Source organism: Bubalus bubalis, chromosome 3 (genome assembly GCF_019923935.1).
Source record: "Bubalus bubalis isolate 160015118507 breed Murrah chromosome 3, NDDB_SH_1, whole genome shotgun sequence".
Classification (NCBI taxonomy): domain Eukaryota; kingdom Metazoa; phylum Chordata; class Mammalia; order Artiodactyla; family Bovidae; genus Bubalus; species Bubalus bubalis.
The window spans coordinates 110,019,041-110,163,219 of NC_059159.1; the positions used below are offsets into that span (position 1 = coordinate 110,019,041).

At 39.5% G+C, this 144,179-nt stretch overlaps 2 protein-coding genes across 2 annotated transcripts; one reads left to right on the forward strand and one right to left on the reverse strand.

Annotated features, from left to right (window-relative positions):
• Positions 1-5,081: 5,081 nt before the first annotated feature.
• On the reverse strand, positions 5,082-86,474 carry CEMIP2 (cell migration inducing hyaluronidase 2). Its single transcript, XM_044939950.2, has 24 exons — positions 85,974-86,474; positions 68,469-68,811; positions 61,760-61,900; positions 60,635-61,196; positions 56,647-56,816; positions 52,686-52,874; positions 50,783-50,952; positions 49,250-49,459; positions 48,742-48,947; positions 48,530-48,599; positions 43,638-43,766; positions 41,486-41,574; positions 35,964-36,095; positions 34,304-34,339; positions 33,417-33,572; positions 30,746-30,923; positions 28,018-28,233; positions 23,739-23,947; positions 19,813-19,995; positions 17,339-17,558; positions 12,851-12,949; positions 9,356-9,510; positions 7,426-7,529; positions 5,082-7,086 (listed from the first exon to the last, which is right to left on the reverse strand). The coding sequence occupies exons 2-22, from the start codon at positions 68,797-68,799 to the stop codon at positions 9,484-9,486; spliced, it is 3,723 nt and encodes a 1,240-aa protein (XP_044795885.2). The 5' UTR covers positions 68,800-68,811; positions 85,974-86,474; the 3' UTR covers positions 5,082-7,086; positions 7,426-7,529; positions 9,356-9,483.
• Positions 45,559-46,881, forward strand: LOC102402980 (phosphoglycerate mutase 1-like). The gene has a single exon (XM_044939951.2). It carries the CDS (start codon positions 45,573-45,575, stop codon positions 46,335-46,337), a length of 765 nt encoding a protein of 254 aa, XP_044795886.2. The 5' UTR covers positions 45,559-45,572; the 3' UTR covers positions 46,338-46,881.
• Positions 86,475-144,179: the final 57,705 nt, after the last annotated feature.

Here is a 144,179-nt window from a genome sequence, read left to right on the forward strand (position 1 = left end):
CTTGGGCTCCAAAATCACTACAGATGGTGACTGCAACCATGAAAGTAAAAGAGCCTGCTCCTTGGAAGGAAAGCTATGACAAACATAGACAGTGTATTTAAAAGCAGAGACATCACTTTGCCAACAAAGATTTTTATACTCAAAGCTATGGTTTTCCCAGTAGTCATGTACGGATGTGAGAGTTGGACCATAAAGAAGGCTGAGCACCAAAGAATTGATGCTTTTAAACTGTGGTGCTGGAAAAGACTCTTGAGAGTTCCTTGGACTGCAAGAAGATTAAACCAGTCAATCCTAAAGGAGGTCAACCTTGAATATTCACTGGAAGGACTGATGCTGAAGCTAAAGTTTCAATACTTTGGACACCTGATGTGAAGAGCCCTGGAAAAGACTCTGATGCTAGGAAATATTGAAAGCAAAAGAAGGTGGCAGCAGAGGATGAGATAGTTGTATGGCATCACTGACTCAATGGACGTGAGTTTGAGCAAATTCTGGGAGATTGTGAAGTCAGGGAAGCCTGACTTGCAGTTCATAGGGTTGCCAAGAGTCGGACACAACTTAGTGACTGACCAACAACAAACAGGACAACAGTATTGACCTTTTCTGACCTCAGTCAACTAAGGCTTGGATTCTGTCTGCAGCCAAGCCCCTTCATGACTGTGCTTGTACCCTTAGCTTAAAACTCCAGTTTTGCTGTTCCAGGAGACACTGCTTTGGAAAAGACCCCTGGTGTTCTTCTTACTCACCACATGTAATAAATTTTCATTCTCCCAATCTGTAGCTTGGTTGTGTCCTTCAGCTTAATACCCAACAAGAGCCAAACCTAGTTTTCCGATAACAAATCGTCTGGAAATCTGATTTTCTTTGTAAATAAAACACGTAGGTTTGCTGACTATTCTTAGTTGATCCCCTCTGTAATTTTACAAAACTATTAGTAATTCCACTTAATAGATGAAAAGGCTGAGGATCAGGATTAGGAAACAGTTTGAAGAAACACTGTTGGTAAGAGCCTTAGTGGCATCAGATAAAACACCCACCATACCTTCAACAATGAACCCTATCAGACACTTCACTGTCTGGAATCCATTATTCACTGAGCTATTTTCCTGAGAAGACTGCTCACATGCATAATTTTGAAAGAGGCAACAAGTTCTGGCATGGTCTTTCCCCCCTCAGAACTCCCTTCTTCTCTCACACATATTGGAACTAATGATGCCCCTTGTCTCCCAAGTTTGAAGATCTTAAATTCTCCCACATCAGAAACCTATCTGACCAAAGCCTTCCTCCCTCAGGAACTGGGTGTTATGATCAATGAAAGCTGGTGGAAGAAGGTGGAACAAGATAAACCTTCTATGCCCTCCCAGAGAGTATATTACCCTCCTTCCTGGTAAGGACCCCTCAAATCCATCCAACCTTCTCCAAAACCTCTCCATGAAGCTCATGTATTAAGAGGTTTTTGTGTACAAAACAACTTGCTTATATGAAATAATTCATTCTACCTTTAAAAAAAATAGACCTGCAATTGCCAATCAGCACTTTGATAAATGTGGGATAACTAGGATGAATACAGTTCCATCCAAAAGCAAAGAAACTTATGTTTTTGTTAGTCATGCAGCCTGATTGTAGCTTATTGTACATTTCCCTTTAGACTCCTTAAAATAATAAAAAGAACTTTCGAGGGTGGCTGGGATTTCTTTCTAGAAGTAATTTTAGTCAAAGGAATAATTCTAACAGTGAGAATTTCAGGCAGTGAAGAGACTTTATCACAGGCTCCAAACCTTTGCCCCAGAAACAACCACATACTGTGCTGGGCACCAGTTCTGCCCTGTATTAGTCACCAAACATTGTGGGGAAGACAGTGTAGATGGAGCTGTCAGAGTTTAAAAAAAAAAAACACATTTGTTCAGCTGTATCCTCTATTAAAGGAAAAGGGAGAGAGCGATAACAGGGGCTTACTACTTGTTATGGGGTTCTCGAATGTTAGTGCTCATAAGAAACACCTGGGGAGCTTGTTTTTATTGTTACTATTATATTTAATTTTTTGGCTGTGCTGTGCGGCATGTGGGGTTCCAGTTCCTCAACTAGGGATTGAACCAGTGCCCCCTGTACTGGAAGCTCAGAGTCTCAATCACTAGACCGCCAGAGAAGTCCCCTCAGAAGCTTGTTATACAATTATATTTCCAGCTGCAATTCCCAAGAATGCCAATTCTCCAGCCTGAGTTGGAGCCTGGGATTTTGCAGGTTCATCGAGTACCTCAGGTGACTCTGATGAAGATTTTTTCCCTTAATTTTGTTTTAAAAATTCTCAAGCCTTAGGAAGTTTCCAAGAACAGTACAATGAACACCAGTATACTCTACACCAAGATCAAGGGTCGGCAAACTCTTTCAGTAAAGGAATACAGTTCAGACATACCTCAGAGATACTTCCAGTCTGGTTCCAGATCACTGTGATAAAACAATATCACCATAAAGCAAGTCACACAAATTTTTTACTAGTGCATGTAAAAGTTTACACTATACTGCTGTATATTAAGTGGGTAACAGCATTGTCTAAAACTATGTTCATTTATTAATTTAAAAACTTTATTGCTAAAAAATGCTAATCAACATCTGAGGCTTCAGTGAGTACTGTAATCCTTTTCCAGTGGTAACATCAAAGATCACGGATCACAGATCATAACAAATATAATTTGTTAGACAAAGTTAGAAATGTTGCAAGAATTACCAAAATGTGAAACCCAAGTGAGTAAATGCTACTAGAAAAATGGTACCAATAGACTTGCTCCATGCAGTACTGCCACACACCTTCAATTTGTAAACAAAACAAAACAAAACAAAAAAACCATACATGGGAAATGCAATAAAGTGGAGCACAATAAAACAAGGCATGCCTGTAAATATTTTCAGCTTTGCAGGCCATTGTCTCTGGGCAACTACTCAAACATGCCATTGCCATATGCAAGCTATAGTCAATATGTAACAAAATGAGCATGACTGTCCTCCAATAAGATGTTATTAATGGATACCAAAATATAAATTATACATAATTTCACATCATAAAATATTACTCTTCTTTTGACTTTTTCTAACGTGTTATATTTGAAGATATGAAACCATTCTTAGCTCAAAATTAGTACAAAACCAGTCAAGGGGACAGGTTTGTTCAACAGGTTAGTTTTCCAGTTCTTGACTTACCAATTTTGATGAAAAAGTCTAAGCTTTTCTGAGGACAAATCTTAAATCTGTTATTACTTTCATAACCAGACTAATTACAATGTTCATCTTAGAAAAAAATTTTAAATGAATCTATGAAGTTGTTTTCTGACCCACTATTTGCTGGATTTTCAGATATTGCTATGGCTGATATTTTTGGATGCCCTGTGGGGCACAGTTCCTCATTCAGAAATCTTCATAGTTCAATCAGTCATTCTTTAATTTTATCATATAAAAGCAAAGTGTTGTGTGCCCTTCCCTACAACACCAAGGCCTAACTAGCATCCTTTTTTTCAGCTTCTCTCTCTTATCGAAGATAAATGTGAGTAAAACCTTCAATCTTACAAATGATGCCAAGAATCCAGCAAGAAATAAACAGCATTTTGTTATTTGTGAGCAAGGGGCTGGCGATGCCTTTTCTTAACTTTTTTCCCTCCCTTTTGTTGAAAATGAGCTCCAGTCCAGAGTGTGCACTCATATTTCTAAAAGTCTGGATTATTACTAAGTTAAGACTAACCATAAATATACAAATCTGTTACCCAATTACTCCTATTCATGGTGTTCACTTCTAGGGGAATTTCTCAGGTTATTAAACTTGATTTCACAAGTATCTGAAAGCCAAACAAGAATTCTGGAGGGTAAACTCCAACCACACATCATGAAATCAACAAACACTGTCACAATGGAATTTAAGTACTTACCTACTACAACCAACTTAAAAAAACACACACACACTTAAATTAAGTGCATACCTGCTTACCAAAATGCCTTTCAACTGGACTTATCCAAACATTACTTCATCCCTTAAGGAATGAAAACTTAAGTTATCTGAAGCATTCAAGCCCCTATCCATCACTGCATTGCCCACCCCTCCTCCAAACCAAATATTCCATCTAATGGTACAGGGATATGTTCTCTTCTGATGGAGCTGGAGAACAGAGGAGTCATAAACCTCCTCCCCACGCTCAGGTCTAAACATCAGTTTAGTGGCTGCTTTGGAGTCCTATTCTGTAAGACCATGAGCCTGCCTTTCATCTTCTCACAAGCACTCTCTTCCAGCCTCTGAAGATAATATACAACATGCTGATTCAGATGGAGAGGGAGAAATCTCACAGGAAAGACTTAAAACCCAAGTCTGTCGATATATGAGAAGGCCCTGTGCTTCTCATCAGCTGGCCAATTCGTGGACGGCCACATTTCTGGAACTCAACCAACTGCCTCACCTGATGGAAAATGCTTATGAACTTATAAATCACCTTTGAACACATTTTCCCAGTAGAAATAAAACAGACTGCAAGCTCCCAATGGCCTGAAATGTGTATATCAGCTTTGATAACCAATTTAACAATTTGAGACAACTAAGGACTAAAAATGCTATCTGAAAGTTCAGACAATAGCAAAATGTTTTGTTTAGGGCTGGGAGTTCCATAAGCAATATAGGAATCACAAAAATAGATAATTATAATTTTGTTTTTATCACACAAAAAATTATAGACTGAAGTTAAACAGTGGGCCTATTATATTAGTGCAGTGATACCTAATCCAGGCTACATGTTATTTGCATCACCCAGAGAGCTTTTAAAAAAATTCCAATGGCCAGGCTGCACCCCACACCAATTAAATGTGAAGCAGGAGCTGGAGCGGAGGGAACAGACCAGGCCATCATAGGTTTTAAAGCTCCCAAGCTTTCTCCAATGCGCAGCCAAAGTTAAGAACCTCTGCACCGGCCTTCTGAAGTTACTTAGTCTTACAAAATCTACCTAGTGGATGAAAATTTCTTCATTATTTCTGCCCATAGCTTCTTTACAGATGGGATATGGAATGAAAAAAAAAAATTGCTTGCTAGATAGTCACACAAATACATGAAAAAATACATGCACACATATTTTTATTTTATTTAAATTGGGCCCTGACCATTAGCATATAAATCAGAAAAACTGAGTGCTTTAGAACTTACATATCCTCTTCAAATCTTTAAAGAGCCAAACTCTAAAAATCACACATAAAAGATATTTGTCATTAAAAAACACACACACACACACACACAAACTTTAATCACCTTGAGGAACCATGATCCAATAATATATTTAATAGGTAAGATTTCATTCATCAATGTACAAAAAAAACACCCCAAAACCTAAACTTTGATTAAGACACGTACTCTTTTAACAAGAGTACTTACAGTTAGAAAGGTTTATCGGTAGCGCTTTGAGGTAGCATATTTTGTAAAGTAATGGAAATAGTCACAGAGCTGCTCTGCAGTTTCTTTTGGGCACAAAAGGACAGGGTGTTAGCTGTTGCTCTTGATAGAGAAGAGTGAATTTGTCTGTACTCATTGCCAAAGTCAGCCTGACCATATTCCTTGCTGTGGCTATCCCCACGTTACACTTCATACATTGTGGGTTTAGGAAAAGATAAAAGTGTTTCAACACCTCTTTCCTCTTGGTGTAGTGACATCCTGGCTTTGGCACCAATCTCCTTTGGCCACATGCAGTCCTCACTGGCAGGAGATGCACACACCCAGTAGGAAGAAAAATAGGGCATCACAGTGCCTTTTTTTCATTGGGCTCTAACGATTTACTTAAGAGTGATGGACTCCTCTAAGGCTAAAAAGAGGTTTGTTTCTGAATATTCTCTCCTTGATTCTGGCCCTTAAAAGGTTCTCCTGTTTTTCCTCTCCCTGAGTACAATATTTTGGGGTATCATTAAGTTTTTTGCAATTGTCCTGCCAGGTTGGTGAGCAGAGAAGCTTTTTTAAAAAAATCCACACGGGTGCAGGAGTACTCCAAGAACAGACTTCCTTTGTGCAAGTTGAAATGACACAAGTTAATAGTTCAGGAAAATGGCCTGCTTCTTTTTTTAAAAAATGTAAATATTTAGCTCAGCTCTTGCATTTTAAATACAAATATACAGTCAAACAGGCTAAGGATTAAAGCTGCAAAAATGGTCCCACCAACATCAGACCAAGGTGCGGGTCCAATTTTTGCCCAATGGTCACAGATTAAAGGGATGTCCAACCCATAAAAGCCCTTTTTTTCCCCAATAATACTTGCTGTTTGAAAGTTGAATCCTTAGAAGGAATCAATATACAAATGAATAAAAATAGCACATGTCCAAGCAAAAAAGGGCATGAGCTGGGCCTGAGTTGCCACTTAAAACTCCATCATTCAGTATCATACAAAATCCTCCAAGGCTGCCTGGAATCAGGGACCAAGGCATTCCTGAACATGCCAGCCACCCAGGTCAACTGCTGACCCAAAGTCAACGACACAAGTGAACATTAGACTTCAAGTATCCAAGGTGCTACAAGAGCTGGTCCTCTCAAGGACTCAGGCTGACTCTCAGAAGCTCCCCTTCCCTCACAACATCCCATTTTGTACAAAAGGTGAAGCACTGCTTATGGTCACTACAAAACACAGGAGTGGGACGTGAGGGATAAGAGAACTGATCTCTGAAATATACCAGCCTAACAAATACATATAAATTCTTTAACATTTTGTACAACTAGAAGGTGCATGAGCTGGTATTCAAGCAATCACTTTAAACTCTTACTTTTCTCCCCTTTCTGCCTCAAACAGGAAAATGGTTCCATTGGGTTAACAGTGTCATTTTAAAATGCCATAAATTAAATAAGTTAGTTCACATTTTATCCCCCAGCACTTAAGTTACAGTTAAATCTCTAATGTGCCTTTGAAGTTTGCTTCAACAGCTCCAGGTCTCTTCGGCGGATAGTGTCAGCTCTGTGACAACCATATTCATCCAGCTGCAAAGGTATGAATTGTTCAAGCAGCCCGAGGCCCTGTCTAGCAGGGCTGGTATACAGCTTAGTCCAGGATGGTTTAAAGTTTCCATTGAATCCCAAAAATATGGTACTCCCTTTAAAAGAAAAAAAACAAAGTTCAATTTGTATCTCTACTAGTTTCAGGCAAGATAATGTGAAAGGTGAGGTGGAGGTGAGCAAAACAAAAAACAACAAAAAAACTATACTTCCTTACGTCAGAGAATGAACTCTTACCACCCACCTCCTGCCCCAAATAACAAACTACATCCCAACACACTTCCTCTAACACTGTCTCCTGATTTAGAAATTATCTTCATAATACCCACCCCAGCCTAACAAGCTCATGAAAGCAGGCTGATACCTACACTCCACCATCAAAATGTATATTTTGCTGCTCTCCTAAAAACTTCTTATGGAAGAATACAGATACAAACCTTTGTTATAAAGATTGGCTGGCTTGGCTAATCCCAGAGGTACTAATGAATCCGAAATATTGAACTGCTTTATCTGTCCTCTTGTGCTCAACAGGACAACTGACCTGTAAAAGTTAGAAAATCAGAGCAAGTTTCAATAATTCAGCATGTGTTCACTGAGTACCTTTCTGAAGTATATACTAGATAAAAGCAGAACTCAAAAAACAAAAAGCACTCCACATGCCTTTTCATCCTTGCTGTTACAAGGGTCTACTTCAATTCCACGCCTAGAACTTAACGTTTCTATTACAAGGAGGTCTCTAAATATAGGGAAAACTAGTGAGAGTTGGACTGTGAAGAAAGCTGAGCACCGAAGAATTGATGCTTTTGAACTGTGGTGTTGGAGAAGACTCTTGAGAGTCCCTTGGACTGCAAGGAGATCCAACCAGTCCATTCTAAAGGAGATCAGGTCTGGGTGTTCATTGGAAGGACTGATCCTGAGGCTGAAACTCCAATACTTTGGCCACCTCACGCGAAGAGTTGACTCATTGGAAAAGACTCTGATGCTGGGAGGGATTGGGGGCAGGAGGAGAAGGGGACGACAGAGGATCAGATGGCTGGATGGCATCACTGACTTGATGGACATGAGTTTGAGTGAAATTCGGGAGTTGGTGATGGACAGGAAGGCCTGGCGTGCTGCAATTCATGGGGTCACAAAGAGTCTGACACAACTGAGTGACTTAACTGAACTGAACATCTTTACAGTATTAACTTTTCCATCCAGAAGCAGGGAGAGCCTCTCCTTTTACTCTTATTGTATATCCTTTAATAAAGCATTTCTTTTCTTAATATATTGGGTGCCTTGCATGACTATTGTGTTGCTCTAAACATCTGTGGTGAGCTTTATGTTCCAGATTGTTTTAGGTGAAGTGACTGACTGTGTTAATTTTCCAACATTAGGGAACAAAATCTTTAGATACATAAAGAAAATTGAGGCCTTGCAAAGTAAATACCTACAAATGTATTAAACCAGAAGATAGAGCTATATGTACACAAAGAATGTTACACTCAAAGAATATAATGACTTTATGGGACTTGTTGAGATCTGGTTCTTTAAAGTTTAAGGAGTGTAAGTGACCAGATCAGTTGATGATGATTCAAAAGCTACATAGGACTCTGCTCCCTGGGAAGCCTATGTTCCTCCCTTTGGGCCTTCATTAAATGAAAGCCTGTGTGTAAACCAATGTCCGCAGCAAAGCAAAGGGGGCAGAAAGGGGACTGAATTTATCTTCTTGCCTCCAGTCAGGGTCTGCCTAACACAAATACAGCAAGGTGCACCTTTGTTCAGACACTAAGAATACTGGAGTGGGTTGTCATTTCCTTCTCCAGTGCATGAAAGTGAAAAGTGAAAGTGAAGTCGTTCAGTCGTGCCCGACTCTAAGGGCTCTTAAAAAAGAGATCACACACTCATCTACTTAAAAAATCAATTTAGTCCTTTCCAGTCAATTCCAAGTGACCCAGGTGGCAACTTCCTATACCAGAGTCATAGCACAATGCTGTCCAAGGGTTCATCAGCAGGATAGACTGTTACAAAGGCAAAACTCAATAAAATTGTTTTAAAATGATACTGAGCCTTCTGAGAGAGTTGGGTACAATGTAGATCAGCTTAATACTAAGAAGTGGGATAGGAACGATCCAAAATGTTGAGCTTTTCCTCCTTCCAAGAACCTTCCCATCATTTGCAAACTCTTCTAACATCCAAGTCCTCACTTATCAATAAGCAACTTAGATCACACAGGCATCAACCTGAAACTGGGAAAGGAATGAGTATTCATCCTTCAAAAATCCTAAATACCCAGAGTAAAGAAGAAGTAGACAAGCCAAAACTCAGAGTTAGCCAGGTGTCATCCTTAAGGTATCTTATCCCTTATACAGGGCAAGCTTCACCTACCTTGGAGGGATGCTTGTTTTTAAGTATTCTTCCATGCGACTGACATCAGTGAAAGAGAAAATCTTTTTTTCTGTCAACCGGAAGGGAACACTGCAGGCATCCACAATCAGGAGGAGGACGCCCGCACTTCAGAAGGGATAGTCGGTGCCGTTGATCTGAGAACACAAGATCGTCCTCTGCTGTCATCACCATTTCAGTATCTTTCCAGCCCCTTTCCCTCTGTCTTCTAAACCCAAGAATCAAAAATAATAATTCCAAAATTCAAACTGCATGTTCCATCGCTCTTCCTCTGCCAACATTTGAAATTGAGTCTGTGTTTTTCATAGGCTTTTACCTTGACTGGTCTTTACTGATTGGATAAGATGCTCTAAGCAAGACATGGCAGCCTACACTCAGCTGAGTAGGGTGACTCTGCAGGTTCAGGGCTTTCATTCTTATATACATACTCTCTCACTGGGGTCAGTTTCCAACTCAGTGATCAGGTGACGGCCTCTATAACTGAAGCTCAGATGTTGTCACATTGGTTCAGGAAAAAAATATATAACTGTATACAATAGGTATCTAGTCATATAGGTAGGTAAGTAGAGAGATAGACTTCCTTAACCCACATAAACTCCTGCCCCGTCAGAGTTTAGGTTTGAAACATCAGAGGAGGCAGATAGTTTCATCTGCATTGTTCCATACATAGGTCTCCTTTAAAATCAAAATGGAAAACAGGAAATTTTACCAGGATTTAAGCCACGGATAGTGATATCTTGTTCAAACAATTACTGTGAACTGAAAGTTCCAGTCGTTCTCTTTAAATTAATGGCTCGAGACATTTTCAAGAAAAAGGAATTCCAGATATACCCAAATCTCATAAATTCCTCAACCAAAAAAGGAAAGAAAAAAATCTTGACTGAAAAATGATTTAACACTAAGCCATAGGCACTGATTCTCTTTAAAATGTGTAAAATTATAAACTATGTTAAAAGTTAACAAAGGAGAGATGCTCTCTTCATTACACCTGTCCTCACTTGGAGAAGTTATACTTAAATTGTATTTCTAATCACTAATGATCTCACAGGAATTCAAAATGGCTATTTGCCTGTATTTAAACTGCTCTAGTCCAGAGAATAATTCTAGAAGTGCTTAATATATAGTGCCATTCTATATTTAGAAAGACTGAAAGTGACCCATTTTTTAAAATCTGAATACTTAAAACTGAGACACATTTGATTAAAAAAAAAAAAATCATGATCTTTAACACACTCAAACTGTCCGATTGAAAATTACCTCCAAAAACCTGCTGCTTAAAAGAAACACAAAATTTTCCATAAAAACTAAAGCAAGGCCACGTCCAGCAAAGACTTTTCAGGTAATACATGTGAAAAGTAGTGGAGGTAAACATGACAAAACACAGTCCTCTGTGACCTCTTTTACGGTCCCTCCAGCAATGGAGTCAAACAATGTCTGCACACCCAGAGGAATGCCCTACCTGAGATTGTCTGGGCAATACCTTATCTTGTTTAATTACCTAGTAAGCTAGTAGAGCAGAGACTCAGCACCCAGCTCCATCCCTTTGCAACTGACACCCACCAGATTCCACATAAGGAGGCTGGGATGGGTTCCTCACACTGCTGACTTTATTGAGATGTTGAGCTAACAAACTTCCTACATCATGCTGCTGCCGCTAAGTCACTTCAGTCGTGTCCAACTCTGTGCGACCCCATAGAGGGCAGCCCACCAGGCTCTGCTGTCCCTGGGATTCTCCAGGCAAGAACACTGGAGTGGGTTGCCATTTCCTTCTCCAATGCATGAAAGTGAAAAATGAAAGTGAAGTCGCTCAGTCGTGCCCGACTCTTAGCGACCCCATGGACTGCAGCCCACTAGGCTCCTCCATCATGAACATACTACAAAATGAAGACATGCTAACATAGAGCAATAGGTATATATATGTGAGAAACCTTGGAGTTATATTTAAGTAGGGATCTTTCTTTCTTTTCCTTCCTTCCCTCCTTTCTTTCTAATTGTGGTAAGAACACTAACATGAAATCCATCCTCTTAAATATTTTAAGTAGACAATATATTATTACTGATTACAGGGAAAATGCTGTAAAACAGATTTTGAGAGTTTATGTAGTATTTTACTCAAGTGAAACTTTTATGCCTGATGATTAATAACTCTGCGTTTCACCCTCCTCATCTTAAGTAGGGGTATTTTTAATTCAAAATTATTAAAAAGTTCTTAATTTAGAGTTAAGTTCTGGCAGTGGATAATGGTGATGGCCACACAATATTATGAATGTATTTCATACCACTGAACTATATACTTAAAAATAGTTAGGATGGTGAATTTTATGTTATGTGTACTTTAACATAATAAAAGAGATTGAGAGAGGAAAAAAAAAAGATTTAAGTTTTCACATATATGTGAATTTGTAAATGTGTTGTCCACCACTTAAAAAAAAAAAAAAAAAAAAGCTCCCAAAGAGACCACATGAGACTAAGCCCAGGCACTGGCTGGGTATCAGTTGGCTAGATACCTCCTACCCAAAGAGCCCTTTATACAGATGCACTCTGGTCAACTCAGTTTGGGACAGGCTACATGCCTAAAGCGGGCTTCCCTGAGAGCTAAGTTGGTAAAGAATCCGCCTGCAATGAAGGAGACCCCGTTTCAATTCCTGGGTTCCAAAGATCTGCTGGAGAAGGGATAGGCTACCCAGTCCAGTATTCTTGGCCTTCCCTGGTGGCTCAGCTGCTGAAGAATCCACCTGCAATGCGAGAGACCTGGGTTTGATCCCTAGGTTCAGAAGATGCCCTGGAGAAGGGAATGGCTACCCACTCCAGCATTCTGGCCTGGAGAATTCCATGGACTGTATAGTCCATGGGGTCGCGAAGAGTCGGACACGACTAAGTGACTTTCACTTTCACTCCTACAGCTGATTAACCTTGCTGGCAAACTTGGCTTTTAGGCCAAATTCCAATATTGACACTCAGGCTAACACTTATACTTCCATTAACCTACTTAAAGACAGTTAACACTTTGCATTGTCACCTTCCTTATCTGAAAAACTGGGAGCCAAGCAATCTCAAAATAAGAGGCTGAGGAGATTTTAAAATCTTCACCTTCCATATTTTAAACAAATAACTGGGAAGCTTCTTTAAGTTTCAAAAACTGAGGTTAAAAACAATTTTCTACATATTGATTACCAATGACAATTTTTTAAACCAAAAATACCTTTTCTCCTATAGAAAAGGAATCTGGGTCACCTGAATAATTTTAACATTTGCCTAAAAGTAATCAATAAACTTAACTGAGAAAAAAAATTTAATAAATTTCATTTCTTTAAAAATACATATGTTTAGGAGCATTTATACCTCTGTTGTATAGCTCACTACCAACAATAAAAATGTGATTAGAAACACGTGAATGTTGTCAGAGATAATTCATGTTACCAGGATAGAATGAAAAAGTGAGAAGCTGAGGCAGTGCACACAGCAGATGGTACTCACAGAAATAACAGACGCATCTCCACGCTGAATCTCGGCTTGACTGGGTGACCGGAATTGCACAGGGAGGTAGCTTATATGAGGATCACTTGTAAACACCGCCTACATGGGGAAGAGGTTCCATATCTATGTTAACCTTCCAAAAAGATCCTTCAGAATAAACTCAACTATATCAAAGCCAGTGAACGGTTTTTTTGTTTTTTTTCCTCTGAACTTTCTGTATGTATTTCATGACCTGGAATTTTATTTTTTGATATAAGCTTTAATAGGAGAATGGTTCAATTCAGTTCAGTCACTCAGTCGTGTCCAACTTTTTGCGACCCCATGAATCGCAGCACACCAGGCCTCCCTGTCCATCACCAACTCCCGGAGTTCACTCAGACTCACGTCCATCGAGTCAGTGATGCCATCCAGCCCTCTCATCCTCTGTCGTCCCCTCTCCTCCTGCCCCAATCCCTCCCAGCATCCGAGTCTTTTCCAAAGAGTCAACTCTTCACATGAGGTAGCCAAAGTACTGGAGTTTCAGCTTTAGCATCATTCCTTCCAAAAAAATCCCAGGGCTGATCTCCTTCAGAATGGACTGGTTGGATCTCCTTGCAGGCCAAGGGACTCTCAAGAGTCTTCTCCAACACCACAGTTCAAAAGCATCAATTCTTCGGTGCTCAGCTTTCTTCACAGTCCAACTCTCACATCCATACATGAATGGTATGTTACTCATTTTCTAGAGCAATCCCAGTTTCAAGTCATTGCAATCTTGTTAATAAGATCAGCTCTCTAAATGACTATATAAATATGCTCTATATCTAAATCTTTGTAAACATTTCATGCAAAAAAGTTACAAATCTTTTTGAAGGCTCTTTTCAGACCAGTTATCCTCAACTGTGATTCAGTCATTCCAGGATTGAGGAAAGAAGTATAGATGACAAGGATTACTCTGTTTAAAAACTTTTAGGGGCCTTGTACATCACCAATTTTATTTAAATTCCTCTACCTGACCTGCAAAATGTTCCACAAATAGAGCCACTATTCTATTCTATTTCCCTCTAGTCTATCCACATTCAACATGCAGGGCAGTTCCCTCAGTTTTCCACTCTTCTGCCACTTGCCTTTTCAGATGCTGTTCCTTCCCCAAGAACGCCCTTCCATTTTCCCTTCTACTTCAAACCACTTCCAGCCTCCAAATCCCACCATCTACCTCCTCCCTAAAGGCTATCTTCTGAATTAAAAGCACTCAACTCTTCACACAATTTAACACTTGAAAGTATATGTACCAAGGAATTTCCTGGTAGTCTAGTGGTTAGGACTTAGCACTTTTACTACCTCAGACTGAGTTCAATTCCTGGTCAGGGAACTAAGATCCCACAAGCCATGTGGTATGGTCAAAAAAAAAAAAAAAAATACATATATGTATATTCTTATAAATCAATGCCAACAAGAATAAATAATCATGGCAAGAGCAGATAATCATTATGTTAAACATCCAGAAGCTGAACATTTGTTTGAAGTCTCAGGTCTGAAGTCAAAAATTCTTGTGAATTTTCCTACTTATCTCTAATTTACATGTGTTTTTGACATTAAAACAAAAATTCTCCTCAAATTTCCAAGTAAAAGTGGTGTCCATAGACACTTCAAATACTTCTCAACTGCCAGGTCAGTAGTCAATACATTTTTAAGAAATGAATTCTGATCAATGTTTTAAGCCCCGAAATAAAGAATGTTAAACATCAATGCATGGAACCATTTAACAAGATAGGCCTAGAATAGTTTCGAAGATGATTAAATTATCTTTACAAATTCTAGTATTTCTTATAAGAAGTATAAATTATTTGAAGTCTTCTCAGTAATGAAGGACTTTCTTAACAAATTCAATTTGAGAATTAGGCTGGAAAATTTACTTCTCCACAAAGATTATCTGACAATTTCACTTTAACAGTCAAAACATTACACAGGACAGGCAAGGATTCATATAAGCTTATTTATGTACCCGGTTTATTTTTTGGTCTGTTGGTTAGTTTAGTTGAACTGGAGTATAGAGGTGGCTCAAGAGTATTAGAGACCAAGACCGTGATAGTGAGTTATCATCAGAAAAATAATCATCCTATATCACAACAGGAAGCATAAATCCCCCTTCCTTTCCCTGTTCTTACTGCCACCAACAGACAGAAACAAGAAAAATTAGAAATAAGAAATAAAAGAAATATTTAGAGGTTTTCTCCCTCTTATTAAAAGAGATCAGTCCTGGATGTTCTTTGGAAGGACTGATGCTAAAGCTGAAACTCCAATACTTTGGCCACCTCATGCAAAGAGTTGACTCATTGGAAAAGACTCTGATGCTGGGAGGGATTGGGGGCAGGAGGAGAAGGGGACTGACAGAGGATGAGATGGCTGGATGGCATCACCGACTCGATGGACATGAGTCTGGGTGAACTCCGGGAGTTGGTGATGGACAGGGAGGCCTGGCGTGCTGCAATTCATGGGGTCGCAAAGAGTCGGACACGACTGAACTGAACTGAACTGATTACAGTATGTATTTCTGTGGCAGTAAGAACTTTTTTTAAAACTCCTCCAGGCCCAGGAAACTAAAATGTGAACATTTATCAGAATCACCTGCAGGGCCTGTTAAAGCAAAGACCATAAGCCCCACTCCTGAAGTTTCTGACTGGGTAGAACTGGGTGGGACCCAAGAGTTCGAATTTTTCACAAGTTCCCAGGTGATGCTGATGCTGCTGGTCTGGGGACCACAAGTTGAGAACCATTCCTCTTGACCCATATTTGTTTATATATAGGTTAAATATTAATTAGGGCAATATTGATTCTGTACTTCTTTTTCTCCTGGAATCAATGTGACTTCCTATGGGGTTTCCCATGCCTGATTTTAGCTCATACTTTGGATTTACTTTCACTGCTAAGTTTTCTCAAGATCTAGAAGACTGTCTCATTAAGACTATGTCACAGGAAGCACTTCACTTCTAGCCAAAGTCAGTTTGTACTTTTAATTATAGGTAAACATAATAGCATATGCTTCAAATTAATAGTTTTTCATCTTAAAGGAAACAATTTCCATGAGTGCCTTTTCTGAAGATAAATTTCACACTGCCAAGAAAACAGATACTTCCACATCACTGACATGTATACATAATAGTGATAATGTACTGGAATCACAGCTGAGAAAGAAAAGATGACAACCAATAAATCCACAATGACCCAGGGCAAACTGATGTGTAAATACATTTTGACTGATTTTATTATAAATTTGGACTGGTTTGCTTCTTATGATCATTAAATTCTAGAGTGAGCCAAAATTCAGGAGAAACCATTCAATATTTATAAACTGGCAGCAAACATCATCAAAAAATTTATGATTTTACAAACAATAAATGCTGGAGAGGGTGTGGAGAAAAGGGAATAGTCTTGAATTGTTGTGCTGTGCTTAGCTACTCAGTTGTGTCCTACCCTTTGCAACCCCATGGACTGTAGTCCGCTAGGCTTCTCTGTCCATGGGGATTCCCCAGGCAAGAATTCTGGAGTGGGTTGCCATGCCCTTCTCCAGGGGATCTTCCCAATCTAGAGATCGAACCAAGGTCTCCTGCATTGCAGGCGGATGCTTTAACATCTGAGCCACAAAGGAAGCCCTGGCACTTTCACTGCTGGTGAGAATGTAAACTGATACAGCCCCTATGGAGAACAGTATGCAGGTTCCTTAAAAAACTAGAAATAAAACTACCACATGACCCAACAATTCCACTACTGGGCATATACCCTGAGGAAACCATAACTGAAAAAGACACACGTTCTTTTTCACAATGTTCATTGCAGCACTATTTACAGTAACTAGGACATGGAAGCAACCTAGATGTCCATCGACATGAATGGATAAAGAAGCTGTGGTACATATATACAATGGAATTTTAGTCATAAAAAGGAATGCATTTGAGTCAGTTCTAATGAGGTGGATGAACCTACAGCCTATTATACAGAATGAAGTCAGAAAGAGAAAAACAAATGTTGTATATTAATGCATATATATGGAACCTGGAAAGATGGTATTGATGAATCCATCTGCAGAGCAACAACGGAGATGCAGACATAGAAAACAGATTTGTGGACACTGTGGGGGAAGGAGGACAAATCGACAGTAGGATGGCAACATAAATTACCATACGTAAAATAGATAGCCAGTGGGAATTTGCTATATGATGTAGGTAGCTCAAATCAGGTGCTCTGTGACAACCTAGGGGGTGAGATGGGGTGAAAGGTGGGAGGGAGGTTCAGGAGGAAGGGGACATGTGTATACCTATGGCTGATTCACACTGATGTATGGCAGAAACCAACACAATATTGTAAAACAATTATCCTCCAATTAAAAATAAATTTAAAAAATAAAATAAATGGGCAGGACAGATGTTTCAGGGGGGAAAAAAATATGCTGACTGCACAGAACCTTTTGACTTTTTCTCTTGGACCAAAGCCCACTTTTATTCCTTGTTTTACCTGACGGGTTCCACAGCCTTGACAAAGTCCTTTGAGCATGGACGGCATCGACTTGAGGGCTGATGGCTTTCTGTAATAGCGGGGATACGCTTTGGCCATGCAGTTACTGATGTCTTTTGAGTCTGTTGCTGCCTGGATCTTGACTCTTTCGCATCCCTGAGATGAACAGTAACTGTGACCATCCCTGTGGCTTTTGGCTTTAAGATACAGAAACAGCAACCTGCACAAAACAGACCAGTCCAAAGGGTATTAGATTTTGACTTTCAAAAACTTTCAAATTAACTCATGGCCAGTGGGGATATTCCTCCAATAAAGTAATTTTTTTCTCAAAAGGAAAATAACTTATAAAACTAATAAAGTTGCTTCTTTTTCCTTTCTGTCCTCATAGGGTTCTAAGTCAAACACAATTCCACTTCAGAAAATATCATGAAAATCTGAATCCGTCATTATGGACAGTATCAAAGTAAATTTCTGGTTTGAATAACCTCAATACGTAATTTGGGAAGATGGAATTTGGCTTGGCTCAAAAATTCCTTGGAAAACTAATACTTATGTTGAGTTTAGAATCTGGTAAATTAGGGTGGTTTATTCTTTCTTTCTTTTTCTTTTAGTTTATACATTATTCTGTTTTAAGGCACAAAACTGGAATAATAAAAACAGCAACTTTGAGACTTATTTGTTTAAGGCCAAGATATGGTCTCAAATCAATTCCTGTGATGTATACTAAGAGCAGATGGGCCTGGAGTCCTTCTGTCTATACTTTGGCCAAAATCAAGTGAAATGATCAGTCCTACCCAGTCTGAATTCTCCTCCAATATGAATGGAAAAGCAACTTCTAGGCAACAGTCCAATGTCTTGTCAGCAAACCTAGGCCTTCTAAACCAAAGGAAGTCAAGATTCTAAAAATGACTTGATCAACTGTGATTGATTACTGGAGTTCACAAGTTCACATTTTAAAATGAAGTCAACAAACAATACAAAGTTGAGATTATGAGGTGAAAGTCAGCCACTGTTCCAACATCTAGTAATTTTAACATATACATAAGGAATGACAGGGATCTAATTAGGCCTGTGCCTTTTGATATATAATTAAAACCATCAAAATGAACAGAATTAAAAAGAATTTGAACCTCAAAGGCTGGAAGGTTCTAGAAATACCCAGATGAAGCAATATTTCCTATCATTGTACATATTAATCATTAATTTGTGATCACCAGACTGTCCTTACAAATTTGGGCCTTATATTTATTTTTGCAGAAAATCAACTGGGAATGTGGCTGTTCTGTCATCTATAGAATAAAACTCTAACTAGGTTTTTAAAGATTAATTAGAAGTTAAACGTAAGAGAAAATGATATGAAAGGATTTAAGCTAATCACACTGGCTGCTGCACCAGCCCTGGAGGGCAAATGAGTTGCTTCTTACCCAAAGGCTAACAAGACAATTGAGTGAACTCCAACCTCATTCCCCAGTCAGTCCTGCCACCCTTCTCTTTAGTCCAAAATTTTCTTCCCCCAAACATGCCATGCCATGTTTTTCATGCCTCCATGCATTTATCCATACTGTTCTTGGAACACTTACTCGTCTCCTCCTACTCACTCCTCAAGAGTTAGCCCCAGTGTCACCCTCGTGGGTTGTCATTGACCACCCAAGGCTGAACGTGTGGATTATCTCAAAAGGCATGCTATAGGACTTACAGCATTTAAACCTTTCACCCTCTAACTACTTGCTTTACATGCCCACATCCTTCAGTGGACAGTGAATTTGCAGAAGAAATGCATCTTATTTACATGAGTATCTTTATAGTACCTAGACAATGGCATGGAGTAGAAATGTCAGCTTAAGGAATGGATATTGGAGGAGCATGCTACTTTCTGGAAGAGTACAGGAGATCAAGCCTACCATAACCCAAAGGCTGAGAGACTGTAACTGGATAAAAGCAGACAAAGCCAACAGGACCCCAGGTGAACAGGATTAGAATTAAAAAGTGGAAAGATGCAGCCTAGAGAAAGTTGAAAGCAAATATGCCATGGTTACACAGTGTTTTTTGTTTTTTTTTTTTTAAACCCAAGGTCAACTTGAGAGATAGCCTTAAAGGAAGAGAAAAATGAGCTTTTGCTAAAATATGAACTATATCATATGGAAATAATCATCTTTAGAGTTGTTATGGAAAACATTATTTTAATTTTCAACTGGGCCTACTGGTTCTTTATTGACAAGGATAATTTTTCTCTCTAAATTGCCTTAATAGGTATACGGCAAACATCTCACTCGATTCCTATTGCCAACTGTAATTATGAGTCATTCTAGTTCTTCTTAAACCTCTAATGGTGATGAGCAGAGAATTACCCACATCAGCTGCTTTTCTAACTAGCCGTCACATCACAGCCTATTCTTAGTTACACTGAAGAACTAGTAATTTCACCATTAAAGAAAAACAGCAAAAATTTTCATTCATGGGTTGCCCTGAATTACCCCGTGCTGGAGTCAAAATAGAATTTCCTCTCAGACTGCTTCTTCTGCAATTCCTCCAGTGAATGCACAGGCTCATACTCTTCCATTTTGGATAATGAGCCATTATGCCGCTGTAAAAAGCCAAAGGTAACCTGAAAACTTGTGTTTGATGGATAGCAGAGACCAACTCGAATCCAGTCATTCCTATAAAGGAGAGACAATAAAAACACAAGTCCACATTTGAGCCAATATCTTTTGGGTATTACAGCATATGTAAATTTTAGCCATGATCTTCTCCTTCTTAAATTTCTACTGTGTATGGAGCCACTAACAATGAAAGTCCTGAACCCTAACACACATAAGTTATCCACCTTTCCATGTTACCCAGATTTCTCTCATCGTATATTTACAATGATATGGCTTAGAAAAATCTTGTTTGCAATAAGATTTCAGAGAATGTGAATAGACGTTGGATAAAATGTACTCAGATACTGTAAGCAGATAATAAAATTAAATGAGAAGTTGGGAATGGGTACACTAAGATGGAATAAGCAGTAATAGCCGGATTGTGGAAATGTATGCTGCTACAAGTTTTCCATAGGATTTTTTTATTCATAAATATATTTGTATCTTTTATAATAACACTAGGATAAATTCCCGGAGAAGGCAATGGCACCCCACTCTAGTACTCTTGCCTGGAAAATCCCATGGACGGAGGAGCCCAGTGGGCTGCTGTCCGTGGGGTCACTAAGAGTCGGACACGACTGAACAACTTCACTTCCACTTCTCACTTTCATGCACTGGAGAAGGAAATGGCAACCCACTCCAGTGTTCCTGCCTGGAGAATCCCAGGGACGGGGGAGCCTGATGGGCTGCCGTCTATGGGGTCACACAGAGTCGGACACGACTGAAGCAACTTAGCAGCAGCAGCAGCAGCAGCAGGCTAAATTCCCAGTGGCAAAATTGCCAGTTGCTGTTGTTGTTGTTGTTCAGTCACTAAGTTGTATCCGTAACCCACCAGGCTCCTCTGTTCGTGGGATTTTCCAGGCAAGAATACTGGAGTGGGTTGCCATTTCCTTCTCCAGAGGATCTTCCCAACCCAGGGATCAAACCCACATTTCCTGCTTGGTGGGCAGATTCTTTCCCACTGAGCCACCAGGGAAGCCCTAGAATTGTTAGAGACAAAGGTATATGCATTTTTTAAGTCTTTGATAATATTAACAAATTGCAATAGTGTTTTTTCTTACCTAATGTTCTTGGATATAAAATTAATACTCTTCAAAAACCATTAAAAATATTTCTCCTTTTTTATCATTTGCTTTTTTCTGATGTTCTTTTAATTGTGGTAAAATACAAAATTTGCCATGTTAGACATTTTTAACTTTACAGTTTAATGGCATTACGTACATTCACAAGGTTGTACAACCATCACCACTATTCATTTCCAGAACTTTTTAATCATTCTAAAGAATTTTACCACAATATGTAATGAGGGTTTAAAACTGTTCACACAAATTTCATTCAGTAATCCCACTAAAGAATTAGAAACACAGACCAAAAATAATAAGAAAAATGTTCTATCCAGTATTATTTGTAATACTAAAAGGGGAGGAGGGACAGGAGAAAAACAATCTAAATGTTCATGGGGGAATGGAATAGTTAAACACATTTTGGTATGAGATATACTCAGAGAACCTTTGAGGGTGGAAAGAGACGAGAACCCTATACACATTTATAATGCCTTACTTTGATTAGAAGAATTATAGGTTATTGCAATTTTCTTTATGTTCTTCTGCATTTTCTTAGTTTGTGCAATAAGTATAGATTTATAACTTTTAAACTGTTATTTTCAAAAGTGCCACTATGACAAAATCCATGATCTCTCTGTAATTATCTTAAACATGGGGAAAAAAAAAACTTACATCTCCTCTTGCCTCTGCCCATGATATAATTTTTACAAACTTTTAGATGATTAAACAAGGAAAGTCTGACTGAATTTCAAGCCCATATGGAGTTTTGAAACTTCTGGCTCAGCCCTTTTCTCACTTTAAAATGTTTTTTACTTGCTCAGTATTTATTCAAAAAATTATGCTTGGTATGTACAGAACCCTGTTTACCTTTTGACTGTAATATCTCACCCTCAGGTTCACAACCTGCCAGCTATAACTTTCTGGACTGCTGATCACTCTTTGGCATGTCTCCCCCACCCTCTCTGACAATCATTTGTTCTTTCATTGACTTCTAGGTAGCTCACAGACGGGAGTGATATGATCAGACTGGCTTTTAAAAAGAACTACACCCTGGACACAATGTGGGCCAAGGATTGGAAGTGGGGGGAGACGGGGAGACCGAGTAGGAGGCTGCTGCAGGGATCTAGGTGAGATGATAATGACTCAGTCATAAGCAGTGAGGGTGGCAAGAGTGAAGAGATTTGAACAATATTAAGGAGACAGGACCAACCGGGCTTGGCCACTAATAGGATGGAGAAATGAGAGAAAAGAAAGAGCCAAAGATGAGTCCTGAGAGTTTGTTTTCTTTTTTTGACTTGGTTGACTCAGTAAGTGAAGGTGCAGTTCTTTGGCAGCAACAAGTATTACAGGAAAATAGTTGTGGTTCAGTTTAGAGCATATGCCAGAGGCCTAACATCTCAGAATAAGAGCATCTACCGTATGTTCAGCCACTCTTTAAAGTGCCCTACTTAGAGGCGAATTCCTATATGATCTATGTCCATTTCTGTTCATTTCAGTTAGTACTTTGAGAGAGTTCTGACGAGTTAAGGTTTATGACCAATCAGGTGAACAAACCATTTCAATTTTTCAGGGATATATCTGAGCAGTTTCATTTAACCACCATACATATCTAGATAGTCCCAGCTCTGGTTTCTAGTCTCATCTCTGTCACTCCCCTAACCTAGGCTCCCACGACAATCAATAAATACATCAGTCTTTGAGCAGAACTAGCCCTTTACAGACTCTGCTGCTTTTGTAACAAAATGATCACTTACTGTCACTTCCTCAGTGTAGCCTGGCCCAACTCCCTTATGCAGAATAATTGCTCTTATCCTTTGTCCATTAAAAAAATAGTACTGCCTTATTTACTTAAATTTTATTCTACCTGTACACTGTGAGTTTCTAAAGGACAAGTATTTCTCTTGGTCATCCTTATATCAACTGGCACACAGTAAACATTTAAATAAATTAAATAATTAATTAAATAAACAGAGGTCTTGATTAAAAGTAATACTATAAAAAAAAAAAAGTAATACTATGAGAGCAGACAATTGAGAAGTCAAGAGGGAATAGAAAGATGCTTTCACATACAGGCAGAGGTGCAAAATATCTGGCATTCAGGCCACAATTTTCCACTCTGTGCCCACTGATGACATGAATAATCAATCATACCACTCTCTTCTGTCAAGTCTAAACTTGGCCTCAAAAACCTTTTTACTTTCTAGGTAACCAAGTGCTCAGTTGGAACACCAGATAAAAATGTCTTCCTATCCCAGCTATGGAGAATTACAGTATTCAGCATACAGTATTAAAATCTACTGTTGGGGAATTCTCCGCCAGGCCAGTGGTTAAGACTGGTGCTCTCACCAGTGCTGAGGGCCCAGGTTCGGTCCCTGGAGGGGAACTAAGATCCCACATTTCCACAGACAAGCCACGTGGCACAGCAAAAAAAATAAATAAATAAATAAATAAAATCCTACTGTTAAATTCTGCACAAAATACCTTGGCCATAGAGAAAAATACATGCTTTTAAAAGGAGAGGATTTAACCTATATAATCCCTTAAGTCCATCAATATAACATATATAGCCTTTCCACAGGAGGAACAAAGCACGTAAAGCCAGGATTCTTTACTTGCTACAAAGGAGATAGGCTATTATTTTTCTCCACTAAATTACTACTTGCTCAACTATTTGAAATCACAGTAACAGAAGCATACTTGTTGAAGTTTATGAGGTATAGAAAAGCAATCTTGGGTGCTGGCCCATTCCAGTGGATGGTGTAGCCCTTCTCCAGCATGATCACAGGCTGGTACTGTGAGAAAGCTGCCTTCTGGTTAATTCCTCGGAGCACCATAGGGTAGTCTGGATACTCATCTCGTGTGATGGTCATAGTCAGATTCGGAGTGCTCCATGTCTGCACATAGACCTTCAAAAAATAATTAAGAATTAAAGAAAAGAGAATGAAAATTTAAATAGCTAAAAAAAAAAATTTCCAGCAAAAGTCAAGTGTCTCTACTTTCAAAGGAGAGATTCTATGATCTGTGCCAGACAAAAATGAGTAGTAGCCAACTTCATCCTAAGCTCCACTTACAATGAAGCCTACTTAAACTGAAATGGTAAAAACAGACCATGTGTTCTGCTAGCCAAGATCTTCATCATCTCTTCCACAACAGGCCAGCTTATTCATCAGAATATAAAACCTTTGTGGTTTACATAGCTTGTCAAAGAAATCCTTCAATCTGAAGTACACACATATAAAAAATTAGTAAATTAATGTGAAAACTGATACCCTCTAGTTAAATCTGAAAGGCTTTCCTCTGAAATAAGAGGTGGAAATTTAAAATATCTTAGAGCTTTGGCTTTCGATTTTCCATGACCTGCATCAGCCCAAGAAGTCATTTTTCACCCATTAAAAAAAAAAGTTATAAAGTGTTCTGCAAAAACTGGAAAAACCTATTAAACTGAGGCAAATTTGAAAGCCCTGAGTTTATTCCAGTGGCATTTGGGCCCCATGCTACACCAAAACAAAATCTTCCCCAAATGCATCCTCCAAGGAACAAACCTCAGGACAATTTCCTAAAACAAATCTGCATCTGTAATAGAATTCCCCAGAAGTATCGAAACACCTGCAGAATGCTGCATTTAATCCACACAACTTCTCTGTTTTCTGTTTCTCTTTTCCACAGTTTTGTCCATAGTGATTCCTTAATTATAAATTCTTTGAGCCAGGAAGTCTTAACTTTCATTTGTGTTTGACTATTTTGATATAACTCTTCTCTACTGACACCATGTAAAGATTAAAATACAGATAGGAAATATATAGTTTGAGACTGATTGTCTTCATTTAAATATATATGTTTAATATATTATATTCACTCATTGTTTATTTAAATGTTTATATGTGACCTGTACTTCATTACATTGGGTTGACCAAAAAGTTCTTTCAGGGTTTTTTCATTACGTTGCAACAGAAAAACCCAAATGAACTTTTTGGCCAACCCAATAATAGGTTATATAAAGGTTATATATAAAATATAATAAAATACACACCCCACCCCAAACACATATCTATAACCTTCCTTCTTCCACATCCAAGGATCTGAGGTAGCACATGCTCCTTATAAGGGCTTCCCTAGTAGCTCAGCTGGTAAAGAATTCGCCTGCAATGCAGGAGACCCTGGTTCAATTTCTGGATCAGGAAGATCCCCTGGAGAAAGGGTAGACTACCCACTCCAGTATTCTTGGGCTTCCCTGGTGGCTCAGCTGGTAAAGAATCTGCCTGCAATGTGGGAGACCTGGGTTCGATCCCCGCATTGGGAAGATGCCCTGGAGAAGGGCATGGCAACCCACTCCAGTCTTCTTGTCTGGAGAATCCCCATGGACAGAGGTGCCTGGTGGGCTACAGTCCATGGGGTTGCAAAGAGTCAGCTGAGAGGCTAAGCACAGCACAGCACAGCATGCTCCTTATGATACCACCTTTCTTCTTGAGTACCTTTATCCTTGGGTCAGCAAAAAGCAGACATTCCATTAAAAATATTTACAAATAGCTAAATAATGATTATTCTATCTTGAGATCCAGTTGTTTCTAATTTTTGCTGAAAACGTACAGTATAATATATCATCCAAGGAACAACAAATGGCTGTAGATCTGGGCTCCCAGCCCAAATTTCAAATCCCCAGGAGAAAATTTCTATCTTACCATTCCCAGAGCCTCGTGGGCAGGATTAAACAAACAAAAACAATAAAAAAAAATAGAATTACTACTTTGCTTTGTAAGACAGAAGTATCAGGTTCACATTCTCAAGTATATCAAATCCAAATTACGGAGACATTTAAAATAAAATATAAAGTCTTCATTAGTGAGTACATACCATGTTAAGAAAGACAAACAGATACATGTACCTTTGAATACACATGGCTAGCAATTTAACTACAACTGTAGCTATTGAAGAATTTAAAAGCTTCTTATTTTTGTTTTAATTCTCGAATTTCTACATCTTCTTAGGCATTAATGACTACTTAATTTTAGAGGGCAATTCTGGTTAAGAATAAAATGAATGAAAAAATAAATCACATTTTTAACCACATTCTTTTCTTCTTTATTTTTTACTATAATTAATTCTCCATCCTTTCCTGGTCCTTCCTGGAACTCAGGCAAATATGATTCTTCTTGCTCCCATGGGAATGAGAAATCCCACAGCAAAGAAGCCAGTATTCCATTAAAATAAGCCAGAAAAATCTCTCTAATCTTTATCCCTCTTAAGCCCTTTGTCTTGTCAATTGATGAGAATCTTTTTGAAGCTGTTTTTTTTTTTTTTTTTTTTAAGAATCATAGCATTCTTTAACAATGATGATTCAAAGTCTGAAGAGTAATAAAGAAATGTGCTACAAGAAACTCCCACTACAGAAGGCTTATTAAATGGCAGAAACCAGAAGACTCCAAGGGCTCAAGAAATTGAAAAGCAGGAGCCACAAACACACACTTGATGGGTAAACTAGCCAGAGTTCTGCAAAGGTACTCCATCACCAAACTGGTCCTTCCCCAGGAAAAACCCATCTTACAAATAAGAGAATCCAGCAGCATATCAGAAGTGAGGTTTCTTTCTTGCCTTTGAGACTATCAGAGCCAAGTCTGCCTTGGAGAATACCTTGCTTTTCCTCTAATTCTCCTCTTCATGCTCCAATTATCCTTTTCCTTTATTCTTTTATCTCCCTCAACATTTATTATTAAATATGACCACGTAATTGTCTAAAATATGGAAACAAAATTCTGCTCTCTTCAAAATTCTGGGCAACTGGTACCTTCATTCTGCAATCTTCTATCCATCCAAAATATCACTATTAAAATCATCTTTGCAACTTAAGAGCCCTGCTCTTCAAATAATACTAATTGCAGCAAGCACTTCACTATGTGCCAGGCCATGGGTGAAATGTATTATCAGTACTCATGCATTCTATCTTCACAACAGCCACATATGAAAGAAACTAATATTATCCTCACTGTGCAGAGGCACAGAGCAGCTAATTAACTTACACATCTCGTATTTAAGAAAATAACAGAGCCAGGATTCAAAGCCATGTGGTCTAGTTCCAGCATCTATTTTCTGAACAGTATACCTCCCAAAGTATTCCATCCTCTTATACTTGGCATCCAGTTAATAAATGCACACTAGCTTAATGTTTTCAAAGAAGTGTTTCCCAATCTATAGCATCTCCTTCATATTTTCACAGATATATTATGATTTGCAGAATTTCCTTGAATTCCTTCCTTGTCCACTCATTTCCAATTCCCAACTCTGTTTCTGAGAATATATTACTTTCCATGTGACCTACTGATATTCTGCCTCACAAGTTAGATTCCCTAATTTAGAGATAAATAGAGATAATAACCCTGAAGGGCTTCCCAGGTAGCACTCATGGTAAAGAACCCACCTGCCAATACAGGAGCTGTAAGAGACACGGGTTCAATCCCTGGGTTGGGAAGATCCCCTGAAGGAGAGAATGGCAACCCACTCCAATATTCTTGCCTGGAGAATCCCATGGACAGAGGAGCCTGATGGGCTACAGTCCATAGGGTCACAAAGAGTTGGACACAACTGAAGCAACTTAGCACCTAAAAGCAAAGAATAAAATGCCTTCTCAGGGGGCACAGCTGTAGCACAGCCAGAAAACCTGGCCTAAGACTCAGGAAATATGGTTTCTCACCCCAAATATCTACTAACCATATTTAACCAAGTGCAAATTAATCCTACTTCTCTTGGGCTCACTTTTCCACTTTTAAATTGGTTTGTAGTGGGGGACCTTTAAATAAAATTCTATGAGTCTATGATTTCTAATGAAATTTTTCTTTTTTTTAACCGCTTTAAAAAAAAAAAAGAAAATCATGCTTTGAGAAGTATCCATCAGCCAGAAGACCTGAAGTGTACTCCTCACAGAAACAGTGCTGTCAGGAGCTGGGGAAGCGGGGATCAGGTATCACAATGCATTCTGGCCTACCTGGGCATAGCTCCCACTGCACACCACTGCATTCCATTTGGTCACGTTTATACAGCTTGGATGGCGGATCAGGTAGTTGTCCATTCTTCCCACATAAGCATCCTTGTATCCCGTCACAGAGCCATCAATGTCGTGGAATATGGAGTTCTTATCACCATCTAGCTCACAGTCTTCAAACCAGGGACCAGGCTTTCCAAAGAATACATTAAGAGAGACCTAACAGCGATGAAAAGCAAGGACATCCTACAATGAGGGCTGCTGCCACGGTACCCAGTGTCCCCTGCAAGAACCCAACTTCATATTCATTACAATTCATTACAAAACCTTAAAGACTATGCAGTTCTGAGACACAGCACAGTTGTCAACCAACATTTTTGATTAATTATGACATGAACAGAAAAAAAAAGCTTCCTGAAGCCTTAGTTTCTGCAGCAAGCTTTCAACTTCATCTTTGATGTTTTCCCTTTTTTCAACTTGATTACCTGTTCCCCAGATAAAACGAATTCATGGTAACAGAAACCAGAATAGTTGTGGAAAGAGGAACTATGTAGTCAAGGTATTTGTTAAAACTTAAAAACTTTTCACTTAAGATCTCCGCATGTCCCTGTATGCAAATTATACCTCAATTAAATTAAAATACATTACAAGTTCGATCTCCTGAGCTAATCATTTCATTTTACTTCAAATGTTTTAGTTAACTTATAAATGACTCCTGTCACCAAAAAATAAGTACAGTTCCAAACTGAAACAGTCTAAATGTTGTCTTGGTATGGTTGCCTGACCACTGGACTCATTAGAACCTGTGGAAAGGTGTCTGTTCTTTTTTTCTCTCCTCAACAAGTCCAGCTCAGTAATTTTCATGTCAGGTAACATTAATTCAATACCTTTATCAAACACATAGTACATAACTAGCTACAAAGCAGGCTACAGGTTACATAATTTATAATCTTTCAGTGCGCTAAGTTGCTTCAGTTGTATCTGACTCTTTGCGACCCCATGGACTGTAGCCCACCAGGCTAATGTTATTCAACCCATGCAAATACACCTTATGATGCTTTTATGCACTCATTGTCCTGGCAAGTTTTAAAATCAACTGAACATCTAAATGATAAGCAACTCAATGGAAAGTCAGTGATGTGTGGGACAAATGGTTCTAAGTTCTTAGTTCTAGACTCTTTTCTCTCTTTACTTATACCTCCCATGGTTAAATCTTAAAGTCTAGGACATATTCTCCATCTTTTTTAGGAAGAACAAATTTGCGGAACATACCCTTCACAAATGGTTCCAGAGCATCAGCACCTAGAAAATTCCAGGCTGATGAAACACTGGCCTTAAACAGCATGGATTCTCTTAGGCTGCGAGAACTCTAACTGCAACAAATGCAACATCTAAAAACTGATTTTTAAGTATGACCATGTCAATGATCACTAAACTCAATGTATGGAGAGAACGTCCAGGCTGTAAGTGAGCTGCCAACCTCCACAATGGAGAGGCAATCCAAGACCCACCCTATTTACATCCAGCCCTGTCCACAGTGTAGCTCTTCCTCTTCCCCTGGAGTTATGCAGTCTAGATGAGAACCAGTCAATCATTTTGCCCCTGTGCCTCTGCTCCATGCCTCGTCTATTCACAAAAACCAGTATAGACTTTGATAAACTAACCTAAGTTCTCTTTTAAACTGGGGAACCACAGAGTTTGCCTATGGACATGAACGACAAAACTATGAGTCACTTTACAATTGTGGCTGCCTGTGGGAGCAGAAAGCAAGATGGTCTGAGACTCAATCTCTACACCATTGTCATCTTAGAAGTGGCAAGATGGGAAGAGGCTGGGGGTATATAATCAGATTGGCCTATGTATTGATGGTAAGGAAGGTACTGGTGAAGCTACTGAGGAAATGATTTCTATGGCCTGCTGCTGCTAAGTCGCTTCAGTCGTGTCCGACTCTGTGCGACCCCATAGATGGCAGCCCACCAGGCTCCCCTGTCCCTGGGATTCTCCAGGCAAGAACACTGGAGTGGGTTGCCATTTCCTTCTCCAATGCATGAAAGTGAAAAGTGAAAGTGAAGTCACTCAGTCGTGTCCGACTCTTGGCGACCCCATGAACTGCAGCCTACCAGGCTCCTCCATCCATGGATTTTTCAGGCAAGAGTATTGGAGTGGGGTGCCATTGCCTTCTCTGGTTCTGTGGCCTACTATATTGTAAACAATTATTTCTAAGTCTTTTTTGCAATCTTCATAAAAATATTCCAATAGTTTATATCAGAAATAACCCAATTTGTTTCCTATCACCCCAGTATTTCTCTTCTTTCCCAATCTTTTGTTCCCCAGCTCCCCAGAAGAATAGATCTCAGAAAAGTAAAATACCAGGTAAAACCCAAATCTCTTTATGGATTATTATACTGAATTCCCCAAAATCATACGTCCTCTTATTCCTATGAAATTCTACAATTCCCACCAGTGATCATCACATTAAGTCATTCTCCCTTTGTTGATATCAAAAATACCCTAGGTCACAAAAATACTCTAGGTCACATGGGACTTCTGTTCTCACCCTAAACTCAGCAGGACAGAGTACCTGAAATCAGGAGTTACTCTTGCATAGCATTCACCTCCTAAGCCTAAAAACTCAGTGCAAATCCCATCTTTGTGTTTCTTTCTCTGGAAATGTGCCGTCCCTCCACTTGGTACCATAGTCACTGTATAGGAACCATAAGAACGTACTTACATGTGGACCAAACTTCACGAAGGAGATGCTATTTCTAGGGGTTATCTGCCAGGAATTCTTCATGAGGAAGCCAACAGCACTGGTATATCTATCTAAAGTTGGCACATATTTTTTGAAAGTGCACCTGGTGAGATGAATGGGCCCATCATAGATCTGAAAGCCTCTAATTGGAAATGTCCTGTTGAAATACAAAATTTTGTTTAATGCATATGGGCCCATCTGTTTAACAGCATTTCACTTACATATTTGTTTCATAAATACTGTTAAATATCCTATATACACTAAGTACAATTCTAGGATACAGTACTAATGAAGCAAGATCTCTAATCTAATGAAACCTATACTGCAATGAGAAAGGCAAACAAAAACATAATAGGTAATTTCAGATAAGAGCATAAGAAAACAAAAGACATAGGAATAGAATAGACTTGAGTAGGACAGAGATGCTATTTAGGATACAGTGAAGGCCTCTCCAAGAGGTGACTTTGCTTTCTTGAATCAACTCAGTTAAGATCTTTTCTTTGATAAATCATACCATTTAGCTTTAATTCCGAAATCTCTAGCACAAGAAGACAAATCTGTGCTTAATCAGAGACCTCCTTTCAAGCCACTAAATGACAGTAATAAGGAGAAATGATATACTTAAAAGTACAAGTCTGCAAGGCTTACTATAGCTAGATTGAGAAATTCATTTTATTCATTTTACTCCTTTCTGTCCAAACATAAGCTCCTTAACTTACTAATCATATGTTATTAACCATAATTAATGTAAAAAACCCATAATATTCTGGATCCCTTAGGTTTTTTCCCCTATTAAGTTTTTTAATGGCATTGCAGAGGACTTCTATAGCAACTAATTAGTTTACGACTTGGCAGTGTTTTGCAATAAAAAATCATATACACTACCAAGAAAGTCAAATAATCTGGTTAAAAATCTATGCCCATCTTTGTGTATCCAAGAATATATAGCAAAATGGTCCTCTGCCATAGAAAAGGCTGCAAAGATACAGTAAAATAAAAATTAGGCCCATTGACCAACCAGCAATCTGTTTAAAAAATTCCTCGCTAGCACAGAAGCAACAGCATTTTGAAGTAAAACTGGAGGCCAATGTAAAATAAAAATAATGAAATTGAATTGCCCACCATTTTACTGCAGCCCATACCCAACTAATACAGCTTTTTTTTTCCCTTTAATTTACATATTAGAAGAGGCAGCTTTGGCTTAATTGTGAAGAGCAGAGCCAAACTAGCCAAACTGAAGCCAAACTAACAGGTTTTGAGTCCCATATTAGCTACTTTTAGTAAGTTACTCATTTATAAAGCAGGACGATGACAACACCTACCTCACCAGGCTTACAAGGATTAACTGAATAATAAAATATTCAGAACAGGGCCTGATGCATAATAAACATTTAATAAATGTTAACTATTAAAAATCCATGAAGTTCCTTTCCTAGTGGCTTCCACAGTCTGACTAAAAGAAGTTCTACACGTAGTGTACATGTAGTAAAGATGTTTAGTATTTCCCAACGATAAGCACAGGATAGGGCCAAGGATAGGCTGCCCTTTGCTAGAAGCTAGTTAAGCCCTTCAGCCAATATTCACCACCTGTCCCTTAAAGTCACCTGCCTGTTTGCCTTACCCCGCTGACCTGTCCTAGCCCAATATCCAGACACAGTGGATAGCTTTAAGGGGACTGATGCTTAATGAAATCTGACATTAGCTCTGATGTAAGGACTTTAGAACACTAATTTTTCTCTACCTGGTTTTCTTATGAGTAAAATGACGACAACTCTAAACCGTGTCTCAAAGCTGAGGTACAGATTAATTAGGTAATAGTTTCCCAAAAGTTCTGAAGAATCTTTACAGTGCTAAGTACTAGTTTAATGACTGTGATTATTTTGACAGAAAACATGCCAAAAGTCTACCCCATACCCTTTCAACATCTGAAACTTTGTTAATTATATAGCTAGTTAGGTTTTGAGTCAGCTTTGGCATCTATCAACTGATTTTCTAGGACTCTTTTCAATAAGTAATTTCTTTTTTCCAGTGGCTATTTCTTAAAACTAACATCACCATATTAAGGAAAAACTGATTTGATGTCCATAGTTTATGGTTTGGTGACTTTCTGTGGCTCAAGGAAGGAAAAAAAAAAAAAAAAAAAACTACCAGCTTACATAAGACTTTATCCAAAAAGGATAAACAGGATAGTTTCCTTCATTATAAAACTGATGTGGTGGTTTAGTTGCTACGTCATGTCCGACTCTTGCGACCCCGTGGACTATAGCCGGTCAGGCTTCTCTGTCCAAGGAATTTCCAGGGAAGAAATACTGGAGTGGGTAGCTACTCCCTTCTTCAGGGGATCTTCCTGATCCAGGGATCAAACCCAGGGCTTTCACATTGCAGGTGGATTCTTTACCACTGAGGGAAGCCCCATAAAATTGATAATGACATCTATATATAATGTTTAACAGTTAATGCTCCAGAATCCCAGAGGATAATACATACAATAGAAATAGCAATAATAACATGAATCATTTTAATAATAATAAATATGGTGGGAAAAGTGTTACAGTGGGAATCCATTCAGGATTATTATGGAAACTTTTTTAAGGGTTAGAGCTTCATTTATTGTTTAAAGGTAACATTCCTCTGATAAAGCAATGCTCACCTGTTCCTAGGTAATGTCCGAGGCTTCAGGTCTATCCCTCCAGTGCCTACATACTTGTTCTGACCACCCTGAAAGCCGTAATTCCTGCTCTCCCCAACAAAGAGAGATTCAGATACCTCTTGGCTAGAACCTTCATCGCTTGGGAAGCTTCCATCACTGTTAAAATAAGAACAATCATTAATCACACAGGAAGGCAAGCTATAACTTTAAAAACCTAAACATTTTCAAAGTAGCCAGCAGCTTCTTAAATACATATTAGCGAGTCATCAAAAGGTGCCTCTAAATTGTGAGTATACCTCTTATAAATTAATATGTGGTTTGGAAATTAGACTTAAACAAATGAGATTTAATTTAGCAGGAACAACTAATTATTTTAGTCTCAAGCAACAATATTGCAAATGAGGAGAATAAACTTGCCCTGAATACAAGGAGATGACAAACATGTTTAAGATGGGCATGAGAGTAACTGTTATCTGGGGGAAAATATGTAACATAAAAAGTTCAGTTCTTAAGGACCATTGTGAAAAGAGACCAACTTTTAAGAAAGAAAATATTTAATCTGCTGCCAATTTTTACTCCCTTCCTCTTTATTCCCCTACTTTTTAAGATCTTTAATCAAAAGCTCAAGGGTTTTCTTCTAAGCAAAAAATATGATGGGCCTATCCTTCTGTGCAATTCCAGCTAGAGCAACCTACTTTGGTGTGAATTCAATTAATCAATAAAAATGTATTTTTGGCCCTCTAGTGGCATCAAGAAGTAAGTGCTATTTTTTTAATGTTAATAAATGATACAGCATTCCTGTGCTATCCATAAAAAAAAAAATCAAGGTTTATTTTACCTTACAACTTTAAAATAAACAGATAAATATTTTTTAAGTAATTACAAACCTGGCAAAGGTCAGTCCTATTCCATTGTCTGCAAATCTAAAGAGAATGAAGGAACATTTTAATTTATCACATCATGTAAGAAGTAATTCTCTCAATATTTAATTATCATAAAATCCAAGAAGTTCCAATAATATTTATTCTCCAAGACCACACAAAAATTTCACTTTCCAATAACTAAAAGCATAGTCTCCACGGTAAAGGCACCTGGTTTGAATCTCAGCTTTGCCAATTACTAGCTGTGTGACCTTGGGCAAGTTACTTGTGTGTTCCTCAGTTTTCTCACCTAAAGGCTGAAATAACACTATAAGCTTCCTCATAGGATACCTGAGCATTAAAATGCTAATTCATTTCAACTATTTAGAACAGTGTCTGGCACAGAGTAAAGAGCACATGAAAAGTGAAAGTGTTAGCCACTCAGTCGTGTCCGACTCTTTGCAACCTCATGGACTATAGCCCACCAGGCTCCTCTGTCCATGGAATTTTCCAGGCAAGAATACTGAAGTGGGTAGACATCCTTTCTCCAGGGGATCTTCCCAATCCAGGGGTCAAACCCAGGTCTCCTGCATTACAGGCAGATTCTTTACCATCTGAGCCACCAGAGAAGCCCAAAGAGAATATGTGTTAAAAACCTATATTTACAATTTTTATCATTAGGTTGGCTCCCATATCTGTGTGTTCTGTATCCACAGATTCAACCAACTGTGGATAAGAAATATTTTTTTAAATTCCAGAAAACTCCAAAAAGCAAAATTTTTTCCAGTGCTGGGAACTATTTACATAGCATTTACATTGTATTTACAACTATTTAGGTAGCATTTACAGTCTTGAGTATAATAAGTACTCTAGAGATGATTTAAAGTGTACAGAAGGATGTGTATAGGTTCTATGAAAATACTGAATACTATGACATTTTATATAAGGATCTTGAGCATCAAGATTTTAGTACCCATTGGGTCCTGAAACTGATCCCCCATGAATACCAAGGAATGACTAATTTTTATCAATTAGATCATAGTATTCTCTTCAAAACTTTTCAATATTAACTCCAAATTATTTCTACAGATTTTATACAGTGTCAGTTTTTTCATGATAAATGTCAAGCAACTAATATCAGTATCAGCCAGAAAAAAACATTTTTCTAAACTCCTGAACACCAAATCTTAGCTCGACATACCTCAGGCTTCTCCTAAAAGTATAGAAATGGAAAAGAAGTGAGAGGCTTACTGCCTCAAGTCATGTTAAAACATAAGTCAACAGACTTATTAAGGTGGAATTCAACTTCTGTTTTGAATGGCAGTGGAAGAACATCATGAAACTGAGTTTCCAAGAGGAAGGAAAAAAGTGAAGGTAGTTTCGAAATCTTTATTTAGTTCTCTGACATAGACCATGTTTGTTATATAAAGTCCCAGTTTCTGTTTAATCTCATCAAAAAGCTCTCATGTCACCAGACAAGTTCAGTTCCAATAACAGCAGCAGAATGAGACGATTCCAAACATTTGCAGTCAGTTACCATACTTCCTCAGAGCTTGTCCTGTCTATTAGTAATGATACTATGACTCCAGAAACCACCACTGTACTTTCGGTCTACTGAGTTTTTAAAAATAGCCTTAAAATAAATACATCAGTGTCATCAGATAATAACTTCATAGAGAATACCCACGCTGAATTCTGAACAACAATGTCTCCTCCTCTAACCCAAGCTCCGTTGTCATTATTTTTAAAAGCAATGAGCCTGTCAATTAAAGCAGCAACACGTGGCTTTTCAGGGTCTCCATCCTGATGAGGCCGAAACCTTAGGGTTGGGAGAGAAAAAAAAGACACTTTTAAAGAGTAATGAAAAGGCAATGGGAATCAGCTATTTAAAATTATAAGCTTAAGTGTCAAAAAATAAGATTCAAGATTCTGTCTTGACCAAAACAAGACAAAAAAACCAAGACACAACTTAATATCTGCATTTAAAATACTGAAAAAAAAATCACAAATTTGCAGAAAACTGATTTCATATTTCAGTTTGTTTTTCATCAATTTATCTTATAGAGTGGACATTACAGAACATTCCAAGCGCTAAAAGCATTTCAAAAATAAACAAAAACCTCAAACTAAGAAATACAGCATGTTTTCACAAATTTTTAAGTTACATGACATTAAAATAAACTTACTGAGTAAATTAATCATATATTCCAACATACATATCTGTGAACCAGAGTATTATTTGAGTTGTGTACTGGTGAAATGTTTTAGATATAGAGGGAAATCTGAGTTCAATGTCTCTAAAATGCCTAAATTTAAAAGAGATTATATTTAAAGAATATTACTCAGCCATAAAAAAAGAAATTTTGCTATCTGTGATGCGGATGGACCTAGAAGGTATTCTGCTTAGTGAAATATGTCAGACAAAGAAAGACAAATAAATGCTCCACATTATCACTTATATGCGTAATCTCAAAAATAAAATGAATGTAACAAAAAAGAAAGAGATTCACAGATACAGAGAACAAAGGAATAGTTATCAGAGTAGTTACCAGTGTGGAGAGAAGGGAGGAGGGAGCAGATAGTGGTATGGGATTAAGAGATATAAACTACTATGTATAAAATAAACAGGGCTTCCCAAGTGGTGCTAGTGGTAAAGAACCCACATTGCCAATGCAGGTGACACAAGCAACACAGGTTCGATCCCTGGGTGGGGAAATCCTCTGGAGGAGGAAATGGTAACCCAAGCAACAAGCATATACCATACAGCACAGGGAAATTAAGCCATTATTTATAATAACTTTAAATGAAGTATAATCCATAAAAACACTGAATCATTGTTGTACATTTGACACTGCTGCTGCTGCTAAGTCACTTCAGTCGTGTCCAACTCTGTGTGACCCCATAGACGGCAGCCCACCAGGCTCCCCCGTCCCTGGGATTCTCCAGGCAAGAACACTGGAGTGGGTTGCCATTTCCTTCTCCAATGCATGCAAGTGAAAAAGTGAAAGTGAAGTCGTTCAGTCGTCTCTGACTCTTAGCGACCCCATGGACTATAGCCTACCAGGCTCCTCCGCCCATGGGATTTTCCAGGCCAGAGTACTGGAGTGGGTTGCCATTGCCTTCTCCAACATTTGACACTACTATACTGTAAATCTATTATTATAAAAATATAAAAAGTAAAATAGCAGCAGTTTAAAAAGTAGACTGTATTTCATCGACTTATTAGTTATAAAGACTTAATTTTACTTTTTCTTTCTCTTCCTAAAACATTTACAAGGATGTTAATGAAAAGACCAAGGAAAAAAAACTGGTATCAAAAACTGTTAAGTGTAACAGCTCAAATAATGCCAGAAGGCCTCCTAACTTAAAATAAGATCACTTCCATCATAATCTTACAAAGCTGGGGAGGTGGAGAGAGAAAAACTAGAAAGTTTTACAAAAACCCATTCAGCAAGTTGAGATGCTTCAACCATATAACCATGAAGTATTATTCGCACAAATGCTATTTTGAAAGTTGCTGGGACATGGTATGGGACATACCCACCAAAGACGTATGTTACAATGGGAGAAGCAGCTATGCAGAAAAAGCGGCAAGTGCAAAGGCATGAGCGAGCTTGGCATGTTCAAGAACAACAAGCAGGTTGGCTGGTAAGTACAAAGCAAGAGGAAGAGGACAGAGAGGAAGGCATGTTTCAGGCAAGGATGTGGTTCTTTAGTCTAAATGCAATGGGAAAAGTAGAATGGCGGTGCCAGGGGCTGGAGGGAGGAGGAAATGGGGAGGTGATGGTCAAAGGTATAAAAGCTTTAGTTTTATAAGATAAATCCTAGACAGCTAGTCTATAGGTCTTTTGACAAAAAAACTAATTTTTTACTTCATAAAAAATGTCCATAAAGGAGACAGAAGGAAACTTTGCCCTTGATGGTTCATAGGGGTGTACTTATTTCCAGACTTACTGAGTTCTTGACACTATATATGCACAGCTTTTTACATGTCAATCATACCTGAATAAAGTAGGTAGATCAATAAGTGTGATGGAAAGTTGTCAGAAACATGGAGTCAGAGCAATGATATAACCGAATTTCACTTTTTAACTGGTCACTAGCTGCTATTTGGTGACAGGATCATGGAAAACAGATAATAAGGACAGCACTCTAGAAAGCACTCCTCAAGATTGTGTATGTGACCCCTTACACTAAATAGCTCTGACCTAAGGGGTAAAAAGACTGAGCCGTCGCCCACTCTTCTGGCATTGTAGCTGCTGCAAAACAGATCTGCGGTCATTACATAATATCAAGCAGATGGAAGAGTTCTGGAAAGGAAACTACACAATGTTCTAAAAGAAAGCCAAAAAAAAATACAATAAAGCAACATCTAATTTTCTGCTGTAGCCATCTCATTTTTTATGAAATTCCTATCCATATAAATCGTTGACCACTTGCTTAAATAGCCTTTATTTTTCATCCTCCTTTCCACTTAGTCTGTAGAAAATGCAGCTAATTTTCCATCCCCTTCAACTTATGAGCCTTCAGCACACTTCCCGACTCTCACTTATCTTCTGCTTTAAATGTACTAGTCAGTTTTCATGTTCTTTTACTCTCTTAGATGAAATTTCCCTGTCTTAACCTGAGAGCTTTCTGGAGTTAAAATATTCTTATCTTTGGATTCCTGTAGTTTCACATCTTGAAGATATAAGGAAAGACTCATCTGATTAACTATTAAGTCAGCTTCCCCTTTGATGAACACATTAAATACCTTCTGAATCCCATGAACTGGATGTTTAATTCATGGGCTGACTTATTACTCATTTGTGTTTGAGTTTCATCATTTTTAGTCATGTCTGGACTGCATGAATGCATGTGTGCATATATTATTCATCAGTTTATACAAAATTAAATGTATATACTAGCTGCCAAATGTCTTGTTACTCTTCTACAATCAGTTCTTTTCAATAACAACTTCCAAATGGAGTCTAACTCCTTACCAACCTGTATGCTTTATAAACTAGTGAGAAAAGTATAGAGAGCACAGAAAAGATCATCATTATCATGATATCAGACATGCATACACAGGGTAAGGAGCTTCTTAGGGCATTATGAGTAGGTTTGTTTTATTGTCAAGTATAATGAAAACATCAACAGATTCTGAAATATATTTTCTTCATTCAACCCTTCATATACACACATATAATTTTTAAGGCAGATAAGAGAGTCGATTGTGTTTTATGTAAAGATTTTTTGGTTAATACTATTAATACCTTAGCAAAGCACACATTACTAGTTCTACCAGTTATAACAAACTCTCAAAAAACAGTAGTAATCTTCTAGCAAGATTCCTTTGTTTTGTCAGTTAATATTCTCTTTTTGGTTCATAATTTATTGCCATCTATATGCTCCTTTTTCATCTCAAGTTTATCTCCTCTTTTCCTATGTCATATCTTGCTCAGCTATTAAGTGTCTACCACTCTGTTTTATTTAAACAATGCTCACAATTTCTCCACTTCTCAAACATCATCTGAGCATTGCTTTAATATTTTTCAGGCTTAACTTGATCTTTCATAATGAGTAGTTTTACTAACTTATTTCCCCAGTTTTACTATGTCACAAGGATTCTGCTTCACTGACCTAAAGCGTGGCTCCTACTTTATTCCCTTGTGAACCACACCTGGCATCCTTTTCTTTAAGTGCCACCCCTGGTGGCTCAAATGGTAAAGAATTTGCCTGCATTGCAAGAAACCTGGGTTCAGTCCCTGGGTTGGGAAGATCCTCTGGAGAAGGGAATGACAATCCACTTCAGTATTCTTGCTTGGAGAATTCCATGGACACGGGAGCCTGGCGGGCTACAGTCCATGGGGTTACAAAAAGTCGGACATGACTGAGTGACTAACACATTCAGGTTTTCTCTTTTATTACTGTGTCACAGTGATTCTGCTTCACCTACCTACAGAGTGGCTCCTACTTTATTCCTTTGTGAACAACAGCACCTGGCATCCTTCTATAAATGACTGCAAACAGAGTCTATTAAACCTAGTTCCTTTTCAAATCCTTTAGTTGGTCAATCCATCTGAAGTATAGAAAAATAACTACACACAGCTTTTACTGAATATGACCTAAATTGCCATCTTTTCCAGAAAATTTTGTTTCCATGGGAGACATTTTATTTATTTTGGCTCATATCATGCTCATGCTCAATCATTCAGTTATGTCTGACTCTTGCAACCCCATGGACTGTAGCCCACCAGGCTCATCTGTCCATGGGATTTCCCAGGAAAGAATACTGGAGTAGGTTGCCATTTCCTCTTCCAAGGGATCTTTCTGACTCAGGGATAGAACCCATGTCTCCTACGTCTCCTGCGTTGACAGGCAGATTCTTTACCACTGAGCCACCTGGAAAATGACTGGGATATAGATTAGCATTTCAACAAAGTTTTTTTTTTTTTTTTTAAACATGCAGTATATGAGCCAAAATAAATTAAATGTCTCCAACAGAAACAAAATTTCCCAGAAAAAATGGCAACTTAAGGTCATACACAGTTTCTACTGAATATGACCTTAAGATGCCATCTTCCGGAAAATTTTGTTTCCATTGGAGACATCTTATTTATTTTGGCTCATTTACAGGATGCTCAAAAAAAAAGAAAAACTTTGTTGAAATGCTGATCCATATTCCAATTACATTTTGTGGTTATAAAGGAGAGTAACAAAGAGCCCAGCTATGATGTGAATCTGAGACAACAAACAACTAAACCTGAACTAGCTTGATTGAGTTTGAGGCTTTTCCCTTTGAAATAGATTTAATGCAACATTCCATTTTGACCACTAACAATAAATTACATATTCCTTGGTTTTCAGGGATTATAGTAAAACATCTTCGCTTGTTTTCCGATGAATCATATTCTACTGTAGGCCAAATTTGGACCCTTTTTCAACATATCTCTCTTCTTTTTATTTCTCTTTCTACAACTCTTTCTAACATCAATTTGCAACTGTCAAAAAGAGAAGAAGCATCAATTTCTTTGGCATCTCACTAAGATAAAAAGCCCAGCCACAGTACCTAGAACAGCAAAATAAATGTTTTTTTTCAAAACCCTCCTACAAACCTTGAAAACTTCAGTTTAACTATGTTACTGGAGAAGAGGGCAATGGCTCAACTCAGAAAGTTTTACTTTGGCAAGATACGGCTTGAGTGTGACTTAAAAGGACCAGTTCTACCTTGCACTGTTATCCAAACAGAGGTACTCCCTTGGGTCAGCAGCACTAGCATTGGTTGTTTTGACACCTTTGTCAATAAATAAGCCAGCCTGGAAAACATAATCATGGACTGAAATGAATATAAATCCCAAGTTATAATGACATACAGGATACATGAAAATAAGTTTTAGCTTATCACATCTACCAAAAAAGGAGGGAGAAGAGGTAAACAGCCAAACAAAAGTATTACAACTCAAACAGGGGTGGGATGGGGTGGGAGATGGGAGGGCAGTTCAAAAGGGAGTGGATATATGTATACCTATGGTTGATTCATGTTGAGGTTTGACAGAAAACAACAAAATTCTGGAAAGAAATTATCCTTCAATAAAAAAAAATAAATTAAAAAGGCAATAAATAAAAAAGAAAATATATTTTAAAAACTTCCAAACCAAGAATTTGAATATTTAGGACCTTGATCTCTCAGTTTGTAAAAAATGAGTAAATCAGAGTTTCACAAAAAAAAAAAAAAAAAAAAAAAATGGCTACTTTATTGTTGTGTTTTTTTAATAATTTTACGCATTTGGTCAAACCTTTCTTTAGTGCCCACCTTGGGGGTCACCAAGAATTATACGTCACCCAGAAAATCATGGTCTTTGCTGTTACTCCATAAATGAGGAGGAAGATATGCAATTAAATAAACAATTACAAAACAATATAGTAAGCATATAACGAAGGAAATAGATGATGCTTTGGCAGCACATAAGAAAGGCACCAAGATGAGACCTTCTATGAAGGCAGGAGAGAGAATTCAGGGAATGTCCTGAATTCGAAAGCTGATACTTGAAGGAACCAGCCACACAGAAGACCAGGTCAGAGACTGAAGGGCAGGGAGTAGGTGGGAAACATCTAAAGAACCCAGAGGAAAGCACTCCAGGGAATCACTTGTACAAAACCTCTGGGGATGAAAGAAAGCATGGCACATCTGAGGGGAAAAAAAATCTTAGATGGATTATCAGGAAATATATGGAGGGAGGAAAGGTAAGGAAGAAGACTAAAGAGAAGCAAATGCCAGATGATGCAGAGTCAGTATGCTTAAGAATCAAGACAACAGGATTTTAATAAAGGTTATGTAATCAACTGCATTTTAAGAAAGAATACTGTAGTCTCCAATTTAACAAATTTAAATTTAAAATCTAATAATCCACCCTTTATTCAGATCTAATATCTTATATTTTAAATTGATATAGTAGAATATTACATTTCCTCATGGTACATGATATTACAAAATTAATTAGAATGAGGTGTTTTTTTGTAATACCACCAATAATTTTAAAATTTTGAGGACTTCTATTTTGAAGTGCTGTTTTCAATTATTACCACTCTTAATCAACTATTCAGTTCATAAATATCACAATTCTGTGTAAAGTTTTTTCCTCTCTTAAGTCTTCATCAAGTGATTCTAAGTTCTTCAAATTATATCACAGTTAGGTTTTTAAAGGCGGATCCTCTGAGTTTCATAAAGGGAAACTATTAATTGAACTTTGATATGGATCACATCAGAGGAAAGAATATGGGTACTGTATCACATGATAAAAATATCAAGATGCCTCAAGAGTACAAAATGAACCAGATGTGTTTATCACCAAGGAGGTTGTGTCAAATACCATGAAAATTAGAGTTCCTAAATGGCCTTTCATCTATTTGACCTACATATCATTTTAAATTAGGTCAAATACTCTCAAACAATATTTCACTGTTTAACTATATTAAATGTCCAATAGGACATTCCATCAGCACTGAGAGAAGAGAGAAAATATGCTTTTTAAGCCCCAAAAGCATATAATACACTAATGTGTACGTCCTTAGAAACATGCAATGATATTAAAGATTGGAAGGAAAGTGAGCGGAAGGAAAGAGGATGAAGACTCATGGTTCAAGTCCATTATTATAATTATTCAGATTGCATGTACATGTGTGCCACAGCATTTATTTCTGTGTGTATATAAACAGAAAGCTGTCTATACATCCTGAATGGGGCAGGATTAAGAGTCAGCTTTTTTAATCACAAATTACTTTCTCTGATGACAAGTTCTAATTAGTATTAACATCTCTCAGTAGTCCATCCTTTATCCTGTAAATTATACATACTGATTGTTAAAACTTAGGAACCTACCTTAAAACTTGAATGGACCCTGTTGTTATAAAATATTCCCAATGGAGTGAGTTCTGGTTTTGCTAAGAGCTGCAATCCACTCGATTCCCCCGTAGGTTCCTTGTGGAATAAATACCATATTCCAGCATCCTATAATTAAAAGGGCAAGGTCATTAAAGGCATCCTTTTATAAAACCACTCTATGAAACACCCTCACGTAAACTAAGCATTTCACAAACAAGTTTAATCTTTTTAACATGAATTATTCATTGTTTCAGCTTCAGAGTTGACTCTAAAAAGTTGTGCACTCATGTAACCAACTCTCAAAGCAGTGTATCAGGTTTGATTTTTTTAAAAGCAAATTTACTTTTGCTTTTAAGATGGGACAAAAGATAGAACTGGCTGATACCAAAATTTTATTCAAAATAACTTTCCTATCATTAGCTTTAAAAAGTCATGCAGAATTAGAACCAAACAAGCCTCCCTTCCTTTCACATGACCAGGACAGGATAGCCTTTTAGCAATATGGGGTTTTTTTCCTATTTACCTCCAAACCTGATCAATAGATGAGTCATACCTATTAAACAACTATCCATCAACACACAGAGATCACTGACTTCTTTCAAACAACTCCAATGCCCTTCCTATCCTGAGGCAAATTTTTGCCAAAGAGAAAAAACCACCACATGCATGAATCAGGATGCTGTCTCAGTCTGGGTCCTGCCTGTTCAATCTCAGTGTTAAGAGTTTGAAATTTTCTGACACTCAAAATGGGATATAAAGTGAAATGAAATGCTCTTAATCTCTGTGACATTTTTTTACTTTACAATTTAATTAAAAATCAGCCCAATGTGAAGGACAACTACACATCAAGGAACACTGATTAAGCAGATTGCTAAAACTCAAATATATAGTCCAAAAGTACAGTATCGATTCAAATTTAGCAGACATTCATTTAGTGCCAGGTATACAATAGCCTATTCTCAAAGAATTCATAGTCTAATGGGAAACACAGAGACAACTAAAGTATAGCTAATAAGTACTATACTAGTTTTGACAAAGTCCTTTAGGAACATAGATGAATTGTGAAAAACATATCAGCAAAATGAAAGCAGTATTTGGCATTTTTCCATGATAAAACTTTACAGATAGGTCTCAGTAAAAACAAACTCCTCTGAAGAATGTGTCTGCCACCTCTATGCTTTTGGGCACAAAACAGACTCAGAGGGCTATGAAGAAGGCTCCACACCATAGCCTTATAAACTAAGGGCAGTGAACCCTCCCAAGACGCAGTAGAGTTTGGGGCTGAGGGATGGAAAAAGGGGGATAAGGAGGTAGCAGCTGTTTCCTGTTAAAACACTGTGGTGTCAAGACAGGTAAAGGGAGCTTTGTAAAAGGCAGTGGAAAGGTACAAGAAAAAAGGGTTTGATTTACTTTGGGAGGAAAACCCTTGCCAAAACATGAGCTTTACAGGAGCAGTTTTTCTAAAGAGAAAAAAAAGAACTCACAGAATGAAAAGGGAGAAGAACATATAAGAGATGGAAAAAGATAGACACCTGCTTTCTTCTTTTCTCAAATGAGCCCTCATAAGGATGTCTGGCAACCTCAACTTACATTTTTCATGGACTCTTTGCAATTTACTTTGATCTACAACCCATGATTTCTGAAAATAGCTGAAAGGAGTCTCTGCTCTGTGTTCATTTGTAATGTAATGTAGATCAGATGATCCTGGGGTAAGACTGCACATCAAATCCTTGGCCACCTCTACTCAAAATCTCATCTTCCAACTAGAAACTCTCAGTATAAATCCTATATGTGCTCAACAAATATTTGATGAAACATGAATGAAGACTGAAATGATTGAATGCCCATGTCTCTGCCCTGTCAAGTAAGAATCTTATGCTTTATGTTTTTAAGAAAAACCACAGAGTCTGCGCCGCACCCCGAACCGCAGCCATGGCCACCTACAAGCTGGTGCTGATCCGGCACGGTGAGAGCACATGGAACCTGGAGAACCGTTTCAGCGGCTGGTACGACGCGGACCTGAGCCCAGCCGGGTACAAGGAGGCGAAGCGAGGCGGGCAGGCACTGAGAGATGCTGGCTATGAGTTTGACATCTGCTTCACCTCAGTGCAGAAGAGAGCAATCCGGACCCTCTGGACAGTGCTGGATGCCATTGACCAAATGTGGCTGCCAGTCGTGAGGACTTGGCGCCTTAATGAGCAACAGTATGGGGCTCTGACTGGCCTCAATAAGGCAGAAACTGCTGCCAAGCATGGTGAGGCCCAGGTAAAGATCTGGAGGTGCTCCTATGATGTCCCACCACCTCCCATGGAGCCCGACCATCCCTTCTACAGCAACATCAGTAAGGATCGCAGGTACGGAGACCTCACTGAAGACCAGCTGCCCTCCTGTGAGAGTCTGAAGGACACAATTGCCAGAGCTCTGCTCTTTTGGAATGAAGAAGTTGTCCCCCAGATCAAGGAGGGGAAACGGGTACTAATTGTAGCCCATGGCAACGGCCTTCGGGGCATCGTCAAGCATCTGGAGGGTCTCTCTGAAGAGGCTATCATGGAGCTGAACCTGCCGACTGGCATTCCCATGGTCTATGAGTTGGACAAGAACTTGAAGCCCATCAAGCCCATGCAGTTCCTGGGGGATGAGGAGACCGTGCATAAAGCCATGGAGGCTGTGGCTGTCCAGGGCAAGGCCAAGAAGTGAGGGCAAGCAGCAGATTACTTTCCCAAGGATTACCCTCCTCCCCTGCCCTGGCCCACCCTCTTCCTCTGCACCTCTCCCTGGCACATGTCCCACTGATGACATCTGTAGGCATCGTAAGTTGTAGCTGCAGGTGGGGACCAGCGGCTCCCAATTCCACATGAGCCATTTTATCTCTTGCACCCACTCCCTTCATACAGTCTAGTCAGAATGGCACGTCTGGGGCATGGTCCTCAGTCCAAGCCGAAGGAAGACTTATCCAGAAGTGTTGAGAGGTCATCACTGGGGGGTTTGATGGTGGTTTATTACTAAGGAGCTGCTTGAGTAGGGGACAGGGAGAAAACCATGCTGAGGTGTGACCAATGAGAAGTAAGAGCCTGTTCGTGTCCCCAGAGGCCAGCCGGGCACTGTTGTTAGGTGACTCGGGGCTCCAGTCATTCCAGTGGAAGATGAATGTAACCTGCATGGTGACTCAATCAAATATTCCTCCCTGACTCTAAAAGGCTGGATCAATCCTGAATGTTTTTGTGTTGCATTTACTTTAAAATATATATATATACATACAAAAAAAAAAAAAACCCTTCTGGGGTTTTTAGTGGCGGTTGAAATATTCCCACATGTGGTCATCAGCAAATAAGTCATTCCTTATACCATCATGGATAAGCTCCTTGACTTCTAAGGTGTAGGAGTTCATCCTGCTGTGTGTTTTAAAATCCCTCCCCTGCCTTACTGTTTTGTGGCAGCAGAATGCCTCTTGATCATGTCCAAGTGTGTCTCTCACTGTGCCTGACTTCTGAATCATGTTCAAATTGCTTGGCCCAGCACTTGGGCCCAGTACTCATTTGAGCATAACTGTAGTAAAAATATCTTTTTTCCAGATCAGTATAAAATAAAGGAGTAATGTGCAATAAAAAAAAAAAAAAGAAAAACCACAGATGTAAATTCTACCATCACCCAGTGATACCTGTTTTCTGACTATCTTGAAGAAATACTCCCTTCAGGTAATTTTTTCCTTTATTCTGGAAAACAATGATAGGTATTCCTTTCCTTTTTAAAATGTTCACAGCCATGATGTATGTATATGAATATTCAGGTTTTGCTGGAAAGCTCATGTTTCTGTGCTATACAGTTTTCAGCACAGATATAATCATAATAGTATTATGTCTTAAAGATTCATTTGTACATTATAAATTAGCAGCTGCATTATAAAAACACTCAATTACAGATGTAAATTTCTCCGAGTTTATCCAGGAGACATTTCTGTCATCCAAAAATAGTTCATTTATTCTCTTAAATTATCCCTGTGTATATGTGAAACAATATAAGCCTCATAACTAGTACATGGCACACAGCTGAACTTCCCCGGTGGTGCAGTGGCTAAGAATCCTCCTGCCAGTGCAGAGGTCACAGGTTCGAGCCCTCATTCAGGAAGATGCCACACATCGCAGAGCAATTAGGCCTGTGTGCCACAACTACTGGGTCTGTGCTCTACAGCCCCACGCACAGTGACCACCGTGCCCACATGGGGCAACTGCCGAAACCCGTGTGTCTGGAGCCTGTGCGCCACAGCAAGAGAAGCCACCACAATGAGAAGCCCACTCCCCACGAGGAAGAGTAGCCCCCGCTGGCTGCAACTAGAGAAAGCCGTAGAAAAGCAACGAGGACCCAGTGCAGCCAAAACTAAATAAATAAATTAAATAAAGGCACACAGTTGAGTCCTTGCTTTACTAAGGAGGTGGAATTTCCAAGTGTATAAAATCCCTGTATTTAACAAAAAGGATATGCCCTTTGACCAGAATGACCATTGTCATAATATTCTACAGAATAACCCAGTCTCATAGGGCTTTTTTTACTCATGAACATATGACTGAAATAGGAGAAGCCAAAAGGATTGTACATAATACACTAAAAATACACTCTGGAGATGACATGATAACCCGATATACTAGCCCTCTCTTTTCTTCCATTTAGCATCTGTCTTTGTACACTCATAAATACTAACTGGCACAAATGATGTGAAGAAACAGAAGAACCATCTCAACCACAGCCTGCTCTGAGAGCTGGCTGAAATTAGCAGTACCAGAAAGCAAGGTGCTTGAGTTCGACTACCACATACTCTGTTGCATATACATATAAACCAGGACACTTACAAACAAGAATGCAAAAAAACACAGATGCACTTTAGTGTTATTTACCTGTGAGCCTGCAGCTGCATTATTAATCAGATTATTGTTGGGATGAGCAATCCAGAAAGTTGAAACAGCCCTGAAAGACATTTTTTTTAAGGTGATTTAAATATTCGTCAGGAAAAATCGCATCTTCTAAAAACCTCCCACTAAACATATCCCCCAAAAGCCAACAGGCCTTGGCCATCACATGTGAGCTTTTCACTCCACCAATTACTCACATACAGTCAGTGGCAGGCACAGGGATATAATTTCCAAATACTTTTTCCCGCATGGTGATACACATGGAGTTATTCCGATCTGTGGGAAGGAGTGTGCCTGGTTTGGTGAGGAGTCCCAGATTGTGGAACAAAGTATTTCTCTGTTCAATACCATCTTCCAGAAAGAAACAATGACCCAGTGTGTCAAATCCGACGGTGTCTTTTATCTGCCAAAATACAAGTGTATAATGTCATTGGTAACAAGACTGGCTGTGGTTGACAAGTGCTATTCATGAGGCATGCTGAGTACAAAAGCAAAAAATTTTCATCTTAGCTGATGGGGCAAAGTCAAATGTCAGGGTTCACTGATCTCTTAAGAGAACAGAGAAAAACAGCAGAATTCTCAGGAAAGCAGGATAGGGTAAGACTTGTGGCCCAACAGCTTACTTGTATAAAATTGACAAGTCATGGGAATGAAGGAGAGGTGACTGTTTTCATAAAATATATCAACACATATGAGGTCACTTACCAGCAAGCCATTTGTCCCATGCACGGTGATGCACCTGGAGAAGCTGTGATGAATAGACAGGCCATCCACAAATGTTGCATGTCTGTACCCCCCTTTGTAATCCACATCTCCACACAGATGAAAATGAACAGGGTACCGCCCCAGGTGCTGCTGACCCATGTGTTTCAATTCCACGTGAGAAAGATGGACTGAAGTAAAATTTTTCTTTATCTATAAGATAACCAAAAATCAAACTAACACATAAGCAAAGTAGCTTAGGGCAAAATAGCTCAGAAGCAAAGTAACAAAATACATTGTTTTTTTAAAAAAATATTTATTTGGCTGTATCAGGTCTTAGTTGCAGCGTGCAGGATATTTGTTGGGTGCATGGGCTCTCTAGTTGCCCTGTGGTATGTGGGATCTTAGTTCCCTGACCAGGGATCGAACCTGAGTCCCCTGCATTCGAAGGCGGACTCTCAACCACTGGATCACCAAGGAAATTCCCCCAAAATATTGTTTTAATAGAAAATATCTGAAGGAGACCAGAAATGAAAGCATCTTTCTTTCACATCCTGTTTTCCTGGATCTCCAGCTCAGAATTTAGCAAATGCTTCTTTATATAAATGAATACTTTAAAGAGTAATAAAAAATAGCCTCTTATTAGGAATCAAGGAAAGGTAACCAGGAAGGCTACAAAAATGATTTTTGTATATATGTGTGGGTTTGTTCAAATACTTTGGTCATTTCCTATCTAGTCTTGTTCTTTCATTTCTATAATCTCCACTGAAGTTTGATAAATAATTATTTATAAATCCTCCCTCAATGATTTAGTTAGCATATAATGTTGTTTACTTCCGTTTTTTTTTTTTTAATGCCTCTATGATCCACACCTTAAGCAGTCTCAATATTTATAAACTCTGGATTTTCAATCATACTACTACAAAGAAAGCCATGACACTGACCAACATTTCAGAAATCAGCATAACAGAAACATAGCCAAAAATAATATCCTATTCAACACACAAAATTGATTTTAAGACACATGTAGCCAAAATGCAGCCCAGGAGTCAAATAGATTAGTAGTACACAGAGCAACATTTAGTATATAAGAAGTGCTCAGTACTTTTACAGAATAAAAAATCTGCATATAAAAAATATCTTTACAGAAACATATCTTGAATATGCACATCACTACTGCTTACCCTTTCATAATATATTTAAAAAAAAAACAAAAAAAAAAACCTGATCCTTTCAGAGATTGCATGCATGATACTGAGATTATTTGGGGTTTTTGTCTTTATAACTGATTCTTCCCAATATAAATTGATTTCCTTCTTCACAAGACAATTCTTAAATGATTTAACTAAGAGTCCAGATCAACTGCATGAAGATATAATGTTATCTTTTAATCATCTAAAATCTCCTTGTCATTGGAAAGAGAAATAAAATGTGATTTCAATAGCCATACAGATGCCATTCCAAAACTTGAAAGCTTTGTCAAACATGTACTTAGCAGTCACAGTTTCAAAGATTTCATTAAATCCTTTTGCCTACCATGACATGTCCTCCAAAGGTATCATAATCAAAGAACTGACACTGATTTTCAGCATAGCATGAGTCTTCCATTTCTCCTCGGATAACAATATTCTGGGTAAGAATTCCAACCTCAGCTCTCATGTCTACACCATCTATAATCTCACCCATGTGCAGGAACTGAGGCGTTTCTGATTGATGAGGGCAAGGCAAAAATAACATCAGAACAAAGAAAACATAAAACTTACATCAAAAAGACAGTAATCTTTATCTTGTAACTTCAAGACATTATTAAATTTATTGTTTGTTTCCATTCTTCAATACCTCAGAACAAAAGAATCCCAGGAAGCAGAGATTTTATGGATCTTCTACTCTAATCACCCACACTCAATGCCCTTAACCCTCACTCCCAACTATCAAACCCACACACAGAGAGCTTACTCCTCCCTAAAGTACTGGGTCAGCCAAAAAGTTCCATTTGGGTTTTTCCAGAAGATGTTACATAAAAAATCAAATGAACTTTTTGGCGAAGCCAATAGTTCAGTCTTCTCTTGAACAGCACCAATAATCTGGAAGCTAGCTAAGAATCCATGCTGTCTCTGCTTCCTGCCCATGTGCTCTTGTTCTACTCCCCTGAGGATACATGAATACCCCAGTGCATGCCCTACCTAGGAAAACTAATGATTTTGTAGATGTTGATAATAGGGTGGAAAGGTTTTTTTGCTTCTCCTTTAAAGCTAAAGTAACCTGCATTTGGACATTAACAGTCCAGAAATAACCACCTTTTCTTTCCACTTCTTATTTTAATATGATTATGCACTTTTAAATCCCCACCTTTACTAAAAACTTAGAAACACTTTACCAATGAGCTTTTATCTGATCTTAACTATACAAACTCAGGAAGGAAAAACACAAATAAACCAAATAATGGAGATTCATTATCATGTATACTTGTTAAAAACAATGGGAATTTCCAAACAAAATTAATGCCAGATGGTATGATGATTTTTTAGTTTTTAGTTTTCTGCTTATGGCCTGTATGGTCAAGAAGGAAAAGTACAACACTGACTGAAGCAGGAAAAAACTGCCAAATGAGTCAATTTCATTTTTTTTAAAGCAAAAAATTTCCTTTAACCTTGAAAGTTCTAAATTACCCACTGAGTGAGTACTTATTAAATAGTTACTCTAAAATCTTTTATTTTGTATCATAAATGTGTAATGCATAATTTTTATTACAGAAGCATGGAAAGCAATATAATGAATGAATGCATAATGAATCCCATAACTGAGGCAATGAAGGAAGAAGCTTTGCCTATCACCAGCCTCAAAATAAGTAACTGGTAAATGTCAGTCATCCTTTCTAAACAGAGTTTATAGTAAGGATCTCATTGTATATTGCTCTCTCTCAAAAAATACATTCGTCAAGATTATGATAGGAAATGTAGTTTTATGAAAGTATCTTTTCGGTTTCATTTTAAATATTTGTGAGATCTACTTCTGGCCAAGAAAGCAGACACTCAAAGACTATGAGTTTCATTTTTTTACATAAAAAAGAGACACTTCTATTTAAAAAATAAACCTAGTTTACTATTATCTAATAGAAATTTAATAAAACAGAAGTTTGAAAGCATCTTGAAAGAAAAAATTCAATCCATCTAGTTTGCATCTCTTCTTTTTTAAACATAGAAACTGGCATAAAAACACTGATTTGTCTATGATACATCATTAACAGCAACATTATTGCTCAATGACTACTTTTATCCAACATCCTCCGGGACTCTAGTGTTCAAAGCTCCCCACTGCTAAGACCTTCAATATTGATGACGATGATGATGACAATGACGACTCAAGGAAAAACAAAGAATCCCAAGAATCATATCTCAAGAAGAGTGTTTCCCAAGAAGCCTTCTGAGCAGTCTGATACCTTTGACTTTGACCTGGAAGCGGCTGCACTCAGGACAGGGGAGAAGAGTAAACTCCTCTGCTTGGTACATGGAATAGTCCGTGCTTGCGACCACAATCTGATCTCCGGGTTCCCAACTACTAACGTCATCCAGCAGGTGCAGTTTTACTCCATCTATGGCCTCTACCCAGAAACCTGAAAAAGAAATACCTAGACCAAAAAGCAAGAAACAAAGTGATTTTTTTTTCTAAAATCAACCCCTTCAACTGATTCACAAATCGAAAGATAAATGTAAGCCAGCAATGCTTCAGTCTGACCCATGCACAGGAAAAGATAGGACATGAACACACAGAATCTTAACATTAAAAATAAAAGCTGGCTTTAGGTGATTTCTCACTTCTAGACCTCTGCTCATCATTTAGTCTCTTTCTACAGTGTCCATCCACTCTTAATTTGTCAACCAAGATACTATTCATGTTATAAAGTTCAGGCAAACCTTTCTGGACTTCCCAAACATCCTCTTGGAAGTAACCATTCTCTCCAGTATTCTTATCCTGTTATTTCTCTCTGGTATGATTAGTATCATTCCAATGGGAAGACAGCTCACCTCCCTGGAAGCGACATCAGTGAAGCGAGCAAAGCACCATGTATTCACTGCTCTGTCTCACAGTGCAGATTCATCAAATGTCTCCTGAAGGGATGAGTGTCCCCACGACCATCTGCAAAGGGACCTAAAGCCCACGTGATAGTGTCCCAGGCCAACTCAGCATCTTTCCTGGGGTAACATCAGACTTGCAGTCCACGAACTACTAATCACTGATCTTTCCTGAGACCCCCTCCTGAAATTCAGAGTTGGTTCCCAACTAGGCAGATGGAAACTGAAAAGCTGACCCAACATCTCTCTAACTTGCACTCTTTAACATGCAACCAAGTGCAGAAGCTTCTGCACTGCATCTACATTGTTCCTAGCTTCTCAAAGTGTCCATGATACAACCTGTCATGGTCCCAAACCTGATTTAATGCAAATGAATATGGAATAGATGGAAGCTATGGAAAATATGGAAATGTGGGGAAACACCATATTTCAAAGATATCTGTTTACTATCTGTATTTCAGTATAGCCTTTCCAATTAATTGACAAACTACTGTGGGGCTACTTGAAGATACTGACCCTAAAAGTCGATGAGGGACTTCCCTGCTGGTCCAGTGGCTAAGACTCCAAGTTTGCAGTGCTTGGGGACCCAGATTCCATCCCTGGTCGGGACAATATATCCTGCATGCCATAATTAAAGTCCCGCACGCCACAACTAAGAGTTGGTGCAGCCAAATAAATAAATTTTTTTTTAATTAAAAAAAAAATAATAGTCAATAATAGGAATAAAAAAAAACTCATTTACTTAAGTTAGAGGAATCAAAATGCAGGATATTTAGGCAAGACACAAAGAATAATACAAATATCCTTACAGTCTTAGGGATACCTGATAATACCTAACCTGAGCAAGTTCTGAAATCTGCTCCATTAGACTGATCTACCATGCTTTCCTGTTTCTACAAAGCACCAAAACAAAACAGAAAAAAAAAGGAAGGAACCTAATAAATGTAAAGTGTCTTTTCTTTATGTTTCTTTCACATAAATACTAAAGCCCATAATGGAATTTTGTCTAAATAAAGATAATAACTATCAATGATAGCTAACAATTATTGGGATTTCACATACATAATAACCTTTCATCAAAACAGCTTTGAGATAGAGGAACTATTATATGCATTAGAGATAAAAGAAGCAAAGGCCAGGGAGTCTTACTAATAGCTGAAAAAAGAGCCCACAGTGAATGCTAATTTAATTCCAGAGTCCAATTTTCCTAACCTCTATATCATTCTTCCTTCCTAAGAACTAAAACAGGCAGGTTAAGAGTAAAGATAAGCCAAAATATCATGGTAGCAATGATAATCACTACCCAAAATTTCAGATTTAACCAAAAAGATTTATCTAAAAAAGGGAAACTAAGAAACATTAACTTTTTTTCATAAAAAAATTCAATGATGTTTTTTAAAAAAATTTCTAGATAATTAAGTTTTAACTTAAAAGATCATTAGAATTTGTTTCTGTTAAAAAAAAAAAAGCAAGGTTACATAGAGAAAAATCTGTATTATTCAACAATTCTTCACTTTTTTCTGGATGTAGAAGAAAATCCTTCCTGAGATATCTCCTACTGGCACTAATGAACTGGAAGTATGAAAGAAAATACGTTCATCATCCTAGCTTCCTGGAGGGACTTTCTACCTCTTCCAGAAAATAGGAAACACTGAGAACACAGAACACAAACAATATCCTACAATAGCTAGCTAGAATGTATACTTTCCCAGAAATGAGCAGTCATTGGTAATGTGAAAATGTAAGCAAAATTTCTCACAAAGGAAATGTTGACTCCAAGTTTGTCATCCTCCGCCTGGAATCTTACTGAAAGAAGTTCCACTAAACTCTTCATGCAAGTCCAAATTCCTGCTCAGAAATATTTCTCATCTACCTATGCTTTTTGCCAGAGGCAACCATGATGTGGTTGAAAGAACAATAGTCTTGGAGGCAGAAAACTTAGCCTTGATTCCAGTCTCCTCATCCATAAATAGATACCATCTCCTCACCTCAAACTCAGAAGGCTCCTTAAATGGAGCATGTGGAAGTCCCATTACATACCAGGAATTGTTTATCTGTTTGTTTTAAAGCAAAAGACTCTTTTTTTAATTACAAGGACACAAAATACAGTTATATCCCAAGTCATGTTTGCATTACTGTTAAAACAGCTAACCTTTATTGAGTGCTTACTGTATACTCTGTGCTAAAAACCTCATATTCTTCATGTTTGATATTCACAGCAGCCCTATGTGGTAGTTTTGATTATTATCCCCACTTTCAGATGAGGAAACTAAGGGTTAGGAAGTTAAAGTCATACGCCATCATCATACAGTAAGCAAAAGAGCTGGGACATGAACCTAGGCATTCTGTCTCCAGAAATCCATTTCAGTGAATACTTTGCTACAGTACTGCTAAAAACAGAGGTATGTGGCCAGCCTAAAATAAACCTTTCTGGGTAATTACAGATGTAATAAAGCACCTTTTAATTCCTCATTTCACATTAATTTTGGTATAATACTGGCTTGGAAAAGAAAGGTGGTGGGCAAGCACAGACAGGAGGCTGCCAATTCACCTGGAGCCAAAAAAATCTAGCAGCAAAATACAGAAATTCTTCAGTGAATTTCCTTTAAAAAAAAAGTCAGAGTATCATTGTTAGTCATGATAGTTCTTCTGAAAGGTGGATTCTAATTTTCAAAATATGCTCAAGAAAAGTAAAGACCTAAGATAACTTTATAATATATTATTTAAGGAAAGGAAAGCAGGTTAAAACAAAATGAACACTAGGGGAGGGAACATAGATTTTAAATTCTAATTAACTCTGAATGATAGGGTGAAACATTAATTTTAATTTTGTACTTTTCTCCGTTTTCCAGTTTGTCTATAAGATAAACGTAGTAGCTGAATTATCATGGAAACATTGCTAAGAAAATGAGTAATTTGTTTACACAGCGTGTGTTCAAAGGTAATATTTGTCCATACAGCTATATAACAATAAGATCCAAAGTACAAAACCAGTTCACTATCACAGAACATAATAAAAGACAGCTCACACCCAGATTGGTTCGACTGATACTAAATCTAGGAAACAAATCCATTAACCACACCTAATGACTCAAGAATGAAGAACAATGTCCAACTGAGGATGCCTAAACTAGATCATTTTCTAATCCAGAAAAAAAAGTTATGTTTCAGCCTAAAAGATCAACTATAGTTGGAAAACTATAGGTTTCTTCTTCAACCAGTTGAGAAATTGAAATAGACTGTCATTTGAATACAATGTCACTTTAAAAAACATCTGTCACAATACTTACCAACGTATTAACAAGAGAATAAACTGTGCTCGCCTACCTTCCTTCCATTCACTATAAGCTGTCACAGAGAACTTCTGACCATCCACAGTATAAAATTCTCTTTGGGCGAGAGCCTTCCCTCCACTACTATGATTCTCATAGTTTCTTACAGACTCATTGCAAGAAGTACTGCCACCATCAAGGACACCAACCAAAGCCCAAGCTTGCCTAGAAGGAAAAAGAGCAGGTGCAACTGATTATTTGTTATGGTTCTGACCCAAATCCCCAACACAGATGTTATGACAGGTGCTATTAATTCTATTTCATTTTTGTCAATCCCTCCAACTCTTTTTCCACATGTGGTTTCAAGTACAAACTGGACTGAAAAAACTGACATCACAGAAGGAAATGCACCTGGATTTTAAATCCCTGTTTGTCCAGTTCTGTAACAGGTGAAACACTGATTACTATGATTCCAATTAATCATTGACTTCCTCAATGCACACTCTTTTCATTCACATTATTTTTTTTTTTTTACTATTTTTTCTAATCTTCTGGCCACTCAACATGTGGGGTGTCAGTTTCCAACCAGATATGAAACCCGCATCCCTTGCATTCGAGGACAGATTCTTAACCACTGGATCACCAGTGTGTGTTAGTCACTCAGTTGTGTCCAACTCTCTGTGACCCCCAAGGACTGTAGCCCACCAGGCTCCTCTGTCCATGGAATGCTCCAGGCAAGAATACTGGAATGGATTGCAACTCCCTTCTCCAGGGGATCTTCCCAACTCAGGGACTCAACTCAGGTCTCCTGCATTGCAAGCAAATTCTTTACCATCTGAGCCACCAGGGAAGCCCCCATTTCTTTTTAAATGATTATTGTCTGGTCTCTTTTCCACTCTTATCTCTGCAATGTTCTCAAATCTAACTACATAATAGAATCATATGGGAGCTTTAGAAACATATCCAAGCTTAGACCCAGCCCACACCAATGCAACTAACATCTCTACAGGTGGGGCCTAGCATTAGTCTGTTTTAAACTTCCCCAGATGCTCTGACTGTGCAGCCACACTGGAAAACCACCAAGTTAGAGCAGGAGTTCTCAAACTTCATTGGTATCAGAATTAAATGTAAGGCTTGTTAAACCAGACTGCTGGACTCCACCTTCTGATTGTTTGATGTGGGGCCATAGAATTACTGACAAGTTCCCAGGTGATGCTGATGCTGCTGGTCTGGGAACCACACTGAGAACCTGAGTCACAGGTCAGAGGTTAGACCAGTAAGTGTCATCTTTGACTGCACACACTGCCAGTGGGGAGCCGGGAGGATGTCCTATGCTTCAGAGATCCTGATGTAAATGATGTACAGTGGGCCCTGGGCATGGGACTTTTTAAGATCCCAGGTGTGCAAACAAAGCTGAGACCACTGGGTTATTAGTTTAATATTATTAAAGCTATAGAATCACTATTCAACAGGTTTTTAATTTTATATGCTTTATAACTATTTGTTGAAAGCAATACACTTGAAAAACACCATTTTATTACTGTGATACTGTGATAAACATTCCAGGGACTTTGCTCAAGCTTATGATCAAAGTCAATTCAAAAAAAAGAAAGAAAGAACAAAGACAAAATGTCAGAAAATTAGCCTTAAGACTCCTGGTTTAAAACATGAAAAGAAAAATCTCAGCTTCCTATTGTAGGGGGAAAATATGCCAAATATAATCTATGCTAGACAGATGGCTGGATATTCACAGATGAAAGTTAACCAATGCATGCCTACATCCTTACAAATCCCACACCCGCCCCTGCATGGATTAGCTACTCTTTGGCTGACTGTGCTTTATAGCTCTATTTATATTCTTTGATACAGCAGAAAGAATCAAATGAAGAATGATTCAATTTATTATCTCCTATATGAGGGAAGGAGAGGAAGACTATCAGAGGCTTCCTTTATTTACCAGAACTGCCTCAGCAACTATTAAACAATGTTCTATTCTACTGACACTATCTCCAAAACACTCCTACTTCCCTCCTCCACTTGAGGAAAATTTCAACGTGCCAGAACATTATCTTCAAAGGGGCATGTTTATGTACCCTGGAGATAATGGCAATGCAAAGGAACATTGGCAAAGGATCACAATTCTAATTTCTCCGTCAAATCAGCCGCAATATTTTAAAAGGAATTTGAAAACAATAGGGAGAAGATTACCCCAAAAGTTAAACAAAACATTCAGAGCTAATGATCACACAAATCTAGAACAATAATGACATAAAGAAAGCAGACCATGCTTTCACTCCTAGGTCTGTCAATTACAGAAATACCTGCACGTGAGCATGAAGAGAAGCTCCAGTACTTTGGCCACCTGATGCAAAGAGTTAACTCATTAGAAAAGACTGTTGCTGGGCAAGACTGGGAGCAAGAAAAGAAGGGGCTGACAGAGAATGAGATGATTGGATGACATCACTGACTCAATGGACATGAGTTTGAGCAAACTCCGGGAGAGAGTGAAGGACAGGGACGCCTGCATACTGCAGTTCATGGGATGGCAGAGTGGGACATGACTTAGCGACTGAACAACAACAAATATTCCCTGTGTGAGTAAAAAGAATTTTAAAACCATTACAGACCCTTTTTATTCACTAATTTTTGTCTTAACTTTCTCTACAACTTCTACAGATAATATTCCATTCCAACACTGACCAAAGGAAAAAATAATAACTAGATAAATCAACCATCAAAGGAAAAAAAAAGAGAAACTAGATCATTTCAACATGCCAGTTTTGAAGTTCTCTAACTTTTCACTGCAGATATCCCCTGACTTTATTGTGAACAGTAAGCAGAAAACTTCTGTTTTCTTTGTAAATGTTGAGCCAGCTACTTCCCCAGAACTGCATTAAGAAATCATGATTAACCAGAATATGGCACAAGAACACAAGAATAAATTGTAGGAATGAATACTACTATTTGGATGAACTTCTTAGCCCTCCAACTTGTGCCAGGGTCTCACAGGACAGTGCCAATCAAACAAGATTCAAATTAAAGGATTCAAAAAACAAAAGAAAAAAAAGAGAAAGAAAGAAAAGAAAAAGAAACCTGTGCATGTTCTACCCCTCTTCAGGCTTTTAAGACAACTTTTACACCTTAGCTCAGAATGGGGCCCTAAGCCCTGCCATCCCTGGGATTCTCCAGGCAAGAACACTGGAGTGGGTTGCCATTTCCTCCTCCAATGCATGAAAGTGCAAAGTGAAAGTGAAGTTGCTCAGCCGTGTCCAACTCTTAGCGACCCCATGGACTGCAGCCCACCAGGCTCCTCCATCCATGGGATTTTCCAGGCAAGAGTACTGGAGTGGGGTGCCATTGCCTTCTCCCTTCCAACTCATAAGGTGCCTCAATTAGCCTGAATTTCATATGATCTTCAGAAGATACTATAAGAAGGAAGTCAATTTCCTTAAACTGATTGTTTTTCAGAACCACACTCCTGTTCTTAATTTTTCACAAGTTCAATGCTAAGATTCACAAAGTGTTTCGTAAACCAAAGCTTAGAAAGGAGCTTTGTAACCAGTATTCTGTCCTCCAATTCAAAGCAAGAGGCAACCAGACTTCCAAATTGTAGTGGCCATTCTGACACCTGACTTTCTCCATCACACTCTCCTCTCACACAGACACAGATTCTAATATGCAGGGGGAAGGAAAGTAAAAAAAAGATATGTATGGGGCTTCTCTGGTAGTCCAGTGGTTGGGAGTCCACCTGCCAACAAGGGGAACATGGGTTTGATCCCTGGTCCAGGAGGATCCCACCAGCCAAGGGGCAACTGGGCCCTCAAGCCGCAACTACTGAGCCTGAGGGCCCTAGAGTCCATGCTCCGCAACAAGAGAAGCCACCACAATGAGAAACCCAAGCACCACAGCTAGAGAGCAGCTTAGGCTCGCCACAACTAGAGAAAGCCCTTGCAGCAAGGAAGACCCAGCACAGTCAAAAATAAATAAATAAAAAATTGTAAAATATATCTTCATGCTAAAAAAAAAAAGATATGCATGCCCACCTGTAGCCCAGCCCTTGGATCAGCTTACTTCCCAGCCGGTCCTGGATCATTTGTATGGTTCCTTGTAAGAGGCTTTTAACAGCTGAATCTCCAACAGCTATGGCAACAATCCGTCCTGGATCCTGGTCTCTCAGGAATTTCTGAAGTCGCCTACTTTCATTTTGGGATTCATGGGTATCAAATCTCTCAATTTCCAAAATTTTGGCTGTGTCTTGATCAATGACCCTCACATTGAGGCCCCTGGAAAAGTCCTTTTTAAAGGCATAGGAGCCAAAGGTCAAGCCTGAAGAATTCAGAGTTCTCACCAACAATGTCCATGATGCCTTCTGTGTCCCATGTAATTCCAGTGTCCCGCCGGCTTCCACACCAATAAATTTTTTGCCAAATGTTGGCATACTTTCACCTTCATCTGACTTGCCATACAAGGCAATTGTCGCTTTGGATTTATAGCGGCATTTTTCTGCTCCAATATGAAGCGCCCCACCATCCTTGATCAGGATGTAACGAGTCCTCAAAGTAATATTTCTGGATCCGTCTTTATCATCCCCAAATACAAGCAGTCCTGCAGGGAATAACACTAAGTAAGCCAGTTTCTGAAATATCTTTCTAAGATACAGAAAAATAGCTTTCATCTTAAGAGGGGAAAAAAGCACTTCCGCAGTTGGGAAAAAGAATTTACTAAAAGTCTGCTTAGAAAATTGAATCTGTTTTAAAAACAAAGAAGTGGAGAATTCATATCTCAACACCTAAACATGCCCATATGTAAGAATTTCAATCCATTCACTTTAAAGGTAAATCATTTCTAGAAAAATATCTAAGACTCTACAAATCTGAATCTCATTTTTACCTATATTAACCTACATTAATTCTCTCATCACTCTCCATAGTTGTAACAAAGATTTAGCTATGAGAGATGACCTTCTGGAGCTCTTTCTTTCTGTATAAATCAACGGTCTTGATTTGAGTGATTTCTAAGGCCCTTCTCGCTGTTGAATTCTACGGTTCTAACTTAGGAATCTTTCCTGTCTCCAGTTAGAGTGACACCACATTCTAAATGCCAACAATAGTTTTCTACATAAAGAACATCAAATGTTGCTGTTCCCATAGACAGGGACCGTTACTTACCTCCATCCTGAATAACTATCGAATTCACTGTGGCATCTGAGGTCAGACGAAACATATCTCCTTCCTTGATAACAACTTGTTTTGCAGAATCTTGTCCTGGATCCCAGTTCCTGAGACGGGGGTTTTGATCTGGGCAATTCTCTATAAAACAAAGCAACATCAATACCCCATTAAACCAGCAAGACACAAAAATACCTTTATATTTGTGTACAAATTCAAGTACTGCTGTTGTTTATTGCAACTTACAAGTAATGGGCTGACATATTTTAATTTCTTTCCATAACGATGGAATTCCTACCCCATCCCACCAAGCAGAGCTATGTCAAATCCTTTACTTCCTCAAAACATAAAAAAGGTTTCACCACAAAAGCAAGTTGCTGCCATCTAGTTTGGGTCAGAGTCCAGTACAAACAGAGTTTCCCTGAACTATCTACTCTGGAAACAAATCAACAGTAAGAGGCAAAACTCTGAATTGTGTTTAGAAAATAAAATAAGTTCACAACATACTGATAGATTAAAAATTAAAAAAAAAAACAAACAAACAGGAAAATTGCTAAGCAATATGTATATTAGGTCTTCCCAGATTCCTTCCTATGCATGGTGAATCATAAAGCAGGTGATAATGGGACTTCCTTCATCACAAAGGCAGCTGCTGATAAATAGCGGTATCTTCAGACATGTACATTTCCCCAACAAAACTGCAAGAGGCAAATGGTCAAAAACATGACTTCTCATTTTCAGAGATGAGGAAAATACAGATTAGAGAAGCCAAACCCAAGACTACTCAGCAAGTTGAGTGATATGAAAGTTCCCCTTTAAGAAATGAGGTTTACTTTCCTTGCAGTGTTCCTTTGCTACAATTTGCCTCTTGAATAGATGATGATGAAAATACAAAAAGTATTTTGCATTGCCAAAGCTATTTAATGCATGAGACCTTTCATTTCTGCTATAATTTGGAAGAGGGAGGAAAAAAATATCACACCAATTTTTTAAAATTTATTTTTAATGTTAGGATAATTACAATATTGAGTTGATTTCTCCCATACATCAACATGGATCAGCCACAGATATACATATGTCCAACAAATTCCCACTGACTATTTTACATATGTTAGTGTATATATTCGGAGAAGGCACTGGCACCCCACTCCAGTACTCTTGCCTGGAAAATCCCATGGACGGAGGAGCCTGGTGGGCTGCAGTCCATGGGGTCGCTAAGAGTCGGACACGACTGAGCGACTTCACTTTCACTTTTCACTTTCATGCATCGGAGAAGGAAATGGCAACCCACTCCAGTGTTCTTGCCTGGAGAATCTCAGGGACGGGAGCCTCGTGGGCTGCTGTCTATGGGGTCACACAGAGTCAGACACAACTGAAGCAACTTAGCAGCAGCAGCAGCAGCAGTGTATATGTTTTCATGCTACTCTCTCCATTATCACATCAATTTTGACCAATTAATGACCAAGTATAATTATAGAGGACCAATTTGTCCACTCTGGACTAGATAGTGTAAAATTCATAAAGTTTATAATACATAAAGTTTAGAATGAGCTCACAGCCCTTAGAGTATATAATCTTGTTTTGTATGAAATAATACTGAAAAATATGGTAGTTTCTTTAGATGCAAAAAAGCTCAGAGAAAGGAGAGGTGGTGCTAGAGTAACTGAGAGAGCTTCAATGGAGCAGACCTAGACCCCCAAAGAGTGGACAGAATTTAAATAAGAGGGGCATGAAGGGGAGATATGAATACTAGAGATGCAAATATCCCTTGTGGTCCAAGTCCATTTGGTTGCTCATTTAGAATAGCCAGATGTCACCTACATTTAAACTAAGCAAAGATTAGAAAGGACAGGATACACTTGTATGAAGGTGGAAGGTATATACTACAGGATAATGCGAGAAAAAGTAGAGATACTGCATACATCACAAAGATATAGTTTTTTATAGGAAGTAAATTGTGATTCCTCATTTTGAACTTGCACACCACTAATGCAAACATCTATTTCTAAGCATTCCTGTTGGTTTATGCTTTCTCTTTGAGGTGATAGTAACCACTACCATTAAAATTAGTCCTACTAGGTAAGACCTTGGCAATTACTTCATGGAATTAATTTCTGTCCTAGCAGCTTCATAATCATTGATATTTAATTCTGATAAATCAATGATCATCACTAATATACTAAGAATAGTCAAACTTTTCAAAGAAACAAGAAATGTCTTGAATTCATTCTGACTTAATATTGAGGATTTCTTGAGCTTTTCTTGTACCTCCCTCTCTACCCATAAAACATTTAACTGGAATTCTCCATCATATCACAAGCAAATGTAGGTCCCAAGAAACAAGCAATGGACCCAGTTAGAGAAGAAAATTCAGAAGGAATCTAATCTCAAAAGATCTAAAGCCTACTATAATAATTATATAATTTCCCTTAATTGTTTATAAATATTTATAATATTTATATTATATTCACTAAAAATTTTTTATCACCCAAAATTCCAATCTGTTTTTTTCCAGTAAAGTACATTTAATGAGAAAACATGTAGTCTGCAGAAAGCATCAAAAAATAGCTTAGCCAGCCCCATCTTCTTGGCTGCCCATTTATTGAATAGTGGGATCCATTATTAAAGTTATGTAACAGCAGTAACCACAGTAGGGCTGATTCTGAAATATTTCAGCACCAGATCTTTCCACTGATATTCTGCCCTTATACTGCCAAAATGTGAAACTAAAAAATGTTGAGTCAAGGAACCACATCACCAATTCACTGTCTTAGCTGGAATATGAAAATGTCAATTAAAGCCACAGATTTTAGCTCTGATTTTCCATAATCTAGCATCCATTTACTGCAGATTGCTTGGAAAGAATGAATCAACAGCAGTGAACATAGTTATTTCTCTGGAGAAAAGAGGAAAGAAAGTCAATGGTATGTGCAATGAAAAGCAATGTTGCAAGTTCTTTATGTGGTCCACTGGCTTGGCCAACAAAGATGTTGAGAGACACCTCAACATCACTCGGTCATACTGAATGAAGTAGAAGTCAGAAAGAGAAAAACAAATATTTTATATTAACACAAAACATAGAATCTAGAAAAAAAGGCATAGAGGGACTTATTTGCAAAGCAGAAATAGAGACATACCAAGGTAGCAAGGTAGGGTGGGATGGACTGGGAGACTGGGATTGACATACATACATTACAATGTATAAAACAGATAACTAATGAGAACCAACTGTATAGCAAAAGGAACTCTACTTAATGCTCTATGGTGACCTAAATGGGAAGGAAATCCAAGGAAGAGGGAATACATGTATACATATGGCTGATTCACTTTGCTGTACAGCAGAAACTAATAACTAACACATTATAAAGCAATTACACTCAAAAAAAAAAACAAAAACACATATACATTAAAAAAATAAAAAGTCAAATGAACATCTCTCTTACTTCAGGTCTACTTTTTTACAAGTATTGACATTATCTCCCCCTAAACCTTAAAGTCTTTAAGACCCTTAAATCACCCATGAAAACTAAATAGACTAATGTTTCTAAAGTCTTATAACCAGTAAGTGAAAGTGTACTAGTGACTCAGTAATGTTCAACTCTTTGCAACCCCATGGACTGTATCCCGCCAAGATCCTCTGTCCATGGAATTCTCCAGGCAAGAATACTGGAGTGGGTAGCCATTCACTTCTCCAGAGGATCTTCTCAACCCAGGGATCAAACCCAGGTCTCATGCATAGCAAGCAGATTCTTTACCATCTGATTCATTCCAGGGAAGCCTATAACTAGTAAAGGAAAGTAAAGGAAAGTGAAGTCGCTCAGTCGTGTCCAACTCTTTGTGACCCCAGGGACTACAGCTACCAAGCTCCTCTGTCCATGGGATTTTCCAGGCAATAGTACTGGAGTGGATTGCCATTTTTCTCAAATGTTAACATCCATTTAAGAAGGCACTAATTCACCTAGAGCCAGACATCCTGGAGTGTGAAGTCAAGTGGGCCTTAGAAAGCATCGCTATGAACATAGCTAGTGGAGGTGATGGAATTCCAGTTGAGCTATTTCAAATCCTGAAAGATGATGCTGTGAAAGTGCTGTACTCAATATGCCAGCAAATTTGGAAAACTCAGCAGAGGCCACAGGACTGGAAAAGGTCAGTTTTCATTCTAATCCCAAAGAAAGACAATGCCAAAGAATGCTCAAACTACCACACAATTGCACTCATCTCACATGCTAGTAAAGTAATGCGCAAAATTCTCCAAGCCGGGCTTCAGCAATACGTGAACCGTGAACTTCCAGATGTTCAAGCTGGTTTTAGAAAAGGCAGAGGAAACAGATCAAATTGCCAACATCCACTGGATCATGCAAAAAGCAAGAGAGTTCCAGAAAAATATCTATTTCTGCTTTATTGACTATGCCAAAGCCTTTGACTGTGTGGATCACAAGAAACTGTGGAAAATACTGAAAGAGATGGGAATACAAGACCATCTGACCTGCCTCTTGAGAAACCTATATGCAGGTCAGGAAGCAACAGTTAGAACTGGACATGGAACAACAGACTGGTTCCAAAGAGGAAAAGGAGAATGTCAAGGCTGTATATTGTCACCCTGCTTATTTAACTTCTATGCAGAGTACATCATGAGAAACGCTGGGCTGGAAGAAGCACAAGCTGGAATCAAGATTGCCAGGAGAAATATCAATAACCTCACATATGCAGATGACACCACCCTTATGGCAGAAAGTAAAGAGGAATTAAAAAGCCTCTTGATGAAGGTGAAAGAGGAGAGTGAAAAAGTTGGCTTAAAGCTCAACATTCAGAAAACTAAGATCATGGCATCTGGTCCCATCACTTCATGGGAAATAGATGGGGAAACAGTGGAAACAGCGTCAGACTTTATTTTTCTGGGCTCCAAAATCACTGGAGATGGTGACTGCAGCCATGAAATTAAAAGACACTTACTCCTTGGAAGGAAAGTTATGACCAACCTAGATAGCATATTGAAAAGCAGAGACATTACTTTTCCAACAAAGGTCCATCTAGTTAAAGCTATGGTTTTTCCAGTGGTCATGTATGGATGTGAGGGTTGGACTGTGAAGAAAGCTGAGCACCAAAGAATTGATGCTTTTGAACTGTGGTGTTGAAGAAGACTCTTGAGAGTCCCTTGGACTGCAAGGAGATCCAACCAGTTCATTTTAAAGGAGATCAGTCCTAGGTGTTCATCGGAAGGACTGATGCTAAAGCTGAAACTCCAGTACTTTGGCCACCTCATGCGAAGAGTTGACTCATTGGAAAAGACTCTGATGCTGGGAGGGATTGGGGGCAGGAGGAGAAGGGGACGACAGAGGATGAAATGGCTGGATGGCATCACTGACTCGATGGACGTGAGTTTGAGTAAACTCCGGGAGTTGGTGATGGACAGGGAGGCCTGGTGTGCTGCGACTCATGGGATCACAAAGAGTCAGACACGACTGAGCGACTGAACTGAACAGAATTCAACAAAAGTCTGTTGTAGACGATAAAAAAATGCAGACCAATATGGTGCTAATCCTGGTGGCCTAGTCTGCTTTCTCCACAGCTTTGAGCCCTTTGATTTTTAGAGATGGATGGGATGTATTATAAGGCCAGTCTTTATTGCTACTGGGGTTTCCCAGGTGGCTCAGAGGCAAATAATTTGCCTGCCAATGAAGGAGATGCTGGAGATGTAGGTTCGATCCCTGGATTGGGAAGATCCCTGAAGGAGGAAATGTCATCCCACTCCAGTATTCTTGCCTGGGAAATCTCATGGACAGAGAAGCCTGGCGGGCTACAGTCCATAGTGTTGTGAAGAGTCAGGCACGACTAAGCACACACACATTTTACCAATACTATATTGAGACTGACTGACAATATCATTCAAAGTACTGCTATGTTACCAACTCAAAAAGCAAAAAGCATATTAGAAATTAAAATCTTCCTAAATGAAGTTTAACTATGAAGCCAAGTGTATCAGAACTTATACCTACTAATGGATATTTTCCTTTAAGGATACACGTTATTCCTCAAAAAATACTGGGAGCTTCTCTTTTGGAACTGTCCCCTCAACTGGTTTCAAATGGCAGAACACAAATCCTATCGCTTTCACTTTTTTCCCCAATTAAATGTACTTTATCACTGCATTTAGTAATTCTTAAGACTTCCCTGGTGGCTCAGACGGTAAAGCGTCTGTCTACAATGTGGGAGACCTGGCTTCGATCCCTGGGTTGGGAAGTTCCCTGGAGAAGGAAATGGCAACCCACTCCAGTACTCTTGCTTAGAAAATCCCATGGACAGAGGAGCCTGGTGTCCATGGGATCGCAAAGAGTCGGACACGACTGAGCAACTTCACTTTCACTTTTAGTAATTCTTATTACTAAAAACTTGTGGCAATCTGAAAATTTACTACAAAAGATGAAATTGTGCCGCCACAAGATTTCAGGAAAGACTCTTAATATTACTGTTTTGAAAAGAAATGTTCCAAGAAGGTCTTGAGCCCTGGGATAAAGTGGCAAAATGGAAAGGAAGAGCAATCTTTTATCATTTTCAATGGATTCCTTTAACAATTGCTCTCATTCATAAGAAGTTATAGCTCCTATTACCTAATTATATATAAGTTAGCTAGAGCCAAGTTAAGATAACAAAAGATTTTTCAGAGTTTATTCTATTTCCTTCCCTTCCTTCTTCTCCTATATGCACTCACCATCTGGAGCATATTTTGAGGATATTCCTAAAATGACTGCAAGTGCAACAAAAAATGAAAAACTAGTAATAGCAAAGCAAATGAAAGTATTTTTGTGCCTCTTCTGCTTTCGGCGCTCTCTCTGGACTTGCTGTTCCTCAGATGAAAAAGCAAAGCTGGCCTGGGCTTCCTGACGGATGGAGGTAAATTTGGCTGAAGCTTGGCTCTTTGGAGGAGGAGGGGGACGCAGTGGGACAACCTTCCCTGGAACATAGCCAGATGAACGATGGCTGTTTCCATTCTGAGGTTGCAGGAAAGCAGGGGAGTGTCCCCTGGAATTAGTGGCATGCATGATACACTGTCACTGTGAAAAGAAACAGAAAAAAAAAATTTAGGCTCAGAAATGTGAGAACTGTAATGCCTTTTAGTGTGGTAAAATATATATAACATGAAACTTAGCATTTTAACCATTTATAAATGTATAATCCAGCGGCATTAAGCACATTCACAATGTTGTACAACCATCACAATCATCCATTTCCAGGGCATTTTCATCATCCCAAACAGAAACTCTGTACCCATGAAGCAAAAACATTTCCCTCCTTCTCCCCAGTCACCACTGTAATGACTTTTTTGAAAATATCAAGTCAGCTGACATCCTGATATATTAAACTATGTCAACAATCACCTTCAGTGATCTACTTCTAATGCCACTGCTTCTCCACCCTACACACTATAATCACCTGATAATGTTAATGCCCAATGCCATACCCCAAATATTGTCAGGAGGCAAGCAACCATAGCTTTTAAATGACACAGATTTTCTAATGGGCATCTCGGTTGAAAACCACTGTTCTAGGGCAGCTTTTCTCAACTGTGCATAACATTCACAAGAGAAGCTTGTTAAAGAGGTATATTCCTAGGCTCTCCACCCCACTGATTCTGGCTCAGTGGGTGGAAAGTGGGCCCTGGAGTTTATATTTTTAACATGTACCTTGGTGACACTGAATCAGGTGTTCACCCTTGAGTATAATTACTGTAAAGCTCTTCAAATTGAAGTTAAAGTCTATCTGTCAAATGAGGACCACAAGGTGGTCCTAACAAGTTCCAACAGGCAAGCAGACATGTTTCAGTTCAGTTCAGTTCAGTTACTCAGTGGTGTCTAACTCTTTGCAACACCATGGACTGCAGCACACTAGGCCTCCCTGTCCATCACCAACTCCTGGATGGAGCTTGCTCAAACTCATGTCCATTGAGTCAGTGATGCCATACAACCATCTCATCCTCTGTCATCCCGTTCTCCTCCTGCCTTCAATCTTTCCCAACATCAGGGTCTTTTCAAATGAGTCAGTTCTTTCATCAGGTGGCCATAGTAATGGAGTTTCAGCTTCAGCATCAGTCCTTTTAATAAATATTCAGGACTGATTTCCTTTAGGAAGGACTGGTTGGATCTCCTTGCAGTCCAAGGGACTCTCAAGAGTCTTCTCCAAAACCACAGTTGAAGAGCATCAATTCTTCTCTGCTCAGCTTTCTTTATGGTCCAGCTCTCACACCCATACATGACTACTGGGAAAAACCAAAGCTTTGACCAGACGGACATCTGTTGGCAAAGTAATGTCTCTGCTTTTTAATACACTATCTAGGTTGGTCATAACTTTTCTTCCAAAGAGGAAGCATCTTTTAATGTCATGGCTATAGTCATCATCTGCAGTGATTTTGGAGCCCCCCAAAATAAAGTCTATCACTGTTTCCATTGTTTCCCTATCTATTTGCCATGAAGTGATGGGACTGGATGCCATGATCGTCCTTAATGTTGAGTTTTAAGTCAGCATGTTCACTTTCTTCTTTTACCTTTATTGAGAGGCTCTTTAGTTCCTCTTCACTTTCTGCCATAAGGGTGGTGTCATCTTGAGGTTATTGATATTTCTCTCTGCAATCTTGATTCCAGCTTGTGCTTCATCTAGCCTGGCATTTTGCATAATGTATTCTGCATAGAAGTTAAATAAGCAGGGTGATAATATACAGCCTTGACATATTCCTTTCCCAATTTGGAACCAGTCATTGTTCCATGTTCCATTCTAACTATTGCTTCTTGACCTGCATACACATTTCTCAGGAGGCAGGTAATGTGGTCTGGTATTCCCATCTCTTTCAGAATTTTCCATAGTTTGTTGTGATCCACACAGTCAAAGGCTTTGGCATAGTCAATAAAGCAGAAATAGATGTTTTTCTGGAATTCTCTTGCTTTTTCTATGATCCAGTGGATGTTGGCAATTTGATCTCTGGTTCCCCTGCCTTTTCTAAATCCAGCTTGGACATTTGGAAGTTCACGATTCATGTACTGTTGAAGCCTGGCTTGGAGAATTTTGAGCATTATTTTACTAGTGTGTGAGATGAGTGCAACTGTGCGGTAGTTTGAGCATTCTTTGGCATTGTCTTTCTTTGAGAATGGAATGAAAACTGACCTTTTCCAGTCCTGTGGCCACTGCTGAGTTTTCCAAATTTGCTGGCCAACTGAGTGCAGCACTTTCACAGCATCATCTTTTAGGATTTGAAGTAGCTCTGCTGGAATTCCATCACCTCCACTAGTTTTGTTCGTAGTGATACTTAAGGCCTACTTGACTTCACACTGCAGGATGTCTGGCTTTAGGTGAGTGATCACATCCTTGTTGTTATCTTGGTAATATAACTTATTTTTAACCATGCTATCACTTAATAGCCTGTGAATTCACTTAATGAGAAAGTCTATACTATCTTTTTAAATACTGAAATTTTGTTTAAAAAAATAGCAGGCATTCAAATATCATGTTTAAGATGGTTCTAAAAAATAGTGAACTCCGGGAGTTGGTGATGGACAGGGAGGCCTGGCGTGCTGTGATTCATGGGGTCGCAGAGAGTCAGACACGACTGCGTGACTGAACTGAACTGAACTGAACATTGCTAGAGCACTTCTTACGTGGTCCTGTTCTAAACACCTTATATGTGTTAACTCACCTAACACATTTAATCCAACAAATCTATGAGTAGGTGCCATTATCCCCATTTTACACACCAGAAAACTGAGGACTAGAAAAGTTAATTAGCTAGTTTACAGAGAACCAGGACTTGAACCTAAGAATGTTGACTAACAATTACACTAAGGTGTCTTCCAAAACACTTGAGAGACAGTAATTTCAAAGAATCCATTCTGCAAGGGTATAACCAGAACTGTGTTGAGTCTGAAAGGGCACTTTAGTATTCTCAGAACTTCTTCATGCAGAAGTCTACCAGACTATATATGATTCTTTCTAATCTAAGAGAACCTGACACAAATGCAAAAAGGCAGTCCTTTTTACTTTCTATATTCTTTATATTAAGCATTTAGTTTTTGAATAAAAGAATAAGTTTTAAATGAAACCTGACTCCAATTTTGTCAAATGAAAGAGAAGGGGGCCAGGAGGGAGAAAAAAAGAAAGAATGGAAGAAGGGAGGGAGGAGGGAAAAGCGAAAGAAGCCTTGTCATTTAATGTTCTTACTGCAACAGCTGTGGATAAATAAGAAACATGATGTTCACTACTTCCCCTCCTTAACAACTATAGCATCTCAGAGTCACCTGACTTCATTCAATACTCTTACAATTAATCCCCCTCATCCCCTGCCAAAACAACAAAAAAGGGTACCTCTAAACTGCTCTAAACTACAGCAAATCCACTAAACACAAAATGTGACCAATTAAAGAAGCCACAAATAAGTGTTCCCAGGACCCAAACAACCTGGAAATTAATGGGGACAGAAAGGGAATCTAATCAGGAATTGATGCTGATTTCACATGGGGCAAAGAACATTCTGAGAGTCAGTGTGTCTGTCAAAAGCACTTGGTTTGTGGAGTTTGATTTCTGAACAAAAGTAATTATTTAGATGAAGCTTAAGCTCCATAACAAAGGGAAAACAACATGATTCAAGGTGCTATTGAAGAAACTGCTGCATGTGCCAAGCAGCAGAACAAAATAATGGATACATCCTGCTGGAACAAATGAGAAAGTATGACAAAGACCCCTTTATGATCATCCATTAACAAAGAAAGGACTAAACTAGATATTCTTGAGTGCCAGGCTCACCAGGGTGAGAGGGGATTCAGACTATAATCTCCTCTGAAAGAGAGTGGGACTCTTGTATTTGAAGCTGCAATCATCTGAAACTTCATTGTTTCACGGTGAGAAAGGCTGTTATTACTTAACAGGCTGGAGGCCCCTTTTGTGGGAGATAATGTCTCCAGATGTACCCACAACAACAACAAAAAAACAAGGCACTGAGAGGCTCAATGAAATCAACATCCCACTTGGAAAAAACTTTGTCTTCACATTCACAAAATGGTATCCTAACATGAAATTTCACATGGTGTTAATCACAAACTGACACGATCAATAAATCAGAAATAATCATCATGTGTTTTCCCTATAAATCTTCTCCAAAACAATATATATTTTTTCTATATATTCTGAGCCCATTAGCTCTATTTTACTGAAAAACATGAAAATACATAGTAATAAATACAATCATTATTTTCCTAAATAATAAATTATTGCAACTATATTTAAGAGTAAATTTACAAGAAAATAATCATATTATATGCAGATTATCCTCTCTATTATGATTTTAGAATATATAAGACAAATACATTGCTTTAGGATTTCACTTCACATTTATGAGTTTAGTTTAGGATTGGTATTATAAATTAATTACTTTAAAATATATTAATTGCTAGTTATAGATTTCAATAATTCATGGGAAAAAATGACATTTCACTCATTCAATAAACAATTGTGAGCTCTTGCTGTCACTAGAGAATTGTGGTAGAACTATGGGGAAAAGACAAAAGATATACAGCATCCCCAAGAAATGCAATTCCTAAATTCAATTTTATTTATTTACTTTTAAAAATTATCCCAAGTATTTATTTTAAGAGTATTTGCACTAGTGAAACAGTATAAAATTTTAAACACTATTATACATAGAGTCCTAAATCCAATTTTTAAATCCCTTGCTTGAAGGAAGAGTGAAATTGACCAAGGAAATATTGTAAAGTACTGTGAGAGGTACTCAGGCTGTTCAATCCAAAAGGCTATTACCTTTGGTTGCATTAGTTTGAGTATGGGATCCCCAAAACAGAGACCTAATAGAGGAAAGAGGATGAAGAGTTTCCCCCAGTCTTTCACACTTTATTCAAGGTGAGCATTAGGTGTCATTTTAAAATTTTTACTACAGCCTGAAGTTTCTACTTAATACACTGTTCATTTGTTTATATCACCTGTCATTTTTAAAAGGACTGTATTTCTAGTGGAAAGCGCACAGAATACAGAAGGAACACATCAAGATTTTAAGAGTTATTACAGACTGTGTTAAACCTCTAAATGCAGAAAATCCATAATGAGCAATAATCCAAGTCATTCATATCAAATTTGGAAATACACTTTAAAAAGGTTCTGAAGCATAACTTTTGGTATTTAGATGTTCCTTGAAAGAATTATCTCATGAGTATTTATTTCCTGGATGATTAAAAAACTTAGTAGCCCAAAAAGCTTGGTAGTAATTAATTAAAAATAAAATCATGCAATTAAAAATCTGCACAGGGGATTTAGGCAAAATTTGAAGTAGATAATGAAAGAAATTATTAAAAATATGAAAAAAGGCATATCAACTTAAAGATCTGTAAATGCTGAGAAAAAAGGGAAGCATTTTAAAACCTAGTACTTCTGTCAAATTCTCAGTTGCCCTCACACACACACAAAATCCTAAAACTTTGCTGTTATTAAAATAAAATTCTTTTCTTGTACAAAAAGAGTATATACCCTCAAACAGAAACTGTGGGAGGGGTTTATGCAGTTGGTAAGAGCATTCAATTAATTTATTTAGTTATAAATTAAAATAATCTCAGAAAGTAATTAATTTATTTTGAAATTTCAATAACATTCAGTTCAGTTCAGCTCAGTCACTCAGTCGTGTCCAACTCTTTGCGACCCCATGAATCGCAGCACGCCAGGCCTCCATCCCCAGGAGATCATAGTTTTGGGTTTATATGATTTATTAAAAAGGTGCATGATGTTAAGAAAATTGAAATATTTCCCTATAAAATTTTCGAACATTGTGCTATTTCATCCATGACACCTTCTCAGGATTCCACCATAAGCTCCCTGCTTGCTCTTCCCTGTTCTCTGTTTAAAACTCTTAATGAATCACCTTGCTTTCTATCTTAAGTTTCAATTGATGTAAGTACATATCCCTCTCCTGAAGTTGACCAGAAGCCTCTTAAGAGCAGGTACAACATCTTAACTTTTCTTGGCATTCTCATGGGAACTTACACAGAGTAGGAACTCAGTTAAGTGCTTACTGAACTTAGAACTTAAAAGTTTTCCTCTCTCTCTCACTCATTCATACACACACACACACACACACACACACACTTATACACATACACACAGATTGGAATTTCCCATTGACTCCTTTTTCAACATCCCTGAAGCTCTGGGAAATCTGTCTAATCTCTGTATTAGTTGCCCTAATTTGAAGAAAGCTGAGAACATTTCAAGCAAAAAAGTCAGCACATTAATTTTTATAAAATGTAACCCTAATATGCAACCCAGTGGGTGACTAAAAGGTATTATTAACAAATGCAAATAGGAATTCTGAAGATAAAGAGCAGCCAACTATCTAGACAAGCTCAACCTTTCACAATATTTTGTAAGTTTTAACCACACACTATAAAATGCAGTAGGTACTTAGGAAAAAGGAAATGTTCAATTTCACTTTATATTGTTATGCTGACAGCAAGGAAGCTTTTATCAGAGGAAAAGTCTTCTCAATACAGAGATAGCAGCAATTAATTGAAAATTCCTTCTTTAAAAAGGTTGAGTTTTCATTTTCTTCTACTGCTGAGCTGCTAATACAGAAGACCAATCGCCTACCACAAGTGCTCATCACTCAGTGCCCCATAGTCAGTTGCCCCATAGTCAGCAAAATCATCCAGCCCCTCCAACCCAATGCTGAGGGAGTCCCAAAGCCCACTGCTATGCCATGCATATTGGCCCCATCACATGTGCATGTGTGCTAAGTCGCTTCAGTCAGGTCTGACTCTGGGCATCTTATGAACTGTAGCCCACCAGGCTCCTCTTTCCATGGGATTCTCCAGACAAGAATGCTGGAGTGGGTTTCCATGGCTTCCTCCAAGTGATCTTCCCCACCCAGGGATCAAACATGAGTCTCTTACGTCTCCTGCATTGGCAGGTGTGTTCTTAATCACTAGCACCACTTGGGAAGCCCTTAGCCCCAACATACTAAACTCCTAATAAAAATGCAGTACTTTTGACTCATTTAAGCTCTCCTAAATCCTGCCTACACTTGATATGAAAGCTTATTTTTGAACGGGAAATTCAGGCTTGTAGGAACAGTCGAGAAGCTGGCAAGATCTCCTCAAGCATATCTTTCTTGGAGCAACGACATAACTCTTGAAACAGTATCAAAGCTAAAGGTCATTTTTACAAGTGAGTCTACTTTCCAGCAGTTTCAGTACAACTGGCCAAAACCTGGTTAAGGAAACTTTTCCTTTTATTAATATCTTAGTACATCTTTGTAACACATTGACTGGTATGCTCAGTCACAGAAAAAAGTAAAAGTAAACACGCCAGGAAAGAGAGGTGTTCATAAATTATCATGAAAACAAATGATAATTTTGTTTATAATTACTAGTAATGACGGGGAATGACCCTGATGCTGGAAAAGAAGAAGAGGGCGACAGAGGATGAGATGGCTGGATAGCATCACCGATGCAACGGACATGAACTTGGGCAAACTCCTGGAGATGGTGATGGACAGGGAGGCCTGGCGTCCTGCAGTCCATAGGGTCGCAGAGAATTGGACATGACTGAGCGACTAAAGAACAACAAATCATGACCTAATAAAATTCTTAACTATCTTCTAATGGCTTTGAGCTTCAATTAATAGTTCTAACTTCCAATCTCCTATTTATAGGAAAAGGACAAAAAAGAATAATATCAAGGTGATTTTCAGGTTTGGGCTCTGTGTGGGAGAAGTAGGATGTTTCATCTAGTTTTGTTTTAGATTCAGGTTATGTCACTGATAAACAATGAGCTCAATACCTCAATCATATAAAAACTGTTCAGTAAGAAACAAACTTAGCAAAGCTGACTTTTAGGATCTTTAATTTCACAAACTGTCAAATTTTAAGTGCTATCAATATTCTCATATAAAGATTTTCAAATGCAAAGAACAAAGCAAAGGAAGTTTCAGAAGGGGGAATTCTCTTATACATAGTTTAACGGAATATACTTTATTTCATAGTCTCTTATCAGAGCACACAAGATAAAATACACTTTTCTACAACAAACACTGTGAAGGAATTCAGCATAAATGCTAGGTCTATTCCTACAACTATTTGAGAGAAAACAGACAGAAGGTGGGAAAAAATTAAGTTCACTTTCATTCAGAGATCTGCTTGGTTTTATGTGAGCAGAATCTAAAAGAACTGAATACTCTGAGATGTCTAAACAAGAGCCTTCACTCTGTCACATGCACATTCTCCCTTCCTGCCCAGCACTTGCCACAGCCCTTCTGTCTTTTTCCTTCAACTCTCAAAATCAGGATGAGTCACTATCACCTGGTACATTCCCAAGAAATAAGACACTGCACACAGGTAATTTACCTGCACTGGTTCCTGTTCATTTTGCTAATTACCCAAATCAATGCTCAGAAGCAGAAGAGGGATGCACTAAACCTTAATGATAAATAGCTTCCTATGAAGTAAAAGGATAAGGGACTGAGACTCTTTAATGCTATTCTTTCTCCACCTGGTCAATTTAGACACATACGATGAATGATATACTCAAAAGTTAACCTACTATGTAAATATCAATAGACACTTGCCTTCTACTTTGGCATCCTATATTGCTCACATCTCTCCCCTCAAAGGGAAATAACTCTCTATTTAATACATTAACTCTATTAAACTATAATACAGAGAAATCGTATGGAATATTTCAAATGTATAGCCCTAAAAAGACTAAATTTACTTTAAAAAATGTTTTGGCACAGGCATTTGCGTTGGAACAATTATTATTTAAAGTTAGAAGACATTTTTTTCCCTGCTTAGAAATTTACTTTTCATTTAAGCTATACTCTCTTTGTTAGAAAACTGTAGTCAAGAAACAGTAAATCCCTGGAAAGGAAAAATTAACTACAAATATCAAGAATTTGCTTACATGGAAAACAAGAAAACAATATATGCTTATGGGGCCTATACTTAAGGATTTTAGATTAGCTCATTAGTTACAATTTCATGTCTATATCCTTGGCAAATTCTATTGGAATCTCTTGTTAAAATATGAATCTCTCAAAACAAAGAGTATTTATACTATCTAATGCCCAAAGTAAACCCAGTGAACCCTTTCCCACTCTAAAGCTAAGTTGAGTGGCCCTTTAAGAAATAGTTTAATTCATTATTTCACTCCTCTCATTTATGCAAAACATAGGAGGCAGATGTCTGATTTGTCTGCCACCAAATATACTCATTAATCCTGTCTTTTTTCAAATCTGTTAGTCTATCCATGAAAAGCAAGGCTTGACCCTAAAGCCAAGATGGCTGATAGAGTGAAAAGGCTGGAGAATTATCCCGGGAAACAAAAGAGAAGCAAAGGGAGCAAAAAATACAGATTTACATACCAAGGCGGAAGAAAGGGTGACAACTGAGGAATACCGAACATTCCTCGCCCAATCAAAAATAAAATTAAAAAAAAAAGCAAAGTACATAGGCCTCTGGTTGGCAGTAAAAAAAAAAAAAAAAAAAAAAAAACTAAAGGATAAAACTAGAGGATGACTGTTTTTCAACTTGGAAAATTGAAGACAGAATGAGAGTGTCATTTTACCTACCAGTCCTCCGCTCCTCACTTCTGTTTCCTTTCTTCCGCTTATTATTTCCCAGATTCCTCTTTCTCCTTAATTCTTTCTCCTGAAAAGCTGTTCTCTTTTCTTCTCCCTCTCAAGTCTTTAGACCATCCCCCTTCACTCTTGTGGAGAGACTCCCAACCTGCTGACAGTGAAGGATGGCCCTGCAGAGGCACACAATGGCAGGCGCAGGCATGTCATCAGCCTTGCAGCTGGCCTTTGAAAGAAAGAACCAAAGCCTAAGCCTGACCTGAGGGAGGCCGATTTAATTAAGATCACAGCAAAGGGCAGAGCTGCCTGTGGGCTGCAGGGACGAAGCTTTAAGATGCTCTTCCAGAAGAAAAATGCAAGAAAGTCGTGGTGGTAGAACGTTGAAAGGTGGGACAAAAAGAAAAGACAATAGAGATGTGTTTGAAAAATAAGCATAACTGTACCAAAAGTTTATAAACCAGTGATATACAGACATCAAAATGCAATGTCAGTAGGAAGTATGTAACAAGTATGTTTTGACATGCCTTTCAAACTAAGAAATATTCCAGATGAATAATGCGATGACCAGACTGAAGTGATCCAGGCTACTCAATTCAGCAACAAAGCAAATTTTCTATTAACAATAGGGCTAGGACCATAATCCAAATGTGTAACTTTTTTACCTATACAACATAGTCTATTTTTAACACAGTATATCTAAGAGAAAAGCCTTATCAAACAGGGAATGTGTACGGGCTTGGGCTTCACTTATGAGACAAAGATTTTGTGAAGATTAGGACTCAGTAATACAAAAAATATACATGATCTCTACCTTAAAGAAGCTCATAGTCTAGTGTTGGAGGTGGGGGTCGGGGCTAACACAGGTAAACAAGTAATAATAATACACATTGAGGCAAAGACACTGGGCTGGTGTGTCTAAAGAGGTGATAGCTTGATTTTATTTAATTCCAAACTCACTTACCCAAATGTATACCATCAGACTACTACTAATAGCTTCCTTTGTATGTGTGAATAAAATTTACCACTGAATTTTGCCCCTAAAATGACAACACATTGTCCGGCAATAACCAACATAGGGAGAAAACAACAAACTCATGAGGTCTTTCATTATTCTCTGACAGGCTGCCTGGTGGGTGTCATCCACAGGTGAGTTCCTGGCCAAAATATTAATACAAAGGAATTACAGTCCCTGTCCTCCTAGGGCTTGTGAAAACTAGGCCTACTATAGGGACCATATTACACCTCCTCCACAGTCTCTCTGACATTCGTCGAATTCAAGAGTACCAGAGAGTCAAAAGGTAGGACTGCCACTGAACAAGCAATTACTCAGAGCTAGAGCAGAGACTAGACTCTGCATGGCTGAACAGGGACAGAATACAGCCAGCAGAAGGAGGCAAACGGGCTGAGTGATGAGCTCACGTGCCACAAACACAGTACGGGAACAAGAAGAAATACTTTAAGGCTAAGCCCAAGCTCAGAGGACATGGCAACCAGGCAGCTGGGGAAAGTTATCCAAGAACTGACCATGTATTGTGAAGGGTGGCCATATCCTAAGGACAATGTCTGAATAAGCAGGCACTTGGGAAAACAACAACGAACATCCATCAAAAAATGTCATTAATCATGCAGAGAAGATGATTCATCTCTCATTTTGCCTCTTTTCCTATACCTTCATACACAGCCCACTGCCTACCAAATTGCTAGCTTCTCAGCATTACTGTGGAGAAGGCAATGGCACCCCACTCCAGTACTCTTGCTTGGAAAATCCCATGGACAGAGGAGCCTGGTAGGCTGCAGACCATGGGGTCGCTAGAGTCAGACACAACTGAGCGACTTCACTTTCACCTTTCACTTTCATGCATTGGAGAAGGAAATGGCAACCCATTCCAGTGTTCTTGCCTGGAGAATCCCAGGGATGGCGGAGTCTGGCAGGCTGGCGTCTATGGGGTCACACAGAGTCAGACACGACTGAATCGACTTAGCAGCAGCAGCAGCATTACTGGCACGTCATTCTATGACATTGGATGGTTAGGGGATGGCTATGACTAAGCACCTATTAAACAATTAAAGCCATATCTTTTGCATTAATGAAGTATAATATTTTTTAAATCCTTATGTATGTATGTTCAGTTGTGTCTGACTCTTTGCGGCCCCATGGACTGTAGCCCACCAGGCTCCTCTGTCCATGGGATTCTCCAGGCAAGAGTACTTGTCATGCCCTCCTCCAGGGGATCCTCCCAACCCAGGGATAGGTCTCTTGCATTGCAGGCAGATTCTTTTACCATTGAGCCACCAGGGAAGCAAAAACGATGTTATATGTGTGGGGTTTTTTTTTAAGCCACATTTTTTTTAATGACTCATTTTTTTCATTCCTTCTGAAACAGGAATCAGGCATGTGTCCTTATGCTACACTTAATTTTTCCAATCCCTAAAATATTAAAATGAACTTTCTAACTTCGATGTGTGTTTTAAAAAAAAAAGCTCATTTATTCTTCAGGAAAATGAGTCACTATAAACAGAGACCATTATGATAAGAGAAGGCGTGTAGTCTTAAGTTACAAACCAGTAATTAGGCAAGAGCCCCCAAATCAATAATAATTTTATTCTTCAGAGACACTTAGTATTCAGACATGACTAGAACATCTAGTTTGTGGAGAATATGCATATATTTGAATACTTACATCAGACTCAGAGTCAATGAGGACAATTCTTTTCTTGGTTGCTCCATATGGATTGTCTCAAACTGCAACCTTTTCAGGCAACAACAATGTTGCTTCCAGCCACACTTCTAAATGCAATGTTAAAGTCAAGAGGAGCCTGGCGGGCTACAGTCCATGGGGTCGCAAAGAGCTGGACACGACTGAGCAAGTAAGCACAGCAAAGCTAAGATCACCACAAGCTCTCCTAGGCAAACTTTTCATAATATAAAATCTCATCAAATGCTGCCAAGTTTTTATTTATAGTCCAAATGAAGATGAAGCACTGATAAATGTAAAAGATTAATCACTTGTCATCATGTAATGAAAAGAAATATCTTGTTATAAGCCTGATTAGTCTAATAATAATTTCAGAGCAGATTTGCCTACTAGATCAAGGACTCATTTATTGGGAGATAGGAATTCTATGTTTCAGGTCATACACAGCTTCAAGTCTGTTTCACTTTTTGTAAAGAGACATTTTAATAAAGACCCTATGCCTCATACATCTTTGTATCATTCACAGCAACTTGCCAGTGCCTTGAACATCTTAGGAATGTAATCAGACATTTGCTGAACACAGTTTCTAACAAGCAGCATTAAAGTCTTCTCAAAGCCAAGTACAGGGAAAACAAAAGAACACGGAAACCTGTTTCTAACATGTTTTTATCATATGATTCAAACACAAATCTGAATAATGTTCCCAGGAACTTGCTTCTTTTTAAAAATGTGCACTTCAACAATACTTTAAGTTGGTATACTATTTATGGAAAATGCAAGTAAAGTTAACATACTTTTACACTTAGTTCCTTATTTGACAAATTTATTACAAGTTAGCTTCACCCTCTCTGTGCACCATACCACATCTAGATTCTCGCAAATGAAACAGAAGGTACAGTGTCTGCCTTAAACTTGGGTGCAATGGGTTTCTAAGCCCAAATCCAAGTTATTTCACTATTAAAACATTAAAATAACTAAGTTCTAACAAAACCAAACAGGAGCATAATAGAATATATTGGAGAAAAAGAAAAAATGCTGGCTGAAAATAGGGACAAAGGGGTTCTTGTCCCCACTCAGCCATTAATTTACTACATGACCTTACCTAATTAGTTAGCCTCTGTGGGTCTCAACTTCCTCATTTTAATATTATTTTTGAAGCCCATTAAACTGCATGTCAAGACTCGGCATGTAACTGTCCTGAGAACTGATTTATAGTCATGCCACCCTTCCCCCTAAAAAGTCACATGTAACATGGCAGTTTTAAATAGCTGAGTATGGATTTCTATCAAAGGCAATTTATTAAAATGTCAGATGAGCTTAAGTCTATTTCAAGTGGAGAATTAAGGCACATATATTAAAGCAAGTACTGTTTACAGATTCAGGTTTCACCTAGACAGCAGCTGTTGCTATTGAGAGCACAGTCTTTAACAGGGTAGTTGAAAATTATACCTCTTTACAAATGGAGAAAACTATTAAGGGTGATTTTCATGGTCTCAGAAACACAGATGCACAGCTTTTTGTTAGGATCAAGAAAAGGAGAAGAACAAGCCCAGTTTGGGAGGCAGGGAGGAGAGCACGGAAGTTACAGTACACACCCAGACAAGCCCCTCTCATCTGATGTACTGTACTAGACAGCCTTTACTTCTAATTAGCGTTCACAACCCAAAGGCAATGAAAAGATTTCCTATGGCTGAAATGAAGGTGGTGGGAACAGTGAGCTTCACCATATGACAACAGCTGAAGACTTACACTCAAGATGGGATTCAGATCCCTCAGGAAAGGGCCAATAAAATAGACATCTGTGACTGAGACCAATTACACTAAGATATAAACTGTATCCATTTACAGCTGTTAAAAAAAAAGAACATATTTTGAGAGTACCAAACAGCACTAGCTTATATGGTAAGTAAGTAAAGTCGCTCAGTCGTCTCCGACTTTCTGCGACCCCATGAACTGTAGCCTACCAGGATTCTCCATCCATTGGATTTTCCAGGCAAGAGTACTGGAGTGGGTTGCCATTTCCTTCTCCAGGGGATCTTCCCGACCCAGGGATCGAACCCCGGTTTCCCGCATTGCAGGCAGACGCTTACCGTCTGAGCCACCAGGGATCATATATATAGCAAATTAAATCAAAGTTAATCCTCAAAGAATTCCATAAAGTCATTTTACAGATGAAGAAACAATTATGTGAAGAATCAGGGGACTTGCCCGATAAACAAATGGTTAACTGTCAGAGCCTTGTTTTCAACTCAATTCTGACTTCTCCGATCTTTATATTTCAAAATGGTACTCTAACATCAGTTTCCAGCCCCTACTATTTTGTCTGATTTGGCAAATTTTATTTTTTCACTAAATTGCTTCCCCCTCCCATTCCCGTTAGGATCCTCCTCTGGGTTCCTAAAGCATTCTATGCATAATTCTCCACTTACTGGGCCTTCTAATTGTTCACTTCCTTTTGCCCCTGAATAGACAGACTCATTTCTTCAACAGCAGAGATTGTTTTATCTTTCTTTATAGATGGAGGCCACCACAGACTATCTTTGCTCCTCGTGACCTCTCAAATTTCAACCATTTCATCTAACTCCCTCTCTCTACCAAAAAGAACACTCCACCAAGAGTGGGCAATCAGATTGCTTCCAGACAGCCTGACACACAATAGGTGGTTAACAGTTGTTAGCTGAAGGTATGGTGGGTGGGTGGATGGAGGATGATGCAATACTTATAAGTATTTTACAGCACTTTACAGATATGCATTTACATACATACAGCATCTCCTGTGAGTCTAAAACTGTTAATTTGATAATGAAAATTTAAGTTTTCTTACCCGACATCTTGTTCATCATTCTCAATTGCAGAAACCTGCCCAGAGGTACCTAGCTAGTAAGTAGTAACTTTTCAACTTCAGAAATTGCCCACAAGCCTACCTCACTCTCTTGCTTTGTTTCCTTTTCATTTCAAACATAGCTGAGAATAGGCTTAATTATGTCTATTGGAACATGAATAAGGTGTTGTCCCATTCTGGTTTCCTGTTGTGAAATCTGAGACTTTTGAAAATTTGAAGGGTTAGTTACCGGTCAGATCAAGAAAAGAGACTTTACTCAGACAATTAGCTGTGACAAAGGAAATCTAAACAAGTACCATGTAAGAATTTATTGATTCAAATCTCCTGTCCACGTACACAGTGCCCAGTCCTCAGCCTGCTTGCTCATTCACAGACTGTTAAAGAGGAACAGGTGGTGACTCAGAACTCACTTTTAACATTACTTTTCTGGGCCTCTAAACACATTAAGGTAAAACAGCATCAAGTGGACGGAACTGAAAAAACTACAAGACTTTAAGTTACACACACACACACACACACTCATCCTGTAGAGTTGAGAGGTGTGATTTTACTGTATAGGATAAAGCACCAGAAGGCGCTACCCAACCTTTACTACGAAAGTGAGTGAGTGAGTGTTGTGTCCGACTGTTTGCGACCCCATGGACTATACAGTCCATGAAGCGAAGCCCTTACTAAGAGAAACCCATACTAAGCAGAAGAAATGCACTATCTTCTATTTCGCCCAGAAATGCAAACTCTTTTGGAACTTTGAGTAGCTAATCAAAGACATAACCAAAGTGTGATGCCCGACCAATTCTGAAAATAGCAAGCTTCCTTCAAGGGTCAAACAAACATTAATAGCTTCATTCTAGCCAACCAAAGAACCATAAGGCTAACATTTTAAATGTACTGGTTTTTAAAACAGAGACGTTTCCAAGAGGTAAGCAGGCTGTTTTGAGGATTCAGTCCTCCTTCAGCTCAGGTGAAACTTAACCCCTTCCTCTGAATCATTCTCACTTTGTTCTGGGAAGAGCTACAGAAGGTAGCATCTGCACACTCTCAACACATGAAATTATGCAATATCGCATCACAATCACACTTAAAGAAGGGGAGTGAATACAAACACAGGAGCCAGTGAGTGGCTCCTGTGCAGAATCAAAGTTCTTAAAATTATGAAGCACTCTATTCGTAACTCCTAGTGCTGATGAAAGGAGACGTATATCAAAGTCTGTTTTCCTAACCTAATGCGGAGAATTTAAGTGAGTGGCTTCCGCTCCACGGGAAATCTGGTGACACAAATCAACCTCAGCAAAGAGCATCCAGGGACGTCAGAGCCTTAGTTTTATTGCAAGGAGTGCAGCAATCAGCATTAACTGCAGCACTCAGGGGTCCTCGCAGAACCAGATCCCCTTCTTTTGCCAAGACCTCCCAACTTTGCACGGGAAAGCTAGAAGTGGAGGATCCAGTGTTAAGCCTTTCCCCAGCTTTAAAGAAAGCTGCACGAGATCTTAAAGAATCGCCCCACCTTAACTAACAGAAACTGGGGTGGGGGACAACGGGGGTGGGAACCAACCCAGCGGAATAGAGACAAAGATCACCCCAAACGCGTACGCGCGCGCGCACTGAAGCCGAAAGTCTGCAATGCACATTCCACCAATCTTTCACTGTAGTCTGCTTCCTGTGGGGTTTATTCCCCCAAACCAGCCCTCTCCAAAAAGTTTAAGGCTGTTCCCACCGACTTTCAAAGGTCCATTGTTTCCTTCCCCGTAAGAGTAATGAAAAGATAGAGGGAGAAAAAGAAATCAAGACTCGGTTCCCAAAGACCCTTTCTTATGGCGAGGACTTACTCTGGGGAGCCTTGTTACTCCTAATCCAAAGAGGGGAAAGGCGGTGCGCGGGGGCAGGGCGGGAGGGTGCTGTTGGGGGGCGGGAGGATGTTTGCCGCTTCAATAGAAAGGCCCAGATGCGACTATTGGGAGCCAGGAAGGACCGGAGGACCACCGTCCGCGTCCTCGCAGTGGCCCCCAGCGGGGAGCAAGGGAGACCAGGCAGGGAGAGGGGGCTGGTGACCCAGTTGCTTCTTACCTTCCCCTCCCCCGCTTAGCGTTGGCTAATTCAGGTGCCTACACAGCAGTCCAAAGAGACTGAGCAGAGCTCCTGGCGTCCCCGGGTCCGGATCTTCCCTCCATGGCCAGGGAGCCCGTCCAGCCCCGGAGCCCGCTGCCACCGCCGCCGCCGCTGCTGCTTTTACGCAACTGGCAGCCGCAGCCTCTGCCTGGAGGTGAAACACTCTCCTCCCGGGAGTGACGCGCACTTCCCTCCGCCTCCGCCTCCTTTCCTCCAGTCCCGAGCCTCCGGGGCAAGGGCCTCGGCTCGCTCTCTCCAGTGCAGCCGCTCCGCTTTCGCCGTCCCTTCCCCTTCGGGAGGAAGAGGAGGAGAATCGTGGCTCCGGCCGGAGCGTCCCCGCAACAACAGGGAGGGGGCCGCCGCGCGGGGGCAGAGCGGGGTCCCGGGAGTCGGGCTCGTCCCTGGTCGGCGGGCGCCGCGGCTTGCTCAAGTCGCGCTCAGCCTCCGCCGGCCAGACAAGCAGCCCGGCTCTGCGGTGCCGAGGGCTACGGATTGGGCGCGCGGGCGGGCTAGACGAAGAAGGCGGGGGGAGAGGAGGAGCCTGCGGCCGGAGGAGGTGGTGGCCGCGCAGGGCTCCGCCCGCTGTTGCAGCTTCGCTCCAGCTGCGGACACCAGCACTTAGCGCCTCTCGCTGCGGCGTCCAGGAACAGCACCTGACCTCCCGGTTGCCGGAGCAGCCCTCCCAACCAGCGCCCCCCGCTGCGGCACGCATCACCTCCAGGGTTAAGCCTAACCTGAGCCCCCATTGCGTCTCAGCTAAGCTTGACTCTGCACCTCCATTACATCCCCATTGAGCCTGACAACGGCACCCCGACACTCCCAGCTGAACCCGACACTTAGCCACCCATCACTCCACGGCTGACCTGGACATTTTACCCCTATCACCTCCCGGCTGAGCCTGACTTTGCGGCCCAGCCTCTCAAGGCTGAGCCGGACAGGCTCCTTCATCGCTCCTGGCTGAGCCAAACTGCGCCTAGCATCCCCGAAGGGACTTCCTCAACTCCCGAAAATTTTCTGTGCGCTCCGCCACTGCACCAAGGCTGCCCCCACCTGGCCAATCCCTGGCGCTGGTTTCTTAGCCTTTTCGGGAGAACTCAGGACAGCTCCTCCGGCGGCAGAGTGACTTCGGCATCCAGTTCAGTATAAATATACCTACGTCTCCCCCACTCCCCTTGCCTGCACCACTCTGGAGCGGCTGTCCCTTGCGGGAGTGGCGCTGAAAACCACTCCCTGGCCCACCCCAACTACGCTGTACCCCTCTTATGGACACCTATACCAAGGCTGGGATACCCTGAGGCCACCGCAGCTGGGGCTGCTCCCATCGAGGAAAGCCTTGGCTCCCGCTGAGGGCGCGGCCAGCGCTTGATCAGTCAGACCCACGAGGTTCCGGGCTAATGACAGCAGTTGGACTGCCAAATCCAGGCTGTCGTCATCCGCCACTTAATTCGGAAGTGGAAGTTTTCCCTCTAGGGAACTCTTTCAGTGGATACTGTACAGATAGGACTGTTCAGTTTTCAGGCTTGCCTTTTTTTTTCTTCCGCCCTTTTAATAAAAACTGAGTCACGTAACTATGACACATCCAGAAGGCGGGAAAGGGAATTCCCAATTTCGAGGGTTTTGGTTCAGAACTTTGTTGGAATTAATCTTTCTAAATTTTGTCCGATAAAATTCCCAAGAGGCACTGAAAATTTTGGATTCCGGGACCTAGCACCACCTACTGAATTAGAGGTGCCGGGAATGTGCAAGTTTGAGAAAAAGTGCTAGAGGGCATCCTGGAATTAAATAAAACCTTGGAAAGATGCCTCTAAAATAGCAACACGGTCTAATGCTGAGACCTTAAAGAAACCACCCAACTTGGATGGCCACGTCCTTTCTGTCAAAGGATAAGTGAAAGTCGCTCAGTCAGTCGTGTCCGACTCCCTGGAGTGGGTAGCCATTTCCTTCTCCAGAGGATCTTCCCAACCCAGTAACTGAATCCAGGTCTCCCACATTGCAGGAAGATTCTTTACCAGCTGAGCCACCACGGAAACCAGAGGGAGGAAGGTTCTTAAAATAAGGCAGATGGTTTCCAAGGACAAACTGGGGGGAACAAACGACAATTGTAGTTGTCTATGGTTTTTCCAGTACTCATGTATGTATGGATGTGAGAGTTGGACTATAAAGAAAGCTGAGCACCAAAGAATTGATGCTTTTGAACTGTGGTGTTGGAGAAGACTCTTGAGAGTCCCTTGTACTGCAAGGAGATCCAACCAGCCCATCCTCAAGGAAATCAGTCCTGAATATTCATTGGAAGGACTGACGCTGAAGCTGAAACTCCAATAATCTGGCCACCTGATGCGATGAGCTGACTCATTTGAAAAGACCCTGATGCTGGGAAAGATTGAAGGCAGGAGGAGCAGGGGAAAACAGAGGATGAGATGGTTGGATAGCATCACCGACTCGATAGACATGAGTTTGAGTAAACTCTGGGAGTTGGTGATGGACAGGGAAGCCTGGCGTGCTGCAGTCCATGGGAGTCGCAAAGAGTCGGACATGACTGAGCAACTGAACTGAACTGAAAAGTAAAATGTCCAGAACCATGCCTTGAAAAGACAGGACAGGAACTGTGTCACCCTGTGTGGTAGGCTAAAAAATGGTCCCCCAAAAATATCAGATTTAAATTACTAGAACCTGGCAATGTCCCCTTATATAGAAACAGAGTCTATACACATTAAGGATCCTGAGTTAAAAAGATTATCCTGGGTTTTCAGGGTAAGCCCTAGCTGCAATCATATGTATCCTTACAAAAGGAAGGCAGAGAGGAAGAGGCAATGTGACCAGGAAGGCAGGGATTGGAGTGATGCAGTCAAGGAATGCCAGCAGTAACCAGAATCTGGAAGAGACAAGGAAGGATTCTCCCCTGGAGCCTCCAGAGGGATAGCAGTCCTGCTCTCACCTTGATTTCAGACTTCTGGCCTCCAGGAGCCTCAGAGAATAAACTTCTGTTGTCTTAAGCCCCCACATTTGTAGTAATATATTACAGCAGCCACAGGGAACAAATATACCCAGTGCCAACTTTACATTAAAATGTCCATTCTCTGAATCTTTAGTATGTGCCAAGCACTTTGTTTAAAGTTGGGACATCTCATATAATCCTCCCAATTTTAGAGATGAAGATACTGAGACTCAAAGTTTAAGGAGCCTGCCAAGTTCACACAGCAAGAGCCTATTGAAATAAAGTCAGCCAACAACTCAAAAATCAAAAATAGTAATTAAAAGTTTACATAAACTATTGTAATGAAAGCTTTGGTTTTAAAGAGATCTTATTTCTATAACCGATGTATGCATGCACGCTCAGTTGCTCAGTCGTGTCCAATTCTTTACGACACTATGGACCGTAGCCCACCAGACTCCTTTGTCCATGGTATTCTCCAGGCAAGAATACTGAAACGGGTTACCATGCTCTCCTCCAGGGGATCTTCCAGATCCAGGGAGCGAACCCGCATCTCTTACATCTCTCCTGCAATTGCAGGCAGGTTCTTTACCACTACTATCACCTGGGAAGCCCCTCTATAACCTATATATATTGCCAAAACCAAAGAAAATGGATGTTGACAATAGGGGAGGCTGTGCATGTGAAAGGAAGGCAAGGGATATAGGGGGACTCATGGCATTTTCTGCTTTGTGTTGTGAGCCTAATGCTGCTCTAAATAAATTCAATTAACAAAAACAAAAAAGTAGGGGGGGGGGCAGGTTAAATCTTTGTGTAACCTACTTTTGAGAATTTTATTAACTTTTGTTCTTGGATATTTATCTGAAATATGAAAAATCAAAGGTCCTTAAAAAACAGAAAAAAAAAAAAAGGATGGTTTTGAAATTAATATGAAAGGACGTTACAAAGGAGACAAAGTGAGGGGTCACAGAATGGAATTGATGTTGTCACCGATTGGGTCCCCAGGGAAGCAGGCTTTGAGACAGAGTGGCAGGACGATCATTAAAGAGTGCCCATGGGGTTGACACCTGTGGAGGGTAGAACAGGAAGCAGGACGGAACAAAGGGAGAAGTGGAGCGTCAACGTAAACCCAACAACAGGCTCAGCAGACCTCCCTTTGAGGCCCTGCAGCTAGCCTGACTCATAGGAGGTATTGGACCTACATGTCTGGACCTTTATACAGCCTTCCGAATTAGTCATTGGATCTGGTACATCCTGGGGAGTAGCATGACCTCGAGAAGGTGACTCAGCAGCTGAGGCAGTCCCTGAAAGGCCCAGCTGTTGACAGCACTCAGAGAGACAGGACTCAGAGCATGTCCTCCCTTGAAGGCAGGTCTGGCTGGTGAACCCCATGTCACCCACTCACACAATAGTGACACCCTCATTCTCACCATTGTGCTCTCCTTCCCATGTGAGGAGGAAAAGCCCCAGGATGAGTGGGATGATACTTATCCGATATTTTTTGATTCCTGGTGGTGGCAGTGCTCACAGTCACGAGGATGGGTAACACACTGGCTAAGCCTTGAGGCCCTGCAGTCAGATTGTCTGGGTTAGAAGCAGAGTGCATAGCTCAACTGAACATGATGCCTCTGTGTCTCAGTTTCTTTATTTAAAAACGGGAATAGAAAGAGGACGAGATCATTGGATGGCATCACTGACTCAATGGACATGAGCACAAGCAAACTCTGGGAGATAGTGAAGGACAGGGAAGCCTGGCATGCTGCAGTCCACGGGGTCACAGTGAGTGGGACATGACTTAGCGACTGAACAAATAGTACCTAGCCCATAGAATCATTATGAGAATTAAATCTGGTAATGCTCGAAAGAGTTTAGCTGCACACCTCACAAGTGTTCAGCAAATTGCTTTATGGGTGTCTTTGGTCATTTCTTCTTTAGCCTTCCATGATTTGCTAAATTGGAATCTTATATCACAACCTGCAGTTAGGAAACTGAGTGCTCTTGGATCCAGGCTGGAGGTGAAGGCCATGAGATACATGCAATGAACATTACCTAAAGCAGTGGTCCCCAACCTCAGCAGCAGCCTTAGATTAGAAATAAAGCACACAATAAATGTAATGCACTTGAATCATCCCCAAAACATCCCTCCCACCCCATGGTGCCAAAAAGATTGGGACGGCTGACCTAAAGGACATTACAACTTTCTTTTAAATGATGAGAAACAGCAGTCAGACTCCAAATACGTCTTTTTCTTGCAAATCTCTCTGGCTTCCCTCTTCACATATCTCTGGAATGCCAGTTCTCCTATTCTGTATCTTGACTTTCATGGGATTTTTCAGGCATTTCCTTCTCCAGGGGATCTTCCTGACCCAGGGATTGAACCCAGGTTTCCTGCAGGAGGTCTTCTGCATTGCAGGCAGATTCTTTACCAACTGAGCCACCTGGGAAGCTAGCCCCTTGACTGGCCCAACCGTTTACTATACTTGCCGCTATCCTTTTCCCTCTCCTTAGTTGTAGGAAATGTCACCCTCTCTGAGAACATTCTAGAGTCACCAGTGAGGGCCTCCTCTCCGCTCCAATGGCTCTGCACACTCATCTGCTACAACCATTACCACAATGCACTGTGATTATTACACAGGACTCCCTCCCAGCTATTCCCATCCCACCTTTTCCCTCACAGCTGCTAAACTGGGGACCTGAAGACTGAGAGATTTGAGATTGATCTTTATTCATTTTTAAATCCTCAGGGCATCAGTTGTTGAGTGACACTGCTCACTGAGTGGATGACGAAGTTCACAGAGCCCTTCGAGAGAGGGCAGGAGAGCAGAGGACCAAATACCATGATTTGGAAACAGTCTGTTCAGCTTCATGCTCAGCATTTCAGTGCCTCTTCTTGCTCTGCATTTTCCAGCTCCAAACCCTTTTAAGACAGAACCTCTCTTGACTATCACCCACTCTTTCCCTTTCTGTTTTCCCCAAGGCTGTAGAAACTAATTCCTACAAACAGCCTTTCATTCTATGAGGGTCTGAACAGATCTTTTTTAAACCATGTTTTTCTGTCCATACTTGTTCCCAGTTACATTTTGGTGGAAGATATGGAAATGATTCTCCAGATGACTCATGCTTCACTAGGAAGGCATTAATATGTTGTTTGCCATCCTCACAGTAATTAAAAGTCTTAGAGGAACTTTCCCCCCAGTGACCCAGTGCAATAACATTACAGAATATTAGTGTAACCTTTCTCTGCTCTAATACAGCTGAGTGTCTACAAAACCATCTTTTCTTTCTTTATGTCCTTCCATCGAGCCAACCTCATTCTCACACTTCATCAGCTTGTTATGAGGACTGTATATATTTTCCGCTCAACTCTCTGGATACCTGCTTTATTTCCCCCTCTTTTTGTTGGCCACAACATGCAGTATGTAAGATCTTAGTTTACCAACCAGGGATTGCATCTGAGTCCCCTGCAGAGTCCTAACCACTGGACTGGACTGCCAGGGAATTCCCCTAGATTCTTACTTTAAAGTATCAATATGATGTAAGCAATTCAGATATAGCTAAAATTCTGACAGTCATTTCAGAGAAAGGAAAAAAAAATATTTATTTTCTTTTAAGCCTCTGAATTCTGTTAACTAAGTAGGAATTACTTATCTTTTCTTTTTTCTATTAAATAACATGACTTTTTACTCTGGAAAAAAAGTGATATCCCATCCTGATTCCTTCAGATTTTGTACAAAACCCTCTTACATTATATGCCCTTAGTATTTTCCTATTTTAAGGCCTTTACAGGCATCTTTATATAAGTGATATTGCTTTGCTGCTGGCACCCAAACCCAAGAACTAGAATGGACATTTTCCCAATTGTCTTATTTCACAATTGAGGACACTGTCCCTAAGAAAGGAAATGAGTAGCCTGAGGTCACTCAGCTAGAATGAAGTTGCTTAAACTGTAAGAGTTGCTACTGTTGGGACTTTCCTGGTGGTCAGGTGGCTAAGACTCCACACTCCCAATGCAGGGGACCTGGGTTTGATTCCTGGTCAGGGAATTAGAGCCCATATGCCATACTAAGATCCCAAAACTAAAGGCCACAACTAAAGAGCCCGCATACCAAAACAAAAATCAAAAGATCTTATGTGCCCTAAGACCTGGCGCACCCAAATAAAGAAAGAATTTTATTTTTTTTTTTGAAGGGTTGCTACTGCTGATTTGGATTAAAATTTTCTTATATAATGTCTAAAAAATATACAGTACTCGTACCACTATCTTATGTTTGCTGTATGAGGATTGTATGATGTAAGTAAACTGAAAAATACACATGAGAAATATAACACCTTTTAATTATATTCATATATAGATGTATACTGATAGATCTTAAATAGTGGATTTGTGTAAGAATTGAGAAAGTTGGTTATGTATATAGATTTTAATGTGAAATAATACCAATACCCTGAAATCATGCATTGTCTCTTGGGTTTTATCCCTTCTTTCCTGTTCTTCCCTTCCAGGCAACCAGCAAAGATGCATAAACTCACTCTACACTGAAAGATTAAGAATCCTGTGAACTCTTCAAAGGAATAGAATTAGAAAGAAAAAGCATGATTAAGAGCACCTTATCTGCATAAATTTGTAGCTGCCAAATTCCCCAAAGTATATTGTGTAAAAGCTCTCTGTGTTTCCCATAGTTATTATTAAAGGCTAAATAAAGTACAAGAAAAAAAAATAAATTCCTGTAGTTTCAGCTGGATAAAAAAGTCCTATTGAGGAAACTTGAAATCACCAGTGACTTGAAAATCCACAATTAACAACTTGCCAGAAGTTACCATCAGTCCAGTTCAACTCCACAAATCCCTTTTGCAACATGTCTACATTTCACTGTAAAGAAATGAATATGAGACTATTCTGAAAGATAATCAAGATTACTTGAAATATTTATTATTCTAAACTAACAAAAGTAATCAAATGTTTCCCAATTTCTAAGAGTACAATGAAAAATGGCCAAAATGACAGGAGTTGAAAAATCTGATTTTATGTTCCATTCAGATATAAAAATTTACAACACGTCTTTAAACTGAGGCATTATTTTCAGAAAAACACTGTTAAAATGTACAATGTGCTTCAAAATGGAAGAAAGAATTTCAATCCTATCCATGGTCATATCACCACAGGGTCTTTTGTGAAATGAGCTGAACACAGCTTAGAAAATTCAGTTATTTATTCAACAAATATTAATGCCTACTGTTGGCCTGTGTGGCAAACACTGATAGACTTTGGAAGTGAACAAGATAGCAATGCCAAAGCACTTTGGTATGGATTTCTCTCACTAATACAAAGAAACAGACAAGTCAATAAGCAAATGATAATATAAAGAAAAGTGAAAATGAAGTCGCTCAGTCGTGTCCGACTCTTTGCGACCCCATGGACTGTAGCCTACCAGGCTCCTCTGTCCATGGGATTTTCCAGGCAATGGTCCTAGAGTGGATTGCCATTTCCCTCTCCAGGGGATCTTCCCAACCCAGGGATCGAACCCAGGTCTCCAGCATTGTAGACAGACGCTTTACCATCTGAGCCACCAGGGAAAGGTTATGATAAATTCTCTGAGGGAAATAAACAAAATTATGAACAATGAGTTGGGTAGAAGTTACATCAATAATCCTCAATGAACCACATCTCCTGGTGTTCATGTCCTTGCAAGGTCCGCTTCCATAATAACTCTGAACTTGGCCATGTGGCTTGCTTTGGCCAATGCAACATGGAAGAATGATGTCAGCAGAGGCTTCAAAAGTGCTTGTGCAAGTTGTTGGAGGTGAGGTGGGGGGAAGGTATTAATATTTAAGATGATATAGTCACAGAATACAGGGAACCCTGGAACAACACAGGTTTGAACTGTGCGGATCCAGCTATAGGTGGATTATTTTTTTTTCTTCCAATAAATAAGTACTACAGTACTACATGGGCTTCTTCAGTGGCTTAGCAGTAAAGAATCTTCCAGCAATGCAGGAGATGCAGGTTCAATCCCTGGATCAGGAAGATCCCTGGAGAAGGAAATGGCAATTCATTCCAGTATTCTTACCTGGGAAATCCCACGGACAAAGGAGCCTGGCAGGCTACAGTCCATGGGGTGCCAGAAGAGTCAGATACAACTGAGCAACTAATCAACAACAGTACTACATGATCCAAGGTTGGTTGTATCCATGGATGCAGAACCTTGGGGTACTGAGGGCCAACTGCAAAGTTATATCAGAATTTTCAACTGCATGTAGGGTGGGCATCCCTAACCTCTGAGCTGTTTAAGGGCCAACTGAATGCAGGAAGTGATAGTTAAATCAAGACCTAAGAATGTTAACCCTAAGAACAGAAATTTCAGAAGGAAGATGAGTTACAATGCTGCAAAAGGAAGGACCAGAGCAGGCTTAGCCTTGAGAACCAGGGAATCTAGGCTTGGAATTTTATGGACTCAGGATAAACTTTTGCATAATTTCTGCTTGGACTGGCCTTATCCAGATACCAAATAAATTAAAAGAAATCATTAAGGTCTAAGAATTTTCTAGACAGATTCTTCACTTTATATAGAAATGTAGAAAATTGCTTAGTTGAACATAAGCAACAATTTTAAAAAGGTCTGACAGCTTTTACCTTTGTCTCCCTGGAATCCTTGGCTGCTATATAAAAATCTGCTTACCGTGCTGGAGAAGCCACATAGAAAGAGTGCTCTACTTTCGATTTTTCATTATACTGAGAGACCATGTGTGGGGTAAAAGGACAAGAGATGATCTTATAGAGAGAGAAGACCCAGCCACCTCAGTATCCCAGCTGAGGTCAGCCCCACCTACCTCACCAAGTAAACACAGCCATATGAATGACCACTGGCAAGAACAGCAGAGGAACTGCCCAACTGAGCCCAATCTAGATTTCAGAATCATTAGCAAATCAACTATTTGTTATTTTAAGCCATTAAGTTTAATAAAAAAAATTAATAAGTAATAAAAAAAATCTCGGACTTCTGTGGTGGTCCAGTCATTAAGAATCCACCTGCCAGTGCAGGCAACATTTGAGCCCTGGTCCAGGAAGATCTCACATGCTGCAGGGCAACTAAGCCTGTGTGCCACAACTACTGAGCCCAAACTCTAGAGCCTGTAATTTGCTACTACCGTTCCCCCACACAGCAACTGCTGACGCCCATGTGCCCTAGAGCCTGTGCTCCACAGCAAGAGATTAGCCCCGACTCTCAGCAACTAGAAAAAGCCCCCAAGCAGCAACAAAGACCCAGCACAGCCAAAAATAAATAAAATTAAAAAAACCTTCAACCAGTGGGTCTTGACAAAGGGAAATTTTGTCCCCCAGTAAATATCTGGCAATATCTGGAAGCAATTTTCACTGCCACACTGGAGGGAGAGGTACTATAGGCATCCAGTGGGTGGGTAGAGGCCAGGCCTGCTGCTAAATATCCTGCAATGTCCAGAATAAGAATTCTCTGTTCCCAAATATCAATAATGCCCAGGCTGAGAAACTCTGACTTCAACAAGGGTATATGCACTTATGATTTTATAGGTAATTGTCAGAATATTTCATAGAAGCTATGCCAATGTATTTTTCCAGGAGCCATGTATGAGAATACCTATTTCCCTATTACCTCACTGGCAGTATCACTATATATATATATGTAGATATACATATAGATGTAGAAATATGTACCCATCTTTGCCATAGGAACAATATCATAACTTTAACATATATTTACCTAATAATTACCATGGATTATTGCTCAAACTACCGCACAATTGCACTCATCTCACACGCTAGTAAAGTAATGCTCAAAATTCTCCAAGCCAGGCTTCAGCAATATGTGAACCATGAACTTCAAGATATTCAAGCTGGTTTTAGAAAAGGCAGAGGAACCAGAGATCAAATTGCCAACATCCGCTGGATCATGGAGAAAGCAGAATTCCAGAAAAACATCTATTTCTGCTTTATTGACTATGCCAAAGCCTTTGACTGTGTGGATCACAATAAACTGTGGAAATTCTTCAAGAGATGGGAATACCAGACCACTTGACCTGCCTCTTGAGAAACCTATATGCAGGTCAGGAAGCAACAGTTAGAACTGGGCATGGAACAACAGACTGGTTCCAAATAGGAAAAGGAGAAGGTCAAGGCTGTATATTGTCACCCTGCTTATTTAACTTATATGCAGAGTACATCATCAGAAACGCTGGGCTGGAAGAAGCACAAGCTGGAATCAAGATTGCCGGGAGAAATATCAATAACCTCAGAGATGCAGATGACACCACCCTTATGGCAGAAAGTGAAGAGGAACTAAAAAACCTCTTGATGAAAGTGAAAGAGGAGAGTGAAAAAGTTGGCTTAAAGCTCAACATTCAGAAAACTAAGATCATGGCATCTGGTCCCATCACTTTATGGGAAATAGATGGGGAAACAGTGGAAATAGTGTCAGACTTTATTTTTTGGGGCTCCAAAATCATCGCAGATGGTGACTGCAGCCATGAAATTAAAAGACGCTTACTCCTTGGAAGGAAAGTTATGACCAACCTAGATAGCATATTCAAAAACAGAGACATTACTTTGCCAACAAAGATCCGTCTAGTCAAGGCTATGGTTTCTCCAGTGGTCATGTATGGATGTGAGAGTTGGACTGTGAAGAAAGCTGAGTGCTGAAGAATTGATGCTTTTGAACTGTGGTGTTGGAGAAGACTCTTGAGAGTCCCTTGGACTGCAAGGAGATCCAACCAGTCCATTCTAAAGGAGATCAGTCCTGGGTGTTCTTTGGAAGGACTGATGCTGAAGCTGAAACTCCAGTACTTTGGCCACCTCATGCGAAGAGTTGACTCATTGGAAAAGACTCTGATGCTGGGAGGGATTGGGGGCAGGAGGAGAAGGGGATGACAGAGGATGAGATGGCTGGGTGGCATCACTGACTCGATGGACGTGAGTTTGAGTGAACTCCGGGAGTTGGTGATGGACAGGGAGGCCTGGTGTGCTGTGATTCATGGGGTCGCAAAGAGTCGGACATTACTGAGCAACTGAACTGGACTGAACTGAACTGAACCATGGATTTGGGAAGATCCCCTGGAGAAGGGAAAGGTTACCCACTCCAGTATTCTGGCCTAGAGAATTCCCTGGGTCCATGGGGTCTCAAAGAGTAGGACATGGCTGAGCGACTTTCACTTCACTTCACTTCAACCATGGATTAGTGTCTTTTCACATATATGAGAGCCATTTGTAGTTCCTTGTCTGTGACTTTTATGTTCATATCCTTTGCTTATTTTTCTCTTTAGCTGTTTCTCTTATTGTCATTAATTTGTAAAAGCTCTATAAGTATTAAGGAAATTATCCTTTTGTTTGCTATTTGAGTTGAAACTATGATTTCCCAGTTTAGTAGACTGATTTAGAGATGGTAAATAGCTAAAAACCAAACAATACAAAAAAACCACACTTAAGTGAAAAAATATGTTTGTAAGCTGCAGTTTAACCAGTGTCAGAAACTAACAAATGATGTATTAAGGAAAGAAAAGTACCATTTGCTGCCAAGAACCACACAATGGGGCACAGAAGAACCAGCACATGTGAGCAGGGGGCTGAATGGACAGGGATCTGCATTCAGGGAAGGAGGGAGCCTCCTCTGAGGCTAGACTGTGAACCCAAGACTAAATTTCAAATTCTAAGCAATCACTTAAAACAGTAGATGATACCACAAGTCAAAGATAAGTTCAGTCTCAGCTCCACTTCACCTTCTGGACCATTTGACTCTTGTCCCTCTCCCAGCCCCTCCCAATTTAAAAATAGCTATTGACCAAGGACCCTTAAACAAGGGTCTGGAGTCATACTGTTTCAGATCCTTAGCAATACCACTTACTAGCTGTTTGGACAAGGTATTGAAGCTCTCTGTGCCTGTTTCTTTGTCTGTAAAATGGGAATAATCACATCCACCCCACAGAGCTGTTATGACAGTAAATGAGATAATAAATGTGAAGCATTTAGAAGAGTACCTGCATATAGGCATACAGTTAAAGTTATTTAATGCTATTAATATGTACTAATATACACACACAATCTATTTCAGATAAGTAACACAATATCTCAAAATTTCAGTCACCTTTTGTGGATAATTATCTTCATTTCACAAATAAGGAAACTGAGGCTTGGACAAAAAATAAGACCCACTTTTCTTCATCACCTTTGGATCACCTTCCAATATTAAAGAAAGCAGTATCTTTACAAGGAAACATGGAGGAAAAAAGTCTTAGTTACACAAACGACTGGAAAACTATCTTCAAGTATATGAAGGGTTACTGTAAGGACCAGAAATTAATATTGTTTTGCTGCTCTAGAGGGGAAAGTGATATATCAACAGGTAGAAAGTCAAGGGATGCAGAATCTGGTCCAGTCTTATGAAGAAACTGCTGTCCTGACTTTCCATTGTATCCCTAGTCCCTAGCTGCTTGGCAACAGCTCTCAATAAATATTTATGAATAAATAAATGAATAAAATAATAAGTGTATTCAGAATGAAACAGGCTACCTCAGAAGCACTCCATTCTGGTCACATGTAAGAAGAAGCTACAGCTAAGCATCTGATGGAGAGTTAGAATAACCTATTGGTATCTAATTATCCTGGGTTTCCCTGATAGTTCAGCTGGTAAAGAATTCTCCTGCAATGCAGGAAACTCCAGTTCTATTCCTGGGCCAGGAAGTTCCCCTGGAGAAGGTATAGGCTACCCACTCCAGTATTCTTGGGCTTCTCTGGTAGCTCAGACAGTAAAGAATCTGCCTGCAATGCGGGAGGCCTGGGTTTGATTCCTGGGGCCGGGAATATCCCTTGGAGGGGGGCTTGGCAAACTACTCCAGTATTCTTGCCTGGAGAATCCCCATGGACGGAAGAGCCTGGCAGGTCCCAGTCCATGGGATCAAAAAGAGTTGGACACAACAGAGCAACTAAGCATAGCACAGCACATCTAATTATTCTAGCTGAATCTTCAGGAAGAAAAATGACCCTAGTGCAAATAAAGAATATTCTCAGAACCACTAAGGGACTGACTTTTGACTTTAAAACTTTCTGTACAATAGAAGAAACCAACTTGAAAAGGGATTCTTGTCAAATACTTCTCTATCTGGTGAGTAATTGTCTCTGTGGACACTGGGACCAGAGCAGGACTATGCTACTGATATTTCATTTAGGTAAAACTTAGTAAGGAAGGCGTGCATGCTCAGTCACTTCAGTTCAGTTCAGTTCAGTCGCTCAGTCATGTCCGACTCTTTGTGACCCCATGAACCGCAGCACACCAGACCTCCCGTCCTGGAGTCCACCCAAACCCATGTCCATTAAGTCGGTGATGCCATCACTTCAATCATGTCCAACTCTTTGCGACCCTATGGACTGTAGCTCTCCAGGCTCCTCAGTCCATGGGATTCTCCACAAGAGTACTAGAGTGGGTTGCCATTCTCTTCTCCAGGGTATCTTCCCCACCCAAAGATAGAACACTGGGTCTCCTGCATTACAGGCAGATTCTTTACCACTGAGCCACCAGGGAAGACTAAAGAAGGCACAACGTGGTAAATCAACTCTACAGTTGAAACAAAAGGGGTGGCAAACAAAGAAACCTAGTAAAGTAGATGTTGTAAGCAGCCTGCCTCAGCAAGAAAAAAAAAAAGAGGGAAAGAATGGTTCAAACATATAAAGTATTAATGTAACTTAACAATGATAATTCCTATCATTTGAGAACTTAAAAACCAGAGTCTCAATGGGAAAAGGGCAGTTACCTTCCAATAATTAAAGATATTGAAGCCTCTAAGAGGCCCAAGTTCAAATTCTGACAGGATCATTGTTTGACTCTGGGCAAATTTCTTAAACCCTCTGTACTTTGGTTTAGTCATATATAAAGCAGTAAAATGAGGATAAACAATTCCACAGGACCTAGTACGTTTTGGGCACTACCTTTCTCTTCCTCCCCCCACAATATAAGGAGCTTGTACATGATAGTTGGAATAGACCAACAATTAAATGACTTGCTTCATGAAGTAGGGAGTTCTCCATCCCTGGAGGTGTTTGTGCAGAGGCCGGACAGCTTCATATAAGTTGTTAACACATATAATGCTTCCTATGAGCCAGGAACTTCTGTGTATGTTTTACAGGTATAGATAGATAGAGACAGAGATATATAGATAGAGATAAATTCTGCTGATCTTCATATAAGAACCCTAGGTAAATGCTATTATTATCCACACTTTACAGATGAAATGACTAAGGGCAACTCAGTAATTTGTGTGAGTATACAGCTAGTAGGTGCCAGGAGTTTGAACTCAGGAAGTCTTGCTCTTCCAACCTAAGTGTACACAAGCAATCGTATGATGGACCTTTGACTATTAATTGGGTGGGTGCTGGCATCAATGACCTTGACGTTCCTTCCATCACAGAGATCCCAGGAGCTCCTAATCTTAGTATGGGGTGAGCAGCTAAAGGGATTCAACCTGGACAGACTGGAGAAAGGAGTTTAAAATGAGAAGCAGTGGATGCCCACCCAGTGGTGGGGGCCAAAGGCAGCATATATCTTCCAAGCTCGGGAGAGCAGGCCAATCACTCTGGCTCAGGCTTTAGGAGACAGGGCAGTGAACCAAGAATGTTTCCTAAAGCCAAACCCTAGGTGTTATCGTGTGACAGGGCGACCGGCCATCCTTCCACTCTTCCGCACTTTTCAGTTCACACAGGAAAATAACAGCGTCAGCAGCGCTGTGGCTCCTGCTTGCGCTGCGGGGCGCTGACGCACGCAGGGCGGAAAGGAAAGAGAGTAGGTGAGAGAGAGGTGGTTTGTGCCGACACGTTTCAGTTGCATCTCTCTTCCAGCCCGGGGCCACTTCTGCCGGCTGCTCCTACAAGGCTCGGGCTGTTTGGAGGGGAAGTTGGGGTGCCCACATTACATATTTGAAACTATGGTTTGAAGAGTTATTTTCATGGATTTAGATTTGGGGTTTGGATTCTGAAAGGATAAGGAAACAGGAGGATTAATGGGTCATAAGAGGACTTTTCTTCTTTTTTTCTCCTCTGCCTGTGGCAGCATTTAGAACTAATGTCTCCTGCTAACTCTCAAGTTAAAAAGTCATTCTGCTGGATAAAATAATAATGATAATAATCCTGACTTACATGCACATGCTTGTGAAAAAAATGCTTTCACAAACTCTGTCTTGTTTGATCCTCACCACACCTATGGGATAGACATGACAAGGATTATCATCCCCATTATATAGATGAGAAAAGTGAGGTTCAAATATTAGACTACTCAAATCGGTAATCAGTTTGTCTCTAAGAAACAAAAACATCACCTGTTTGTTTGTTTTTTAATTTAATACATCTCTATGATTAGCCCATATTGCATACAAAGACAGCCTTATTCAAACTTCTTAATTAACACACCCCCCAAGATTATCTCTGCTGGACACAAGAGGAAAAAGATTACAACGCAGAGCAAGAAAAGAAACAGTTATAGATGAAAAGAGACTTAAATAATAAGCAAGTGTAATGACTGGATTCTGATTTGAACAAATCAGTGGAAGACACATTTGGGAGTAAGTGAGAAAATCTGAATATGGACTAGAGATTAGGTGATATTTATTGCTAACTTTGTTAGGTGTGTTAGTGGTGCTGTAGTTATAAAGAAAATTTTATTATTTTTAGAGTCTCTCACTGAAGGTTAGGCATTAAATGTTAAGACATCTCTTAAAAATTTAGCAAAAAATAATAATGAAGCACACGTGACACTATAGTTATAATTGTTCACTCTAGCTTATGGATTTATAGTTGTTTATTTCACTTATTCTATTTTTCTATGGACTTACATTTTCATAGTAAAAGAAAAACTGTTGAGGAAAAGTTGACACGTTCTCCTTTTACATGTAAATATCCTTTTAAAGAGTTTTTTTGTGCTTTTATCTTTTCCTTGGCTCCCTTTCAGTGTTTAAAAACTGTGTGACACCTGAATGGAGGAAAAGGCCTGACCTCATATTTGACTGAAATTTTACAGTTATAACTGTCTTTGGACACATCCCACCCTGCAGAATTCCAGATTACAACTGGGAGCTTAATACATTGAATGTGAAAAAGATTTCTCAAAAAAGAAAAAAAAAGTTCCTCTAAAGGGTTGTTTTTTTCTTTCTTGCTTTTCATTTTTAATTTCAAACTTACAGGAGTTACAAGAATGCTAGGAACCACCCCTGTGTATTCTTCATTTATGTTCGTCAGTTATGAACACTTTGCCACATTTGTTCATCTCTGTGTCTACAGATTACCTGTATTTTTTCTGAACCTTTTGAAATAAATGATGTGTTGTCATGTCCTTTTACCCCTAACTACTTCATTGTATATCTCACGGAAACAGAGACTTTTTTTTACAGAACAACAGTGTAATGTTCAAATTCAGAAATTTTGGCATCAGTTCAGTTCAGTTCAGTTCAGTTGCTCAGTCGTGTCCAACTCTTTGCAGCCCCATGGACTCTGGCATGCCAGGCTTCCCTGTCCATCACCAACTCCCAGAGTGTGTTCAAACTCATGTCCATTGAGTTGGTAATGCCATCCAGCCATCTCATCCTGTGTTGTACCCCTTCTCCTCCTGCTTTCAATCTTTCCCAGCATCAGAGTCTTTTCCAATGAGTCAGTTCTTCGCATCAGGTGGCCAAAGTATTAGAGTTTCAGCTTCAGCATCAGTCCTTCCAATGAATATTCAGGACTGATTTCCTTGAGGATGGACTGGTTGGATCTTCTTGCAGTCCGAGGGACTCTCAAGAGTCTTCTCCAACACCGCAGTTCGAAATTTTGGCGTACAGTCTGTATGCTAATTTCTCCAGCTAGGCAAACAATGTCATTTACAGAACTCCACCCATCCCCCCCACCCCTGGTCTGAATCCAGGATCCAGTCTAGGATCATCCATAGCCTGTCCTTGCCACTGATTTCCTTAGTTTCTCCTACTCTGGAGCAGTCCCTTAGTCTTTCATTCCTCTTTCTGGATATGAACAACGAAGAGTACAGGCGAGTTGTTTTGTATAATCTCCCTTAATATAGGCAAAATAATAATAATAATAATGATAACGCTCATTGACTGATACCAAGTATTTTATCAATTCAATCTCTATCTTCTCCAGGAAAAGCTAGAATTACATTTATAAGAGAAGAGAAAGTTTTAACTGTTAAACCTTGAAAGTATATAATGAGCATTATTCTTTGACAGACGGTTCAGAGAGGCTCCACTGGTGAATAAATTTATTTAAATTGCATTGCAATAGGGACTTTCCTGGTGGTCCAGTGGCTAAGACTCCACTCCCAATGCTCTGGTCCTGGTTTGATCCCTGATCAGGGCTGCCTAGGTGGTGCAGTGGTAAAGAATCTGTTTGCCAATGCAGGAGACCTGGGTTCAATCCCTGGGTCAGAAAGATCCTCTGAAGGAGGAAAAGACAGCCTATTCCAGTATTCTTGCCCGAGAAAATCCCATGGACAGAGGAGACTGGCAGGTTACGGTCCATGGCGTAGCAAAGAGTTCAACACAACTGAGCAGCTCAGCACAATAAAATACCATAGGAGATGGGGAACTAGATCCCACATGCCACAACTAGGAGTTCGCATGCCTCACCAAAGTTCGAAGATCCTGCATGACACGACCAAGGCCTGGTGCAGCCAGATAAATAAATTAGTATTTTTTTAAAATTTACATGGTAATATCAGGTTTAAACTAGGCAAAAAGATAACCAATGACTATAATAATTCAGCACTAAAACATATTACTAAGGGAATTTCTAGTGATCTCTAAATGTTGAGGTTTCTTTTCTTTTAATTGAATCAATTTTAATTATCTTACTTTTAAAAATAGTGTAAATATTTCCCTACCTGTTATGTGTAAGAAATGTTTATGGAAAAGCAAGAAATCACATTATAACTTAAGATATTTTTCAGAATATGAATTCTTAAAAAGAACCTTAGATATCATCCAATTCCGCTTCTTGTTTTACAGAAAAGGAGACTAAAACCCAAAACTACATCCAACAGAAATAATCAGACAGGTGCACATGGGTGTCTTACAAGGATATGCATCCAGCACTGTTTAGAATAAGGAGAATGCTGGGAAGGAAATGATCTCAATGTCTATCAATGAGGAGTTGTTTTTTTAAAATTATTTTGTCAATACGTTAGATTCTTTCTAGCTATTAAATAATAATGCAAATATATATTTAATGAAAGATGGCCATCATATATGAAATGGAAAAGCAAACTCTAAAATAGTATGTGTAGTATATTTCCAGTTTTGTAAAAGTAAATGTGTATGTGTGTGTTTCTGAGACAGTTGAAAATGTCTGGAAATAAATATACCAGAATATCACTAGTGATGGCCTCTAAGGAAGACTAGAATTGATTTCAACTGACTTTTTCATATTTAGTAAAGTGTGACTATTTGCAAAATAAAGTTATTTTCATTGCAGGAAGAAGCAAATATCTTTTTTCATTTTCACTTTTACTAGTGAACATTCACCACCAGCAAAAGTGTGTTGAACAATGTTACAAAATTCTTACTGGAGCCATTATTCTTAGTCCAAGATCAGAAAAGATAGCAGGGAAGAAAGTCATACCAATAGTGTATTTGAAAATGGAATTATGTCATTAGGGTTAGAATCTGAAGAGAAAACAGAATGTGTCTGTATCAACTGAGAAATGACATGTCATTTGGAAATTTTGGATGGATGGATGGACTTCAACATGTATAAATGTGCATGGAATATCATTCCATAAAGAACTAGAGGTCAGTGGGAGGATAGATGGACTGCTAGATTTGATCCTAGGCTTTTAGACTTTAGTATTTATAGCCAACTTTACAGTCACTTACCCTGCTTATTTAACTTGTATGCAGAGTACATCAGGAGAAATGCTGGGCTGGATGAAGTACAAGCTGGAATCAAGATTACAGGGAGAGGTATCAATAACCTCAGCTATGCAGATGATACCACCCTTATGGCAGAAAGCGAAGAAGAACTAAAGCGCCTCTTGATAAAAATGAAAGAGGAGAGTGAAAAAGTTGACTCAAAACATTCAAAAAACTAATTTCATGGCATCTGGTCCCATCATTTCATGGCAAATAGATGGGGAAACAATGGAAACTGTGACAGACTTTATTTTTGGGGGCTCCAAAATCACTGCAGATGGTGACTGCAGCCATGAAATTAAAAGACGCTTACTCCTTGGAAGGAAAGTTATGACCAACCTAGGTAGCATATTCAAAAGTAGAGATATTACTTTGCCAACAAAGGTCCATCTAGTCAAAGCTATGGTTTTTCCAGTAGTCACGTATGGATGTGAGAGTTGGACTCTAAAGAAAGCTGAGCACCAAAGAATTGATGCTTTTAAACCGTGGTGTTGGAGAAGACTCTTGAGAGTCCCTTGGGCTGCAAGGAGATCCAACCAGCCCATCCTCAAGGAAATCAGTCCTGAATATTCATTGGAAGGACTGATGCTGAAGCTGAAACTCCAATACTTTGGCCACCTGATGTGAAGAACTGACTCGTTTGAAAAGACCCTGATGTTGGGAAAGATTGAAGGCAGGAGGAGAAGGGGATGACAGAGGATCAGATGGTTGTATGGCATCACTGACTCAATGGACATGAGTTTGAGTAAACTCCGGGAGTTGGTGATGGACAGGGAAGCCTGGTGTGCTGCAGTCCATGGGGTTGCAAAGAGTTGGACACAACTGAGCGACTGAACTGAACTGAACTGATACTCTCTTTCAGCTTCCCAGGTGGCACTAGTAGTAAAGAACCTGTCTGACGATGCAGGAGACAAAAGAAACACAAGTTCAATCCCTGGGTCGGCAAGATCCCCTGGTGTAGGAAATGGCAACCCACTCCAATATTCTTGCATGGAAAACCCCATGGACAGAGGAACCTGGTGGACTACAGTACATGGCGAGCTACATGTCCACAGAGTCAGACTGGACTGAAGCAACTTAGCATGTATGCACGCATACTCTCTTTAGGAAGAAAAGAGAGAAATTCAGGCCTCTGCTATTCCTCAAGCCTCTGCCCAAGCAATAGTCCTATATTGGCAACAAAGAGTGGATAAAGGCATGGTGTATGGTGATAACTGTCATGATATGAGGAGTTCTTAATCTCTGTATGAGACATTAGATCTCCCTTAAAATCCAGAAAGATGCACACACAATTCTGACTTAACTCCAGGAGATTCTTGAGTCCCTAGAATCCCATCCATTAATTTAATCGAGGTTCAGCAACTCCATGTGAAGAGTTCCTTATCCAAGTTGTAGCAGGAGGTGACCAGACCTGGTAAGAATAGGCAGAATTGACAGTAAAACTTTGGAGGTCAAGCCCTTGTTTCTGTTTGGAATAGGGGATCTTGGTTGTTTTAAATGTAGCCAGAGCAACTGGACCTTAAATTTAAAAAAGAAGAAAATGGAAGTTTATACATTTTTCTGGTTAATATATTGAGTTAAAATGATGCCTTTCAGAATAAATAATTCACCATAGTCCCAAGTGGTGAATTAAGGACAAGAGTTCATGATTCCTTACAAAGAAAAAGAAAGAAAACTGAAGATGCATTCATTTATTCAACAAATCTATATTGAGCTCCCACTATATGCTAGGCCTTGTTCCAAGAGCTGAAGACATAACAAAATAGAAAAAGTGTCTGCCACCTGGAACTAGCTTTCTTGTGGAGGTGGGGGAAGGAGACGATAAACAAGTAAACAAACAATTACATGCTATAATGTCACAGTGTGCTAAGTACCAGAAAGAAAAACTGCAGCAAAAGAAAGAAAGCAGTGGGGAGGTTGTTTAGCAGGCGGCAGTGAGGGAAGGCTGAGAAAGCAACACTTGAACAAGTGCCAGGGTGGAGTGAAGGAGCAAGCCACACAAGCATCTGGGGAGTTTTCCAGGAAAACAGAACAGGAAATGCAAAGGCTCCAAACGGGAATGCACTCCATGTGTTTGAGAAACAGCTTGGAGGCCACTGTGAGGTGAGTAAGGGAGGGAGTAGTGGGAGGTCCGGGAGGCATCCTGGAGTCAAACCTCATAAAGGCTCAGAGGCCACAGGAGGGACTTTGAGTTGCGTCCTAAAAGTTGTGGGAAGCCACCATCGAAAGGTTTTCAGGAAGGCAGTATCATGATTTGACTTAGTTTATGATGGGTCACTCCAGCTGCTATGTGGAAAAGAAAAAGTAGGAGGATGAGTGTGAAGGCAGAGAAGAGGAAAGGAAATGCTTATTTTCCAATTCCACACGGTACCCAGGGTTTTATTTTGGGCCTAGGAATGGAACATAGGTACAAAGATTATTGGGATCAAACTATTCTTTATGTGCTAAGTCGCTTTGATTGTGCCTGACTCTTTGCAACCCTATAGACTTTAGGCTGCAAGGCTCCTCTGTCCATGGGATTCTCCAGGCAGGAATACCGGAATGGGTTGCCATGCCCTCCTCGAGAGGATCATCCTGACCCACGTCTCTTGTGTCTCTTGCATTGGCAGATGGATTTTTTACCACTAGCGTCACCTGGGAAGCGCCCAGTTCCTTCTACCCAGTATGTCACTAACATCTAGGTGGTGAGTCCTAGGAGAGAGACAGCAATCACCCACCTAACATTAGCTGTGATACTATGATTTATAATAAAAAATACATTTTGGTCTTCATCCCCATGCCTGGCATACAGTTCCAAAAACCCTTAAGAGTTCCTAAGTGATAAGAGTTAAGTATCTTTTGTTGTGTTAATGAGGTGCCTTTGGGACCAAGCCTAAGGAGAGCCAACCACAAGATTAGAGGATTGAAACTTCCCTGTCTTGAGGAAGGGAAGAGGGGCTGGAGGTTGAGTCCGTTATCAATGACTAATGCTTTAATCAACCATGTCTGTGTAATGAAGCCTCCCTAAGAACAGACAGGGATCAAATTTGTGAACACATGGGGATTCAGGGAGCATGGTCAGCTCGGGGAGAGCATGGGAGCTCTGCACCCCTTCCTCACACTTTCCTTATGCATTTCTTGCATCTGGCTGTTCCTGAAGAGCATGCTTTTTTATAATAAGTTAGTAACCTAGTAAGTAGAATATTTTCTATGAGTCCTGCAAACCCCTCTAACCAATTAACCCAACCGAAGGGGGTTGTTTTGGGAACCTCACATCTATAGCTGGACTGAAGCTCTGAAGACAAACTGGACCTGCCATTAGCATCTGAAGTGGAGGGTGTGGGGCAGTCTTTTTAATGCTTTTTAAAAGAAATATATTTTTATTTGTTTATTTATTTGGCAGTGCCAGGTCTTAGTTGCAGCATATAGGATCTTTAGTTGCAACATGTGGGATCAAGTTCCCTGACCAGGGATCAAACCTGGGCCCCCTGCTTTGGGAGTGCACAGTCTTAACCACTTGATCACCAGGGAGGTCCCAGGGGATCGGCAGTCTTGTAGGACTGCACCTTTAACCTGTGGAATATGACATTATCTTTAGGTAGATAGTGTCAGAGTTGAGTTGACTTGCAGAACACCCACGTCAGCATGTCTGAAAAGTGCTTGGTACTATGTGAAAAACCACTCCTGACATTGGTTACCAGAATACTCTTAGCTTTATGCAAATAATGCCTTGTCTTTTCCTCGGTCTTCCCTTGTACAGGGCTTCCCTTGTGGCTCAGCTAGTAAAGAATCTACCCGCAATGCAGGAGACCTGGGTTCAATCCCTGAGTTGGGAAGATTCCCTGGAGGAGAGAAAGGCTACCCATTCCAGTATTCTGGCCTGGAGAATTCCATGGATATATAGAGTCCATGGGGTCTCAAAGAGTTGGACACAACTCAGCGACTTGCACTTCCCACTGCAAGGGAGATATGGTAGCTAAGACACAGCATCCAAAGTCCTGGACTTGGGATCAGAAGACCTGGGTCCAACACTTCATAGGACCTGCATAGTTTGGGTAAGTCACATAATCTCTCTAGACCTCAGATTCTTCATCTGTAAGATGAGAATAACACTAGCTTCTTCACAAAGCAGTTATGAGAAGTAAAATTCCAAAATGTATTTGAAAGGGCTTTGTGAATCCTAGGCAAATGTAAGGACTTATTTTTAAAACCTTACTCCTCTCCAATTCAGTCTTAACCCAGCTCAGACTTAGAAGCCACTAAAAGAAGGGCGTGACAAAACAAAGAAATGGTTCTTGGATTCCACTCTTGGAGATGGGGGAGGGGGTTTGGGGCATGGAGAGGGGTGTGGGAGGACAGGTTAGGATTTTACAGAGTAAGAAGAAAAGAGAAAAAGTGAATGGAAGAGAGAGAAGCTTGTGGGCAGTGCATGAAGAAAGGTGAGTCTGTGTAGCAGAGAGTCACTGCTCAGATTTTCCTTCATGTCTGGCAATCAGCAGACAGCCTCTGAATATCAGTCCCTCTGGGTCTGCCTTGGCTGCAGCGAGCCTTAACTGAGGGGCTCCTTATCTGAGGGGCAGCTTGCATCTGGTGACTGACAGACAAGTGTTATAAAGGCCTACCCATTTTTGCTCACTGATGGACAACTGTAACAGTAATTTACTCCAACATTGCCAGCTGAGTTGCTGGAAACTTTGTCAGGCTTACATCAAAGATAAATTTCTCCCTCTGCTTCCCCTTCCTTACAAAAGTGTTAACCGCAACAAATATCTTGCAAGCCAAACTGTCTCAGCATCTGCTTCCGGAGAACCTGGGCTGTACCAGGAAAGTTCTGAAAGAACAGATGATAAAATGGGATTTAGAGCCAGATCACTCACTGCCCACACTGGAGATAAGGACTCCATCAGTGGAGCACAGATAATCTCTGTCATAAACTTTCACTGGTAGTGAATCGAGAAAGGAACGCACTAGCAGACGTGATGAACCAGGCATATGAGACATATGGAGGAAGTAGAAGCCGTAAGGGTAGCCATATTGAAGAGCTATTGCTAAGAACTATTGTTCTATAGAAAGACAGAATAACTGAAGGTAAGAAACAAGGCATTGGAAGTCAGATGTGAAAGGAGTAGGGCCTCTTGCAGAGAAGTTCTTATCTCCTGAAGCTGAAAAGTATAGAAAGAAAGTCAAGGTCCAAGCGTTGGTCTTAATAGAGTGCTTGAACATCAGAGATGATTAAAAGCCTAACCAAGGAAACTCTGTTACACTAAGGTCAGAGCTCTGTTTGGGGAACTAGGGACTCTGACACATGAGCTGGAACATCTGGGCAGACATCCCCCAAAATTTTGATTCCTTAGATTTCTTTGAACTTCCTCAGGCTGCAGATGTTGTCTATATCCTGTTATTAAGAAACAAACAGTATTGCATCTTGGGCTTCCCTGGTGGCTCAGACAGTAAAGAAGCTGCCTGTAATGGAGGAGACCCGCGTTAGATCTCTGGGTCAGGAATATCCCCTGGAGAAGAGAATGACAACCCACTCCAGTATTCTTGCCTGAAGAATTCCATGGACAGAGGAGCCTGGTGGGCTACACTCCATGGGGTCGCAAAAAGTCATACACCACTGTGCTATATTGCATCTTAGGACCTACAGTACTTAAGGATTGTAGTCTTTATCACATTTCATTAATTCACTGGTCTGTCACTTGCAGAATGGATCCAGTAGGATAATTGTAGACCACTAAAAACTCAACTAAATAATAGTCTAATCACAGATGCCAGGGCAGATGTGATAGTTTTGATTGAGGAGATAATATGGCCTCAGTAATATAGACTGAAGAGGACCTATCAATAGATTTTGGTAGACACTTCTGTTGGACACATGTACTCAGCAATATCAATTGTGAGCACAGATGATGATCTAGCTTGACGCTGAGACAAGACCTTTGAGGTCTAAACCAATAAAACCTTGCTTTGGAATGATATCTGAGTCAGCAGCTAAAGTCTCTTTTTTTCCCTCCAGTCTGGAAGAATATCAAAATATCTTTGTGTGGATCAAGCTTAAGTGCTTGATTGTTTTTGTATTACTTTCATAAATATTCCTGTCCACATTTTACTTCAGCGTTGGCTGTGGTTACCAAGTATCCGTAACCCTTGAATTTCTAGACAGTATCATCCTTTTCCAAGACAGCTGTATATCCAAAAACTTGTGCTAGAGTGTATAACATCTGTACACATGTTATATTGGCTATCTGCAAATATCCCAGAGAAAAACACTACTTGTGAGATTCAATGTCTAAGACTCCTTGCTCCCAATGAAAGAGGGTTGGGTTCAATCCCTGGTCAGGGAACGATATCCCACATGCCACAATTAAGAGTCTGTATTCCACAAAAAAGATCCTGAGGGCCACAACTAACACGTGGCACAACCAAATAAATAAACGGGACACTTCCCTGGTGATCCAGTGGTTAAGAATATTCCTTGCAATTCAGGGGACACAGGTTCGGTCTCTGGTCAGGGAACTAAGATCCCATGTACTGCAGGACACCTAAGCCCTCATGCCTCAACTAAGACCCAACAGAGCCAAATAAATAAGCATTTAAAAAACATTTCTATGTACATTACCATAAGCTTCTTCAATAGTTGGCAACAATGGCAATTCAGAAATTGACTTTGACTTTGCAAATGTGCTTTTTTCTCTCAATCAGAAAAGAAGAAACAGAAAGTTTCAATTCTCATGTAATAGGCAAAAATACATATATTCAGTTTCTCCCCAGGGATATATTAACCCTCCTTCCGTTACAATATAGTCCAAAGAAATCTGGAGAACCTGGGCATCTCACAGAACAACACATTGATCCATTATTACTGGTGATGATGTGTTGATTGAACTGGGTGAGCGAGAAATAGCTAGCACTTCAGAGGGCTTTGTAAGATACGTGTGTTCCAGAGAAAGAAACCCTGTGAAGATTCAGGGCTTGCCATATCTACAAAATTTCAAGGAGCCCAATTGTAAGGGATATGCCAGAATCTTCCTCCAAATTGAAAAGATTAATCATTGCATCTTCTCTCCTACCACTGGCTGTTAAGCGTCTCTTCTGTAGATTCTCTCTGGTAGATGCTAACATTTGATACACTTCATGCCCGCTCCTATGTCTATCCATATGCCTCTACTCCAGACCTCTTTGTCTGCAAGCTTCCTAACTTATCATTCCATCCAGATCACTGGCCAACTGGCCACACTATTTGCCACTGCCCTTGAGTTCATATATATTCTAACCTCGGGTTACTTTTCTTTCTGTATAAAATGAATGTTCAAGTGTACCACTCTGCACTCCATGTACTGGAGGATTTTCTATTTACATTGTCTTTCAAGGCCACTTCTGAGGGAACTGTAGAGAAGTCACCTTCCATTTCCAGCTTGCATTCACTTATGCAAAGCAAACCCAGACTCTTTTCTCCTCCTTCAGTTGGTCATGCCAAATCCCCCATACAGCTTTATGTGTGAGTTAGGAGGCAGTATGGAAGCAGCAGTGGGAGGTACCTTGGGGATGTTCAGGCTGCTGTTCATGCAGCTTACTTGTGTCCTCTGGTCTTGCTTATGCTCAATCCTGGATGTAGCACCTTTTTTTGCGAGCTATTGCTTCTCTTATGACTTGGTTGATCAACGGCAGTGCATGATAAGATGTTTCACTATGTCACTTAGTGACCACTGACAGACTTTCTGTCTTTACTAGGGCCTGAAAGCATGGCAGGATACTTCTTCAAAGGCATGTGATTCTCTACTGCAAATAACATGGCCTTGCTCCCAATTCCCAAGGCTCTGAATTGTGATTCTTTACCACAAAATCCATACAGCATCTTTTCCTGCTGCTGATAGATCCAAAACCACGGAGACTGTAGGGTCCTAGGGCCCAAGTGACAAGGCTGCTCACACCTCAACCTGGACCTGCTGCAAAGTGATTTATTGCACAAGGTCCCCAAAGCCCAACATGCACATCACCGAGCATATGAGCTGGAGAGGTAACTAACACATACATATGCCTTCAAGCATTCATCTGTTTTTGATAAACATGACAGTGAAGGTAGTTGAACACCAGGGGACCCAGGAGAAGAATTTCAATTTGTATTTAGGAAGCCAGCCAGAGTAAGTAAAAACTACAGAATACAACCCCAAAGTCATCTAGGACCTTTTTTTTTTCTTCCCAAGACATGCAAAAATCAAACTTTCTAGTTGATTAGCCAGGTGTGAAAGGTCTACCTTGACAAGAAAAAAGTACATCCTGTTGTCTTCATTTTTTTTTTATCACAAATGGGGTCTTGTCAGATACTAATACATTACAATTCTTTAAACACAGGAAGTGGCAAGAACAAATTTTCTCAAAGGCCCAGAATGGTACAGTGTTGTTCCTCCCCTGCCCCCAACACACAAAAGATATCTGAGAATATACCTGGCTGTTATGTGTAAATTTTCATTGACTCAAGTCTGCTAGAAGGGTCTAAGCAGTATATAGCATTGTTCTATTATAAATAAAAGCTCAGGACTTATTTGCAGTTATTTTAGGGGCATTCATTTTGGAAAGTATTCATAAAGTTCAAGAGTAGTTAGTGCCAGTCCTTGGTACCAAAAAAGTTGAAGATCAGTGTTCTATACTATGTCTTTTAACTTTTTTCTGTATTCAGGCACTATTATCTGTTTTTAAATATATTCTGCATTTTCAAACTTTTATTTTTAAATACTATTTTACTTATATATTTAAAATATTTATATTTTATTTTTATACTTAAGCTATCAAGTCATTAAAAATGTGGAAATCTTAAACACACGTTATTAAATGGAAGAAGCCAATCTGAAAGGCTATGTACTATATGACTCCAATTATATGACATTATATGACATTCATGGAAATAGTAAAAAAGATCAGTGGTTGCCAGAGGTTAAGGGAGATGGAGGGATGAAAAGGCAGAACAAAGAGAATTTTTATGGCAGGGAAACTAATTTGTATGATACTACAAAGGTGAATAGGTGTCATTATACATTTGTCCAAACTCATGGAATGTACAGCAACAATAGCTAACTAACACCAGTGGCCTTTGAGTGATAATGATGTATCAGTGTAGGTTCATTAATTATAACAAATGTATCACTCTGGTTGGGGATGTTGATAATGTTGGGGGCTATGAACATGTAGGGACAGAGGGTATATCAGAAACCTCTGTACATGCTAGTCAGTTTGACTGTGAACCTAAAACTGCTCTAAAAAATAAGGTCTACTATATATACTCTAAAGAAAAATCAGTGAGTGAATGTATGCTTAATGAATATGTTATATCAATAAACTAATTATAAATTTTAAAAATGATATATGAAAGAAAAGTAAGAAAATTCAGTTATGCGGTTTTGTTTGCTAGTTTCTTTGCTTCTTTGTTTTTATTTTCTTCTATGAAAAAAAGTACCAAGTAGAGGCACCCAAGAGAAAGTTCCCAGATTGGGAATCTTTTACTGCTTTCCATTAAAATGTCTTTGCTACTTTTCAATAGAGGAAAAAGAAAGAGAGGTAATGGATCAAAACCTGTGTATGAGAGGCAACTCTTTTTCAGTTTCATCACAGGACTGAAGGAGTCTCCCTCTGAGTCATAGCACACTACGTGTTTACAGGACCAACAACCATTTTGACTTTAGTAACTTCACATGGGAAAAATCCCTGACACGGCTCTCAGGTTGAAATGAATGAAGAAATAACATACAAAAGACACAAAAATAAGGTCACCTATAAGAACTGTTTCATGGCTATTGAAACACAAATACAAAAGGATAAACATATTATCTTTTTTAAAAAAGTTCAATCTACTCTTACTTCCTTTTACAGTGCAAAGAAACTGCTTTGTAGCACGGTCTACATAGTACATCCTGAAAGATTCTTGCATTTGATTTGCATGGCAGAAAAAGATGTTCTCACAGAGCATTATTTACACAACAGGACAACAAAATATTTGATCAATTAACCAATCCAAATAAAATTAGAGCCCATTCATGATTCATCTCAGTCTCACTTGTTTCCCATCAAATTATAGAAGCTTTGTATAAATGAAATCAAGTTTACACTTAAGGAAGGAAGTCAGTGGTTATTTGAACCACCTCTTAGCCCCTATGTCCTTCCTTTTGTCTCCCCCAACAATGCTTTTATAACCAACATCCAGCTGTAAGTCTCGCTGAAAATTTCAGCTTCTTAATTTACAAATGAAGTGAGCTTTAGCAAGTCACTCTAACTTTCTGGGACTTAGTTTCTTCATCTGTAAAATGGGGATAAGAGGAATGCTCGTCTCATGACATGGCTGTAAGGATTAAATAATACAGTGCGTGTTAAGCTCTCAGCATACTTCTTAGCATATAAAAAATGCTCAGTAAGTTTTGTTTTTCATTGTTGTCATAAGGGCCATTCAGTGATAGATGACAATCCTTTTTGAACTGTGTGTAATCTTTTAGGACAGATTTTTTTTTTCTTTTTAACCAGAAGCATTTATGCAATGCTAGCATCATTCTTATCTATGGAGCCTGGATATTGGGAAAGTCATAGGAAAATGTCTGGAGTTTTGGGATCCACCTGGGACTTATCCAGTGCTCATGGGTGACAGCTGAATGTCACAGGATGCCAGGAAACAAGGAGACTAAACACCAGTTGAGATCCTGGAAATAATTTTGGAACTAGGAATGGGGGTTCCATTTGCTGGCACTTTCTTACAAGCTTTCCTGATAAAACTGCTTATTTGTCAAGTGGGTTGCTACGGTGATGGGATGATGGGAAGGAGTTGTGCAATGGACAGTCCTAATCTATTTAAACTTTACTAACGTTTACTCCTTAGAGGTGAAACTGACAGCACATACCTAGCTGCCAAAATTTTGGTGAGCATCCTGAGATTACACTTGTCTCTATCTCTCCTTCCTTTCCTTGTGACCCAGGAAGGCCATGACTCAGGCCCACTAGAAGGGTTCAGTGAGGGGTGATGGGTGTTGGCAGCAGTAAGAGTTTCCTTATAAAGTCTCTAGCTTTTTATTGTGAGAATCATTTCACAATGTAGATAAATATCAAATCATTGTGTTGTACAACTAAAACTAATATATGTCAATTATATCTCAAGTTTAAAAAAGCAATCCAGGGAGATACCTGGTAGTCCAGTGGTTAGGACTCTGATTTTACTACCATAGCCCAATTTCAGTCCCTGGTTGGGAACTAAAATCTCTCAAGTGACATGGCAAAAAAAAAAAAAAAAAGGAATCTAGAACTTTTTACTCTAAGGTTGTAGAAAGAGCTTGAGGTTTGGAGTCACAAAAATTAGGAGTTGAAAGCTTGCCTCTACCTCTTAATAGCTCTGTATCCTTGCATTTGTTAGCTTACCTCTGGAACCTTGTAAAACAGGTCAATAGTGTCTATTTTCGGAGAAGGCAATGGCACCCCACTCCAGTACTCTTGCCTGGAAAATCTCATGGACGGAGGACCCTGGTGGGCTGCAGTCCATGGGGTCGCTGAGGGTCGAACACGACTGAGTGACTTCACTTTCACTTTTCCTTTCATGCATTGGAGAAGGAAAGGGCAACCCACTCCAGTGTTCTTGCCTGGAGAATCCCAGGGACGGGGGAGCCTGGTGGCTGCCGTCTATGGGGTCACACAGAGTCGGACACGACTGAAGCGACTTAGCAGCAGTGTCTATTTTCACTACTTCAGAGTTGTTAAGAGAATCAAGTGAATCAACAAATGTGGAAACATACACTGTCCCACGCTATAATAATATTATAGCACTATCTAAATGACAGCCTTAGAGCGAAGCTTATTGCAGTCTTTCAGAGAAGGGAATTTTCTGCCTCCCAGGATGAGCTGAGTGAACTGAGTTAGAAGATGACACTCCCTAAAGAATCCCCCAGTTTATGAGCACCCTAAATGAGAATGCTGGAAAAGTACTACATTCAGTATAATTTCTTTTAAACCTGTTATTTACCTCTTGTCAAAAATTTCTCAGTAGGAAACATTACATTCGAAATTAAACTATAGAAATTAAAGTTCACCTGAGAGAATTCTCTGGAAGTCCAATGATTAAGACTCCACTGCAGGGGACAAGGTTCATCTCTGCTTGGGGAACTAGGATCCCATATGCTGCACGGTATGGCCAAAAAATTTAATAATAATAAATAAATAAAAATTAGAAGTTCACTTAATGTTTAAAATTAGTCACAGTGTGGTCATTTCTTTGTTAAAAAAATAAAACAGATTGAAATGAGGACAAGTCCTTTCATATCTTACCTCAACAGAAAGAATCAAGCTGTGAAATTTAGTGACAGTTTGAAATAGGATTTGTAGGAATAATAGTAGTACCTGTAAACCCTTAGACTTCCCTCTATGAAAGGGAAATATAGGTAAAGTTACTAAATATTTTTTTCAAGCTGATTTTTTTAAAGGTTTGACAGGCTATGCCTCAGTCTTTTTGCAGTACATGTTTCAAGTTGTTAACAGGCAAAGCTCAAGAGTTTTGTACTTGGGCTTTCAATTTTTAATAACATTAATAATTTTTAAAATGACAATAATTTTTGATAACATGTCAATAGCTTTGAGATTTTTTTCAAATAAGGATATTAGGGGCTTCCCTAGTGCTTCAGGTGGTAAAGAATCTGCCTGCTATGTAGCAGGAGACCCAGGTTTGATCCCTGGGTCGGGAAAATCTCCTGAAGAAGGGAATGGCAACCTATGCCAATAGTCTTGCCTAGAAAATCCCATGGTCAGAGGAACCTGGCTGGCTACGGTCCATGGGGTCACAAAGAGTCAGACATGACTGAGAGACTAACACTTTCACTTAGGACAGAGAGACTTATTTTTATTAATATTATTAGTGGCTTGTCTTTGAATATTTATTCAACCATGTGAGATATTTGCCTGAGCACTTTAACAAGAGTAGAGCAAGCCAAATTTCAGCATATGTGATACTTGTAGTTGCCTCAGATCATTTTTTTAAACATATGCTTCCATTTTCTATCTGTTCTGTTTTTGAAGATACCACATTCTTTGTACAGAGCATGAAGAAAATATAATGTGGCATATTTCCATCACTGTAAAATACTTTTTACTTCATTGACACCTAATATATAGACTTGTAAGATTATTAGTGCCTATATTAAGCTTTAATCTTTTTTAAAAATGTTTTTTCATTGAAAAGAAACAGTATTTTTCACCATATGCTATATTTTACAAGGCTTGCAACATTTTGCTTATTTATTAAAAATGTTCTGGGGAAATCAAACTATTTTACTGAGGTGCTTTGGGGGAAAGTTGAAGGACTTGGAGGGGAATGAGATCTGAAAGTGAGGACAATGAGATCCAAAAACAGAAACAACATTTTTAAAAGAATTTTCTTCTCAGAGTGAATAGTCTTTTTTCTTCTTAATTATGCAATACATAGAACTATACAAAAGAAGCCATTAGTATAAAAATACAGGGCAATATAAAAGCCTTTTGTTTTCTCTTGCTTTAAGGAAATTCAATATAGTGTTTCAGCAAGGTTGGCAGGAGTGCCAATAGAGAGGTCGCCTTGCCCCAGTTCCATGTGTTTGAAACTGCATTTGCTTTCTAGGCCATCTACTATTGTGGCAGGTAGGCCCTTGAATTAGAATATTTTACTAGATAAAGAGAATCCTTTCTTATGGAAATGTTTCATGACATGTATGGGAAATTAAAAAATAAGATGGAAGCAATTCTTCCCACACAGTGACATCAGGCTACTTGCTGCAAATTCTTCATGTCTCAAAATGCGGTAGTCCTCAGTGGTGGGCTGTGGGATCATGGCAGGACTCTGTTGGCAATGATACCATGAAAGGAAAATACAAAGTGGGTATGGTTATTTTGCTGCAGTCTAGTCATGAATGGCATGCAGATTGCCTCTTCAAATCTGGTTCTTTGTCAAATGACTCATCAACTTTGGCTATTATGCTAATATGTGTCTATACCAGCACAAAAGAGCTAGGTATTCATCATGATTAAGAACAGAATAGTTTAATTTAAAAAAATAGCAAATGGCATCTATTTTTTTGTGTAGAATACAGTTTGAGTTGTTGCATCTTAATTTGTAGCATCATTCAATTTACTCCGTAAAAAACTGCAGGTTCAGAAGCTAGCATTGTATAGGTGGTCAACTAATAACTCAAGGTAAAGCGGGAGACTTTTCCTCTCTGAAAGAGCTGTCTGGGGTGCCTGTTGCCCTAGCATCAGAAGAGTCTGTTGGTCCACTGGGTGTACTGATATACATCACTAATATTGTTTGGGAGGAAGAACATTTTCTTTTCTCCTTCTAGATTCTTCTAACTAGTCTAAGAATTAATTAAATTGACATGAGACAGATTAACAAAAGAAAATAAAATTTAATTTTGTACATATGGGAATCCAAGGAATGAAATAGGGGCTTGGGGCTTCCAAGGCCAGGAAGATCATGCACGGGATAAGATGGGAACTTCACTGGTGGCCCAGTGGTTAAAACTCTGCCCTTCCAATGCAGGGAGGCACGGCTTTGATCCCTAGTTGGGGAACTAAGATCCCACATGCCACTTGGCCAAAAATATGAGCATGTATTTGGTAATTAGATGTTTACCTTGCCATGTAGCTGGGCCACTTGGATAAAATGCATTTCTGGTAACAACATTTTTTCTGGGAAAAATCCCCAATTAAATTAACGGCAGTAGTTTCTCTCGAGTTCACAGAGTCTTCTTTGCCTTTAGCTCAAAATAATCCACATGTCAAGGTGGCACATCTTGGGGAGGCCTGTTCCAAATGCCTACAGTATCTTATAAAAGAACTAATAAAACATTACAAGAATGGATACCTTCCTTTTAAATATGTGAAGATATCGAACATGCATGAATATGTAAGATTTCCCAGCAATCATCCTGAAAGTTACCACTTTTTTTTTTTTGGCTGCTTGGCTTGTGGGATCTTAGTTTTCCTGACCAGGGATAGAATCCCGGACCACTGCAATGGAAGCCTGAGGTCCTAACCACCACACTGTCAGGGAAGTCCCCCCAAAGCTACTTTCTCCCATGTAGAATAACTTTTAAAAACACATTGACATAGATCTTAAGAATTACTCATATTTTTGATAGGAATGCTGAATAATTACAAACAGTGTGATGCATTTGAAAAGAAAATATAAAGAAGCTGGAGGAATAGACCTGTATTTTGGAGGTAATGACCCTCTTAACAGATACACACCAGCATTTGTCCTGTGCAAAGGAATAGAAGGTGGAGTCTAGCACCTGTGGATGGTTTCACCCTTCCAGCAGCATCCCTTAACTAGTTTTGTATATGATGAAGATGCTATTTTAGAACTGAGTTAAAACTGTAAACTGCTGAAAGTTTTAATGCATGTACACAATAAACTTGTGGATCCACTATACATAAAAAAGAAAGAATTTGAAGGGGATTGGAGCAAAATTCTGCTTGAATAAGCAGAATACTTTTTATAAGAAGTAGATGAAGTTCAGAGAGGCAGTGTGATGAAACATGGGGGATTTCTAAAATTGTCATTTTTAAAAATCCAATATCCATATGTTAAATAAATGCTTATTTAGAATGTATCTATTTTACACTAGTATTTATGAGTTAGCTTTCATGACTGATCAGACGTTTATTATACATTGTTGTTACTATTGTTTAGCCACTAAGTTATGTCTGACTCTTGGTGACTCCATGGACTGTAGCCTGTCAGGCTCCTCTGTCCATGGGATTTCCCAGGTAAGAATACTGGAGTGGGTTGCCATTTCCTTCTCTAGGGAAGAAGGAATTACCCAGGGATCGAGCCTGAGTCTCCTGCATTGGCAGGTGGATTCTTTACCACTGATACACCAGGGAAGCCCTTATCATAAATAAATATCTTAATTACAAATAAATGCTGTTACACATATGTCAGAGACTATGAAAAAGCACAGAAGTGAAATATCTGAATTATAATAAATTTTAAAAGTCACGTTAAAGGTACAAATTCTGTACCTCAAATACTATTTAAGATATAACTCCAGTGACATAATTTAATAGGTGTATAATTTTAAATTATATGAAGACACTCCAAGCCTTTCAGGTATTAACTATCACTGCAGACTTTTGGAATGAATCTTTACATTTTCTCTGCATTATACACAAACTTTTTCTACACAGTTGCTTTAGTCATCTTTCTGCAATGGCAATTGGACATTGGATATATTGTTGGTAAGGGAAATCTGAAGATAGTACCTGAAAGTATAGTTTATGTCTTTTTGAAAAGTATAGTGCATATTTGGCTTCATCTTCTTCTTTAGCATTTTTTTTTTAGTTCTACCAGTTTATTGCCAACAACCCATCTCCTTCCACCCTCATGCACGCAAGCTCAGTCATGTACATAGACTGCAGCCCACAGACACCTCTGTCCATGGACTTCTCCAGGCAAGAATACTGGAGTGGGTTGCTATTTCCTTTTCCAATAGCATTTTTAAAAGAAATGTGTCCTTAATATAAATAGCTTGGTTTTTATGAGCTTTATACTAACATCACACTAAGCAAATTCTTCTGAAGAAATTTATGATTATTGTTAAACTTCATAATGATTAACTTTATTCCTTTTCTATGTTGAAAAATGTCTAAAAGGATAATATGAAGTGTACATAAAAGGAATATTGTAAATTATTTTAGACTGCTATAGAAATTTGCATTTCAAATTACAAATATAAGTATATTGCTTTCCACCTAACTCAAATAAAGTTCATAATAAATACAAAGGCAGGTGGAAGATCTTAGGTGCTATAGAATGATGTATTTGAGTACCCAAAGCCATCAGCAGTCAGATTCTCTATCCCCTTTCTGGAAATGCTCTGCTCTGCCAGGAGAGGGCACCATTGCCTATCAGGCAAACAGAGCCAAAGGCTTATCATTAAGTACTTCTGCTTCTAGCTCTTGGTTTCTTTCTCTCTGAAGTAATAATCCAGCCAGTGTGGGTATGATTGAGGGTAGGTTGCTACAGCACTTGTGTGGAACTTTAAGCTTTTCTAAAAATGCCCCTGATCTTTTCAACACCCAGAAGATCCTGAGTTCAGCCTTATCCCTGCTGAGAAAACAGAATATAATTATAATTGAATTACTGTTTTTAGGGGCTGCTGACAAAATGGATAAAGAGTGAGAGTTGAGGACATATCTTTGAAGTAGATCACGCAACAAAAGTCAGACAAGGCCTGGGGGTCAAGAGACCTGGTTCTCTCTTCAAGCTAGACCAATTCCTGAATAACTTTGTACAAGTGAAGGAACCAAGTTCTATTTACTAGAAGGTTTGCCTTGGCTTTTAATATTCATGCTCAATATGAGGACTCATATTTTTTTTACTTTGCTGTTATAATTATGAAATTTTGTATTTCTATCATTTAAATATTCATTAAATATTTGATATGGAAGAATACATTCATACTTTTTATATTCATAGTATATATATATATAGATTTAACTACATATATATAGTTATATATATAACTAAATATATATAAAGATTTAACTACAGCTACCATTCACAATGTAATATTAATATAATACAGAATTACCTAACTGATTTTTAATCTGGCAGAAGACAGATAGCAATGGCTGAATATTGCAGAAATTTGCAAACTTGTGCATATTCGAGTCAATATTTCTTTGAGACTCTCCTAAAAATAGGCATGCAATGCCTCAAGATAAAAATGCTCATATTTCCAGAGGCAGAATTTTATATGAAGGGGAAAAAACCCACATTGTTGAATTGTTCAAAATATTAGACAAAATGTATATGAAAGGGCTGGTACATAATAAAGGATTTCCTTCCTATTTATTCATAACATTATTTTATGAATGATGGCTGCAGTTGAAGTAACTCTCTCTAGTTTGTAAGTCTAACCTGAAAACAATGGGACCATCTCCTGTCCTGGTTCATTACACTGTCATGTCTAAAAGAAAGACCAATCCTGCTCCAGAGAGAAACCAAGAGTTATATAGATCTTAACTCTGGGTCTCATTGCACAACACAGAGCAAAACTTTATAAACATTTTCCTTGGTAAACACCCACCTATTCTTTCCTTTTCCCCAGTGTCAGTTGCTTTAATTTCTTGAATCATTCTCCTTAAAACACTCACCATTCCAGCCTTCCTTCTCAATTCTCCTCTTCACTATTTTTTCTTTCTTTGGGTAGTTCCCTGTGCTTGCTTCTATAGCAATAATTCAGTTTTTTCTTCAGCATTGCATCTTTTCCATTCCCTCTCTCAGCAAAAGATGTCCGTTGGGAATTGAAGAAAAAGGAAAGACTGTATTTCTGTCTATACCACCTAAGAAGTGATGGGGGAATTCCTTGGTAGTCCAATGGTTAGGACTCTGTGCTTCCACTACAGGGACTGTGAAGACTCAAATTTGTTTTACTTTGCTGTTATAATTATGGGGCATGGGTTTGATCCATGGTTGGGGACCTAAGATCCAACAAGCTGCTTGGTGCAGCAAAAAAAAAAAAAAAAAAAAAATGTGATGGAAATAGCATACTGCCAAAAAGAGAAGGGAAAGAATAGAAGAAAAAGAAACTACTTCTATAAACAGATACTTTGCAAAATGATGTTTGCTTTAGTTAGATTTGACATCAGCCAAATTTGATACCACCTGGCTAAACTGCTTTATCAAAATCACAAATAGAGTCAGGAACTCCTTGACATGAAAGAGATCGATAAGTCCAATCCAACATTTTACAGATCAGAAACTGAGACTCAGTATTGGGTTGTCCAAAATTCCCTCACTGGTCATAAAGGTGGGATCAGAATTCAGATTCATTGATCCCTCCCTCTTTTGTCCATTTCAACATATTTTCTTCAGCTAAGGGTTTAGGCGAAGAATTGCCAACATTCGCTGGATTATAGAGAAAGCAAAGGAATTTCAGAAAAACATCTATCTATATTTCATCAACTATGCTAAAGCCTTTGGCTGTGTGGATCATGACAAACTGTGGAAAGCTCTTAGACAGATGGGAATACCAGACCATCTTACTTGTCTCCTGAGAAACCTGTGTGCATGTCAAGAAGCAACCGTTAGAACCCTGTATGGAACAACTGACTGCTTGAAGAGAAAGGAGTACAACAGGGCTGTTTGCTGTCTCTCTGTTTGTTTAACCTACATCCTGAGCACATCATGGGAAATGCCGGGCTGGATGAGTTACAAGCTGAAATCAGTATAGGCAGGAGAAACATCAACAACCTCAGATATGTGAATGAGTGAATGATACTATTCTAATGGCAAAAAGCGAAGAGGAACTAAAGAGCCTCTTGATAAGGGTGAAGGAGGGGAGTGAAAGAGCCAGATTAACACTAAATATTAAAAAATCTAAGATCATGGCATCCAACCTCATTATTGCATGGCAAATAGAAGGGGAAAAGGTGGAAGTAGTCACAGAGTTCCTCTTCTTGGACTCCAAAATCACTGTGGACAGTGACTGCAGCCATAGAATCAGAAGACGATTGGAAAGTGACTACAAACCTAGACAGTATGTTGAAAAGAAGAGACATCAATCACTCTGTTGACAAAGGTCTGTATATCAAGACGATGGTCTTCCCACTGGTCACATACGGTTGTGAGAGCTGGACTGTAAAAAAGGCAGAATGCCAAAATATTGATGCCTTCGAACTGTGGTGCTGGAGAAGGCTCCTGAAAGTCTCTTGGACAGCAAGATCAAACCAGTCAATCTTAAGGGATATCAACCCTGAGTATTCACTGGAATGACTGATGCTGAAGCTGAAGCTCCAGTATTTTGGGTATCTGATGCAAACAGATGACTAATTGGAAAAGTCCCTGATGCTGGGAAAGATTGAGGGCAGAAGGAGAAGAGGGCATCAAAGGATGAAGTGGCCGGATGGCATCACTGATGCAATGAACATGAACTTGGGCGAACTCTGGGAGGTGGTGAGGGACAGGGAGGCCTGGTGAGCTGCAGTCCATTGGGTCGCAAACAGTCGGACACGACTGAGTGACTGAAGAACAACAACAACAAAGGGTTTAGCTACAGCGTTTGTATTATAGTGAGATCGTCCATAACACGAGAAAAGCCAAATTCTTAAAACAAATAAAATCATCTTTCTTAGGATTTTTTCCCCTTGTTGCAAGTATAGAAAAACTTTTCTATCTATACAGAAAATAAACATTCAATATTAAATAAAGTATTTATTAATTGCAAACATTTTTCATCCAAGTGAAAAACTATAAATGCTTTGGAAATATAGTGCATATATTTTTATAAAAGATGATTTTGCAAATACTGGGGAAACCAAAGATAGCTAACATTACACGAGTTTACTTAAAATAAAATTTTAATTTAATCATCTCCTTTTCTTTGATATACAATAAACTTTTTTTCTCCTTTACCATTAATGGTTTTGTTTTCAGATCAAGTACCGGCTTTCATGAGAAGTAGTGAATTCTGAGAACATGTTTTCCAGCACTAGGAATATAAAGATGAGTATGTCATTCTCTTGAGCACAACAACCTAGCCATATTTACTCCTGACTATTGAAACCTCCAACCAACCAGAATGACTTGTTCCTCTCTAACAACTTATAAATAATTCCACAAAAATGTTTCAAGTTTTTCTTCCCAGAAAGTGAAAAAAAAGTCTACTCCAACAATACCTCTACTGTTTGAAACATTATATTCTTATCAAACTATTTCTACACAGAATTTACCCTGACTTTACTGGCAGCCTACTTATCATACTCATGAAATAAATATTTGTTGGAATATCCTTATCATAACTGCAAAAGGCAGAATAACCACTTTTCTTCTCTGAAAAAAGAAAAAGATATAAAACTTTATCTGCTCCAAGATGAGTATTATTAGCTGCAAGCTGAAAAACTGAGTCTGGGATGGCATCATGACTTTTGTGCAAGGAACAAGAAAAAAAAATTATGTATACAGAAGTGGCTCAGCTATGATTGTCTCTGGGAACAAACCTGACTGTGTATGAGTCTTAGTAACTTTTGTTGTTGTTTAGTGATTGAGTTGTGTCTGACTCTTTTGCCACACCATAGACGGTAGCGCCTAAACTCCTCTGTCCATGGGATTTCCCAGGTGAGAATACTGGAGTGGGTTGCCATTTCTTTCTCCAGGGGATCTTCCCAGCCCAGGGATCAAATTTACATCTCCTTCATTATTAGTAGGCAGATTCTTTACCACTGAGCCACCAGGGAAGCCCTCTTTGTAACTTTAGCTTGGTTTAAATTAAGGAAATGTATTGTGGTCAACTACCTATATTTAAGTGTAAAGGTGAAATGCTAACATTTTGCACTTATCATATCGGCAAAGATTGTACAAGCTAACTCCCTGTGTTAGTCGCGACACTGAAAAACTGGCTCTCTAATACACCATTGGTGGGAATGTAAATTGGCATAACCTTGCTGGAAGGCAATTCAGCAGTAGATAGCAAAGCTTTAAAACTAGAAACTAGTCATGCTATGATTCAACAACTGTGCTTTAAAGACTCTGCTTTTGAATACAGTCACAGTTAAGGTTTATCACCACATTACATTAAAAAAAAAAAAAAGCTGAAGAGCACTTAAATACCCAACAATAGAGTTACCAGCATAAAATGACTATGCAAAACTGCTAAAAATAGTGTTAAATAAGATTTAATGGTATACAAAAATGTTTATGATGTATTTTAAGAAAAAAGAACATAATATTACATGTAAAATCCATACATATACGTTTTAAAATCTGTAAGGAATATATATAATATGGAATTCCCTGGCAATCCAGTAGTTAGGGCTGTGTACTCTCACTGCCAAGGGCCTGGTTTCAATCCCTGATTAAGGAACTAAGATCTCACAAACTGTGTGTTTGTGACCAAAAATAAATAAACAAATTACATTTTAAAAAAGCACTTCCTGATTATTCCCCTGGAATAATAATCTAATAGTTGGCATTTATTTTCTTCTTTGTATTTGTCTACACTTTCTAAATTTTCTATAATGATAAAGATGTAGTACTTTTGTAATTAGGAAAAAAATTATCTCTTTTCTTTAAAGTCTTGTCTTTCTCAGTTGATTGTCCCAATGTGGTGACATGTATTTAGGAGAAAGTTTGCAACAGTGTGCAATTCTGTTCAGATCATACTTCCTGTTGCACATTCATGCGAGCCATTTGTCACCCCTGGCTCTGGAGCTCAACACAGAATTTCCTTTCCTTTAGCAACATGTGATCAATCTGAGGAGCAGGAGTGCCTCAGTGGACTGGCCCTGAGCCACGTAGCCTTCCAAAACCCTGTTGGAGGAGCAGAAAGGGCAATTCCCCCCCTAACAAGCAGATGGTGAAACATCCTCTTGGCTCTTGTAAATCCAGCCATCTTGGTTCATACACAGCTGGAAAAAAGGCAAGCAAGTTCTCCAAGGCCAGGCAAAATTAGTTCTCTCTCAAAGGAGTTTTGTTTCATGCCAGCTGGCATTTCCTGCTATGCCCTCAGCTTTTTTCAAGGAGGGACAATGGGCAAAAAAGTAGAGGTCATAAACTTGAGACCTGAGCATCTCAGCTGCTGAGGAGATAGGCATTGAATACACTGTCGGGAAGCAAATGATTCATATTGCAACAAAGTAGAAAAAGCTCTGGATTGCTTAGGCACCCTGGGTGCTAGTCGCTGCTTCCTTATTCCACTCTTCAAATTTCAGTTCCTTTTATAAAGTAGTAGGGTGGGAGGTAGATAGATTAAATGAGCTAGAAAGTTGCTTCTAGCCTAAAAACCTTTATAATGATTTATAATGTGGTTATACAATATATTTCATTCAATAAAAATTTACTCAATGCCTATCATACCAGGCAAGCGGGAGCCAAAGTAAAAAAACAACAAATTGCCTACCCTTGGGGTTCACAGTCCAGAGCATTGACAAATTTCCCAGGTCTGATATGTACAGTTATTCACTATACCATTTATTTTAGAGAATATTTTTCAGAAAGATTTTCTCTTGCTAATATAGTTCCAACCTGTCAATCCTATAGGTAATCAGTCCTGAATATTCATTAGAAGGACTGATGCTGAAGCTGAAACCCCAATACTTTGACCACCTAAGTTTGAACCAACTCGTTGGAAAAGACCCTAATGCTGGGAAAGATTGAAGGCAAGAGGAGAAGGGGATGACAGAGGATGATATGGTTGGATGGCATCACCAAGTCAATGGACACGAGTTTGAGTAGGCTCCAGTAGTTGGTAATGGATAGGGAAGCCTGGCGCGCTGCAGTCCATGGGGTCGCAAAGAGTGGGACATGACTAAGTGACTGAACTATACTGAATATAGTTTCATTGTTGATAAGCAATGTGTTTACTATATACTAGCAGTCAATATGGAGAAGGCAATGGCAACACACTCCAGTACTCTTGCCTGGAGAATCCCATGGACGGAGGAGCCTGGTAGGCTGCAGTCCATGGGGTCGCTAAGAGTCAGACATGCCTGAGTGACTTCACTCACTTTTCACTTTCATGCATTGGGGAAGGAAATGGCAACCCACTCTAGTGTTCTTGCCTGGAGAATCCCAGGGATGGAGGAGCCTGTTGGTTGCCATCTATGGGGTCACACAGAGTCGGACACAACAGACGTGACTTAGCAGCAGCAGCAGCAACAGCAGCAGTCAATATAGATGTGGGTTAAAAGCATGAGTTAGAATCAGAATTCCAGTAAATCTAAGCTTTACCTTTTGCTAACTGGATGACCTTGGAAAATAACTTAAATACTCTCTTCAGCTTCCTCAAGAAGGAAACTACTACTTTCCTCAAATTTTTAGAATTTTAGATTAAACATGACCTTCAGTCAGTTCAGTTCAGTTCAGTCCAGTCACTCAGTCGTGTCCGACTCCTTGTGACCCCATGAATCACAGCACGCTAGGCCTCCCTGTCCATCACCATCTCCTGGAGTTCCCTCAAACTCACGTCCATCGAGTCTGTGATGCCATCCAGCCCTCTCATCCTCTGTCATCCCCTCTTCCTCCTGCCCCCAATCCCTCCCAGCATCAGGGTCTTTTCCAATGAGTCAACTCTTCGCATGAGGTGGCCAAAGTACTGGAGTTTCAGCTTTAGCATCAGTCCTTCCAAAGAACACCCAGGATTCATCTCCCCTAGAATGGACTGGTTGGATCTCCTTGCAGTCCAAAGGACTCACAAGAGTCTTCTCCAACACCACAGTTCAAAAGCATCAATTCTTCAGCACTCAGCTTTCTTCACAGTCCAACTCTCACATCCATACATGACCACTGGAAAAACCATAGCCTTGACTAGACGGATCTTTGTTGGCAAAGTAATGTCTCTGCTTTTCAGTATGCTATCTAGGTTGGTCATAACTTTTCTTCCAAGGAGTAAGCATCTTTTAATTTCATGGCTGCAGTCACCATCTGCAGTGATTTTGGAGAAGTAATCAATTTCATTTTTATTCTCATTTTACAGTAACTCAAAGAAGTTGAGTAGGCTCTCGGACCTGTTACTCTCTTTATATATCTCACGAATTATTTAAGAAACGTAAGTTTCCTAAACTATGCAGAAATTATTTCTATAATTTCTATTATTTTGAATCTTCCATTTGCTGCTTACTGAAATTCAACTGCTGTTTCAGAAATTCTTTGCAAAAAGAATTTGGCATTTTGGCTAAATAGCTCACTTGATCCTTGCCCCAGCTTCTCCAGGTAAACTTAGAATCTCCCTCTGTATGTGTTTTGATGCAGCCTGTTTTCTCTCTTGTTTTTTCTAGCCACTCTTTACTAGTTAGAGAAAAACAATTTCAGGTTTAGATAAGCCAAGTTTGTTTAATTGACTCCAATCAGACAAAAAGACCTTCTCTGGAAACCAAGTCTCTGGATATTCAACAGTGTCTGCAGGACAATAAGATAAAAGAAAAGGGAGCTGATAGAAAATAGAAAATAGAGAAAACGAGCTAACATTTATCCCACGCTTTCCATGCAGCCAGGGATTCACTTAATCCTCACAACAACCTTATGAATTAGGTATTACTATCCCCACTGTGGCACCCCACTCCAGTACTCTTGCCTGGAAAATCCCATGGATGGAGGAGCCTGGTGGGCTGCAGTCCATGGGGTCACTAAGAGTTGGGCAGGACTCAATGACTTCACTTTCACTTTTCACTTTCCTGCATTGGAGAAGGCAATGGCAACCCACTCCAGTGTTCTTGCCTGGAGAATCCTAGGGATGGGGGAGCTTCGTGGGTTGCCGTCTATGGGGTCGCACAGAGTCGGACACGACTGAAGCGACTTAGCAGCAGCAGTATCCCCACTGCAGGTGAAAAAGTTGAAGGCCAGAAAGCAACTTGCATGAAGTCACTCAGACAGGAAATGATGGAGTCTGAATTTGAACTGAGGCCAGTCTGTTTCCAAACTCTTTCCAGTAAATCAGCCACATTCTCTCCTATCCCTGATCTTTATGACATGCAAATGATAGAGTATTTCTTAATGAAAACAATAAAAATAAATAAATAAATAAAGGATCTCTGGAAGATGGTATAGTCACATATTTGGGAGAAAGAGATCCACTAAAAGTATGTTTAAGGTCTAGAAGCTGTTACTAAAGCATTGTACTTCAATCACTAAGACTTATCCAAAGTCTGAATGACTCTTTGGTCCTTCCTAATAAGATGTGCTCATATTATGTATTATGATTCTAATAGTATAAGGAGAGACTTAATGGGTAAAGACATAGAACTGTATATATTTTATTTCTATAAAGTTTTTTCTCTAAATTCAATCTCCAATTGATTGAATCATTTTCCATGGCCTTTTGTAGGCAAAGGTTTTGTGTTTTCCTTCAATTCCCTCTCTGGCTTTTTTTCAAAGCATTTCCCAGTCCACTTACAGTTCAGAACAGATGTAGATGCTGGCCTGCTCCCAGAACCTTGCTGCTGTATCATGACTCCACCATTCCCCGTGGACATAGTCGTGCCAAAGTAGAAAATGACTTCAACCCACAGCAGTATCTATGTTGCAGTCAATCCAGTATAAGCCCAAAGGAATTGATTCTGTTTGCAGTTTTTTTAATTTTTCATTTCAGTTTATGCTGAGAATATGTAGTACATTGCATTTTGATGATTTATAGAGTACTTTCCCTGTCCCCCACCCCATCCCAACATTGTCATTTGTTAATTCTTCAGACTGAAGAGAAGCAAAAAAGACAAAAAAGTGTTCAGAAAATCTGAGACAAGCAGATAAACAGGAACTTGACAAGAAAATAAGAAAATAACTGCAAATTATTTAAAATGTGAATAGAATATATGCACCAGAAGACTAATACGATATAACTTTGAGTTACTCGATGTATACTAATGTTAGCAGTAACATTTTCCCAACACTGACAAGTATAGGGAACTGTATAATGTTGACAAAGACAAGATGACTGTCAGTAATTCAGCCTTTTATTATAGCAAAACTACTCTAGAAAACCCTGACTCAAAAATTATAGTGTGCAACAAACAGCTGGAACACAAAGGGACCAAAAAATATTGCTACCACCTTCAATTCCAGAAACATTTGGAGAATTTCCAACTGAAAAGCCCTGTGCTGGTTACAACTGATCATCTTTATTATAGATCAAGCAGAATCATCAAGTGGCTTCCAAACGGGAAAATTTTGAACCTCAAAGAACCTGTCTCTTCAGAGGTACCTTCATTTGCCTCAATATATTTAGGTTCTTTCAATTCTGACATTCCCCACTATGAGCTTATTTACCTCATTCACTTATCCATTCACCAAATATTTGTTGAGCTCCTACTAGGTTTGTTACAACAGGCAGGTAGATAGATATGAGCAGAGAAAGGGGCGCAGGGGCCAGGTGGCAGGAAATCATACATCTGGTGGACAGCAGGGGTCCCTGGACAGAAAGAGGAAAGCAGGAACCAAGCGGCAGACAGAGAAAGGTGGGAAAGGTGGGACTATCCTGTGTCCAAACGTAACCCATTGTTCATTACGCTCTCATTGCAATAAAATTAGCCTTACAGATAACAAGTGCCCATCAGGCACCAATGACATGAGACTTCTGATCTAAGCTGAATAAGGACAAAGATCCCTCCTCTCCTCAAGAAATGGGAGCTGAGATGAAAAATCAGAGAATATGATCCCAAAACTCCTCCTTCCCCAGTAATTATTCCACCCCTTCATCTGTATGTTCCTTATAGCCAGCTTGTCAAGGAGGCCTGGGGCTGCAGCTCCTCACCTGCCTGCCCGCTCTCCCTCTGAAGCATATCCTTATTAAATAAACCTTCACTTTACCCCACTCCAGTACTCTTGCCTGGAAAATCCCATGGGCGGAGGAGCCTGGTAGGCTGCAGTCCATGGGGTTGCTAAGAGTCGGACACAACTGAGTGACTTCACTTCACTTCACTTACTTTCTTAATCTCTCTGCTTCATCTCCGGTTTCTTTCCTGACAAAGAAAGAATCTTAAATTCACAGACAGCAGGGTCAGGCACTGTCTGAGGCACCAGAATCAAGCGCTGAATAAGAAAGACATGGCATTCATTCCAGAATCATACCTCTTACGTTCCCAACAGACAAAGTTTAAGCATGTGATCTATTTTGTCAGTGTAGAAACTACTCAATCTTCACAAGGATATTTCAAAACGAATGTGTTTTTACTGCCAGTGTCCATGTTTTTCTTCTTCAAGGGATCCCTGCATTTTTTAGCCACAAAACATATTGTCTTAAACGGTAGTAAAAACAAGCAATGAAAATATGGAACTTTTAGAATAAGAGTCATTTATCGCTGTAAACTGTGCTAAGCTTACCCTACTCTAAACTCTCCATAGAATGAAAACACAAAGAATCCAAAGGAGCACACTAGTCTTTGACTCATATAATGCTCAAAAAATAACTTAGTTTTCTACTGATAACTGATGAACTTTGACAAATTAGCATAAAGGACTAAATGAAATGACCTCTTTCAATAGAAAGCCTAAGCAAATGGAGTAGAAAATAACATATAACTGAAAGGGAATAGAATTTGCCCCACCAAAATATATCTCTTTGGCATAAAGATTATCTTATCTTGAGAAGCTGTAGACAGCGGAACATCTCTGAAAGCAGAGCAAAAGTTGCCCTTTTGTGAAGGATATTTACATGTACAGGGAAATCTCCATTTGTAAGGATTTTTCCCTTTATTACTAGGAAGAGAAGGATAACACTTGTAATCTCTAGAAACTCTTTACCAATAGACAGGCTTCCTTTTATTTTTTTAGGATTCCATTTAAATCTGCATAACAACCTTATTCTTGTTTAGTGTTTTTTTTTTATTCTTGCTCAGGCACTTTGTCATGTCCAACTCTGCAACCCCATGGACTGCAACACTCCAGGCTTCCCTGTCCTTCACTATCTCACAGTTTGCTCAAACTCATGTCCATTGAGTGAGTGATGCTATCAAAGTATCTCATCCTCAGTTGCCCCCTTCTCCTTTTGCCATCAATCTTTCCCAGCATCAGGGCCTTTTCCAATGAGTCAGTATTAGAGTTTCAGCTTCAGCATCAGTCCTTTCAAAGAATATTCAAGGTTGACTTCTTTTAGGACTGACTGGTTTGATCTCTTTACAGTCCAAAAGACTCTCAAGGGTCTTCTCCAGCACAATTCAAAAACATCCATTCCTTGGCACTTAGTGGTCTTTATTTATCCCCGGTATTCTTGCCTGGAAAATCCCACAGACAGAGGAGCCTGCTGGGCTACAATCATGGGGTCACAGAGAGTTGGACATGACTGAGAACTCATGCTTTATGCTTTTTTTTCACATCCATAGATGACTACTAGAAAAACCATCGCTCTGACTATATGGACCTTTGTTGGCAAAGTGATCTCTCTGTTTTTCAATATACTGTCTAGATTTGTCATGGCTTTCCTTCCAAGGAGCAAGCATCTTTTAATTTCATGGCTGCAGTTACCATCTACAGTGATTTTGGAGCCCAAGACAATAAAATCTCCCACTGTTTCCATTTGTCCCCTTCTATTTGCCATGAAGTGATGGGACCAGATGCCATGATCTTAGTTTTTTAATGTTGAGTTTTAAGCCAACTTTTCCACTCTCCTCTTTCTCCTTCTTTGTGAGATCACATGGGATTTTTCTTTGTGAGATCACATGGGGTTCCCTGGTGGCTCAGAATGGTAAAGTATCTGCCCGCAATGCAGGAGAACCGGGTTTGATCCCTGAGTTGGAAAGATCCCCCTGGAGAAGGAAATGACAACCCACTCCAGTACTCTTGCCTAGAAAATTCTATGGATGGAGGAGCCTAGTGGGCTACAGTCCATGGAGTTGCAAAGAGTCAGACACGACTGAGCGACTTCACTTTCACCTTCTTTCTCTTTCATCAAGAGGCTCTTTAGTTCCTCTTTGCTTTCTGCTATAAGGGTGATGTCATCTGCATAACTGAGGTTATTGCTATTTCTCCCTGCAATCTTGATTCCAGCCTGTGCTTCATCCAGCCTGGCATTTCACATGATGTACTCTGCATATAAGTTAAATAAGCAGGGTGACAATATACACTCTTGACATACTCCTTTCCCAAATTTTAACCAGAATCTGTTGTGCCATGTCTGGTTCTAACTATTGCTTCTTGACCTGTATGCGGGTTTCTCAGGAGACAGGTAAGGTGATCTGCTCTTCCAATTTCCTTAAGAATTTCCCACAGTTTGTTGTGGTCCACACAGTCGAAGGCTTTTGCATAGTCAATGAAGCAGAAATAGATATTTTTCGGAAATTCCCTTGCTTTTTCTATGATCCAACAAATGTTGGCAGTTTGATCAGTGGTTCCTCTGACTTTTCTAAACCCAGCTTGTACATCTGGAAGTTCTCAATTCATGTACTGCTGATGCCTAGCTTGAAGGATTCTGAGCATAACCTTACTTGTATGTGAAATGAGAGCAATTGTAGGATAGTTTGAACATCCTTTGACATTGGAATGAAAACTGACCTTTTCCAGTCTTGTGGCCACTGCTGAGTTTTCCAAATTTGTTGACATGTTGAGTGCAGCACTTTAACAGCATCATCTTTTACTATTTTATCCATGGAATTCTCCAGGCAAGACTACTGAAGTGGGTAGCCATTCCCTTCTCCAGGAGATCTTCCCGGCCCAGGGATAGAACCTGGATCTCCTGCATTGTAGCAGATTCTTTACCATCTGAACCACCAGGGAAGCCCAGAAGGTCTTGTAGAGCTTCATAGAACAGACAACTTTAGCCTCTTTGGCCTTAGTGGTTGGGGTATAGACTTGGATTACTGTGCTGTTGAATGGTTTGCCTTGGAAATGAACAGAGATCATCCTGTCATTTTTGAGACTGCACCCAAGTACTGCATTTCAGACTCTCTCGTTGACAATGAGGGCTACTCCATTTCCTCTAAGGGACTGTTGCCCACAGTAGTAGATATAATGGTTATCTGAATTAAATTCGCCCATTCCCGTCCAATTTAGTTCACTGATTCCTAAGATGTTGATGTTTACTCTTGCCATCTCCTGTTTGACCATGTCTAATTTACCTTGATCATGGATCTAACATTCCAGATTCCTATGTAATACTGTTCTTTAAAGCATTAGACTTTACTTTCACAACCAGACACATCCACAACTGAGCATCTTTCCACTTCTGCCCACCCTCTTTATTCTTTCCCAAATGAAGAATGAAATTCTTTCATTTTTTCACTCTTACTCTTGTTTACAGTGGTTTTCCTGGTAACCTTTCATTTCAGGCTCCCCCAGGGCTTCCCAGGTGGTTCAGCAGTAAAATAATCTCCCTACAGAGCAGGGAGATTTGATCCTTCCATTGGGAAGATCCTCTGAAGAAGGAAATGGCAACCTACTTCAGTATTCTTGCTTGGGAAATCCCATGGACAGAGGAGCCTGGTGAGCTACAGTCCATAGGGTTGCAAAAGTGTCTGACATGACTTAGCAACTAAACAACAAAAACAATACTCAACCCCAAATGTCTTTCTTATGTCACTAGCTGAAGATGGCATTTAAGATGGGCTTCCCTGATAGCTCAGCAGGTAAAGGATTCACCTGCAATACAGGAGACACTGAAGACGCTAGCTTGATCCTTGGGTCAGGAAGATCCCCTGGAGAAGGAACTGGCAACCCATTCCAGTATTCTTGCCTGGGAAATCTCATGGACAGAGGAACCTGGAGGGCTATAGTCCATGGGGTCACAAAGAGTTGGACATGATTGAGTGACTTAGTACAGGGCCATTTTGAAGAGTTAATCAGATTTCCTGGATTTCTCCTATGTATACAGGAGGTATACATGTTATTCATGTTCTTTGTTTTTCTCTTTGTAATCTGTCTTTTATTACAGAAAGCTATATGGGAGAAAAAATAATTTTCCTTCTACCTTTCTAGATTCTTGGCCAAGAGCCCCCATTAAAAAACCATCTTCCTCTAAAGACAAAACAAAGATGTTAGGAGGTGGAGGAAGCTGGTTATGGGAGTTTACCAAGAAAACCATGGTAAACAAGTGTATGCTTATTGTGTAGATTTAAGCAGAAACATCTGCATTCATAGTTTCTGGAGATTAGAATCTCATCTTTCTCTTCCTGAGAGGGAGACATTCTCACAAATGAATATTTCCCTTATAAACATAAATGTCTCTTACAAAAATGTAACTTCTAATACTTAGTTTTCTGAGCTTCTCCTATGTCTGCTCTTTCTTAAAAATCACCTACTCAAGATAATCCTTATGCCAAAGAGGCATATTTTGGGGTAGCATATTTTACTCCCCTTCAGGAGTCTCAGCCAAGAATGCAGAAGGGTAGAGGAAAAATTATTTTTCTCCCTTATTTAATTCTCTTATAAGAGATGTTAGACTAAAGTGTACCCTTTTTATGATGGCGAAATTGAGACTTCCAAGAGATAAAGTTTCTGTCTCCTAGTAAAGGACAGAGGTTGCTAGGGTGGGGAGATCTTTACAGTAAAATGATGACCACTGGCTTTCAGCTCCTCATCAGTAAAAGTTCACTTCCTTCTCATGGAGGAAGAAAAAAAAAAAAGATGGACAGCAGCCAGGAGCCAAGTTTTAGCTAGGAATAACAGGAAGCAGCAACACATGAAGAGTCACTGTGGCTACTTCAAAAGGCAAAAGGTGAGGAACCGGCATGGCCTAGCAATTAAGTATGTATCTCTGAGCACAGGAAGACAGAAATCAGGATTTCAGAATCTGGAGTGCAATAATGAATAAGACATGGGGGGAATCTGTTCTCCAAGAACTCTAAGTTTAATAGCAGAAACAGATACCTTGTGAGTAAAGAGCATGTAAACTTAAAAAATATTTATGACCTAAAAGTTGAGAGTTATTTTTTTATATATATAAACAGGATCTTTTAAACATTTTTTATTTATTTTATATTTGGCTGTGCTCAGTCTTCATTGCTGCATAGGCTTTTCTCTAGTTGTGGCAGGCAGGGGCTACTCTCTAGCTGTGGTGTGCTGGTTTCTCATTGTAGTGGCTTCTATAGTTGCAGAACATGGGCTCTAGGGCACTCAGGCTTCAGTATTTTTGGCTTCAAGGCCCTAGAGTGCTGGCTCAATAGGTGTGGCACACGGCCTTAGCTGCTCTGTGGCATGTGGGATCTTCCCGGATCAGGGATGGAACCCATGTCTCCTGCATTGGCAGGTGGATTATTTACCACTGAGCCACCAGGGAAGCCAAAGAGTTATGTTTTATTTGGTAGGAATTTTTTTTAAGACTTCAAGACCAAGAGACAGCATCTCAAGTAACTCTGAGAGAACTACTCTGAGGAGGCAAGGGGAGGAGCCAAGAGGAAGAGCCAGATTACATATAGAAATTTTGCAACAAAGGGCAGGTAGTCCATGTCAAAAGATTATTGTAGATTAAAGTCAGATAACCCAAGTTAAGGAATTTAGAACTTTTCTATATATGGGAAGATGCAAGAGTCTGGACTCACTGAAGTCATTCATTTGATTTTCATCTCAGCTATTTGGGGCCAGTTTCCTCAGGGCTCACTGTGAGAAGTGGCTGTAATCTGATATTTGCCGCTGCTGCTGCTAAGTCACTTCAGTCATGTCCAACTCTGTGCGACCCCATAGACGGCAGGCAGCCCACCAGGCTCCTCCATCCCCGGAATTCTCCTAGCAAGAACACTGGAGTGGGTTTCCATTTCCTTCTCCAATGCATGAAAGTGAAAAGTGAAAGTGAAGTAACTCAGTCGACCCCGACTCTTAACGACCCCAAGGACTGCAGCCTACCAGGCTCCTCCGTCCATGGGATTTTCCAGGCAAGAGTACTGGAGTGGGGTGCCATTGTCTTCTCCGTGATATTTGCTGGATGACAAGTGTTCTTTCCTTCCTGAGATCCCCCAGGGCCACCAGCTCACCATCTGTCGTGGCTGCAATTGTCGATGACTGTGACATCTGTTGTTGACTGATATGGTGGGAAATATTCCATTTCTCAGGCACAAGAGTCAAAATGAGAAACACAGTCCAGGAAAGTCAGGTAATTAAGTCTGTCAAATAACATAGGCATCATACAAGAGGGATTATATCCTGGGTATGAAAGTATAAATAGAGGTTTTCTAGGTAGAAAGTAGATGAAGACCATAGCATTCTAACTTAGAGAACAGCAAGTGTAAGGGTAATGAACTGAAATCATGTATTAAGGGTTTCCCAGGTGGCACAATGGTAAAGAATTCACCTGCCAGTGCAGGAGAGGCAAGAGATGCTGGTTCAATCCCTGGATCAGGAAGATCCCCTGGAGTAGGAAATGGCAACCCGTTTCAGTATTCTTGCTTGGAAAATTCCCTGGACAGAAGAGCCTGGTGGTCTACAGTCCATAGGGTAACAAAAAGTCCGACACAACTGAGCGACTGAGCACACACATGTATTATGACTGAAGCTTAAACACCAGAGAGAAAAGTAGCAGGAGGTGAGTCTGAAGAAGTAGGTAAGGACTTTGGACATTATTCTGAGGAAGCCAATGATGTTTTTGCTTTGATTGCTTAATTTCATTTTTTAAATTATTTCAAACTTATAGAAAAGTGGCAACAACAATAAGAAAAGTAATAGAACATCTGCATATCATTTACCAGATTCATGTTTAACATTTTGTCCCATTTGCTCTATCATTCTCTCTCTCTCTCTGAAGAACAGGAAGGAATAGAATCCAGGTCTCTCTCTGAAGGACAGGGAAGAATAGAATCCAGGTTTTGAAAGTGGGTAACTAAATAGTGGAGGCGCTGCCAAGACAGACAGCAATCACCGTGGAATATTACTCAGTCATAAAAAATGAAATATTCCCATTTGTAGCCATGAGGATGAACCTAGATAATATTATACTAAGTGAAGTAAGTCAGACAAAGACAAATATATGATATCACTTCTATGTGGAGTCTAAATCATAATACAAATGAATCTATATACAAAACAGAAACAGACTCACAGATGTGTGAAACAAATTTATGGTTTCCAAAGGGGAAAAGGAATGGAGAAGGGATAATATTCTAATTTATAGGATTAATTGATACAAACTACTATGTATAAAATAGATAAGCAATAGGACTTACTGTATAACACAGGGAACAGTATTCAATATCTTGTAGTAATCTTACTGTATCTATATTCAATATCTTTGTTAATGGAAAAACAATCTATCTATATATATGTAAAACTGAATCACTCTACTGTACACCAGAAACTAATACAATATTGCAAATCAATTATACTGCAATTAAAAAAAGAAAAGGACAAGAAAAATGTGGGGGCCATGGGTCAAGAGACTATCTTAGAAAATTTGGAATAGTCATCCTTTAATAACATCAGGAGATAGCTTGTCACTCTCTAAACCTCCAACCTTAGCTTGAATGCTAACGTGAAAAGTTAAAGTGAAAGTAAAAGTGGCTCAGTCATGTCCAACTCTTTGGGACCCCATGGACTATACAGTCCATGGAATTCTCCAGGCCAGAATACTGGAGTGGGTAGCCTTTCCCTTCTACAGGGGACCTTTCCAACCCAGGGATAGAACCCAGGTGTCCTGCATTGCGGGCAGATTCTTTACCAGCTGAGCCACAAGGGAAGCCCAAGAATAGTGGAGTGGGTAGCCTATCCCTTCTCCAGCAGATCTTCCCAACCCAGGAATCGAACCAGGGTCTCCAGCTTTGCAGGCGGATTCTTTACCTCCTGAGCTATCAGGGAAGCCCTTGAATGCTAAAGATTACATTAATTCTATATGTTTGTAATACTGGAAATTTTATATATATATATATATATATATATATAAGTCACTTCAGTCGTGTCTGACTCTGTGCGACCCCATAGACAGCAGCCCACCAGGGTCCCCCATCCCTGGGATTCTCCAGGCAAGAACACTGGAGTGGGTTGCCATTTCCTTCTCCAATGCACGAAAGTGAAAAGTGAAAGTGAAGTTGCTCAGTCGTGTCTGACCCTCAGCGACCCCATGGATTGCAGCCTACCAGGCTCCTCCGTCCATGGGATTTTCCAGGCAGGAGTACTGGAGTGGGGTGCCATTGCCTTCTCCATATATATATATATGGATAATAGAGTTTCAGCTCACATAGAAGAAAATTAAACCCAAAATACCAACAAGTAAGAAATGCTTTCAACCACAAATTTATTTCAAATTATGAAATAAAATTAGATATGGAAATGGAAAATCAATTTTATTTGTATTTTAATATTCAAAGTGGTTTTAAATCATTGAGATGTAAATTAGTATCTCCCAGGCACCACTTTTTGTCTTGGTTTAGTCATTTCTAAATTGACCCTGATGGACAGACTTTACCAGGAGAACTTTATGAAATAGTTTCCAAGGTTGCATCTATGATCAGAACAGGGTAGGAGAAGACCCATATTTTTATAAAGCTCTCCAAAGTGATTTTGATGACCAGCCAGTGTAAAAACCGACAGCTTAAAAATTATCTTTTTTGTTGCTGTTGTTTACCTGAAACAATTTCAGATACAGTTTTCAGAACAAGAAGGAAACTTAGAAATCATTTTGTCCTGTTGCTTCATTTCACTTGTGAAGAGACTGGAACTAAAGCTGTAAAATAACTTGTCCAAGGTCACAGAGAAAGTAAGTGGCCAAACCCAGAGCAGAACCTAACATTTCCTGGCTCTAAATTCAGCATGACTACTTGGAACAATTTAGTCTAATTCAATCCATCTCCACTTGTTTACCTCCTAACTCCCTGAGAGTTCAATAGTGTCATTACCCGCCATAGCACTTCTGACTAAGGAGAGCATGGGCAAAGTTGCTAACAGATATTCTTTGAAGAGAAATTCTTTCCTTTTTAATATTTGGCATATTTTAAAGATTGATGTCTAGGAGGCAGGGGAAATTAAGCAGGATAAAATATTCCCTATAAGACAAGCAACTTCTCCAGGATTTATGTCAGCTTTGAAGGACTCAGCAGGAACCCCTTTCCTCAAATATCAAAGTATTGCCTCTTATTCCACGTTAAAGCTAATTGTTCTTTGGGTCTTGAAATTTGAAACAGCAGTTGAAAATACAACTTACAGGGAAAGTGAAGTCGCTGAGTCGTGTCCGACTCTTTGCGACCCCATGGACTGTAGCCCACCAGGCTTCTCCATCCATGGAATTTTCCAGGCAAGAATACTGGAGTCGGTTGCCATTTCCTTCTCCAGAGGATCTTCCTGACCCAGGGATTGAACCCAGGGTCTCCTGTATTGTAGGCAGACGCTTTACCATCTGAGTTTACAGGGAAGGGTAACTGGAAAAACCACCTTCTAATCTGCCCTTAGGCGAGGATTAGTGAGTTAAACTGAAGAAAGATGGACTGAGGCATGGGCAGGTGCTGAATGAGAAAAGAATTTGGAAAGTAGGGAAATAGACCTGGCAAAGTTTGTCTACTTCATCATTTCCCAAGAGTTAGATCTGTTTATCCCCAACATAATTACATTTCTGGGATTCCTTTTGGTCCTTTCCCTCTGGTCTCTTTCAGAATCCACATCAACTTTGAGAAGTTCTGGGCTCATCTAAAACCTTGCCTTTTCAAAATTCAGATGCGCAGCCTGGGTATCTCCTGGGAGCTTGCTAAACATGCAGAATCTTGAGCCGCACCCAAAACCTACTGAAGCAGAATTGGCATTTTAACAAGATCCCCAAGTGATTCACACTCATATTAAGGTTTAAGAAATACTACTTTAAAAGATAAATTGCCGAATACGAATACTGTGGCTGGAAGAGAAACAAAAGGTTTCTTAGGCCAGTTCAGAGTTTTCTCAACTGTTTTAAAATCTAGGGTTTCATGAAATGTTTCCATGTTCCAAGAAGCATAATTATGTTTTGCTGAAATTGTTGAATGTATAAATATTTTAAGCTTCAGGACTATATCAGAATCCAGTTTCTCTCTTCCTTTAAATTATGCTCAGCTTCTTTTTTGCAGTGGGGTATTTGATTCTAAATGCAATCGAAAAGGATTCAAGCATTGTCATTCGAAGTAGACACTTCAAGAAGGTGACAATGGCTCTCAGCATGTAATGAGTTATGTGGACTTCCGCAAATCATACGGTTTTCTTGAATATCAGTCACCATATCAGTAAGATTGAGACACTATTGTTTACCCTGTATACCTCCCAAAAGAGTAAAAGATCAAAAGAATTCCTAGTTTCTGGAAATAGTGCTGCTGATTACTTAGTGGTTCAAATCAGAAATGTGGAAGCTATTTTTTACTTTGAGATCCATCATCAGTTGTTCTCAAACTTATGACTTCCCCTTCACGCTTTCATTTCCTTTTCTCACTGCAACTAATCAAGACCAAGCCATCACCTATTTTTTCCTAAATCATGGCCTCCTCTGCGTGACCCCTGACCCTACTGCCCTTCACGTTATCATTTACTCTGAAACTGGAAGAGTTTTTCAAGAAGCACAATTTTCATTACAAAATTTCCCTACCTAGAAGTCTTTACCAGCTTTCTAGGGCCTAGAAAGGCCTTTCCTTTATGAAGTGAAGTCGCTCAGTCGTGTCCAACTCTCTGTGACCCCGTGGACTGTAGCCCATGGGATTCTCCAGGCAAGAATACTGGAGTGGGTTGTCAGTTCCTTCTCCAGGGGATCTTCCCGACCCAGGGATCGAACCCAGGTCTCCCACATTTCAGGCAGACGCTTTAACCTCTGAGCCACCAGGGAAGACCTTTCCTTTATGAGAAAGTCCCAAATCCTCCTATGACTCATTCTGCCTTCAGACCTGGCCCTTGCCACCTTCTTTACAACCTCTTCTTTTGCTGCTCTCTAGTTCTATCATTTTTGAAAATCAGAACATCATCTGGAAACAGTATCTGTCTCCCACTGTCTCTTTAACCT

Coding starts and splice junctions, on each gene's coding strand:
- LOC102402980 (XM_044939951.2), top strand. CDS start 45,573: ATGGCCACCTACAAGCTGGTGCTGATCCGGCACGGTGAGAGCACATGG.
- CEMIP2 (XM_044939950.2), bottom strand. CDS start 68,799: ATGCATGCCACTAATTCCAGGGGACACTCCCCTGCTTTCCTGCAACCT. Junction 50,953..52,685: donor CTTCCAGGTCAAAGTCAAAG/GTATCAGACTGC, acceptor CTCATCAATCAG/AAACGCCTCAGTTCCTGCAC. Junction 33,573..34,303: donor ATAGGACTGACCTTTGCCAG/GTTTGTAATTAC, acceptor TTATTTTAACAG/TGATGGAAGCTTCCCAAGCG.